The 144,179-nt window shown below is 41.8% G+C and overlaps 2 protein-coding genes across 2 annotated transcripts; one reads left to right on the forward strand and one right to left on the reverse strand.

Moving 5' to 3' along the window:
* Positions 1–47,254: 47,254 nt before the first annotated feature.
* On the forward strand, positions 47,255–78,181 carry LOC126474064 (uncharacterized). Its single transcript, XM_050101474.1, has 4 exons — positions 47,255–47,280; positions 47,436–47,659; positions 74,903–75,364; positions 77,581–78,181. The coding sequence occupies exons 2-4, from the start codon at positions 47,536–47,538 to the stop codon at positions 77,688–77,690; spliced, it is 696 nt and encodes a 231-aa protein (XP_049957431.1). The 5' UTR covers positions 47,255–47,280; positions 47,436–47,535; the 3' UTR covers positions 77,691–78,181.
* Positions 78,182–91,598: 13,417 nt separating this feature from the next.
* On the reverse strand, positions 91,599–101,707 carry LOC126474492 (uncharacterized). The gene is made up of 3 exons (XM_050101963.1): positions 101,300–101,707; positions 97,170–97,392; positions 91,599–91,930 (listed from the first exon to the last, which is right to left on the reverse strand). Exons 1-3 carry the CDS (start codon positions 101,681–101,683, stop codon positions 91,599–91,601), a joined length of 939 nt encoding a protein of 312 aa, XP_049957920.1. The 5' UTR covers positions 101,684–101,707.
* Between the last annotated feature and the right edge of the window lie 42,472 nt (positions 101,708–144,179).

Here is a 144,179-nt window from a genome sequence, read left to right on the forward strand (position 1 = left end):
ACTATGTTTTTGAGTTGGCAGCACGATGGTAGAGTTATCTCAAGCGGTGTTGCTAAGGAACTGCAAGAAAGGATGTATAGCGTTATCATATAAATAAAAGTATACAGGTTAGTCAGAAACAGTCTGAATAGCTTGTAAATGTCTTGCGGGATATATTGTGCTGATAAATAATTATTAAGAGAAAATTCGATATGTTCTACCGTTTCCGAGTCAATTTGATTGATGTTAGCCAATGAGTCCGTTATTTGCGCAAATTCAATCAGCCCATAAGAGACGGTGTCATCAAACGTGTTCTTCGTTTGGGTTCCTAAAACCTAACAAGAGAGCGATGCAAAAGTTCGACATGAGATGATAGTAGGGATCGAACCCGAGCCAAAGCTGAGCAGTCTTGTGCGCTATCATCTACGCTATGAGAAGAACGGCCTGATAGACTAATTTGAAAGCTAATTACCTCAGAAACGATGTAACGTATCGATTTTTTTCTGAAGAATTATTTCTTAGCACAACCAACCCTGCAACAGCCCTGCAAGCTTTTCAGACTGTGCCTGGCTACCCTGTATATAAGGTAAAGTGACGTGTCTGACTTCACAAGCGGCTAAAAAGTGATATGAGTCGCGGGCCGTTGATCGAGGCAGAAAGCGATGGGTGTGGACTGAGTACCTGATAGCAGTTCCATCTCAGTGGCACAATGAGCTTTTTTATCGTTCATCTTATACTGGAAAATTCAAAACATGAACAGTCGTGTAGGAAGTGACTTTAACTGGTTTTTTATATGAAATGTTTGATTCTGACAGTACCTACAATTATCGACATTGGTAGCTTAGATGAATAATGTTTATGTCATGTCATTAGGTCATCTCTCACCTTGCTTCGCCTGTTGTTGCAAACTTTTTTATGTTAAATAGTCGCTGATGATCTTTCGGTGCCAACTGCGGCGGTAATTTTTATTCCTTTTGGAGAATATCGTGGCGTAGCTGCCATGCAGATTCAGAACTATCCTGACGTTTTCTTTTGAGAGTCTTGCGAAGCAGCAGTGTTATCGTCATCTCAGATGGGAGCTTCTATTGAGTCAAATTTAAATGTATTTTTTTGTCAATCAGACTAACAGCTACCGTATAGGCTCTGGGAATTCAGGTGCAAGGCAATCGTATCTTTGCGTTTGTCTTGTTACAACCGTGCACCAAGCTAAACCGAGGATATGTGGCCTCAACAATCTAGGGGTAGCGTCTTTGGTTCATAATCAAACCGTTTTCGGTGCAGTGTTCGGATCCCGCCGCTGCTTGAATTTTGATTAATAATCAGCATTGATGGCCGAAGACCGCCGGCATAAGAAGTCACCCCTCATCCTAACGGCCTTGTCAAAGGGGACGGAGGTGCGGACAGAGATTCAGGGCACCCTCTTGTCCTAGTGGTTGGAAACTGCACCTAAAGGCGGAAGAATTAGCAATGATCAACGGCGTGAGGATGCAGAAAGCAACGGAAAAGACTGTATTAAAGAAACGCATCGTGTATCCACAGGGCATGTGGCCTGAAATGAAATGGAAAGAAGACAAGGATATGTGTCAGATTAGTATATGGTAATATCAACAGCAGCAGAAAATGGTATTACAGGAATAGAATTCGCTATGAATGGGAAGGTAGGGCAGAGAGTGTTCAAAAATGGTTCAAATGGCTCTGTGCACTATGGGAATTAACATCTGAGGTCATCAGTCCCCTAGAACTTTGAACTACTTAAACCTAACCAATCTACGGACATCACACACATCCATGCCCGAGGCGGGATTCGAACCTGCGACCGTAGCGGTCGTGCGGTTCCAGACTGAAGCTCCTAGAACCTCTCGGCCACAACGGCCGGCGCAGAGAGTGTGTTACTGTGAACAGTTCAGTGACGGGGTTGTTCTTATCAGAATCGACAGCAAACCAACACCGACAACTACATTTCAGGTATACATGCCGACGTCGCTGCTGAAGATGAAGAGATAGAGAAAGTGTGCGAGGATATTGAAAGGGTAATAAGTTATGTAGAGGGGATGAAAATCAAATAGTAATGGGGGACTGGAATGCACTTGTAGGAGGAGGAGTAGAAGAAAAGGTTACAGGAGATTATGAACTTGGGACAAAGAATGAGAGAGAAAACAGACTAACACAGTTCTGTAACAAGTTTCACCTAGTAATAGCGAATACCCTGTTCAAGAATCACAAGAGTAGGTGGTATAATAGGAAAAGGTCACTTTATACGGGAAGATTTCAGTTAGGTTACATCATGGTCAGACAGAGATTCCGAAATCAGGTATTGAATTGTAATGAGTACCCAGGAACAGATATAGACTCAGATCACAATACAGTAATGATGCTGAGTAGGCTGAAGCTCAAGACATTAGCCAGGAAGAATCAATACGCAAAGAAGTGGAATACAGAGGTGCTAAGGAATGACGAAATACGCATGAAGTGCTCTAAGGCTATAGGTACAACAGTAAGGAATAGCTCAGTAGGCAGTACCTTTGAAGGGGAATGGACATCTCTAAAAACGGCCATCGCAAATGTTGGGAAGGAAAACGTAGGTACAAAGAAGATAACTGCGAAGAAACCATGGGTAAGAAAAGAAATACTTCAGTTGATTGATGAAAGGAAGAAGTACAAAAATGTTCCGGGAAACTCAGGAATATATAAATAAGTCGCCGAGGAATTAAATAAAAACGACGTGCTGCGAAACTAAGATGAAATGGCTGCAGGAAAAATGTGAAGAAATCGATAAAGAAATGATTGTCGGAAGGACAGACTTAGCATACAGGAATGTCAAAACAATCTTCGGTGACATTAAAAGTAAAGGTGGTAACATTAAGAGTGCAACGGGAATTACACTGTTAAATCCTCAGGAGACAGAGTATAGGTGGAAAGAATACGTTGAAAGCGCTTTGGAGGGCTTAAGGTCAAATAAGGCAGAAAGAATAGATAACTTTCCACCAGAATTTCTAAAATCATTGGGGGAAGTGTCAACAAAACGACTATTGACGTTATTGTGTGGAATGTATGAGTATAGCGCCGAAGACAGAAAGAGCTGACAAGGGCTAGAAGTATCTCATAATCAGCTTAACAGCTCATGCTTCCAAGTTGCTGACAAGAATGATATACATAAGAATGGAAAAGAAAATTGAGGATGCACTAGATGACGATTAGTTTGGCTTTACGAAAGCTAAAGGCACTAGAGAGGCAATTATGACGATGCGGTTAATAATGGAAGCAAGACTAAAGAGAAATCAAGACACGTTCATAGGATTTGTTGACCTAGAAAAAGGGTTCGACAATGTGAAATGGTGCAAGATGGTCGAAATTCTGAAAAAGTAGGAGTATGGTGAAGGGAGAGACGGGTCATACACAATAAGTACAGTCAAGAGGAAGTAATAAGAGTGGACGATGAAGAACGTAGTGGTAGTATTAAAAAGTTTGTAAGACAAGAATGTAGCGTTTCACCACTACTGTTCAATCTGTACATCGAGGAACCAATGATGGAAATAAAGAAAGGTTTAGGAGTGGAATCAAAATTCACGGTGAAAGGATATCAATGACACGATTCACTGATGACCCTGCTATCCTGAGTGACACTGAGGAAGATTTACATGATCTGCTGAACGGAAATGAACAGTCTAATGAGTACACAGTATGGACTGAGAGTAAATCGAAGAAGGATGAAGGTAATGAGAAGTAGTAGAAATGAGAAGAACGAGAAACATAACATCGGGATTGATGGTCACAAAGTAGATGAAGTTAAGGAATTCGGCTAGTTAGGCAGTAAAATAACCAAAGACGGGAGGAGCAAGGAGGACATCAAAAGCGGATTAGCTATGGCAAAAGAGGCATTCCTGGGCAGAGAAGCTTACTTATATCAAATGTCGGCCTTAATTTGAGGAAGAAATTCCTGAGAATGTACGTCTGGAGTACAGCATTGTATGGTAGTGAAACATGGACTGTGGGAAAACCGGAACAGAAGAGAATCGAAGTATTTCAGATGTGGTGATACAGACGAATATTGAAAATTAGGTCTGTTGATAAGGTAAGGAATGAGGATCTTCTACGCAGAATTGGAGAGGAAAAGAGTATGTGGCAAACACTGATAAAAAGAAGACTCAGAATGATAGGACATCTGTTAACACATGAGGGAACGACTTCCATGGTACTAGAGGGAGTTGTAGAGGGCAAAAACGGTAGAGGAAGACAAGACTGGAATACATCCAGCAAATAATTGAGGAATTAGGTTGCAAGCGCTACTCTGACATGAACAGGTTGTCACGAGAGAATGTTGACGCAAAAAAAAAAAAGAAAAATGATGCGTTGTTAACATGATGGTGTACAAACCTCTTCCTGGGTTGTTTCTTGTTAATGGGTGGAGTAACTATGACACACCAGATGAAGCGCAGCCTAAAAATGAATGCAGACTAGATAAGGGCAGGTAGGTGTCAACAGGTAGAGGACGTGAGGTCGGACTATGTTTAAATACAACCGGAAAGTATGTCTGTGTTACACTCGAACATCCACCCCTATTATTATTCTGCTGAAGGCTCGTTCTAATAAATATTGTTTTTGGCCTTTTCCTCCTATCCAATTTATCCCTTGTGGTGCATCGATAATACTTCGAAAGCATGGTATAATCTCTTTGCCTGTATAGCTAGGCAACCGCCCCGTTTGTATCCCGCCAGGTGGCATCCGCGCTTTCCACCGCCGACTTCACGGCATCTCAATGGCGTTGGTATGAGACTTCTCACAGTGATTTACTAGCGATAACTGCAGGGTCACTGACGAAGGAGAAGTGTTGTTAATCATATGGCACGTAGATGTTACGAGAATTTGTCGAGGATTCTGTGCTCTACCAGTTTACGTGCCTACTAAGCATGTGGCTCGGATTTGGTCAAAACGGTATAGGAATTTTTTCCACTGTTTGTGTGCACAGAATTCAGGTGCAAAGTGGCGTTAGTAAGCTGTAGCCACCGGTGGTTGTTCGATGTATTTGGTGAGCATCTTGGTATGCAGAGTGTACGGACAGCTATTCAGAGCTACTTATTGTGTTGTGGGATGCTCTGTACTATGTGTGTTAATTGTTTCGAGTTTGAGTTAACCCCGATTTTATTTAAATAGATTACCGGATACAACTTGACTAACATAAAAAGCTAAAATTGTTTATGCCATAGTTATTCGGAGTGGGTTGTTTAGTTCCCGTTTACCGGATTTGAGCTCTGTTGATAATTTATTAATACTACATGTGCTTATTGTATATAATTCATTTTATGCACAGGATTAACCGAAGTTCAGTTTTATTATCTCTTCTTTAATTTAAGTCATTTGGGCGTTGTTGCTTGAATTTTATTTATACACTAATATAACTCGCCTGAGTTATCACAACTTAAAATCAAGCTACATACGTTGGTACGTTCTCAGTTGCAGACAACCTTATAGGTTGAAGGTATGACTTTTAGTGGCACGAAACCGGTAGTGATACAATAATAAACGACTGAATACAGCCGAAGCGGTTCTTAATACCCAAGATGACATACTCAGCTGGCTGAGATATGTATTCTGCCTAATTCCACGTTTTGCTATTTGTTCCGAGTCTCGGGCTCTATAGGGAGACAATCACTCCAAGTTTTGACTGGCTGTTGTGATCTGGTGTGCTTACAAGCGTTAATATGTTAATTAAGTGTTTATTGATGATAGATGTATTATAGTGGAACATTCTAACTGAATTTTTTTCTGCCTGTTCTACTAAAGCCGGCATTCATGCTGTGTTTTATTAAATTTATTTTGAGACGGAACCACCTGAGTTAGGTGAAGCCCTATGTAAAACTACGATTTCATACGTGAAATTAATATCGATTAAACCTGAAATACTAAATGTTTATTGTTGTTTCCTTGCTCTTCTAAAGAATTGCGTTCATTTGAGCCTGTCAAATTTCACCTGCTTAAAAAAATCATAACAATTTGTTAACTAAAAGAAATACTCCATGATCCCTCTCCGTCAGTACAAAAGGTATGTATGGTCTCGGTTTAATTGTGGTTGTTTCTTCGCGTTTCCACTTCACAGTATTGCACCAACAGTCGAGTTGATAGATCTATGAGAATTGCAAAGTCGCTGATAGATATGTTAGTCAGGTGATATCCACATTCAAAGTCACTAACCTCTTCTGACCGACCCAGTCTGCTGTCGTTGCTCCCCTGCTGATAACGCTTTCTTTTGTGCTGGCGACCCTACCTCTCCTGACATCTAGCGGTCCATTCAGCATTACATAGTGGTGTCTGGATAATTTTTATCAGAAAATGCATAAGCTGACTTACATCCAATGTGTCGCCGAAATCAGTTTGCAGTGAACGCCCTACTTGCGATACATGAAAACACATACACATATATTCATCAGAAAAGGATAAAGGCCTCCTGAACAGGATTGCTAAAGACAGTACAACCACATTTTGTGGTATCATGTTGAATCTGACACCGCAGCTGTAGCATAGAAACCTTTCAAAAATATAGGACATGTAACAACAGCTTGTCATCAACATGTAAATGGTCTTAATTATAGTTGGAAACCACTACAAGTTACTTCAAGATTTCTGTGCTTAGTCTTGATTAGTAGGGATGAGTACCCGACGTGATTCCGCATTCCGCGTTCCTGGTCGAGAGACCCTGTCTGAGAATGTTCTGGCGCCTGGTGCAAGTCTTTCTGTTTGATGCCACTTCGGCTACTTGGACGTCGATGAAGAAGAGATGAAGTGATGAGGACAACACAGACACTCAGTCCGCGATTGAAGAAACTCTCCGAACCGGCAGGAAATCGAAACCGGGACTACGCGAAATAGAGCCAACGTTGCTAACCGCTAGAGCACGAGTTGAGACATTATATAATTAAATGCATAAGAGGCTAGAGGAAGCAAAAGAATCACTAGTTCAGCAGTAACAGAATAATTAGGCCTTACGTAAAACACTATCTACAAAAATAAAATTAGTTTCAATCCAATCTCGCAGCACACTATAGCACACAGGAGTTTATTTGCAAATATTGAAAAAGGATTTAGGTTTGTGTCTTGCATTCACAATCGCTGGCTGGTTTGCCTTAGTGCGAGTTACTATGGCCTACGTGCTCGTGCTGTGTCTATTTGCGTGGAATAGATGTCCAACAAGACGTTACACATTTAGTAGAAAATTAACAAACTTGTTTTTTTTAAATCGCGTTAATTTATTAATTTAATTTGTGATATATACGATCATATCTTGGTTCTTATTTAGTTTGGGTGTCCAATACAGCAACCGACGATGGATATTTTTGAAACAAAAAACTGTTTCAGTTGCAATATTTTATTTGTTAATAAGAATTTATCGTTTCGCCCTTGTAAGACATCATCAGATTATACAAAAATGTAGTAGGATAAGCTTCATTGGTCAATTGTCGCTAAAGAGCATTAAATAAGTATCGGAAGCACTGGATATAGCACTCGGCCGTCAAATGTCTTATCAAATACGTTAAGGACCTTACATGATGGCTGACGACCGGGTGTTATATCCAGTCGTTTCTTATTCTTATTTAATGTCCTTCAGCGGCAGGTAACGGATGAAGTTCACCCCAATACATTTTTATATAATCTGATGATGTCTTACAAAAGGCAAAACGCGTAATTCTTTTTAACAAATGCACGTTCGAAATCTAGATTGTTATATTAAAAAAATGATCATATTTGTTCAGTAGCTATAATTTTAGCTTTGACATGTGATTTAATCACCACTTGTGTGAGGCGTTAGTTTGGGAAAATGAATTATTCATTTAAAAGAGCGGTAACCCGTACATTGTGTGAACGTCCTCAGGACGCATCCTCTAAAGTGCCGTATTATTATGGGGCGGCAGATACTATGGCTGACAGCTTACGGAGTGAGTCGGCGGAAATTGACCACTTTCGTTGTTTACTCACCGTTCGTTATCAGATGGAGTATCTGACGTGGCTGTGTCTTCACCCGCAGGATTGCCGCCTCCAGACGCCGCGAGACCAAGGTGTCGTCGGCGCGCACGCCCCCAGCATTAAGTACCTCCCCCTCCACGCGGGAAGCAAGACGCTCCGCCGCCCAAGCACACAGCACATTAAGAGCCTTCCGCAACACGACCTAGCCTCTGCACTGGGCCTAGGGTATGCTTTCCCACGTGCCTTTTTCATACTTGTCCCCCATGTAACTGTTTCTTAGTTTTTAGAAAAGAGCACCCTGTCAAAATATAGTGAAAACTTCTTGGTGCTTAACACATATCTGACATAGAACGCCGCATGCTACAAGAGAGGTGGCACTTTTTATGCTTTAAACGTTTTGTCTTGTGGATTAAGGCAATTATGGCTTTGCTCTTTTTCCTCTGTTAGTTTTTCTACTCTTTCTGGTACTTCACTCATTCTCACAATATCTTGTTTGAGTGTTGGTTTTCTCATTTGTACTGCATATATTTTTGAAGAAATCGTGAAACGTCTTTACTGTGAGATTTCCACTCTGTAGCGGAGTGTGCGCTGATATGAAACTTCTGTAAAGTTGGGAAGGTAGGAGACGAGGTACTGAAAGAACTAAAGCTGTGAGGACGGGGCATCAGTCGTGCTTGGGTAGCTCAGTTGGTAGAGCACTTGCCCGCAAAAGGCAATGGTCCCGAGTTCGAGTCTCGGTCTGGCACACAGTTTCAATCTGCCATGAAGTTTCGTCGTTACTGTGGTCACACAGTCGTCGTAACTGCAACAATTGATGTGCTGACATTAAATAGGATGTCTACCCAGTACAAGTTGCCTGTTCCGTTTCCTTTATACCAGATGGTTATAACTAAAGTGCAGCTCGTCTCAGAGCTCCAGTGTGGGCTGCATATATCGTATCGCAGTGAAATTTGGGAGATATCCGAATCTGTTAATGTGGAACCTATTTGCGCTGGAAAAATATTAGTTCTAGTTTTGGCCACCAGGTGCAAATCTGGCGCTGCTAATGCAAGAAAGGCAAATATGTTTCCATATTCAATGGTAAAACAAATGAGAAAAGCATACTGTTGATTTTATTACGTATTAACCACCAATTAACAATTTGTTGAGTATGAGCACCAGAGATGTCGACGAGATGCTGTACAGTGCCAGATTTACACCTGGTGGCCAAAATTGAAACCAATTATTTTCCAGCGTAAATCGATTCCGCATTAACACTTTAGCATATCTACCAAGTTTCACCGCCATACGTTAATTACAGAATACACTGGACCTCCGTGGGTAGTTGCACCTTATAACCACATGGTACTTTGGTTGCTCTCTGCTGGTGTCTTCAAAATTTCACATCGAACTTTCCAACATCTTCTAGTAAACGTTTCTGAATAGTTGTGTTACGTTTAGTTAATTCTTTCTAACTTTTAGTATCAATTACTTATATTTCTTTTCTGTTTCTCATTAGTTGCATTGTGCTGTCTGAAAATTTGTTTTGTTAGCTCTTCTCTGCTCCTACATTTCCAGGATAGTATAAGGAGCGATCAAAACGTTTCAGTTTCAGATAATTACCCCGCATATAGATAACCCAGGGTAACTACGATGTGGGTATATAAGCACGGACATTTAGGCAAGGGATTAGTGTGGCTTTCGAACCGAAACTTTTTGTTAGCCCCTTACATTTGTCAAGGCACTATTTGTCATATTTTAGTACAGTTTCTTCATTCTCAACCCATTTGTGAAATTTTTGGCATTTTTTTTCCTTTGACAACAACTTCTTTGGGTTTATAATAAATGAAACTGACTTTAGGCTCCATGAGTTTGTCTTTCTTAATTTGCTGCTTCATTCTGTACATTACTAGCTGTGGTATTAGAGATCTTACAAAACCAACTAGTCCTGCATTGTTTTGAACCATGATACATGGTCTATTACTTTTTTTATCATATCTGAAGCACGTACAAAACATTCTCCAAAAGACATTCACTGTGAAGTGCGGAATGTAATATGTGTATCGATGCTCGATTGAGGAGAGAGGAGCCGGCCGCGGTGGCCGTGCGATTCTAGGCACTTCAGTCCGGAACCGCGTGACTGCTGGAGGTCGCAGGTTAGAATCCTGCCTCGGGCATGGATGTGTGTGATGTCCTTAGGTTGGTTAGGTTTAAGTAGTTCTAAGTTCTAGAGGACTGATGACCTCAGATGTTGAGTCCCATAGTGCTCAGAGCCATTTGAACCATTTTTTTGAGGAGAGAGGTCAGTCTGTTTGGATAGTAAGTGGCCTCTGGTCAGCTGTACATGCAACAAGCTAAGTGGGAGGGGGCCTACAGGCGAGGTGGACGAAACAAGACGGTGTTTGGACTCTGTGCAGGTGCCAACGTGGGTCCATGGTGTGGAGGAGGAGGATATTAGTGTTTAACGTCCTGTCGACAACGCGGTCATTAGAGACGGAGCGCAAGCTCGGGTGAGGGAAGGATGGGGAAGGAAATCGGCCGTGCCCTTTCAAAGGAAGCATCCCGGCATTTGCCTGAAGCGATTTAGGAAAATCACGGTCCATGGTGTGTCAAGAAAGGCATATTGAACAAGGATCGTCATCGTGGATGAAGAGGACCGGAGTGGTTGTCATCTACATTGGACTGGTGTACGGTATGTCGACCTCTGAAACTTCTGAAACGTTGTTACCAACCGAGCAGATGGTTCTGAGTTTACGTTCAGCCAAAGGGAGTGGTCATGTTGGAAAAGAGCGTAGAACACTCTTATGAGCATGTTTCTGTTAGGAGCGTGACGGGATAATGAGAAAGGCCGTGGACGTACAGACTCTTGCAAAAAAAGTGTTTCAAGTAACCAGAGTGATCATTTGTATTACTTTCAACCTGATGACACTTTGAGGTATGGTGAGCTGTCTTATAACTTGTGCGATATTGATAGATGTACCCTCCTGGATTTGAGACCAGACAAAGGTGACACGAGTAATTTTGAGAACTGACAGGTCAAAGGAGTGGATAACTGTAAATAATTATTTGTTCGTTCTGGGCGGTATATAATAAAAGTTATAGACATTTGAAAGAAGAGTGTAAGAATATGTCTGTAATTGTTAATTGGTTCACGGTGTAACAATTGTCAAGCTCTAACTGGTGTTTTTCTTTCATAAAATCTATCTTATTTGACTCATTCTTCTCAAATTATGCTCTGTAAGTTTAAAATTTTTATAATTTAGGAAGGTGAAATATTTATAATCTTAGAACGCCAATATATTTTTCGTAATTTTAAAAATCTGAAAAGTATGAATACACAACGTGTAGCAAGCATTATGATTAAATCTTAATGCTTTCACACTGACAGAGGAAAGCTTTATATTCGTATCTGTTGAAAAGCTTTTGAAGGGCTTCAGCTTATTTTAAATTTTAGAGGTCAAAGGAGTCAAATACTACATAATGTCGTTTAATTGATATTCAGAAGCTGTATAGAAGCATCAATTACCTTGGCAGAGCAAGGTGTGACTGTCAAGGTTATTGTTGCTTTCGTGTGTTAAAAATTCCTTTCACTTTCATTATAACACTATTTCGCTCCACGATTCACAAAGCAGAGCAGCGTGTAATTTGTCGGAACATTACTGAACGATGAAAAAGGAGGATTTTAGTAAAGTTAAAAAAAGAGGGCGCGGGGGCGTATGTGGAAAGTTTCGTCATATTTTTCTGTACACAGAAACTGTGGAGTAGTTTTCTTTTAGCAACATAGCATTCCGAGAGATCTCTGGGGTTAATGAGTCGATAAAGGAAAGCAAGATCTATGAGCTTTGATTTTGAGCCGAGGATCCACAAGGAAATGTTGAAGAGCTACGGGGTGCAGTTGACCATACAATGAACGTCACGCCGGGGCAGATGAGTGAAAGTAAGTGCGGCCGTCTCCACTGTAGTAGATGCCTCGAATGAGTTCGGTAGTGTGGTGGCCTTCTTTAAGTCTTGCGAACCATCTTTTTGGGAGATCAAAAGATTGCAGACTCATTTCATTCACTGGGGAATTGAATTGGGGAATTGAATTGGGGAACTGCAGGCAATGAACTTATATTCAGAACAGAGAAGTTAATGAATGTTATTGATGGCCATAATGCCGAAGTCGCTAGGCGTTTGGAAGGAAGTGAAGCAGATGAAATCAATTTGCAATTTCGAAAAGAAGAATGACGGAACGATTATGCTGTTAGTTAAACTTCCAAATCCATTTCTACCAGTGTTGCAAAACAGCCCTCAACCATCACCGCTTTTGAAAAACACATTGAGATCTCTTTTGAAGTAGTGGAATTGAGAGAAGTATACACTGCTGGGGACACTGATGTTTTGAACATTCGTATCCATAAAAGGTAAGGCAATATTCCAACATAAAATTCGTCACATTATTCAATGAACCCTCTCCCCCCCCCCCTCTACGAACCATGGACCTTGCCGTTGGTGGGGAGTCTTGCGTGCCTCAACGATACAGATAGCCGTACCTTAGGTGCAACCACAACGGAGGGGTATCTGATGAGAGTCCAGACAAACGTGTGGTTCCTGAAGAGGGGCAGCAGCCTTTTCAGTAGTTGCAGGGGCAACAGTCTGAATGATTGACTGATCTGGCCCTGTAACACTAACCAAAACGGCCTTGCTGTTTTGGTACTGCGAAAGGCTGAAAGGGGAAACTACATCCGTAATTTTTCCCCAGGGCATGCAGCTTTACTGTATGATTAAATGATGATGGCGTCCTCTTGGGTAAAATATTCCGGAGGTAAAATAGTCCCCCATTCGGATCTCCGGGCGGGGACTACTCAAGAGGACGTCGTTATCAGGAGCGTGGAATGTCAGATCCCTTAATCGGGCAGGTAGGTTAGAAAATTTAAAAAGGGAAATGGATAGGTTAAAGTTAGATATAGTGGGAATTAGTGAAGTTCGGTGGCAGGAGGAACAAGACTTTTGGTCAGGTGAATACAGGGTTATAAATACAAAATCAAATAGGGGTAATGCAGGGATAGGTTTAATAATGAATAAAAAAATAGGAGTGCAGGTAAGCTACCACAAACAGCATAGTGAACACATTATTGTGGCCAAGACAGACACGAAGCCCACGCCTACTACAGTAGTACAAGTTTATATGCCAACTAGCTCAGCACATGATGAAGAAATTGATGAAATGTATGATGAGATAAAAGAAATTATTCAGGTAGTGAAGGGAGATGAAAATTTAATAGTCATCGGTGACTGGAATTCGACAGTAGGAAAAGGAAGAGAAGGAAACGTAGTAGGTGAATATGAATTGGGGCTAAGAAATGAAAGAGGAAGCCGCCTGGTAGAATTTTGCACAGAGCATAACTTAATCATAGTTAACACTTGGTTCAAGAATCATGAAAGACGGTTGTATACATGGAAGAATCCTGGAGATACTAAAAGGTTTCAGATAGATTATATAATGGTAAGACAGAGACTTAGGAACCAGATTTTAAATTGTAAGACATTTCCAGGGCAGATGTGGACTCTGACCACAATCTATTGGTTATGAACTGTAGATTAAAACTGAAAACACTGCAAAAAGGTGGGAATATAAGGAGATGGGACCTGGATAAACTGAAAGAACCAGAGGTTGTACAGAGAGCAAAGGACTTGGAAGAGCAGTTGAACGGAATGGACAGTGTCTTGAAAGGAGGGTATAAGATGAACATCAACAAAAGCAAAACAAGGAAAATGGAATGTAGTCGAATTAAGTCGGGTGGTGCTGCGGGAATTAGATTCGGAAATGAGACACTTAAAGTAGTAAAGGAGTTTTGTTATTTGGGGAGCAAAATAACTGATGATGGTCGAAGTAGAGAGGATATAAAATGTAGACTGGCAATGGCAAGGAAAGCGTTTCTGAAGAAGAGAAATTTGTTAACATCGAGTATTGATTTAAGTGTCAGGAAGTCGTTTCTGAAAGTATTTGTATGGAGTGTAGCCATGTATGGAAGTGAAACATGGACGATAAATAGTTTAGACAAGAGAGAATAGAAGCTTTCTAAATGTGGTGCTACAGAAGAATGCTGAAGATTAAATGGGTAGATCACATAACTAATGAGGAGGTATTGAATAGAATTGGGGAGAAGAGGAGTTTGTGGCACAACTTGACTAGAAGAAGGGATCGGTTGGTAGGACATACTCTGAGGCATCAAGGGATCACCAATTTAGTACTGGAGGGCAGCATGGAGGGTAAAAATCGTAGAGAGAGACCAAGAGATGAATGCACTAAGCAGATTCAGAAGGATTTAGGGTGCAGTAGGTACTGGGAGATGAAGAGGGTTGCACAAGATAGAGTAGCATGGAGAGCTGCATCAAACCAGTCTCAACACTGAAGACCACAACAAAACAACAACAACATTCGACGAAAAGGTTGTCTTTGATAAGAAATAACTAGCTCAGAGACTAAGTAATGACCTTATTCACTATCATTACTAACGGGTTCGGAGTGGGTATGAGACGTTGTCTAATTAGGCGTAAAAGAAATCGATATTTGAGCTAAGGTATTTTTTATGAATGTGGAAGAAGCAGAGCTAGTAGAAAATGGAAGGGATCTTTTTTTTCTTTCCCTTTTCATTTTTTGTGACCAGTGACGTTGGTGGAGATGGATAAACTCTGTACACAAACTGAAACTATTCAGCGGGACGGTCAGTTCAGAGGGCAAGGAATGAATGGGTAAAAAGAAACAGGAAGACAAGTGAATAAAGATAGTGGTAAGTGGGCACACGGTGTGTTTCAGATGTTGTAAAAAATCTACCTTATGAGTTGACATTAGGCTACGAGTTTGTACTAAAGTTGAGATTAACTTGCGGCTAAGCAGTAAGGCAGTCTTCATTTAGGTTCCACTCGGGAACGGCGTATCCACTTTCGAGACTTCTTGCTTATAAAAGGATCCAAAAGGTACATGCAGATCAGAACTCTTTATTAGAGCAAGCTACCGCGACAGAAACTGGAAGAGTTATTAGAAGCGTACAGATGTCCTTACTAGTTGGTTGGGTATGACTAACCGAATGAAGTATCAAATCATCAGAAGCCAGTGAATCATATGCCATATAGATTGTTGGCTCCAAAAGTGGAGGAAGTCAAAAACAGTATACGTCAGCTAATGCAATAATGAAGCAATTTCTTGACGACTGATATCTATAACTTGGAGAAGACATTTTCTTGAGCTATTCAGAATTTTTTACGTATTTGCCTCACTTTTATCATATGAAATGTACATAAAAAAGCAGAACATATGTTTGTTGTAGTGGGTTGACTATGTGAGGGACCTGTAACCTGCACCGGATTAATCTTGTAATTGAGAGAAGATAGTTACTGATAACTTATATGTACGATATTAGAGTCTTACAAAACAGTGATAGTAGTAATGGTCTTTTGAAAATAATTTAGTTTAGACACTGAAACAGAATCGAATTCTTTACTTTTTTCCCCTCACAAAATTTCATTTTACCCCTCAGGTGGTACTTGATTGGGAACCTCTGGGATAGAGAGTGGCCTCTGGTTAGCGAAGGCATGAGCCGCTGCGCACACAACGAGCAAAGTGTGGAGTAGGCCTGCAGGCTTGTCTACTCCATTTTTATTTATTTGCTGTTCAATTTTTTTTCTGTTTAATTGCATTACCACCACACTGTCAAAGATGTAACTTACTGTATGTTGGCGCTTCAGTCTAGACGTGTTACTTCTCTTCCAATGTTGTTTGCAAACATTGTAACTTCTTTGGTAACAACACTCTGTAAATGTCTGAAGAAGGCATTGTAAACCGAAAACCGGTTAACACAATTAAAGCAATATTCTAGAACAAAAGCAAACTGGTGCTTTTCATTTACCATTATATTTCCCCTGGGAATGGGCATACATGGCTTTTCGTACAAATGCGATTTGGATCCCACCGGCGTAATGCAAAGATAAAATATCCTTCTACTGTAGCCTCATTCTCGGTCAGCCCTGATCCACTGTGCACACAACCTTTCATCTGAAGATTGTTACTTCTCGTTCTACTTCTGATATCAACTTGCGAGCATGTTTCAACGAGAATTTTATTTCATTAAGTTAAAAGGCATGGTTATTTATTAGCCACTCAACATTCTAGATTTTCTCGTTATCCTCCCTACAAACGAGTACCAATAACTTATTCAGCTCAGTTGCCTTTTTCATGCTCTTATACAGTGGTGCTGAACATTGCCGAAACTTTGAAACGGATCGTTGTGATCCAGAAATTCGTCATGACATCAATACATTGGTTTGTGATTCTTCAGTTTCTATCAGCGTATTTCTTGCTCGAACAGTCCGTAGGTGCACTGCCGGTCCATAGTGTCGAACGGGCACAAAATTTCGGCCGTCAGACATGTCACCATCGTCAGCTGCACTGACGAACTCAGCTCCTGAGGGCGACATGTTTGATCGCTGAAATATTGTGTCCGTTGGACACTATGGGCTGGCAGTACACAAGTGGACTGATAGAGCAATACACTGGTTTGTTTGTACTGTAAGTTTCTGCCATGTTTCTGCCGTGAGGCTGTAGTCTACGGTTACCGTGCCACCTGTAAACATTGCAGTACTTGTGCTTTGAGTCATTACGAGAGATATGCTGCTTCATGACGGTTACGACAACAACAACATACGGCCAGAGGTGCTGTATGATCACACTAATGAAGCAGGGAATGAGACAAGCGAAAGTCACAGCGGATGCCGCTGCGAGTCAAAGTGATGTCTCTAGAATGTATAACCATTTTTGCGACAGAATCAATCAAGGTTCGTCTCGAAAGTGGTCGCGGAAGGAAAAAAAAACAGGCGTGCAGCACCAATAACTGAGTACAACAGAAATGCTAAACGTCTACGGCGGTCATTTCCAAACAGCTACAGGACTGCAGGTAACAACACAAGTGACATGAAATAGGCTCCATGGTTCAAATGGTTCAAATGGCTCTGAGCACTATCGGACTTAACATCTGTGGCCATCAGTTCCCTAGAACTTAGAATTACTTAAACCTAACTAACCTAAGGACATCACACACATCCATGCCTGAGGCAGGATTCGAATCTGCGACCGTAGCGGTCGCGCGGCTCCAGACTGAAGCACCTTGAACCGCTTGGCCACACCGGCCGGCCTAGGCTCCATGTGGGAGGATTACGTGCCAGAAGGCTTCTCAGGGCTCCTATTGTAAATCGGTTCGGATTCCTGGACTAGACTGCAATGGGACACTACGTACTTTACTGATAAGGTCCGCCTCCTGCTGACAAGACTGATACTTGTGTGTGGCGGCAACGAGGATTCTGTGTTGTACGCTGCCACCCTTATCAAGGCGGTTCAGTCATTATTTGGGGTGGAATCATTTATGACCACAGGACACTCCTTGTGCCAATAAATGGGAGGATGACTGGTGTGAAGTATCGGGACGACATCCTTGCACGCATTGTGGCTCCATTTGGTGAACATGGTAGACCGAGATCCACTCCGACGAACGACAATGCACGCCCTCATCATCGCAGTCTTGTTAACAACTTGGGAATGGAGCATAGAAGCAACCTGATGGAATGGCCTTCATATTCTCCAAATCTTATATGTGCTTCAAAGGTGGGCGAACTGAAAATACTGTCTCACGTCTCACCGTCGGCTGCAAGACAGTGTTAAGTCTGTGAGCTACTTGCCAAGGACGCAGTGCCAAGTAGCGCGGAGAGATTCACAGCACCCAGAGACCACATACTGCAGCCGCAGAGTGTCTCGTGTACTTGGCGCTAATTACAGCTGGGTATCGCGTGCGACACGACTCTGGCTCGTTTTTCGTGCCCATCAGAGCAAGGACACAGAGCAGTGCAGCCGCAAATGTGGCAGGCGACAGCCTGAAACACAAGGAAAGTTCTCACTTGGGAACAGGGCATGCACGCTTTCCCTCTAAGGAAACCACCTATGAACCGCTCATACTCTCTAAGGCAAATAAAACCACGTACCACGAAGCAGTTATCCGAACGGGACGCTTCGCTGGTGATGGGGCTCATTTCGGAGCAGGACTCTTCACTGAAGATTCAATGAGATTTTAAGTCTAAAACGTGTCTTTACACGCCCCAGACTGCGGTCGGATACCAGCCTGACCGTCGCTTGCCGTAGGTCCCTACATTCAGGAGTGATGGTCTGGAGTGCCAGTTCTTTTTATAGCAGGACTGCTTTCGTTGGCATTCACGACACCCTTCCAGCACAACGATACGCTGACTATATACTACTCACCGTTTTGTTGCCCTTTGTGGCAAGCCATCATGGGTTCACATTTCAGCAAGACAGTGCCGGCCAGCACTCGGTGAGAATTCCTAGTACTTGTCTTCGCTTTTGCCCGCAGCTGATGTCTCCAGTCTAGGCTGTTTATTTTATTCAGATGGGCTGTGACGTCATTCCGACGTCGTTAAACAAGCCGTACGTCAGAATTACAATGTGTCTTACGAATGAAACTGAGTTTCATATAATTTTAGTAACGCTGATGGTCAATTATATGGAAAATTTAGTGCACTTAAGTCATATTTCGAGTCCCTCACGTATTGCTAGTTCGCATCCAAATCATGTTTATAATATATTGATTGAACCGAACTGGACGGGGGCTGGAAGGGCTAAAAACAAGCGAAAATAAAAAATCACTAGAGAAATGCCAAAACAAAAATCAAACAGAATGTTTATGTGACGTGTCAGAACATTCCGAATCTGAAATTTGATTAAGGTTTTTACTGGTGTACCTTTATAGATGTTTTCATCAGATGGTAGTAATTAAAACATCGTCTTTTCAGTAAAACTGCTGTAGTCAGCAAAATCGAGGTATTTTCGAGGTACCTAAGTACTTGCTTGGTATAAAATGCATTGTTAAAAAGGTGTCAAAATTAAGATTAGCTGTGCTCTTATATCAAGCATTCCATATTAGTTCATGAAAACAACCCCCAGAAAACTGATATACATATATTTATTTTTGTTATATTTATTTTACATGGCAAGCTTAGAGCTTCCAAGTCCTCTCTTACATCCAGTAAGACTTACTCAGTAAACATTAGGTGTATTGTGCTGCCACCTACCCCAGGTACTCCATATCAGCGACCTCGGTAATCATCAGATATGGTGAGAGATCAGAATGTGGCATGCCGCGGAACTCACGGACTTCGGAGGTGGCCAGGTGATTGGGTGTGACTTGTGTCACACGTCTGTACACAAGAGTTCCACACTCATAAACATCCCTAGGTCCACTTTTCCCGATGTTATAGTGAAGTGGAAACGTGAAGGGACACGTACAGCACAAAAGCATACAGGCCGACCTCGTCTGTTGACTGGCTGAGACCACCGACAGTTGAAGAAGGTTGTGATGTGTAATGGGCAGACATCTATCCAGACCATCACACAGGAATTCCAAACTGCATCAGGATCCACTGCAAGTACTATGACAGTTAGGTGGGAGGTGACAAAACATGGATTTCATCGTCGAGCGGCTGCTCATAAGCCACACTTCACGCCGGTTAATGCCAAACGATGACTCGCTTGGTGTAAGGAGCGTAAACATTGGATGATTTAACATTGAAAAACGTTGTGTGGAGTTACGAATCATGGTACACAATTTGGCGATCCGATGGCAGGGTGTGGGTATGGCGAATGCCCGGTGAAAGTTATCTGCCAGCTTGTGTAGTGCCAACAGTAATACTCGGAAGCGGTGGTGTCACAGTGTGGTCGTGTTTTTCCTGGAGGAGGCTTGCACCCCTTGTTGTTTTGCGTAGCATTGTCACAGCGCACGCCTACATTGATGTTTTAAGCACCGTCTTGCTTCCCACTGTTGAAAAGCAATTCGGGAATGGCCATTGCATCTTTCAACGCGATCGAACACCTGTTCATAATGCACGGTCTGTGGCGGAGTGGTTACAAGACGGTAACGTCCCTGCAATGGACTGGCCTGCACAGAGCCCTGACGTGAATCCTATAGAATACCTTTGGGATGTTTTGGAACGCCGACTTCGTGCCAGGCCTCACCGATCGACATCGATACCTCTCCCCCAGTGCGGCATTCCGTGAAGAATGGGCTGTCATTCCCCAAGAAACCTTTCAGCACCTGATTGAACGTATACCTGCGAGAGTGGAAGCTGTCATGAAGGCTAAGGGTCGGCCAGCACCATTCTGAATTCCAGCATTAGCGATGGAGGGCGCCAGGAACTTGTCATTCATTTTCTGCCAGGTGCCCGAATACTTTTGATCACATGGTGTATAAGATTTGATACTGCAATTGTGGAATGATGATAGGTGCTTGATATGTGAGGAGAGATACTGAGAACCACAGTAGCTAAGAAACCGATAAGTTAATAGACGGCGTGAAAGTCACACCATCTGACCCACCGACGTGAATATAGGAATGTCAGTCAGGCAGCAGCCGTCCGCTAACAAACAGCAGGAAGAGGTAAGTATCAGATTTTTTTATATTTTACGAGTTTCTAACCAGGAGCGAACAATATAGTTCCATATGTTTGATTTAGTAGTTTAATTTTTGGATTTATGCGTATTAATCGTCTATGTCGGAAAGTAAATCGGTTTGGTGACATTTTACGAGTTCCTAACCAGGAAGGAACTATTTAATCTTTCCTGCATGCTTTGGTAGTTAATATAATTCATTACAAACAGTTTTTGCATTCTCGTCAGTGTCTACAGTAGAGTTCCACAGCACGTGTCGATAGTCGTTTTGTTTCTCTGTGTTTAGTAGTTTTCCACGGCCTTTTAGTATGAATAATGACTGTGATTATATGCACAAACGATGATACTAGCGAGGAGGTATTTTATACATCATTCCAATGAAAAATGCCTGCTTAGATACATACATAAAAATTTGCTTCCCTTTCACAATTTGCATCCGAAATTCTTAGTTTTAGATCATCCACAACGCCACTACAATTACTTGCACCGTTAACGTTTACAAACATTTAACCTGTGAAACGTACAGAGTGGAAGAAGGTGTGTGGTTTGGGCCACATGTCTGAGAGAAGAATAATTTTGAAATGAGACTGATGGAAAAGGTTGTAAAACTCTTCAAAGTGAGCCATCAACCACTGCACATTGGCATTAATGGCAAGTAGCTCACTGGTGTGTCTCATTGTGGGCACACCGAGTGTGGCGGTGCAATGTTTAGCACACTGGACTCGCATTCGGGATATAGCGCACCAACCATATTTGGTCATAAATACACGAAGTCAAAAAGAGCACGGCCAGCCGCTTGCAAGAGGGGTGTTGTGCTCTGTGAAATTTAACATAGCCGTCACAACGTTGTAAGGTGGGCCAACCTGGAACTATGTGGAATACTTAAATCAACAATAGTCAAGCAACAAGGTGGCAGACGCCCTTCCATACCAGCAGCCGCTAAAGTGTTTAATGTATGTGCCAAAAGGCATAGCACAGGTCAAACACATGCAGCTCAGAAGAGTCTATACACTCAAGCTACTTGTAATAAAATCATTTTTGTCAGCACCACAATTCTACCACCAAGGGGGCTGTGTCACCTGGCCACTCTATGGGATGCTGATAGAGCAGCGGGCCACTGCCAGTCCAGCATAGCAGCTCGGCGACAGTCAGCTTGTGGGTGGTGCTCACTGTCCTCTACATCACTGATCGGCAACCTCCCAACAACATGAAAAGGGGAAGGAGTGCGCCGCCGCAGTAGGAGGGCATTGTAGGTGACGCTGAGCACGAAGAAGTGCCATTGGCGGAAAAGTTGCACTATAAAGGCGCTGTGCTGTATTAGGAATGGTGGACGTCAATAGCAGAATTCCCCAGCCAAGTCGCCGTATCCTGCACTGGGCTGCAGCAAGATCAAATATTAGAGAGCATTGAGTATTTGTAGACTATTTCCTTGGCGCGGTCAGGTATCTGTCCAACCACATTCAGTTATCGACACCCCGCGGTGGCGTCGAGAGTTGCTAGTGGTTGGCACCCTCCACAAAAGCACTATGGTTCAAGTCCCCGTCAGGCCATCCGAATTTAGTATTGTGAGAAAATGAAACACATATAGCCGTCCTTATGATTTTATTTCTTTTGTAGCTTATTTCTGTTGTAGCTACCAGTTTTGGCGCTTCAATGCGCCATCTTCAGGCTGTAGCTAATGCTGAAGGAGTTGAAACGATCCCTGTATATACTGCATCAGTGGCCAACATAACTAGTTACGCAGACTCTCTGAAAACTTTGGTGTCAGCACTCCAAAGATCAATTTGAGTTCGGGCATGAGAAGGTGTTGAAGAAAGATGGGAAACAGTCAAAGGTGTAATACAGGAGACAACTTAAAATGTACTGGGTACAAAGAAGCAATTGACAACCCAGCTCTGGTTTGATGAAGATTGTAGGAGGAAAATAGAAGAAAGAAATGAGACAAGAAAATGAATGCTGCAGAGGAGAACAAGAATTACCGTAGAATAATACCAAGTGAAGAGAAAGGAAGTAGATAAGGAATGTAGAAGGAAAGGGAAGGAATTTGAAAAACGATGGATTGATGTATTAGAAGAGAGAAAGACTGCTCAGGGAACAAGGAAATTCTATACAAGGGTGAAAGGTATAAAGAAAGGACGCCAACCAAGAGCAGTTATCTGTAAAGATGAGGAGTGAAATCTGACTGGAGGAAAAGATCACATTTTAGACAGATGGATAGAGTATTTTAGTGAACTATTGAATACAGAATCCAGAAACGAAGGTGAAGCAGATGCTACCGTGGTAGAAGAGGTGGAGCAGAAAGTAAACAGAGGAGTACAAGGAATCTGTCGAAGAACCTACATTGAAAGAATTTAAAGCCAGTATCAAGCCTCTTAAACACAATAAAGCTCCGGGAGAAGACAATATTGCAGCAGAAATGATAAAATATAGCGCAGAAAAACTAATAAGGGTTTTGCATGAGATTATACGAAGTAGAAATATGACGCAAAGAAATTATAGTACAATTGTGACTGAAAGAAAACATGCCGGAACAGTGGAATACAGCAATACACTGCCTTATACATAAGAAACATGACAAATCGGACTGTGCGAATTATACAGTAATTGCACTCCTCTTTATTGCATATAAAGATTAGGAAACATAGTGGCGGGGCGACTCTGAACATATATAAGACAGTGTATAGGAGATTACCAGTGTGGTTTCAAAACTAATAGATCCACTACAGATCAGATTTTAACTACCAGACAGATCCTTGAAAAACGCTAAGAGTATAACATAGATGTTCATTAGCAGTTCATTGATTTCAAACAAGTTAATGATAGTGCGAACTCCGGAAGGCAATGCAAGAAGCAGGAGTACCCAACAATCTAACAAGACTGGTTCAAATGACTTTGAGAATAACAATATGTAAATTAAAGTTTGAGGGCACTTTACCAAAGGCATTTGAAGTTAACCAAGGATTGCAACGGGGTGATGTGCTCTCCGCTATATGCATATGCAGATGATACTGATTTGTTATCCACGAGGAAACAGGACCTGGAAGAAAACTTTGAAAAATTAGAAAGATATGGAGTGAAGACGGGGCTGATAATTAATCAGTCAAAGACCAAGTGTACGTTAACATCTAGGAGAAGGCATAGTGAAGGAGAAAGAAGCATGACTTTGAACGGAAAGAATATGAACGCTGTGAGAGCTTTAAATATCTCGGGTCTCTAGTAACTGCGAATAATATACGAGAGAAGAAATACATGCAGGGATAACAAACGGTAACAGGAGCTACTATCCACTGATTAAAGTATTTAAAGCAAGAAGCTTTAGTAGGAATTTGAAGCTGACCGTTTATCGTCAGACCTGTGGCGATGTATGGTTCGGAGACTTGGATAATGATGCAAAATGATGAGGAGTTGTTGCAGAAATGGAAAGGAAGATACTTAGAAAAATCTTCGGATCAGTGAATGGTAGGGTTTTTTGACAAATCAGAAATAATACGGAGATCAGAGAGTTGTACAACAAACAGATAACGTGACAGCCGAGTAATAGACTACGCTGGTTGGGACATGTATGAAGAATGGGGAGGGCAGCACAGTCAAGAAAGTTTTCAAAGTAAAACTATGTGGACGCCGTATAAAGGGTACACGAAGGACCAAAGGGCTGAACAACGTGGTGGATGGGAGTTACAAGAGGGAGAGCCAAGGGAGAGACCAGAGAAGAGTGGGCAGAGATCGTCCAGGAGGCCAAGGCCGCACACGGGCTGTACGCCAAGGAGTAAGTAAGTATATGTCACTCCAGGCAAAGGCTGGGGTGGTTCTCTTGAAAATCGCACAGTCGATCTCATTCTCCATCCTTCCGTAAATCGAGCTTATGCTCCATCCCTAATGCACATTCTGTTATTGGGACGTTAGACTCTAATGTTCCTTCCTTCGTTCCGCCTGAGGGAGGCTGATGTGCTTTGCCCTGACCGGCCCTCGTGAGATGGTGGGCCTGTATTCGCAGAGATAAAGGCAGATGACCAAAACTACGGCTGTCATCACTGTCTCTAGTCTTTGGTGAATGACGGAGTAGCTAGCTGTTTAATGACAAGCACCAGTTCTCAGCAAAGTGGGATACTAGTCAGCAACCATTCTGTTGCATATGCCTGCGTTAAACAGCAGAAGTAAAGACTTAAATAAAACTGACGATAGGATTCAGCAAGGAATAATACTGAAATTCTAGGATGTGGTTAGTAGATGTAAAGCAAATGGAAACATAAATTAACTTGTGATAAATGGAACAGTTTACAGATTTTGAGCTGTGAAACACCTTAACGATGTAAACAGTAGTAGACAGGAGAATAAAAAACATGGGCTTCAAATGGTAGAGTGGGGAGATTGTTGTTAATGTAGTAGGTCAGTGCCACGTATATTGAGATAAAAATATACTCCAAAGGTTAGAGAATAATTTGTAATATAGCGAGGTAAAGTAGTTGAAGAAACATAGATTAAAGAATACAGTGACCAACAGAAAAAGGTGACACTGCTGGTGTCTGGCGAGATTTCACTTAATGTCTTTCAGTTCAGATAAACTTATTACTATTGTTTTCTTTATGTTCTCTTCACTACTATTCTGCAGTTGTGAGTCCATACATTTTAAATAACCAAACTTAAGATGGTGACATTCAATAAATTTGGGCTTTCGCATATGAGATCTTCCCTGCGAGTAACTTCTGTCTTGACAATTTTCTTCTTCTGGCTAAACACTTCTGCTCTTCCCCAGTACGACACAAATTTAATTTAATTAATTTAATTTAATTTATTTCGTGGCAACTGGTAATTTGCATTAGAGACGACTGCTTCTGTCGTCATCAGCAACGTTAACGTGCACGCCAAGTGTCTCACGAGCGGTACGGAAAAACATATAGCTTTCGGTCATTCCGAACAAGCGCAAGCTGTAGTTCTCTGGTATTGCTCTAGCTCGCCGGTGGCCGCGGACAGTTTATTTTTTAGATCGTCAGACTTTTCCTCGTATTGAGCCAAGCACTTCCTTACAGATCGGGTTTCGACACTGTTACGTCCGATTGTCTCCTGGATTTTTTCCATGACCGCTGCCGTCTCAGAGTCCGTGACTGGTTCTACAGTGAGGTCTCTCGTGTTGCCGCTGCGCGGCGTGGTGCCACGGGACCAGGTCCCCGAAGTCTGGCAGCGAGACTTTTTTGGAGTATTGAGTCTTCTCACTGGTTTGGTTCGGGCCGCCACTAATTCCTCTCCTGTGCCAAACTCTTCATCTCTGAGTACCACTTGCAGCCTACGTCTTCAATTATTTGTTGGATGTATTCTACCTCTGCCTTCCTCTACAGTTTTTACCCTCTACAACTCCCTCTACTACAATGGAAGTTATTCCCTTATGTCTTAAAAGACGTTCTACCATCCAGACACTTCTCCTTGTCAGTTTTTTCATACACGCATTAACGTTTAGGATCACCTAGGTTCCGAGTATGAATAGAGATCAGCATAAACATCATTTCTGCCCTTTTTATTGCTCATCAAAACCACACATTGGATGTTGTACCACCATACAACGTGACCTTCAGAGGTGGTGGTCCAGATTGCTGTACACAACGGTACTTCTAACACCCAGTAACACGTCCTCTTCCATTGATGGATGCCTGTATACGTCGTGGCATACTATCCACAAATTCATCAAGGCACTGTTGGTCCAGATTGTCCCACTACTCAACGAAGATTCGGTCTAGATTCCTCAGAGTGGTTGATGGGTCACGTCGTCCATAAACAGCCCTTCTGAATCTATCCCGGGCATGTTCGATAGAGTTCATGAATGGAGAACATGCTGGCAACTCTAGTCGAGCGATGTCGTTATCCTGAAGGAAATCATTCACAAGATGTGCACGATTGGGGGGCGCGAATTGTCGTCCATGAAAACGAATGCCTCGTCAATATGCTGCCGATATGGTTGCACTTTTTGTCGGAGGATGGCATTCACTTATCGCACAGCCGTTAGGGCGCCTTCCATGACCACCAGCGGCGTACGTCGGCCACACAAAATGCCACCCCAAAACAGCAGGGATCCTCCATCTTGCTGCACTCATTGGACAGTGTGTCTAAGGCGTACAGCCTCACCGGGTTACCTCCAAACACCTCTCCGACGTTTGTCTGGTTGAAGGCATATGCGACACTCATAGGTGAAGAGAACGTGATGCCAATCCTGAGCGGTCCATGCACCATGTTGTTGGGCCAATCTGTACCGCGCTGCATGATGTCGTGGTTTGCAAAGACGCACCTTGCCATGGACCTCGGGAGTGGAGACGCGCATCATGCAACCTGTTCCACAAACTTTGAGTCGTAACACAACGTTCTGTGGCTGCACGAAAAGTATTATTCAACATATTGGCGTTGCTGTCAGGGTTCCTACGAGCCATAATCGGTAGGTAGCGGTCATCCACTGCAGTAGTAGCGTTGGTCCGTAGAATGAATGAGACTGGTGACATAATATTTGACTTTCGGAAAAACATCATCCACACAGTTCCGAAGATTGCAGGTGCGAACAAATGCTGGTATTACCGCGCAATCAGCTTACCTCATGCGTCGAAGCTGCTGACAAGCAAATGTACAGCTGAATGGAAAAGAGAATTGAGGATGTGTCGAATGGTGATCAGTTTGGCATTAGTAAAGGTAAAGGCACCAGAGAGGCAGTTTTGACGTTGCGGTTGATGATGGAAGCAAGACTGAAGAAAATTTAAGACACGTTCATAGGATTTGTCGGCCTGTAAATAACGCGTGAAAGAATATCAATGATAAAATCCGCTGATGACATTGCTATCCTCAGTGAAAGTGAAGAAGTCTTACAATATCTTTTAAATGGAATGAACAGTCGAATAAGTACAGAAAATGGATCGACAGTAAATCGAAGAAAGAGGAAAGTAATGAGAATTGGCAGAAAACAGAACAACGAGAAACTTAACGTAAATTATTGGTGATCAGTAACTAGAGGAAGTTCAGCAATTCCTAGGAAACAAAGTGACCCATGACGGACGGAGGGCGGAAGACATAAAAAGATAAAAGTGCAGGCAAAAGGGGCTTTCCTGGCCAAGAGAAGTCTGCCAGTATCAAACATAGGCGTTAATGTGAGGAAGAAATTTTTGAGACGTTACCAACGCAAATCATCATTTCGTAGCATCATGTAGATATATCACAAAATTTGATGAAAAGCAGTAGGAACTACTTACACAATACGAGTACGTGTTCAATGAAAATTGAAATGAGAGCGTTGTTCCGCAATATTTCAACTGTTTACAACTGTGTTACATAAAAAGAAGGTAACCGACTCTTTGGTGAATTTTCATATCGTTGCTTCTAAAATATTATTTAGAAAGTGAAAAAAACATGCTACAGTCTGCACTTAGTCATCTGGATGATTCAGGTTGCCATTTGTTGACATATAATGCCAGCAGAAAGTTGTCAAATGTTGCAGAATTTTCTTCTGAAAGAAAATGAACTTTCGTCGGTCATTCTGGCCTGAGATCCTATGATGTATCAACAACCTGAGTTTACTATAAATATATTTTCCTGACAAAATTTGAGTTTCTATGGCGATCATGTTGCAATCCCTTTACGAAGAAGAATCGTCACTTTCGAAACAAAAGTACGACTGATCGTGGAATTCTGGCATATCAGCACGACATATTTACGACTAATTTATATGTAAACTGTTACGCACAGCTCCGTAACAAACAAGCTTGTCTTACTGCTTCAAATCCACCTAAAGAAGCTGTGAAGTGACCACAGTCAGCAGTTTTAGGTAATTGGAATGCATGAGCTGGTGTAATTATATTTTACTATTGTGAGAATCGAAAAGCAAATGCACCGCTCTACACATTCTGAGAAAATTCAGATCCTCATATTTGCACCAAGGAATTTTTTTGTCATCAGTCTTCTGACTGGTGTGATGCGGTCTGCCACGAAGTCATCTCCTGTGCTAACCTCTTCATCTCCGGGTAGCACTTGCAACCTACGTCTTCTATTATTTGCTGGATGTTTTCCAATCTCTGTCTTCCTCTACAGTTTTGCCTTCTATAGCTCCCTCTAGTACCATGGAAGTCATTTCCTCGTGTCTTAACAGATGTTCTACCATCCTATCACTTCTCTTTATCAGTGTTTTCTACATATTCCTTTCCTCCTGTGTTTCAAACGTACATTCTCAGAAATTTCTTCCTCAAATTGAGGCCTATGTATGATACTAGTAGACTTCTCTTGGCCAGGAGTGTCCTTTTTGCCATTACTAGTCTGCTTTTGATGTTCTGCTTGTTTCGTCCGTCACTCGTTATTTTACAGCCTAGGTAGCCGAATTCCTTAACTTCATCTACTTCGTGACCATCAATCCTGATGTTAAGTTTCTGGCTGTTCTCATTTCTCCTATTTCTCATTACCTTCGTCTTTCTTAGATTTACTCAAAACCCATACTCTGGACTCATTAGACTGTTCATTCTGTTCAGCATATCGTGTAATTCTTCTTCACATTCACTCAAGATAGCAATCTCATCAGCGAATCGCACCATTGATATCATTTCACCGTTAATTTCCATCATTGCTGCCTCGATGTACAGATTAAACAGTTGGGGCGAAAGGCTACATCCTTGTCTTACACCCTTTTTAATACGAGCACTTCGTTCTTGATCGTCCACTATTATTATTCCCTCTTGGCTGTTGCACAATTTGTATATGACCCGTCTCTCCGTACAGCTTACCCCTACCTTTTTTTAGTATTTCGGACATCTTGCACCATTTTACATTGTCGAGCGCTTTTTCCAGGTCGACAAACACAATGAACGTGTCTTGATTTTTCTTTAGTCTTGCTTTCATTATTAACCGCAACGTCAGAACTGCCTCTCTCGTGCCTTTACCTTCCCTAAAGCCAAGGTCGTCATCTAGCGAATCCTCAATTCTTTTCCATTCTTCCATATATTATTCTTGCAAGCAACTTGGATGCGTGAGCTGTTAAGTTGATTGTGCGATAATTCTCGCACTTGTCAGCTCTTGCCGTCTTCGGAATTGTGTGGATGATGCTTTTCCGAAAGTCAGTTGGTATATCGCCAGACATATATTCTACACATAAGCATTAATAGTCGTTTTGTCGCCAGTCCTCCAATGATTTTAGAAATTCTGATAGAATGTATATCTATCCCTTCTCCCTTATTGTATCTTACGTCCTCCAAAGTGCTTTTAAATACTGGATCCCCTACCTCTTCTAAATCGACTCCTGTTTCTTCTTCCATGACATCAGCCAAATTTTCCCCATCATAGAAACTTTCAATGTATTCTTTCCACCTATCCGCTCTCTCTTCTGCATTTAATAGTGGAATTCCCGTTGCACTCTTGCTTTTAACGTTACCGAAGGTCGTTTTGAATTTTCCTGTATGCTGAGTCTGTCCTTCCGATAGTCATTTCTTTTCCGATTTTTTCACATTTTTTCTGCAGCCATTTCGACTTACCTTCTTTGCACTTCCTATTTATTTCATTCCTCAGTGACGTTTATTTCTGTATTCCAGAGTTTCCCGGAACATTTTTGTTCTTCCTCCTTTCATCGATCAATTGAAATATTTCTTCGTTTATCCATGGTTTCTTCGCAGTCACCTTCTTTGTACCTATGTTTTTCTTCCCATCTTCTGTGATGACCCTTTTTAGAGATGTCCAGTCCTCTTCAACTGAACTGCTTACTGAGCTATTCCTTATAGCTGTATATATAGCCTCAGAGAATTTCAACTGTAGCTCGTCATTCCTTAGAACTTCCTTATCCCACTTCTTTGCGTATTGATTCTTCCTGACTAATGTCTTAAACTTCAGCCTACTCTTCATCACTACTGTATTGTGATCTGAGTCAATATCTGCTCCTGGGTACAACTTACACACCAGTTTCTGATTTCGTAATCTCTGTCTGACCCTGATGTAATCAACTGAAATCTTCTCTTATCACCCGGCCTTTTCCAAGTATACCTCCTTGTCTTGTGACTCTTGAATAGGGTATTCGTTATTACTAGCTGAAACTTGTTACAGAACTCAATTAGTCTTTCTCCTCTCTCATTCCTTTCGCCAAGCCCATATTCTCCTGTAACCTTTTCTTCTACTCCTTCCCCTACAACTGCTTTCCCGTCCCCCATGACTGTTAGATTTTCATCCCCTTTAAGTTCTGTATTACCCTTTAAATATCCTCATATACTTCCTCTATCTTCAGCTTGCGACGTCGACATGCGTACCTGAACTATCGTTGTCGGTGTTAGTTTTCTGTCGATTCTGATAAGAGCGACCCTGTCACTGAACTGTACACAGTAACACACCCTCTGTCCTACCTTCCTATTCATAATGAATCCTGCTCCTGTAATACCAGTTTATGCTGCTGTTGATATTACCCTATACTCATCTGACCAGAAATCCTTGTCTTTTTTCCACTTCACTGACTTCGACTATATCTAGTTTGATCCTTTGCATTTCCCTTCTCAGGTTTTCTAGATTCCCTTCAAGGTTCAAACTTCTGACTTTCCACTCCCCGGCTCGTAGAACGTTATCCTTCAGTTGATTATTCAATATTTTTGTCATGGTAACCTCTCTCTTGGCCGGCCGGCCGTTGTGGCCGAGGGGTTCTAGGCGCTTCAGTCCGGAACCGCGCTGCTGATACGATCGCAGGTTCGAATCCTGCCTCGGGCATGGATGTGTGTGAAGCTCTTAGGTTAGTAAGGTATAAGTACTTCTAAGTCTAGGGGATTGATGACCTCAAATGTTAAGTCCAATAGTGCTTAGAGTCATTTGAACCAGTCTCCCTTGGCAGTCCCCTCCTTGAGATGTATTCCGGAATGTTTTGCTAATGTGGAGATATCACGACACTTCTTCAATTACAGGCCACATGTCCTGTGGATACACATTACGTGTTTTTAAAGCAGTGGTTTCCATTGCCTTCTGCACACTCATGCCGTTGATCATTGCTGATTCTTCCGCCTTTAGGGGCAGTTTCCCACACTAGGACAAGAGAGTGCCTTAAACCTCTGTCCAATCCTCCGCCCTCTTTGATAAGGCCGTTGGCAGAATGAGGGTCCCGGAAGTCTTTTGCCACCAATGCTGATTTTTAACAAAAATTCAAGCAGCGGCGGAATCCGAACACAGGATCGAAGGCGATTTGAATCAAAGACGCTACCCTTCTTTTAAATGCTAACCATTATTTTTTATATAATTTTTTACCACTACATCACTTTTTTTCGATCCACGGACCTCTGGGTTATTTTTTAACTTTTTTCTACCATTTGTTTCAAACTCTAACCACTAAACCAGTTTTTTTAATTTTATTTTTTTACGAATGGGTCATCTTCTTTCTTTTCCTTTGACCTCTTCTACTTCAGGCGTTGGCCGCTATCACCCATTCCACCCTCAAAATTTTATCTAACCTAAAAATAAAAACAAATCTAGTGCCACCGTCACTTTCACGCTAACCAACATTTTTTTTTTTTTTTTCAAATTCGAGCCGGGATCTCTTGTTTACCGGGAAAGTGCAGGTAACCATTGCGCCATCGTTTTTTATTTTTTATTTTATTTTATTTATTTTTTGTGACTGAAACTAAGCAAATTTTCTTTTCTTAACAAACTGTCCAATATCCGTAAAACAGAATGAAACGAAATCCAACACTTCTGAATTTTTACGACTTCTGGCAAAATTAGTTTTCCTGAGGCACCTTGATTAGCTTACTAAAAAAAATTCCAACTTAATTAAAATGATGCAATCTTAGTAGGGGCTCGGTGTAGTGGCGCCGGCCTCGATGGCCGAGCGGTTCTTGGCGCTTCAGTCTGGAACCGCGCGACCACTAAGGTCGCAGGTTCGGATCCTGCCTCGGGCATGGATGTGTGTGATGTCCTTAGGTTAGTTAGGTTTAAGTAGTTCTAAGTTCTAGGGGACTGATGACCTCAGAAGTTAAGTCCCATAGTGCTCAGAGAAATTTCGCTGTAGTGTTGTTCACCAACCAAAAACTACCCCTTCATATTGACAAAGTGTGAAGTAGGAAATTTTGAAACAAAGCTTTGTATTTCCAACTCTTTTTTAGATTATAGTGTTCTTCCATTATATACTGTGGGTTCTTGTCTATATTCGCACGTGTATTCGTAATTTCAAAATATGCGAATTGGCCGATAATCCAAGTGTAGCTGTTGTTTTTTGTTTCAGGTAAGAAATGTCAGTCTGGTTGAAGTACTTCTTTAGTTGTTATAGCAGAGACTGTAGTTCAAGTAATTATTGCGAGTTTTTTTCTAGTAAAGTTCCATATGGGGTAATGGTCTTGGCAGATGTGGATGTGTGCCAAGGTATCTACAGTATGGCAATGATCGCAGTACAGACTCTGCTTCAATTTGATATTGTGCAGTTTTTCACCTGTGGGGACCTTCTCGTTTAGAATGTCATACCATGTGGACACTACTTTGGAGTGGAGGGTGGGACTGTTAATATTTTTCCAGACGCTTCTCCAGTTGACCTCTGGATATTTCACTTCCATGGGGTTTTGCGTATGGTGTCTTGTGAGGTGTTAATAAGTCTTTCTGGTGTTAAGCTGCTGTGGAGTATCTTGAATATAGCTCATTTCCAGGCAATAAGTCCGGACTTAGTCGAGTTGAGCACTGATGCGACCAACATCGACTGGAGCCTTTTTGCTCGTTGGGGCTAACCTGTTGAATAAAGTATTTGTAACTGTCGGATGGGATGTCTGCAGTATTTTGCGGATACGGTCCATATATATATGGCAGTGCATTGTTTCTGGATGTCTTTGACGGCCAAACCACCAGCAGGGCGAGTTGACCCTATGGTTGTCAAGGTGACTTTAAAGATATTTCCGCTACAGATGAACCAATACGCTGCAGCCAAAAGCTTGTGCGCTATATCCTTGGGTACTGGTAACACTGCTGCGATATGATATATTTTGCTTAGGGCATAGCTGTTAATCAAGAGAGCTCTCTGCATCCGATTTAGCGTTCTAGTTTTGAGTTCACGGAGAGTAGCCCTAAATATATTTAGTTTATGGTCCCAGTTGGCAACTGTCATCTCTCGTGGGTTGGTTCGTCTTCTCTGTCCTTTGTAGCCACGTTATTTGAATGTTCTCCATATGGAGTCCGACAGGTAAAATTTTCGATTTCTATCCATTGAGCTTGGTTCCAGAAGAAGTGGCTTGAGCATGGATCATTTGTTGAACGATTTCAATTTCTGATTACGTGTTAACTGCTACACTGATGTCATCAGCATAAGTGTGAGACACTGTTTTTGTACCCAACACCTGTAGGAGTTGCAACCTGTGATACAGGTTTAACAGTAACGGTTCTACGGCGATTGCGCACAGCGTCGTAGAAAGGGGGCAGCCTTGTCTCACTGATTGCTTGATCGGGACTGGTGAACCGAGTTGGCCATTAATTTTGATTCGAGAGGAAGTTCCGACTATAAATTTGCGTATGATCTGAATAAAATGAGCACTGAATCCCTTCCGCTGCATTATAGTTAATAGAAAGTGGTGGTTGATGCGGTCAAATGGCTTATCAAAGTCTAAAAACTTGAGAATAACATTGCATTTACATAGCCACGACAAATATATAATATCCCGATATTCACATAATGTTTAGACATAGGTCTCCCTGGGACAGCACTCATTTGATAAGGGCCAAATTCCTTCGGCAACATCGTCTTCATTCTACTATTTATGAGTCGGGTGAAGATTTTATAGTCGGAACTGAGCAGCGTTAGTGGTCGAAAATCCTTCAGCGTAGTGTTACGTGGTTTTTTGGGGATCAGGGCAATTAGTCCTACCGTAAACTGAGATGGCATCGGCTTGCTCCCAATAATTCATTGCATATTTCGGTGAACTCCGGTCCTATGATGTGCCAAAAGCAAGCATAAAATTCTATGGGTAGGCCATCTAAACCAGCCGATTTCATTGTAGGCGAATCTTTGATTATGCTAAATACTTCTTCCTCAGTTATGTTGGCTACAAGGTCGGCGGTGTGAGCCGGATGGACCGTGGGTTGAATGTACGATAAAAGCGGTTCATTTGCCATCGATCATTCGGCGACGCGGCGTAAAAATTTGTATACTGTAGCACCATGTAGTTTTTTACTGTGACTTGTTGATCGTATTCGTTCCCCTGTTCATCATTGAGAGTATGGAGTAACTTTTGTTTACCTGTCATGGCTTCCCGGATCACGTGATATATGGACTTATTCTCCTGCGTCAGTTCAATCGGAGAACGCGGTCGAACTCTTTTCCCCTCTAGAGATTGTCCTACCAACGCTGTTATTCTTGCTTTTGTGCGCTTTATTGCTTTATTCTAGAGCTGTTTGCTACTAATGCCATGGGGTCATCATATCGTTCGCGGAGGCAAAGAAAGTGATAATCCAAGATGCGTTTTCACCAATACGCTTTCATTCTACCATATCGTGCGACTCATGTTTTTATCTGCGATTTTGCAGACTGTAGCCACCACATGATGCGTGTTGGATATATGGATTGCGTCCGAAGGCATCGCTGCCATGTATCATGGATCTCCTGTTTCAGTTCTGCGTCCTCCAAAAGTGACACGTTTAACTGCCATACGCCCCTTCCCAGGAATGTTTTTTGTTCAAAGTGCTGCGCGGTTATATGACATGTGCAGTGATCTGAGAAGTTAAGAGGCCTAATTTTGCAGTCAATTACATTATGGATAAAGCCTTTCGTTACATACAGCCTGTCTAGTCTGATTCTCGAATTACTGGATGCGTACGTGTATCCTCGGGTGTGCAGACGAACACGGCATCAACTTTCAGTCATATCTAGTCCATTAGTTAACAACAACAGCTCCCAGCAAATGTTGAAGTTCGAGACTTGATCTTCTGGACGCAATCCGCAGTTAAAATCTCCACCCAAAATTATGTGCAAACCAGTATCCGTTTTTAATGAGACAATTTCGTCCCGAAACAGGTTGCTCCTTGCTCGTTTTCCGCTGGATCCAGAGGGAGCATAAACATTAACAAGAAGTAGATCATATATTTTGGCAGTTATGGCTCGTCCAGATTCAAGTATAGCTTGTGCTGTACATGGTATGCCGTGTTTGAACAATATTTCGGTTCCACATTCATTGTCTTTGTTTAAGATTGTCTCATATCCGTAGACATCCGCTATTTTCGTCGTAACTACCTCTTGTATCATTGCTATGTCAATATCGGCAGCATATAAGTAGTCCTTCACAGATTGTTACTTTACGTCCGAAACTATTCTGTTTACATAGAGCGTAGCAATTTTATACGCCTGCGTCTTTCGGTAGTCCTACTAATCGCGTTCAGTGTCGTCAGACCATGCAATCATCTAATCAGGTCCAGGTGGTTAACCGTTTCCATTTGTTCTTCAATTGGCGGGGCGATGTTCATATATACGTCCTCATTCGTGTTTGGGATGTGTGGTTTTCCGACGTCTACCACGTCATGCTTTCCACTAGGATCTGTTTTGAGAATTTTTTTGGTACGTGAGAGTTTTTGCTCCAGTTCTTCAGTGCTCTGTTTTCGTTTTTGCCGTTTAGGTTTCACCGGCTGCTGTCTGATGTTGTCTTTCTCAGTATTCCTCAAATCTTCTGAGAGAGTGGTGTTTCGAGCCAAAATGTCACCCGTGATCTTAGTGGATGATGGTGTCAGTAGAGAATTCGGTTCACTATCAGGTTGCTTAGTCAGGATTGGTTCTTGCATACTATCATTCTCAACAGCAGAGGAATCGGATAATTTACGGTGGTTGCCAATATCTTTCGTTGTCTGCTGTGTTGAAACCGTTACAGCTGTTCGGGTGGTCTCGCTTCTGTTGTGTCAGTGGTGGCAATCTGAGCTTCTTCTCGGGTGGGCTGGTTCTCCATGTTCACATTAGGGCTCTGGGTCAGGACTTGGCCGCGATCAGCCGTAGCTTAGGTCGCTGGCAACGCAGTCATAGCCGGTAGTCTCGGCGATTCGGCAGCCGGCAGCTGCGCCACTCGCCGCTGTAACCACTCAGAACGGACGTGGCCGGGAGAGTGGCACGCATCGCACGTCCTCGGCTGGCTGTCGTATGTAACGATGCCTCGGTATCCAGAGACACTGATGTACGATGGTACATGCTTGTCCAAGTCGACCTTTAATTGTCTCACTCCGTTGAGCACTTGGAATTTGCGTGCGTGATACCACCATTCGGTAACATTACTGAGAACTCTCCCGTAAGGCGCTATCACTGCGTTTATGTGTTCCGCTGGTACTTCGAATGGCAATTCGAATATCCTGATCGTCCATATTCCAAACCCTGCATGTATTATGATGACTTCGCCTACGTTTCCACCACAATGTTTAAACTTCAAGATTCCTCCACAAGACTCAACTATTTTGTAGCGTAAGTCAGCATTCATCATTTTGACAAATGACATCCTCTGAATAAAGTTTCACTTCGTATTCCGACCAATCTTCGATTTCGCGTATTTTAGGTCGGGCGTACTTACGATCAAACGATAATTTCAAAGTATCTTTTCTTTTCAAGTGGTCCATCACGGTATCATATTTCAAATTTCAATAAGCGTAGAATTTATGCAACTCTGCAAGAAGCACAGCGACTTACCACCCGAAGCACAGCAGACCGCGGCGCACGAAACTCAGCATACGTCCGCATCGCACGGCTGACGCGGCGAGACTGCCCCTAGACGAAGGGTGCACCAAGGAACAGGTCCATTAAAAAGTATATCAGCCGAGTTTTATATGTCTCAGGAGATAGCTTAAATAGCAAGAACATTGAAAAGTGAAAAAGTTTGCTTGCAACGCCATGGGAAAAGCAAGAATAACACCTTTTTGACGGAGTAAGAGGTCAATAACTTTAATGTCTTTAGAATAATGAGTTCAACAAGTTCTTCCCTGGCATGAAGGACTGTGTTCCTGCCGAAAATTGAGAAACTAAAACAACTGTTGCTGAACAGTTTGAAAAAATTGTTTTTCGGCTATCGTAACAAGCATGGCCAAGAAATATTTTGAAGTCAGAACAAATTGGAGTATCACTATTGGCTCCTCGGTGCAGTACTAAAGACACCTTTCATTTTGTATCAATGTGAGAACTTACCATGAAGAAATGTACTTCATACACGCTTTGGTAGTTTTCACAATGACACCGGTCCTGAAGAAACTGTGGAGTGCAAATAGTGAATCGACCATATGAAACCAAACAGCAGCCAATATGTAATTTTTTTCTCAGGGATGGTATTAAAACAATTTTATCTGACCATCCATTACAGTGTTTCGAACAGTTAAACACGTTACGAGTATCTCAAAACTCGTGTTTAAAATCTCAATTCAGCAGAAAATTGAACATTTCTTGTCCAAAATGCTGTCCAAGGTTTTCTCCGGGAAAGCAGTACAGTTTCTGTGTAGATTATCATTGTCAGTACGGTTGTAAGCAAATACGGTGCAGAAGGTACTCCATAATTTGAGACAGCCTAAGGCATGAATCCAGAATGAGATTTTCACTCTGCAGCGGAGTGTGCGCTGATATGAAACTTCCTGGCAGATTAACACTGTGTGCCCGACCGAGACTCGAACTCGGGACCTTTGCCTTTCGCGGGCAAGTGCTCTACCAACTGAGCTACCGAAGCACGACTCAAACCCGCTACTCACAGCTTTACTTCTGCCAGTACCTCGTCTCCTACCTTCCAAACTTTACAGAAGCTCTCATTCTGGACACATCCCCCAGGCTGTGGCTAAGCCATGTCTCCGCAATATCCCTTCTTTCAGGAGTGCTAGTTCTGCAAGGTTCGCAGGAGAGCTTCTGTAAAGTTTGGAAGGTAGGAGACGAGGTACTGGCAGAAGTATAGCTGTGAGTGCCGGGCGTGAGTCATGCTTCGGTAGCTCAGTTGGTAGAGCACTTGCCCGCGAAAGGCAAAGGTCCCGAGTTCGAGTTTCGGTCGGGCACACAGTTTTAATCTGCCAGGAAGTTTCAGCCTAAGGCATGATCTAATGGCACCTTTTTGGAATAACTTGTTCATTTACTGAAACAAAAAGTGAGAAACCTCCAAACTATCAAATATTTTAGTGATGTACTTGTACTCCAATACAACAAAAATGGTTCAAATGATTCTAAGCACTATGGGACTTGACATCTGAGGTCATCAGTCTCCTAGACTTAGAACTAATTACACTAACTAACCTAAGGACATCACACACATCCATGCCCGAGGTAGGATTCGAACCTGCGACCATAGCAACAGCGCGGCTTCGGACTGAAGCACCTAGAACCGCTCGGCCACAGCAGCCGGCCCAATACAGCAATTTCAACAATAGTTTGCAGAGAACAGAGACAAAAATACAGAGGAAGATGAATTTTGGAATATGTTTTGGTAAAGATTAATTTGATAAATAAAGACTTGAGATAATGTTGTTGCTGCACTGCTTGCTTGCACGTACTTATGATGTGTTTGAATAACAGAAGGTTCTAATGGAATATTCTTGATTGGTTGCGGTTAGTTAGTTTCATTGTTCAAACACTGAACGGTGACTGCTGGACATTTCGAGAAAAACTGGACCATGGGTTTACAGACTTTCATTCATCTTTTTGTTACACAGTTTTATTCACCATTAAATTTGAAAATTTACCCAGCGATTAAATATCTTTGGGAAAATGGTCACCAAACAGTTTTACAATTTTAATAACTACAGACAGAGATTTCGCATGCTGTATGTTAAGAAAAAAATCAGTTAACAGGGAAGACATTTAAATCCAAATGAAAAGAACACAATTAGTCAACTATAATTATAATGTTAATTTAATCTTCGATAAGCACCTGGAACTGAATTTTATCATAAAAAGCAGACCTTAAGGCCTCTACCCAAGACAGAAAAAAAGCAGGGTCTAAACTTAACATATGCAGCAAGACCGAGCTATTTCCGTTATACAAACACTCAGCAGTATATGGATATTACATTTCCATTAATGAGCAGAGTAACAAGATCACCAATACTGCTCCCACAAAGGGAATTTTAATGTACAGGAAGAACAAGGTAGACAGTGACGCCATTAAAGGTATACAAGCTAATGGCCAAGTTAAAAACTGATCTCTAAATAGTTTAGGACCAGCGTACCCTTCGGATGTTTGGACTCTAGTGGCTGATGACAAATTATCTGGGAAAGATCCGGTAAGCAACTTCTGTCCCGGCACCGCTGGACGATACGGCATGGGTTAGTCCCAAGTGCCGCGACCGAACACAGGACCACGGAAACTCCAGCGTGGGCACAACTAGTCCGCGTGGTAGCAAAATTCCGTTCGACCGCCACGAAAGATCAAACAAGATAGTAAATGCTCAGAGAATGTTGCTGATGCGATGCGCAACCATCAGTCCGAGATTGTTGTTGTTGTTGTGATCTTCAGTCCTGGGACTGGTTTGATGCAGCTCTCCATGCTACAGTAAAGCTGCATGTCCTCGGGAAAAATTACGGCTGTAGTTTCCCCTTGCTTTCAGCCGTTGGCAGTACCAGCACAGCAAGGCCGTTTTGGTTAATGTTACAAGGCCAGATCAGTCAATCATCCAGACTGTTGCCCCTGCAACTACTGAAAAGGCTGCTGCCCCTCTTCAGGAACCACACGTTTGTCTGGCCTCTCAACAGATACCCCTCCGTTGTGGTTGCACCTACGGTAAGGCCATCTGTATCGCTGAGGCACGCAAGCCTCCCCACCAACGGCAAGGTCCATGGTTCATGGGGGGGGGGGGGGCAGTCCGAGATAGGACCATTGTAATGGTGAGGCTGATACCTGGCATACAAACCGTGGTGTCATCGCCAGACACCACACTTGCTTTGTGGTAGCCTTTAAATCGGCCGCGGTCCGTTACTATACGTCGGACCCGCGTGTCGTCACTATCAGTGATTGCAGACCGAGCGCCGCCACACAGCAGGTCTAGTCTAGAGAGACTCCCTAGCACTCGCCTCACATGTACAGACGACTTTGCTAGCGATGGTTCACTGTCTACATACGCTCTCATTTGCAGAGACGACAGTTTAGCATAGCCTTCAGCTACGTCATTTGCTACGACCTAGCAAGGCGCCATATTCTTCAAGAATGTATTCTGAACTGATAATGTGAATCACGTACCGTCAAGAGCGACGTTCTTCATTAATGAATTAAAGTTAAGTATCAAACTAATTACGTCCGCTTTCTGAATACTAATTCCTTGTCATGTTCCAGACCTCACGTCAGTATAGTTCTTCCCTCCTCACGCCAGCCTGCGTGAGCTAAAACGCGTGCATTTCGACCTCCTCTCGTAACACGGTGTTGGCTCTTCTGTCACCACAACACAAACCACCGGTCAGTACACTGAAATAACAAGGTTAAAGCTAGCATACAAAGATCAGATGTAACAAACGAGAATCCACTAGACAATTTATCATACGATTCAGCACTTGAGGCCATCCTGATCCACTGACTTGTAACCGATCAAAATCCAAACTGACACCTGAGAAACATTAAGTATTTACACGGACACACAAGAACCACATTATACTTAATAAGAAAGGCTACTTCCAAGCTAAGGGGGGAGGAATAGAACATTAAATATAACCCCAGATGAGACTAATTGGCTAATAAAGTACAAATTGGCAATCATTTATCAATACAAACATAATTAAAAACCAAACTTTAAAAACACTTAAGTGACCAGATCTGATTATTATCCTGGCTTATTTCGGAGTCACACTAATGCCAAATTTATGTATGAACTTCTGGTAATTGAATGCATACACACTTAAACCGTTATGTTGAATGTTACACACGATAACTGTCCACAAAAGGAGAGACCGTAGTCAAACATTTTAAGCTCCTGAGGAGGAACGAGAGATTAACAAATATATCACTTGCTTCTCGCTGCACAAAATAGCCTGCAACAACTAAATCAAGACTCCAGAGGAAAAAAAACACTTAAACTAACGAATTCGTAAAATATAACATATAAATGACAGCATATGACAAGCAGAAATTTATACTGTTACAAATCACATGACGTCACTGCTCGGGAATAGACTAACTGAAAACTCACTTCGTTTTCCCGTCGTAACATACAACTATCGGTCTATTCAAAATGTTGCGATCATGTTAGAGACAAACCCACTGCGGTTGTAACTACGCAGGTGAAAGTATATGCCACTAGAAACAGAGGCAATCACCAGCACCTAAACGCGTGGCTTCGGCTTCACATGTGACAATCTTACTGAAATCAACAGCATTCCTTCAGTGGCGTAAGGTACCAACTGCACTCTGTCTGTCTGTCTGTCTGTCTGTCTCTCTCTCTCTCTCTCTCTCTCTCTCTCTCTCTCTCTCTCTCTCTCTGTGAACCACGGAGCGATCCATTTCTCTCCGTGACGATTGCCTACTCTCTTCTTCACTGCGACGGGGCCTAATTCTTAGCTTCCCTCAGCCGCCGCCAGAACGAGAGAGCACCCGTTTACCACGCCTTCGTAGAGAAACCCTGCACTTAGGTGAAGAGTCGATAACGAGAGAGCCACGATGCCTCAAACGTGATTGAGCAAAGTTATCTTTTCACTTGAAATCCATTCAAGGGCTATAGTTTACCTTTCCTTTACTCATTTAATAATATTTATTTCATGGCAGAGTTTCTTATAAAAAGTAACTTTTGTAAAGATCATTGTACTTCTCAAAAGATGAGTTTTAGTTTTCGCAATACAGTTTTTTTTAAAATTAAATTTTTTCAATCATTTAGCAAGATGAAATTCCGCCGTCCCCGCGCGAAAGATTTTTTAAAAAATTATTATGCGTGTTTTCGCATTGAACTCTGAGGAGTACATTGGCTAAAGTCAAAACATGATCTACATAAGAACAGTTGCATGTCCTCGTATTTCATTGTGCAAGATCTCCTCTCCTTTCAACTAACTTGCCGCTGAGCTGTATTTTATTTGTGTTCATCTCTTCGAGCAGTATCGAGTTCCTGTAGCCGCAGACAAGCCGTATAAATTTATTAGGGTAAGTTTTGCATCGCCAGCAGCCTTCCCGCTTGGTAACACTGGTCCCCTTCAGATCACTGAAGTTAAGCGCTGTCTGGCTTGGCTAGCACTTTGATGGGTGACAGTCCAGCTCTGTCGAGCGCTGTTGGCAAGTGAGGCGCACTCAGTCCTTCTGAGGCCAATTGCGGAGCTAATTGTTTGAGAAATAGCTGCTCCGGTCACGAAAACGAGGGAGAGCGATGTGCTGACGAGATGCTCTTCTACACTCATGCTCATAAATTAAGGATAATTGCAGAATGTGGTGCCACACAACGCGGCACTACACAAAACTGGCGCTAATAGCATAGGCACATAGGGAATACACACGACACAGATCTGTAAGTCCACAGTATTGGTGATAAGTTGAGAAAACCGTCCCAAAACACATGTGCTACAAAACGCCACTGTTTTCTGCCCATGTTTGTACCCCGCCATCAATATGGGATATGATCACCATGCACACGTACACATGCCGCACAACGGATTGGCATACTCTGCATCAGGTGGTCGAGCAGCTGCTGGGGTTTAGTCTCCCATTCTTGCACCAGTACCTGTCGAAGCTCCTGAAGTGTCATGCAGCGATACGTCGACCGAGAGCATCACAGACATGGTCGATGGGGTTTAGGTCTGGAGAATAGGCAGGCCACTCCATTCGCATGATATCTTCCGTTACAAGGTACTCCTCCACGATGGCAGCTCGGTGGGGCAGTGCGTTATCATCCATCAGGAGGAAATTGGGACCCACTGCACCCCTGAAAAGGCGGACATACTAGAGCAAAATGACGTCCCGATACACCTGCCCAGTTACAGTTCCTCTGTCAAAGACATGCAGGGGTTTACGTGCACCAATCATAATCGCACCCCACACCATCAAACCACGACCTCCATACAAGTCCCTTTCAAGGACATTAATGGGTTGGTATCTGGTTCCTAGTTCACGCCAGATGAAAAGACGGCGAGAATCTCTGTTCAGACTATACCTGGACTCGTCCGTGAACATAAGGTGGGACCACTGTTCCAATGACCATGTACTGTGTTCTTGACGGGCCGCTGTGGCCGAGCGGTTCTAGGCGCTTCAGTCCGGAACTGTGCTGCCGCTATGGTCGCAGGTTCGAATCCTGCCTCGGCATGGATGTGTGTGACGTCCTTAGTTATGTTTAAGTAGTTCTAAGTCTAGGAGACTGATGACCTCAGATGTTAGTCCCATACTGGTTAGAGCCATTTGAACCATTTTTTTAAGTATGTTCTTGACACCAGGCTTTACGGTCTCTCCTTTGACCAGGGTTCAGTGGACTTTACCTTGCACGTCTCCGGGTAAATACACCATGTCTGTAGACAGTGTGTCTGGAGACAACTGTTCCAGTGGATGCGGTAAGGCTCCGAGCAAGGCTACCTGCCGTACTCCGTGGCCATCTGCGGGCACTACTGGTAAGATACCGGTCTTCTTGTGGTGTTGTACACTGTGCCGTCCCGTACTGTTGCATCTGGACACGTTTCCTGTCTGCTGGAATCGTTGCCATAATCTTGAGATCACACTTTGTTGCACACGGAGAACACGTGCTACGATCTGCTGTGTTTGACCAGCCTCCAGTCGCTCTACTATTCTGCCCATAATAACGTCATCACTAAATGTTCTTTGAGCCATTTTCAACACTCAGTCAGCATCAGCACGTCTGAAAACGTCTGCACACTTACTCGCAGCACCATATTCTGACATGCACCAACACACCTCTGAGTATGTTGACTGCTGCCAGCGCCACCGTGCGACTACCGGAGGTCAAATACACCTCATGGTCATACCCTGAGGTGATATAAACCAGCAAACCGTCCACCAGAACGTTGTTTCACCACGTATCAGCATTATCCTTAATTTGTGAGCATGAGTGCATATCCGCATGCAGTGACGCCATCCTGAGGATGACAAAGCGGACGGTCGTTACCGCTGGGCTATCAGAGGCCAGTTCGGACGAAGTTTTATATTGAAATTACCTCTATAATTATTTTCTTATTTAACACTGACCTACAGAATTTTCCCTGACAAAGACAACTCAAACTTAACCTATTCATTTATTACCCACAATATACAAGCCCAATGCAATCTGACTGCTAAACATTGACAATATGACTTCCAATAATTAACACAAAAGAATGGCCCTGAACTTCAAGAAATCCTAACAATAACACAGATTCAAAAAAATATGGAATTAAAGAAATATGAAACTACCTCCAACTCTGTTAATTGCCTAAACTCATTTCAATTACGAATCCCGTCAGTGGAAACCCCATTCTTTTTCATAAGTCACTTACCTCACAGAAAATCTTCGTAACACGATCTACAGCAATTACAGCAAGTAGCAACAACAGGCAGCTAAATAAAAAGATTCTAACTACTATAGACTCTAACAACTAGGAGGCATATGGTTACAAAAAAGAAAGATTTTTGTTGAATAGCAAACGATGTGTTTAGAAAACTTTACCTTATTCACTTGCCGTCCAGTTCCAAAAATTATTCAGTTGTCAATAATTCCACTACACAAACATTATCAACATCCACCATCATACATTTCCTTGCGTACTTTCTTATAAACACACCATTTCATCTCACTTTACAACGCATGTCCTACCAACACATAGTCTCCACTAAAAGTGTCAGTGCTTACACTTCCATATCCACTCGCTAACTGCTAGTCCGTCCAACCACAGAATCTCTTGCCGAGGGCGCAGCGATATTAACACAATCCAAAGCGCTACCAACATACAAACGGGTTGCTTACATCAGTTATGAAACAATGAAACCACTCAAAATTCGTTTCAAAACTTATGTCAGGGTCATATGAGGTAAAGTTCATTTCAGATCTTATTTCTTATGCAAACAGTTTTATTCTCACAGCGTCTGCCCCATTAGCTGAACGGCCAGTGCGTTGGAATGCCACGCCCGAGGGGAAGCATGCCAGCAGATGGTGGCCCACATCAACAGAACGGCGCCGGGAAGCCATCACAGTGGAAGAAATCACCGCCCGAGACTCCAACCCATTTCCACGACCCAAGCGACTGGCGACTCTCTGGAGCCTCGCCATGACGGCACACGCCATCGTAGCGAGGAGGCAGACCGTCCATCTGGCCTTCCTGATGGACCCATGGGCGGAAAACAAGACGGCCCAGCAGCAGAGACGTTACCGCGAGAACTTCAAAAACTTCCTGCAAATTCCACTGCAGGCAGCAATCGGCGAAGTCCTCCCCAGCCTGTGACCCTTAGCATTGCCACCAGCCACATCACCACACTCACCACAAGAAGAAAGTGTGCAGTGAAACTGAATAAGTGCACCATAAAAGGGAAAGTGTTTCTCCTCTCGCCTGAAATAGTCAAGTATAGTTTCTAAAGTGTTTCTGGTCAATGAAATCTGTGTTGCAAAGTGCATCCCACTAAACCTCTGTCATGCTCACACCAAAATCAGCGTAAAAAGTACGTTCAATAGTACTACCAGTGCTCCTAAAGGTGTATTTGTGAGGAAAAAAAACAGCTATTTCCGTTAAGCGGCGTTTCATGGCATCTATATACATTTCATTATTTGTACTATATTGTTTAGGATACAAGTATTACTTAGTGAAAAGCACCAACTACTCATAAAAAATTAAGGTTTTCCTTTACTAAAAGAAAAAGAAAAAGGTTCGGTTCCTGGCTGGAGTGGGAGATTTTCTTCCCTCAGGGATTGGGTGTTGTGCTGCCCTCATCATCATTTCTTCCCCATTGTATACGCGTAAGTCGCCCAATGTGGCGTCGCACTCAATAAGACTTGCACTTGGCGGCCGAACTTGCCGCTTGGGAACTCCCGGCCATTGCCACCATATGATATTTCCATTTTATTCTCATAGTTCAGTATTATATTCGTGTGTGTATCACGCAGCGTTTGGAAATTTGTTTAGGCAGTTCACGCTAGTAAATTGACAAGACTTTTTAATAGAAACAGTTTAGTTTTTTTTCTCCAAAATTTGATTGGTAATTTTATGTAGCATCTTTTATTCTGTTAGTTTTGTGTGTTGAATTTGCTAGTCACATATTGCGACGTAGCACATAGTAACACTGATCACTGCACTACGTAATACAGACTCACACAGGATCGTTTCTTTAGTTTACAGTTTTAGTTCTCTAATTAATTTAATAGAAGCTAACTGCAGTACTAATATATAGTTATTCAATTTCTGATAGCTTGGCAAATTACTTTACCAGGTAGTATATTCATAATTACACCACTTGCATAGTTCAGGACAATAGCACAGTAACAAAGAGTTAAAGATAGGAAACCAATACAGGTTTAGATTACGACGTATCTTTTTTTTATTCGGAAAAGCTACAAAGGGTAGATTCGATCCGTGAAGTACAGGATCGATATCTGTACCCTTACATCCCGCCACATAGACATCTTGTGTACTTGCAATGTGATGATGGATACTAAACGATTAAACTACGGCTAATAAATAGGCGTCGCATTACGCGCAACAACAAGAAGGCGCCCGCCCTTAGAGCAACAGTCACGTGTTTTCTAGGCACGCTCTGAAAACCCGTGCGGAACCGTCAGTGCCTCCGTGCGCACGCGATAGCCGGGAGTCAATAGCGCGTGCTTCCTTCCACTAGCCAATTAACACGTTATATTTTTCGACCATTCCTCACAGAAACACAGGCATGGAGGCAGGGGGGCGGGGGAGGAAGTTCGTTACGCGTGCTGGGCTTGCAGACTTCTCCAACGCTCTGCCGCCGCCAGGGTTGGCTGCTGCTGTGTGACTGCCATAAAAGATACACGCGTCTGCCGCCGCGTCCCACAACACAGACGCAGATCCTCACAGCGAGACCCACGCGACACCGCTTGCTGTATGTAGCTTACAAAAACACCGGCATCTTTTTTTAAAAAAACCACCAAAACACAGTTACGTTTGAATCATGCACCATAGTGTTCAGTATGTCTCGGTACTGACTGTTGTGTTGTTGCTGAAGTCTGCTAACAACTCACCGATTATCGCCTTCAGCGCGTCTGAAGTTGACGCAACGGAAAACGAGGTCGTGGATGTGCCGTGTCTCTTTGGTAGACTGAACTGTGACGACCGCTCCGGGAACAGCGATGGACTGATGGGCCGCAGTCTTCAGGAAAACAGTTCTCCGGTGTTCAGCGACAGAACAACAATATCGACGACCGAGAGAGGTGCCAGCAACGACGATGCCGAAGAAACATCCGTAGCTCGTGACGCAAGAGGTTTGTCATACACTTGTTTCATTAAAAATTCACCTTCAGGATCTGCAGAAATCCTTGCGTCTTAGTACATTGTATTGATACCACGTTACGGGCAACAGAGAAAGGATACATTTTTACACACATGTCTTCGTTGGACGCATAATCATTTGCAAGGGACGTCTTAAGCCCATTTGATCCCATGCAAGTATAAAAAAATAAAATTTCTAGTCACATTAAAGGCTTTTTCAGTAGCGCAGTTATTCTGATTAGACTATGTTCGCGGAACGGCTCTATATCTACATCTACATCTGCATACATACTCCGCAAGCCATCGTGCGGTGCATGGCGGAGGATGCCCTGCATCATTACTCGTCATTTTCTTACCTGTTATACTCGCAAAGAGAGCGATGGCAAAATGATTATGTATGTGCCTCCATACAAACTGTAATTTCTCATATCTCATCCTCGTGGTCCTTACGCGAAATGAATGTTGGCGACAGTAGAATCGTTCTGCAGTCATCTTCAAAAACCGGTTCTCTAAATTTTTTCCGCTAGTATTCCCAGAAAAAAACGTCGCCTTATCTCAGCGAATTCCAATTTCAGTTTCCGAAGCAGCTCTGTAATATTTGCTGGTTGTTCGAACCTACTGGTAAAAAATCCAGTAGCCTTCATCTGAAATGCTTCAATGTCTTCCTGTAATCATTCCTGCTTTGTATCCCAAACACTCGATCAGTACTCAAGAATGGTTCATACTAGTGCCTTATATGGAGTCTCCTTTGCAGATGAACCACAATTTCCTAAAATTCTCACAGTAAACCGAAGTCGATCATTCCCCTTCCCTGCTACAGTCATAATATGCTCGTTACATTTTATTTCGCTTCGCGAAGTTACGTCTAAATAATTAATACACGAGTCCTTGTCAGGCAGCATACTACCAACGCTGTATTCGAACATACGGTTTCTTGTTCCTACTGGTTTGCATAAACTGACATTTTTCTCCATTTAGAACTAGCTGCCACTCACCACACTACTTAGAGTAGTTCTAGTGATTTCTAAATGATAAGCTACAACGAGAGTTAATTTTTTCATGGACTGTAATCTAACTTCTTGCCTCCTGGTCCATCTTACAATAGCTCCCAGAACGATAACATTACTCCTCGTGTCTGCCAAAAAGTGGTCAAAGTACGCTCATGGTTTATATTGTAGATCTGTCGTACAAATTGCGTTTTTTTTATATAATGGATAGTATTTGCAACAGAAATTATCTACAAATTATATGCATTAAAATCAAAAATTTCTAGAGAAATTCCATACATGTTCCATGAACGCGTTCACTTTTTATAAAATTTGGTTTCTAAGAGAAAGCATCAAAGCCTCTCTTGAGGTTCTCAGCGTACAATCTTTCACAGAATTCAGTTTTTTCTATCTCTGTGAGTGAACACGGTGATGGTAAGCACATAGCCCTTCGTGAATATATTGTTGTTGCTGTTGTGGTCTTCACTCCTAGGAATGGTTTGATGCGGCTCTCCATGCTACTCTATCCTGTGCAAGCTTCTTCATCTCCCAGTACCTACTGCAGCCTACATCCTTCTGAATCTGCTTAGTGTATTCATCTCTTGGTCTCCCTCTACGATTTTTACCCTCCACGCTGCCCTCCAGTACTAAATTGGTGATCCCTTGATGCCTCAGAACATGTCCTACCAACCGATCCCTTCTTCTAGTCAAGTTGTGCCACGAACTCCTCTTCTCCTCAATTCTATTCAATACCTCCTAATTAGTTATGTGATCTACCAATCTAATCTTCAGCATTCTTCTGTAGCACCACATTTCGAAAGCTTCTATTCTCTTCTGGTCCAAACTATTTATCGTCCATGTTTCATTTCCATACATGGCTACACTCCATACAAACACTTTCAGAAACGACTTTCTGACAGTTAAATTTATACACGATGTTAACAAATTTCTCTTCTTCAGAAACGCTTTCCTCCCCATTGCCAGTCTACATTTTATATTCTGTCTATTTCCACCATTATCAGTTATTTTGTTCCCCAAATAGCAAAACTCCTTTACTACTTTAAATGAATATATTATACTTTACACTTTAAGTGAATATATATAATAGATAATTATGTTCCTAAATTCTATTCGAACAGCCTAAGCTTTTGGACTGCTGTAATCGTTCTCAACTTTGTAGACGTAAACATTCTGAAACAAAATTTTATCAATATGTACAAAAAACAACACAGTATTCAGTGTGGCAAACATAGATATACATTGATTGTTGACATTTAATTATCTGTGAGTGTTTCCGTTTACAGTAGTCATAGATATACTTACCTAGTAGATTATAATAATATCGGCAAACAGTACACTGTCATTTTAAATTATTTTATTGATTACAAGTGTCTGTAGGTAACTGACTGTCTTTTTCCCAGAATATTGCAGTAATATCAATATCCGGCAATCTGAGGTGGTGTATTGGCTACGAAACTGAATTTGCATTATGGAGGAGCGTCGATCAAATCCCCGCCCACCCATCTAGTCTTAGATCTTACATGGTTTCCGCAGATCGATCAAGATGAATTCCGGGACAAATCTTTTGCACGAACGCAGCCGATATCTTTTTCAATGATCGTACAAAGTGAGATCTAATGACTTGGTTGTCGACAGGACAATAAAGGCAAATCTTTCTTCCTTCGATGCTCAAGACAGCGCAGTGACACATCCGTTACGTATCTGGGCTTCTTGTTTTACTATACGTTTCGAGTTTTATGTGGTACTCAGGAATCACGTGGAACGAGTTCTGGAGTGCATGATTTCTCAAGGCGTAGTTGTGACCCTGCCAATGAACTTAATCATAAAAATGTGCTATATCACACCTGATACTGACAATGAATGCATTACTATTTCTTTGCAGTTTTCCTGACTAATTTACTTTGGTGTCATTTATGCTTGCATTACCCTCAACGGTCTCTTTCAAACCCATAAACTAAGCCGTAACGTTGTTATGGGCTCCATTTTGAGATCGAAGTCACGTTTCAGAAATTGATGATTCACTTCATAGTGAGTTACTAGAGTCATACTAACGCATTCAGTCATCCTCATGGATAATTTCGTTCGTTCGTAGTTTCTTGTTAGTGAAATACGTAAACGGCGATTTGTTTTTCATAACATATGTATCAAACTAATATGGTGCTTGGAAGGGAATACTTCAAGTACCACCATTATTTCCACATTTTTTGTCGTATTTGCGAATTGTGTTTCGGAAGAAAGATTGCTCGTAAGACTTTATTTCGGCTCTAATTTCTTTAATTACAGCATCAAGGTCACTTCACGAGGTAGACACGGGAAGAAGTAATATACTGCTTAATAATTCTCCGAATGTACGTTCTCAGAATTATAAAGGAAAATGACATCTTTTTTACGACAAAGACTGTATGAACAAATATTTTCCATAAAATTTTACGTTAAGTCGCCATGTCGTTGTCCGTCGTGAGAGGTAATGCCTGAAATGTGGTATTCTCGGCACACCTTTGACACTATGGGTCTCAGAATATTGAATTCTGTAGCGATTTCTGATATGTATTGTCCCTTGCGTCTAGTTCCAACTAACACTCCTCGTTCAAAGCCAGTTAATACTCATCGTGCCCCCATAATTACGTCTCATACTCTTCACATGAATCATCTGAGTTCAAATGATAGCTCCGCCAGTGCACTGCCCTTTTATATATTGTGTATGCGATACTACCGTCATCTGTGTCTGTGCATGTCGCTATAAAAAAAAAAAAATTGTTCAAATGGCTCCGAGCACTATGGGACTTAACTTCTGAGATCATTAGTCCCCCAGAACTTTGATCTACTTAAACCTAACTAACCTAAGGACATCACACACAACCATGCCCGAGGCAGGATTCGAACCTGCGACCGTAGCGGTCGCGCGGTTCCAGACTACAGCGCCTAGAACCGCTCGGCCACCCCGGCCGGCTCATGTCGCTATCCCATGGCTTCTGCCGCCTCGTGTAGAGTCTCTGCATTTGTACACCAAATATAACGTGGTAAACTTATCACTCACTTCTTAACTACCGTGCAAACGTCATTGGCTCAAACGAGGTAAACCAGTCGTGAGCATAAGAAATATGAACACTGCCTCTCCCCACTAATAACACCATAGTTATCATTCAATAACTTTATATTGTCCAAACATTTTGACAGTTGATGCTTATACTTTCTGTAATCTGTTCTGTACACATACTTTTAGAAAAGACAGTGTTATGGCATGTAGCGTCGTCAGTCGCAACGCCTCATCTTCTTTCTGTGAGATTTAGTTCGTAATCTCAGAAGACTGAACAGTGAGTACTGACGTATATATGTAGAAACGAACAGTTTAATCACTTAAAATATGTACCTAATATATTTTCTAAATTGTTATCTTGATAATAATTTCCATAGCAAAACACTGTAATTGTAAGCTTGACCGCCGTTCGTACGTATTTACACGTGGAGACTGCGAAAGACAGAGTTATTAAGGACGGCACGAGTAGGGCCAATGATCTAGGAAGAGATGCTTGTTATGTTGGACGTCTGAATGTTCGCTAAAAATGTAAGGTCTGAAGTGAAAGATTATCAAAAGGGGAACATTTTAAGGCCAGGAATTTTCTCTGATACTTCGAAGTTGATCAACAGCAGCCTAGAAAGACGTAACAACTGTCGGTAATCTTAATATCAGAATGCTAAGTAACAGATGGAGGTACTATGAGTGGAATCACGATGGAGTTATTCTCCTAGGGCGAGAAAGGAAGCCAACATGCTGCGGATTTCCATACGAGTAAACACGCTGATGAAGGAACAGGTAACACTTTTTTTTTTAAATTGAAGGACTTATCAGATGTGTGATTGACGATAAGCATTTGATAATCTTAAGTAACTGTAAAGCTGAAGAGAGGAATTATATGGAAAAGTTAGATACGGGTTCAGGGAAAGAAATAAAGTGGGTAGAAAAGCATCTAGAGTTTTGCAGTGTTTCTTCTGGTCGCAGGGAACATTCTATGCCTATAATAAGAGAGAAGAAAAGACAAAGACATAGAGATGCATGCAGATGAGAACACAAATCCAGATCGTAGCGTAGCAGTGATTACTAGCATGCTGAACACTTCAAATAAACGATTAAGTGAGATACTGAAAATTTATACGAAAATGAAACAAGTCGAAATTCTTGGAGTTTGCAACGCAGACCATAAAAAAATGTGTCGAGAGTAAACGATGGAATTTAATTGTAATAAAGAAGAAATAATGGTTCAAATGGCTCTGAGCATTATGGGACTTAAGATCTGAGGTCATCAGTCCCCTAGAACTTAGAAGTACTTAAACCTAACTAAGTTAAGGACATCACACACATCCATGCCCGAGGCAGGATTCGAACCTGCGACCGTAGCGGTCGCGCGGTTCCAGACTAAAGAGCCTAGAACCGCTCGGCCACGCCGGCCGGCAAGAAATAATGAAGACGGACAACTGGTCCTGAGCACTGTGACATAAAGCGAAAACCAGTTGACATGGGTAACGTAGGAAAGACTCTTAACTTATCGATAAAACAGTAAAAACGTAAGATATGAGAGCAGAAGGTGGCGGAATATGTTTCTTAGAGATGGTACCAAGAGGTTGTGTAATGAGGATTAATCACAATGGATGACAAAGAAATATAATTTTTTTTCGAAATATATGATAATAGACAAAATCAGTGTCAAAGAAGAGAGGCAGGTATGGGCTGAAATTGCTATACTTCTGTTCAGTGTAGAAGACGAGATGTTACGTAGCGGGACAACATAAAACTAATCTAAGATGGGAGGACCTTTGCCTTCCAGGGTCTAGTGCTCTACCGACATAACTACCCAAGTAAGATTGACTACCAATCCTCATAGCCCCGCTTCCGCCATAACCTTATCTCAAACCTTCCAAACTTCACGGAAGTTCCTCTGTGACATTTGCAGGACTAACACTCCTGGAAGAAACGATATTGCGGAGATATGGTTTAGCCACAGGCTGGGGGATTTCAAAGAAAGAAATTTCACTTTGCATCGAATTTTGCGCTAATATAAAACTTACTGGCTTATTAAAACTGTGTGGAAGTCTGAGTGTCTAGTCGAAGACTTTAGCCTTTAGTGCTCCTCCTACTTGGTTAATTCAGTCGGTGGAACACGCACCCACAAAAATCAAAGATCCTGGTTCGAGTTCCGGGCCGGCACATACTTTTAATCTGGTAGTATGTTTCATATCAGCTCACATACCTCTGCAGAGTGAAATATTCGTTCTTGGAATTATTTTATCTGAAATGAAAAGTCAAAGAAGCCAGAGACTTCTGTCGGATTTCCAGGTAAGCGTTATCTTACACTAACGAAGGAAGTACCAATGGATAATCAAATACTCAGTCTTCGACAATTTCAGATCCAGTAACAATACTTGTAATCGTGGGAAAAAAGTACAGGGACAAATGGACAACCAACAAAAACTGAGAGGAAGTAAGAAAAGTGAATGATCAAGGAAAACAAGTCTGTGAGGGTGGAAGGTAGGGTTGCAATATATTCTCACTGTTGGACAAGCTGGACGTCGAAGGAACAGCAATGAAAGTGTGAGTGAACAGACACCAAATCTATACTTTGTGGGCAACACATTGCTGTGTGCGAGCATGGTGACGGGTCTCTACAGTGGAAGACAGAGTGTGACATCGTTCTCGAGAGACATATTAAGATCACGGAGCAGGGAGGCATCAATTTGGACTTCAGATTACCACTGCGATCACTTATTCTGAGAGCTCAGAAACGTGTTTCTCCTTATTTTAAATGTCATGAGATTGGTTCTTCGTATCCATGCATGACTTTTGTCGCACACCCTTTCAGCTGCAGTGAAGATGTAATGGTACTCTTGCTGAAAGCAGGGCATCCAGCCGTCTACGAGAGAACGATCTATCGCCCAACAATGCAGTTATTGTTTCAGTCGCTGAACTGTACTACGAGCTTTAGTGTCTTTTTGATTCGTTGAATCACTTAACGCACGTAATTTTATTTCATTTGCACTATTTCTTTGGATTCCAGAATGAGATTTTCACTCTGCAGCGGAGTGTGCGCTGATATGAAACTTCCTGGCAGATTAAAACTGTGTGCCCGACCGAGACTCGAACTCGGGACCTTAGCCTTTCGTGTGCAAGTGCTCTACCAACTGAGCTACCGAAGCACGACTCACGCCCGGTACTCACAGCTTTACTTCTGCCAGTATCTCGTCTCCTACATTCCAAACCTTACAGAAGCTCTCCTGCGAACCTTGCAGAACTAGCACTCCTGAAAGAAAGGATATTGAGGAGAAATGGCGTAGCCACAGCCTGGGGATGTTTCCAGAATGAGATTTTCACTCTTCAGCGGAGTGTGCGCTGATATGAAACTTCCTGGCAGATTAAAACTGTGTGCCTGACCGAGACTCGAACTCGGGGCCTTTGCCTTCCGCGGGCAAGTGCTCTACCAACTTTTTTTTTTTTTAATTATGATGTACATCCGTAGCAACAACAGAACAAGAGTCTCTTCTAAACTATGAAAGAGAATTTGAAACCAATAGTGTGGTGATAGATAATAAAGAAAGAAAAACAACGTAACCAAATCCCACACGCCATTCCGTGTGCATGGCCCATCTGCGTACAGATTCCATGTTCCAAATTGGTACAATATTTCGCAGCGTTTGGAGCTCCATAACGGCGGTCATCCTCTGCCCGGTACTCCCCAACTGTGAGGGGGGTTATCGAAGACACTGCGTAAATAGTTGGCAAATAGTTGTCGGTATCGGGGTGTACACTCAAGTGTGCTATGACTGTCCTGGAGAAATTGCCAGTAATCAAGCACCATCTTCTCATCATCTCCAAAGAGGTAGTATATGGACATGCCTTTAAACCATGTGAGAGCATGAGTCTTCGCAGGTGGGAAATAAGTATCCTCTGGACAAAGGAGGAGCCGTGGCTCAATTGGGCGAGGCGCGATACGTAGGTAGCGGGCGAGGATCTTCTGCACTAGCAGCCATACCTCTAACGCCGATCCACATATTAAACGGTGGTCGTCAGTATCCACGAGGTGGCAATGTGGACAAAGGGGGGAATCCGCCATCCCAATAGCGTGCAGCCTTTGTCGTGTTACAACCTTCCCGTTCACCACCTGGTACCACGCGGCTCGTACCCGCGTGGGGAGGAACGACTTCTGGACCGCTCTCCACACTGCAGGCCATAGGGTCGTAGGGCTCTTCCTCTCAATCACATTGCGAGGGATGGACCTTAGCAGCAGTCTGTAAAAGTCTCTCGCCTTGGGAGGGCGAGTGTTGGGAAGGTCTGGGTGCACGTAACTATACTCAAGAATAAATGCCGAGAGGTGCGAGAGTGAGGGTGTAATGTGCGCAACCGTGACAGGTGGCAGAAGAGGCGCCGGAAGCAATTCGTCTAACAGACGACCCGTAAGGGAAGCATCTTTGTGGGTCCACAATTTCATCATTGTGCACAAGTATAATGCTGTAGCCCTCGCTCGTACATTTATAAGTCCCAGTCCGCCATCAAGCGGAGGGAGGGTGAGTGTTTCGTAGCGGACTTTGAATAGGTGTCCGGCGGTAAGGTAATATCCAAACGCTGCTTGCAGTCTGTGTGCCATCGCTGTCGGTATCGGTAGGACCTGGGCCATGTGGATCATCTTAGTTGCCACGTGAAGGTTGAGGTATTCCTAACGCTGTAGGAGGTCCATCCGTCGAAGTAAGTTCCGGCGAACTTCTGTGCGTATTGCCTGTAGTATTCGTGCATAGTTCATGGCAGCTGTGCGGCGCACATCCTGTGTAAATGTTATGCCCAAGAAACGGATCTTGTTAACGAGTGGGAGTGGGGCTAAAGCGTCCTCCTGTAGACCTCTCCCAATGGGCATCGCTGCCGACTTGGCCACATTCATGAGGCTGCCCGCTGCCAAACCATAGCGATTGATCCATTGTATCACCGAGCGTACCTCGTCACCAGATCGGACAAGTAATAGAAGGTCATCAGCATATATCCTGCAGTGAAAGGTGTAGTCCTCGACCGTCCGACCTCTGGAAGGCTTGTGTATCGGTATTAGGAGACCTTCCACGAATGCAGGTGGCACGTGAGAACCGGGGGTCATCAGTTCTTGGTACATGATGATCCATTGGGGCATCATGAGATCGCGGAAAGTACGATAAAACTCGAGCGGCAGTCCGTCTGGCCCGGGAGATTTGTTGAGTGCTCCCTTGTTAAGCGCGTCCACGATGTCGTCTCGTGTAATCCCACCTAACAGCGTCGCCGCTGCTGCATTGTCGAGGGTGTGCGACACGTGCTGCAGTATGTCGTGATCGTCCGCTCCCTCGTCCTCTGTATTCACCTCGTCGTAAAACCGGCGATAGTGATCTGCGAAGGCTTCTGTAACTGCCGCCTGAGTCATTACGACCCTACCACCTGGCAATACGAGGTCCGTGATCAGCTGCTGTCGGCGTCGGCGGCTGTCGAGCACGATGTGATGCATAGACGGGTTTTCTCCTTCCACTCGGTCTTGACGTCGCGATCGCACTACGACCCCCTCCAAACGTTTCCTCGTAAGAGACAATATTTTACCTTTAATTCGGCGGCTTTCCATTTGTCGATTTGGAGATGGTGGTTGGCTGTCGAGTTCGCGAAGCATCATGTAATAAAAGTCCAATGTGTGACGATGCCAAGCTGCGATATCTTTTCCGAATTGTGTTAGCACACGCCGAAAAGCTGGTTTTGCACAGTCCACCCACCATGCTAGAGTCGATGGGTATCGGGGAAGACGACGTTCGCAATCCAGCCATGTGTTGGCGATAATCTGACGGCATTCCGGGGCTTGAAGATGTGCCACATTCAGCTTCCAGGGTCCTCGGCTGCGCCATACCCGCTGCTGTTGTAGAGTGAGTGTGCATATGAAAGCGCTATGATCGGAGAAGGCAAGCGGCCAACGTTCGGCGTCCAATACTCCCGGCGCTAGAGCTCGTGATACATAAATGCGGTCTAGGCGACTGGCGGAGTGACTAGTAAGGTATGTCGGCCCGGGACGTTCACCGTGCACCGTCTCCCACGTGTCGGTGAGAAGCAGATCTCGAATCAGGAGCCGAAGTTCTTGACAAGTCGAGAAATGTGGGACTTGGTCTTTGGGGTGGAGCACACAGTTAAAATCGCCCCCGAAGATATATTGCTTGAAGCGGCTGATAAAGAGGGGGGCGATATCCTCCGAGTAGAACAGCGATCGTTCGCGGCGTTGGTCAGTTCCTGATGGAGCGTAAATGTTAATGATGCGCGTTCCCAGTGCTGTGATCGCCAGCCCCCTTCCTGACGGAGGGTAAGTCACTTCGTCGATGGCAATTCCGTCGCGCACTAGTATTGCCGTACCGCTGCCATTCCGGTCCGCCGGTGACACATATGTCACATAACCGTAGAAAACGGGGAGGGCCGCTATATATACTTCTTGCAACAGGGCAATGTCAACATCCGAAGAACGAAGCATCTCACGCAGCAACTGGATCTTCACTGCCGTTCGTATCGTGTTGAGGTTAAGCGTGGCGATACGATAAGCTTGTTGCCGAACCGCAGGTGTTAAGTTATCCATTAAGACTGGAATTACCTATGACGCTTCTGACTGTATTGACACCTCCGCATCCCCCCAAACCTCACCGGCAGTCCTTGCTAGAGAGTCGGCGCCAATGGCGTGGGCCCTGTTGGCGTAACTTGCATGGTTCCGTTGTCGTCGTGGTCATCCGCCCACGTCGGGGAACTGAAAGTAAGATCAGCCTCCCTAGCTTCCTCAGGACACGGCATGGGTGCTTGCATTCCAGAAGGTGGTGGGCAGCATCTGTCCTGCAGCTCGGCATCCGAGTTTGCCACTGTAGATACATGTGGTTTGTCCTCAGTTTCGTTCGATGGTGTCACACTGCAGCAAATGGCGGCTGCCTCTGTGGTAGCGTCGTCATTGAAGGTGGAATCGTCATCCTCTGGAGGCTGTGTCGCATCCCGTTCGGAAGTTGCTCTACGCCTCCGCTTCCGTCGCTTCGGAGAGCGTTGCTTCCTGGTGTGTCCTTCTGTGTCAGACGATGGCAAAGAGTCACGACGTTCCGGCACAAAGGCAGCCGTAGGCACAATAAGCGAGTCTACGGCCATGCTATCGTCATGTATGTTGTTATCAGTCGACGGGGGCGGCGGCATCGGAGTTGAATCCGTATCTTGTGGAACGGGTGTGTCATCATCGCCCTGTATTGGAGCATGGAGCCGCGACCCAACAGTGGATGTCGGCTGTTGTGGTGAAGTAGTAGCTGTCGTGAGGGCTGCTGCATAAGTCACAGGAAGCAGCGTCGGCTGCGATGGCGGGCCCACTTCAGCCGGCGGCAGTTGAGTGATGCGACGTTGCATACATTCTAATCTGAGGTGTCCCTCCTTCCCACAACCAGAGCAGGTCTTCGGTTGCCCATCGTAGATGACGATGGCACGGCAGCCACCGATATTCAGATGTGAAGGTACATGTCTTTTAAGTTCTATTCGAACCTGGCGGACGCCGTTCAGCACAGGATATGTCTGGAATTGCGTCCATTTTTCCGCAATATGATCATGGACCGTGCCGTAGGGGCGCAGCGCTGTCACGACGGCCTCCGCCGGTAGTTCGAAAGGAAGTTCGAAAATTCTGATCGTGCGAAGTCCCATGCCAGAATAATCGACGTGCACAGTCCCCACATTGCCATCAGCATGGCAGAAACGGAGGCCCTGTTTCGTGTCCCGAAGGATCCGTTCACATGTTGCGTCGTTGATGATCTTGACGTATACGATACTACTCACAATGGACAAGTGAATGCCGAGAATGTCGGTCGCCGGGATTTTAACTTCTTCTCGTAGAAATCGTTCGACTTCGAGTGCTTTGGGCCGTGCAAATTCATTGCGGAACGTAAATTTGAGCGTCGATTTTCTGTATTGGTGCGCCATAATGATCTATATGCTGAGTACGGCACGCGCGAAACGGCCGAGTACTACGTAAACAACACGAGCGCTCACTCCACGGCAGGAACACAAACAGCGCGTCCTCACCGCAGCACAGCCAAAGGCCAACTGTTTGCCAACTGAGCTACCGAAGCACGACTCATGCCCGGTACTCACAGCTTTACTTCTGCCAGTATCTCGTCTCCTACGTTCAAAACTTTACAGAAGCTCTCCTGCGAACCTTGCAGAACTAGCACTCCTGAAAGAAAGGATATTGCGGAGACATGGCTTAGCCACAGCCTGGGGATGTTTTCAGAATGAGATTTTCACTCTGCAGCGGAGTGTGCGCTGATATGAAACTTCCTGGCAGATTAAAACTGTGTGCCCGACCGAGACTCGAACTCGGGACCTTTGCCTTTCGCGGGCAAGTTCTCTAGTTGCATATCAGCGCACACTCCGCTGCAGAGTGAAAATCTCATTCTGGAAACATCCCCTGGCTGTGGCTAAGCCGTGTCTCCGCAATAACCTTTCTTTCAGGAGTGCTAGTTCTACAAGGTTCGCAGGAGAGCTTCTGTAAAGTTTGGAATGTAGGAGACGAGATACTGGCAGAAGTAAAGCTGTGAGCACCGGGCGTGAGTCGTGCTTCGGTAGCTCAGTTGGTAGAGCACTTGCCCGCGAAAGGCAAAGGTCCCGAGTTCGAGTCTCGGTCGGGCACACAGTTTTAATCTGCCAGCAAGTTTCATTTCTTTGGATTGTTTGACGTTTTTATCGATGTGCATGAAGTGCCCAACTAGTCATTTTCAGCTTCCTCTTTATACTTTTCTGTGGTAATTCTGAGGCCACGGTAGAGACCATAAAAATCTATCAATCTGATGACCGCGTTTTGTTCTTGTCATAAGTGTCCCTAAGGTTTGATAACTTCGACATCATTTCACATATTAGACATACAGTAACACAGGCTCCATAGAACGAATGCCTGTAATAGAAAAGCTTCTCTCAGTGGTCTGTGTTTGTTGATAAACACAAGCGGGGAATGCATCCTATCGCTATCAAGATACTAACAATACAGAAATTCCTTTTCCTACAACTAGTTTGAGATTTTACATATTTGGCAGCATTTATACGAGTATAAACAGATAGGATGTCAGTACCGGAATAGCAAGGGGTACGAAACTGTACACCCTGCTTTCGGTTACACCCTCTACTACGCATTCATAAATGTAGTTATTTAAGGTTTGCATAGTTCTGCAGTACCAAAGGAACGAATGTTGTTGTGTAGTGAACTCTGTAGTGTGGTATCGTATCGTACATATAGAATTTTCCAAGGAAAGTGGTAACGTGATTGAATTATGTGTGTGTTTGGGACAGAACTTCATTTCGAACAACTTTCATGAAAAGGAAAAAAACTCAAAATCCAAAAGCAAAAATTCTATTAGACACGTTATGTTACAATCACACTTCCTCATGCCTTTAGTAGTCGCAGTCTGGCGTGTTGAGTGAAAACCCATGACGGTCAGCGCTGGTACATTGAAAAATGCTTCAATTCTGGCTGTTGTTATCTGTTTGTCGTAACTTATACCCTTCCTTAGTACATGTGCAGTTGTTTTTCTTGTGTAATCGTGCTTCGTTACAACTAATGATTTCTTTTAGTTTCCACCAACAGTGGACGTCGTAGCTCCAAATTACTGGTAGATGCTTCATCGAAGTATTTCAGTTTCGGTGACGTCTTCGATGTAAAACGAAATTTAAGAACGCACATCAAAAGTTCCTGTTGAGTTCTTCAACTGTCATAAAATTTATTGTCTTATTAAGTGAAGGAATGGGTGAATTGTTATACCATGGAATCAAAATAACGCATGATGGACAATTCAGAGGAAGTAAGTGCGCAGCTCGTGGTCTAGTGGCTAGCGTTGCTGCGTCTGGATCACGGAGCCCTGGGTTCGATTCCCAACCGGGATGGGGATTTTCCCTGCCCGATTACTGGGTGTTTGTGCTGTCCTCATCATTTCATCATCATCATCGTGATTCGTGACGGTGGCAAAATTGGACTGTGAAAATATTGGAACTTTGTAAAGGCGCTGATGACCGCGTAGTTACGCGCCCCACAAACCAAACATCATCATCATCAGGGAACATAAATAACAGAGTACCACTTACACAATGAAATATGCTGGTATTATAAACGGAACTCAATTTAAAAAGATGTTCCTGAGAATGAACATCTGAATCAGTGCATTGTGTGAACGTGGATCATGGACTGTACAAAACCTGAAAAGTACCGAGGCGTTTGAGAAATAGCTTACTGAAATATGTTGAAAATTAAGAAATATTGGGTCTCTAAGTAGGTTCGGCGAGTAAAGGAATATGTGAAAAACACTAACAAGAGAACAGATGATCGAACATGTGTTTAGACATAATAGCAAAAGTTGCAAGGTATTACAAGCACCACAGACAGCAAAAAGTCTATGGGGAAACAGAGACTGGAATATAGACAACAGGTTACCTGGAACAAATTGTGTAAATTAAGGAACATTAAATAATAGGCTCTTACTAGATGAGGCATTACAGGTGGTTAGACACGGACTCATATTGGGAAGGATGGAATTTCTCTATATGTCCATCTTGATTTGGGTTTCCGAATCACTAAGGCAAGTGAGGCAAGTATCGAGGTGGTTCGTCAATCAAAGCCACGGCCGACCACCTGTCCTTTTCTCATAGACTACTTGTTCTACACTCATAAAGCACGTTGTGTATGCTGTGTGTTGTACATCCTGACCTATTCTTCTGCGTTGAGTTACCTTGACAAATCCTATATCATTGTCAGTTGATCGTTGGATGAGTAAAGAAAAATAAGTTATGATTTATTTCTTATGGCTGTGCACCACAGTGTGATGGGTATTATAGAATGAATAAATAATGGCACTGCATGTTTGAGGCTGTTCTGGGGTGAACTGACTGACATAGCACAGTGCTCACTTAAGTTTTGAGTTTGTTATAACGTAGAATAGGCAACTGTAATTTTGATTAATATAAAAACATCAGTAACACGTTGTAGTGTATTCATCGACAAAGAATTGTATCTCTGAGCAGTTAGACAATGAAGCATAGTCACAATATTAAATATTTAGTTTTAGATGTGTGGACTCAAACATATTGTATTATTCATGATTGTTGGAGAACAAGTGGCTGATTTCGTAAATATCACTGAACGTATAACTGCAATCCGACATAATTTTTGAATGAGTGATTTATTTCGCACTGCACACTATAACAAACCAAGATTTACTGCTAGTTCCGAGTTCAACTAATTGCGAGCCCACCTTCTTATCAATGATGTTTTTGTTTCTATGTGATATTGTCGTCCTGCAGAAGTTAGTTATCTACAAATTTCACTTTATAATGATCAAAATTCAAAGAGCAGTATGTACCTAAGCAAAATGTAGTCTGGTTTTGATTCTTTTACATCATTTGTAACTAATGACACAAAGACAAAATTACTTTCCAAATTTTTATTTACATAATGACAAACAGGACTTTATTGTTTATCTAAATGAGAATCATCATTACATTTCAGAAACACATTCAACATCTTCAGAAATAAATTATCTTAATGTAAAAACTAAATGTAAGCAAACTTTAAGAAATGGCATACTTTCAAAATTATAAAATTTATTTTGTAACTGTATAAATTCAGGAATGCAGAAATACAAGTCACTTAGGGATGACATAAATGGGAAGTGAGGGAAAGCTAAGGCTAAATGGCTACGTGAAAAATGCGCAGAAATCGAAAAGAAATTATTGTCAGAAGGACTGACTCAGCATGTAGAAAAGTCAAAACAACCCTTGATGAAATTATAAGCAAAGTGCTGTAGCATTAAGACTGCAAATGGATTCTAATGTTAAATGCAGACAGAGCAGATAGGTGGGAAGAGTACATTGAGGGACTCTATGAAGGGAAGGACTCATCTCACGCGACAGAAAAAGGAACGGGACTCGATAGGGAAGAGGTATGGGATGCCCTATTAGAACCAGAATTTAGAAGAGCTTTGGAAGGCTTAAAATCAAATAAGACAGAAGGGATAGATAACATTCTACCAGAATTTCTAAAATCATTAAGGGGAGGGGAAACAAACTACTATTCACTTCGGTGTGTAGAATCTTTAATACTGGCGATGTGCAATCAGATTATGGAGAAACATCATCCACACAATTCCCAAGAGCGCAAGAACCTACAAGTGTGAGAACTGTCGCACAATCGGCTTAACAGTACATGCATACAACTTGCTGATAAAAATAACAAATAGGAAAATGGGAAAGAAAATTGAAGATGTGTTATATGACGATCAGTGTGCTGTTAGGAAAGTTAAAGGCACCACAAAAGCATTTCTTACGTTGTGGTAGATAATGAAAGCAAGCCTGAAGAAAAATCAAGACACATTCATAGGATTTGTCGACCTGCAAAAGTTTTCGACAATGTAAAATGGAGCAAGATTTTCGAAATACTAAGAAAAATGGGGATAAACTATAAGGAAAGACAGGTAAGATGCAATATGTACAACAATACTAGGAAAAGAGTAGGTTGCTAGTTACTGTAAAAATGAGACATTAATTTTCAGAGAGACACAACGAAAAGACTCTTGCACGTTTAGATTTTGGCCAAAGCCTTCTTCAGAAAGAAAACACACACACATCTACGCAAACAAGCACACTTCACAAACACATTACTGCTATTTCCAGCAGCCCCAGTCAGAATGTTTTCTGGTCAGAGCCGCAAGACAGAATGGTCACGTGATGTGAGCTGCGCTGACTTGTGTGAACATGTGTATGTTTTCTTTTTGGATGAAGGCTTTGGCCAAAAGCTAACTGTATAAGAATCTTTTAGTTGTGCCTGTCTACAGTTTAATATGTCATCATTATGGTGAGTAGTAAACTATCCTTTTCTGAACAGTGTTGATATTTCAACCTGAACTTTCCATTGTTTAAGGATACAGGGTACTTATAAATGGTGGAAAAAACGAATTTTTATGACTTCTTTAAAATTCTATAGTCTTTCCTGATTACATTGATATGTACGTTATAGGGTTCCAAATGCGAAGTGACCTATATATACCAAATTTTTAAGTTACGGTTATGTATGCCGCCATGCTCCCTTTATTTCTGTTACAGAAACCAGTCTTATTTCGAAAATAACTGTGAACTTTCCGTTTTCAGCGATTATACGTACGATACATTGTATATGTTGGTAACAGTGCACGTTTATAGTGTCTGTAAATGATTATTTTTGCTAGTATTTACTTATGCTTCGCTTAAGCAGTTTGTTCATGTATTGCTGAATGTTTGTTGCCCAATTGCTACATATAGTTGTGGAAGTACATATCCTTTAGTGTTCAATAAATACGAACTCTGCCATGCATCAAGAAATTCAATTAAAGGAAATTCTGTGGTAACCAGTTCACAAACAAAGCAAGCCACGCTGTTGAAAGTAACCTATGTATCAGTTCTTCATGGAAGAAACCCACATGGGACGCCTTCTGGTGATTCAATTTTTTTTTTTTTGTAAACAATGACGCTGTTTGTAGTGGATTTGTTGTTGTTGATGTGGGCATCTTATCTTCTTTGATAAAGGAAGTGGCGAAATGTAAACGATGTGATGGTATAGGCTGTCTGGAAATTACTGAACAACAAAGCAGCAGGAAGGGTTTAGCGTCAAAATTAGTTGCACTGTGTAGATCCTGCAATAAATCTACCTCGAAAATGACATCGAACATTGTGCATAATTCATATGATGTGAATTTGAAGTTAGTGTATGCAATGCATCCAATAGGAAAAGGAAAAAAGGCTGCACAAACGTTTTGTGGTTTGATCGACCATCCTCCTCCTACAAGTAGGTGCAGCAAGTACATAAAAATACTTTTAGGTGCCTTGACGCTTGTGTCTAAAGCATCTATGAAATATGCAGTAGAAGAAACTGTAAATATTAGTGGAACCAGGGACATTGCTGTTGCACTTGATGGGACATGGCAACGTCATGGACATTGTTGCTTAAATTGTGTTATAAGTGCTACTTCTCTGGAGAATGAAAAAGTTGTTGATGCTGAGTGCTTATCTATGTACTCCCACACCTGCCATGGTAACACTGAAGGACATATTGAACATAAGTGTTTTAAGAATTAGAATTAAAAGGAGGTATGGAGTATGATGGAGCTCTACAAATATTTCAGAGGTCGGTGCCTGTTTATAACTTTAGATATACGAAGTACCTAGGCGATGAGGACTCAAGCTTTCAATAAAAAGTAATGTGTTCAATGTTTGTGGTGATACTTTGGTAACAAAATTGGAGTGTTGTGGACGTGTGCAAAAGAGGGTGGGTGCTACACTGAGGAAGCTAAGAAGAGAAATGAAAGGAAAGTTTCTATCTGGTGGAAAATCTCTGTCTGGCCGAGGCAGATTGACAGAAACTGAAATAGACGTTCTACAGAGTTATTAAGGACTGTCCAGTAGAAGTACTGCACCTCTGAATGATGTTACAGCAATGAGAAAAGCTGTATGGGCCACCTACTTTCATAAGATGTCCACAGATGACCAACCTGTTCACAGACTTTGCCCTAAAGGAGCAGATCCTTGGTGTGACTACCAAAAAGCCAAAGAAAGTGGTCCTGAGCCTGTTATGAATGAAGTAAAACCAATTTTTAGAGACATGAGTGACCCCGTTCTGCTTAGTAAACGTCTTTATGGGGGCACTCAGAATACAAATGAAAGTTTCAACCATTGCATATGGGAAAGATTACCAACAATGTTTTTGAAGGACTAAATAAATTGCAAGTTGCTGTAATAAATGCACTGATATGTTTCAATGATGGAGTGATAGGAAGGTTGGAAGTCCTGAGAAATTTACGCATAAAATGTGGCTCTAATATGGAAGATATATTGCTTGCATGTGATAGACAACAGGTGCATGAAGCTGAAAGATTCGCTTTTCAAGTTACCAAAGAAGCAAGAAGTGCTAAAAGCAATGCCAAGAGGAAGCCTGAAGATAAAGAAATGCTGCAGGATGAAGACTATGCTTCAGGAATGTTCTAAGGCACAGTTTAATTGGACTTACATCTTCATTCACAATTTCTACATCTACATCTACATTTATACTCCGCTAGTCACCAAGCAGTGTGTGGCGGAGGGCACAATTCGCGCCAAAGTCATATTCCCCCCCCCCCCCCCCCCTCTGTTCCACTCGCGGATCGCGCGAGCGAAAAATGACTGTCTGAACGCCTCAGTACTAGCTCTTATTTCCGTTATCATGATGATCATTACGCGATTTGAAAGTTGGTGGTAATAATATACGCTCTATATCCTCGGTGGAAATTGGATTTCGGAATTTAGTGAGCAGCCCCTTCTGTTTAGCGCGTCGTCTATCTGCAAGTGTGTCCCACTTCAAACTTTCTATGAGATATGTAACGCTCTGGCGATGGCTAAATGTACGTCACGAATCTTGCCGCTCTTATTTGGACCTTCTCAATCTCTTGAATCAGACCCAATTGGTAAGGGTCCCATATAGACGAACAATACTCCAAGACTGGACGAGCTAACGTATTGTAAGCTATTTCCTTTGTTGAAGGACTGCATCGCTTCAGGATTCTACCAATAAACCGCAATGTAGAGTTCGCCTTACCCGTTACTTGTGTAATCTGATCATTCCATTTGAGATCATTTCGAATAGTCACACCCAGATACTTGACTGATGATACCGCTTCCAAAGACTGATCATTTATTTTGTACTCATACATTAATGGGGATTTTTGCCTTGTTATACGCAGTAGGTTACACTTACTAACATTGAGAGATAACTGCCAGTCGTTACACCACGCATTTATTTTCTGCAAACCTCATTGATTTGTTCACAACTTTCGTGTGATACTACTTTCCTGTAGACTACAGCATCATCGTCAAATAGTCTAAGGCCGCCGTCAATACCATCAGCCAGATCGTTTATGTAAATCGTAAAAAGCAGAGGACCTATTACGCTGCCCTGAGGCACACCTGAAGTTACTCTTCTTTCTGTTGAAGTTACCCCGTTCAGGACGACATACTTCTCCCTGTCTTAGAAAACTTTCTATCCAACCGCATATGTCATTGGATAGACCGCAAGCGCGCACTTTTTGTAGAGAGCGACAGTGCGGAACTGACTCGAACGCCTTTCGAAAGTCGAGAAATATGGCATCAACCTGGGAGCCGGTATCTAAAGCCTGTTGTATATCATGCACAAAGAGGGCCAGCTGTGTCTTGCATGGCCGCTGTTTCCTAAAACCGTGCTGGTTTCTGCAGATGAGCTTCTCAGAGTCTAGAAAGGTCATTACGTCTGAACACAAAATATGTTCCATGATTCTACAAGTTGTATTTTTCAGAAGTCAGCTACAAATATTTCCTAAAGTTTATAAAGCATTGCTGTAATTCCTTTCTGTAACTTGCAGTAGTACATACTTATGTAGCAGACCTAAGCTTTATTGCAGAATCAAGTAAATTTTACAAAAAATAACATTTTTATTAGGAAGAAATTATAAAATTAAAATGTAAGACGTGATATTTTTTATCCTTGTAATATACATAATAGGTGAAATTAGATAGGTCTAGTACCTCAGCCATCATATCAAGTATATCTCGTAAATATTTAGTGTCCTTCAAATGCATAACATTGGATTAAATAGTATCTCAATTTGAGGAAGCATTTTAGAAAGAAATTTCATCAATTTCTTTGTAATATTTTAATAACACTAAGCAGGTTCAAATATATTCAAAATACTTATAATTTATTTAAAAAGTGTGCTGCATTACCTGATATCAACAAAAAATCTGTAAAACATATACATTATAAACAGTGCCTGAAAGAAATAGGTGTTAGTTTTTACATAATATCGAGCCAAACAAGTACTCTGAACCTTTAAAGAATGATTACACATGTGAGCTACATTTTATATGTAGCAATGGATGACTTAACATGCACCAAATGCAAATGTGTAGTGACGCCTATTTTTCAACGCAAACTTTCCGAATTTCTTGCAGTAACTATGCCCACTAACGGAATCATAAGTGGTTCATCATACAAGTGACAAAATAAGCTTTGAGATATGTGATAATCATTTTTTTCAAACAGTTTCTATAAAATTTCTTGAGAAAGATCGAAGATCGAGTGGGAGGGCCGTGACATATTGTTTCGTCTTGAGGGTTAACTGGCGTTATCTGAGAGATTATGCCCTATAATTATTCTTTATACTTGGAAGTATTTACTATCTATTACCAATCTAAGGAAAATGGATTGTACGTGTTTCACTTTGTTCTGGTCACAAACCCCAATGAAACAGCCAGCATGAAATATTAACAACACACTCGTATATCATAAACAGTTTGAAAAATCGAAATAAGATTTTGCAGATGATAACATGCAAAAAGAAGAGTATTTTCCTACATGAGTAATTTGAAAAAATACCATATCCAGCGCGATATGCAGGCAAATATAGAGTTTCTCAGTGAAATAATGTGATTTTGATGGGCCACTAATAACTGGTGAAATGAAACTTGCTTTGAGTTTGAACAATATACATGAAGAAACTGACATTTATTTTTATGACCATTTTCATAAACTACTTATTTGTTTTACCCTCAGTTGCTAATTTAATAATGTACTATTGTAGGATTTCCACCGTCAAAAGGAATAGATTTTGTCATTGCGAGGGTATAAGTTACACATTATTTAAAACTCATCAATGATGACGTTTCTTTCAAGAAAAGAAAAAGAGAATAAGAAATCTCGGCAACATAAATCGCTGCTTTTGTTGAAGTTCTTTTGTTGAAGTTCTGTAGGTAAAACACTGAGAATTCTGTATCCTGGTGCATTTTTAATAATAAATGATTGGGACTGAACCTGACCAGGGGATTTGGTTTCTGTATCTCAATGCTATGAGAAATATGAAAATGTTTCAGTTTGCAGAATCCTCTACACTACTCAATAATGTGTAATCAGCTTCAGTATCTTTGTCGATGTAAGAGATGTTTGTGGTGGAAAGGTACAGTCCTTCACTTCGAATGTGGATGGGAACTGAAAGATGGCTTACTATAGGCTGCTGATTGTTTTCAGATTTCTCGGGTGATTGAGATACAGAAATAAAATCCTTTGGCCAGACTCATCAACGGTCATTCATTATTAATAATGGAGTTCTTATGCCTTTTTTCTTCAGTGATGAACTTTAGTAACACCTGACTTCTCTTGTTGCCATGTTAAAATCTGCTTCTTTTGCCAAAACTTAGTATACTTCCAACTATTCATCTCATCAACAATCTAATAAAGTTGAAATTGCTTAAGAATCCTGAAACAGTTTATTATTAAACAATAAACAGAGGATAAGAAACATTCATAGTTTATGAATAAGCTGAATCTGACATTAAAAATAGTCATATAACTTCTTCACTTACACTGTTGCAAACTCCGCAGTAATTCTGGTTACACCAGCTATCGATGCCCATTAAAAGCTATAGTGTTTCACTGAAAATATATATAGTTGCTTGAATATCGTTGTGGATATGAGAATTTTGCATATTAATCATATGGTAAAATACTCCTCTCTTTGCATGTTATGGTTTGAGAAAGTCTAGTTTCAATTTCTCAAACCGTTTATGAGATACAATGGATGTTAGAGAATAATTAGTTGTGGCTTTTACTCTGGCACATCTGACTGGAACTCTGTGCTATACATACGTACCAGTTTCTTTAGATCAGAGGCAGATAATGATATCCTCCTTAAGTTCAATGAATAATTTAATGTGTTAACTACAGTTCATATGCAGCAATACATCTCACAACATGCACCAAACCCAAATTCGTAGCGACCCATATTTTTCAATGGGAACTTTCTGAAATTCTTGCACTGCTTTATTTATACTCAAAATATGACAATAACTGTGACCTTCAACGAAATAATAGGCAGTTCGTCAAGAAACTCACAAATCAAGCTTTCAATTGTGTTAGAACCAATATTTTTACTAAGCAGTTTCTGTAAAGTCGTTTGAGAAAGCTTGAAGATTGACCAGCAGGCATGTGACGCTCGTTTCGTCTCGAGGGTTAACCAGCGTTGTCACGAGTTGCCACGCTGTAGGCTGAGGTGTCAGACGCTAAGCAGGATTCCCGACTGGGCAGCAAAGGTAGCATTTAGAGAACCTTATAAGGAAAGCAGCAACGGAGCTATCACAGAAAACATGCACAGCTTCTTGTAATATAGCAGGCTAGCAGACGGCAAAGCCTGCTAGGGAGCTGTCGCATCAGCGAACAAATAAGTTTACGCTGAATCTTAATGAGATTAGGTTTTCAGTATGCTCCTGTCGGATGATTAGTGTTTGGCGACTAACAACATAATCGAGCTGCCCCGTATGCAAGGAGCAGGGGCCAACAGGTGTGGGGAGCAGTGGTTCTGTAGACTTGGAGTGTGTGGCTGCGGTGACAGGTGGTGATTGGCTCCTGGCAAATTATAGTAGCATAACAGTGTACCAGGAGGACAGAGTAGCCCCTGTAATCTGGGCGCAAAGGTGCAGCCTAGTTTGAAAACATACACTTGCGGATCTGAGTGGCAGCTGATGGCTGACGATATCGAGAGAGCTCTGCTGGATACAGGAATAGTGGATCGGATGGTGTTTTGCTCAATCCCGGGATGATTGTGCTGGAGTGCACAGACATGGCTGTGATTAAAATATCGAAACATAACACCTGCAGCTGGCTGAAGATGTTTTGATTCGACGTTTTACACACATCAAAAAAAGTCTTGCATCACACCAGTTCCCAGAACTCCTGTAGATAGACGTTGACTGTGAATACTGAATCACAGACACAGTCCCTTTGAGTGTTCAGAGATATCACTGAACCGGTCCAAAGATGTAAACAACCATGCATGAGCATATTAGACGGAAGTGTTCCGACTGCCGACCATTTCCAGTCATTCCCCCAGGAATGTCTGTAGTTCAACCATGCCTAGACGGTCAGTACCGCGGTTCGATCGCATCCGCATTGTTACTTTGTGCCAGGAAGGGCTGTCAACAAGTGAAGTGTCCAGGCGTCTCAGAGTGAAACAAAGTGATGTTGTTCGGAAATGGAGGAGATACACAGAGAGACAAGAACTGTCGATGACATGCCTTGCTCATGCCAACTGTACGCAATAGGCTGCATGATGCGCAACTCCCTCCCGACGTCCGTGGTGAGGTCCATCATTGCAACCACGACACTATGCAGCGCGGTACAGATGGGCCCAACAACATGCCGAAAGGGCCGCTCAGGATTGGCATCACGTTCTCTTCACCGATGAGTGTCGCATATGCCTTCAACCAGACAATCGTCGGAAACGTGTTTGGAGGCCACCCGGTCAGGCTGAACGCCTTAGACACACTGTCCAGCGAGTGCAAGAAGGTGGAGGTTACCTGCTGTTTTGGGTGGCATTACGAGGGGTTGACGTACGCAGCTGGTGGTCATGGAAGGCGCCGTAAGGGCTGTACGATACGTGAATGCCATCCTCCGACCTACAGTGCAATCATATCGGCAGCATATGGTTTGGCATTCGTCCTCATTGACGACAATTCGTGCCCCCATCGTGCACATCTTGTGAATGACTTCTTCAGGATAATGAAATTGCTCGACTAGTGGCCAGCATGTTCTCCAGACATGAACCCTATCGAACATGCCTGGGATAAATTGAAAAGGGAGGTTTAAGAACGACGTGACCCACCAACCATTCTGAGGGATCTACGCCGAATCGCCGTTGAAGCGTGGGACAATCTGGACCAACAGTACCTTGATGAAGTTGTGGACAGTATGCCACAACGAATACAGGCATGCATCAGTGCAAGAGCACGTGCTACTGCGTATTAGAGGTAGCGGTGTGTACAGCAATCTGGACTACCACCTCTGAAAGTCTCGCTGTATGATGATACAATATGTCATGTGTGGTTTTCATGGGCAGTAAAAATTGCGAAAATTATGTTTTTGTTGATCTCTATTCAAGTTTTCTGTACAGATGCAAAATTCTTTTTGATGTGTGTATACAGAACAGCTGAGGTCTCTTAACCATCTCTATAAAGATAGACTTACAGAGATTTGACGTATTTAATGCTGAGTGCTCTGTACATAATATTGCTCAAGAGATCATTGCAGTGTGTGGTTAGCAACTTTTGATACTTGTTACGTATTTCGTGGTTTACCACAGTTAATTGACTTAGTTGTGTGCTCGTTGTGTTTTGAAACGGTGCTGGTGGTTGTTCACTATCTACTACAAGAGACTTCAGATACAACATAAATGACACAGTGACCTTACTTACTTTATTTAGTTTCATTGTTACCGTTTGTGGGAAGGCTTTACGGAAAATTAGTTTTTACATTGTAGAAATGTTGTTCTTAAATTATGAAGTTTTGATGTTGGTATTATGATAACTTCCAGAACTGAGATTTAGCTATCTTAAGGTCTAGCGAAATTCTTATCACCTGATATTATTCATATTGCCATATAACATGTGTGTTTGCAAGGAAGGTTTAGAATTTGTGTAATTTTTTAGCTTAAGACTGTGTCGCAGTGTAACACATCAGTTATGTTAACGTATTTATTCTGTGTAATTTTACTTTTACTTGTAATACTTTTTTTTTAGTTTAGTGTTTTAGTGCTGGCTTGTTCATTAGTCTCTGATCAAGGATTTTGAGTATAACTGAGCTAGAAATCCTTATGAATTGTGAGACTTGTAATGTGATAGTGAACTATTGATACTAGTATTCCTCTCACAGAACATTTTATATTGTTTTTAGGCATTATTATTATTTACTTTGAACTATTAATAATAAAGTTATATTATTGTTTTCTTGTTTGATTGTTTTAGGACAAATTACTCAATAGTTTAGTGACTGTCTTGATTACCTGTGTTGTTAATAAACGGTATTACTGCTAAATCATCATTACATCTTAACAACTTCCAGCCACATGCACTCCACAGCCTTTGTTCCTGCTAATGCTAATTTTCCATACAATTTACCAAACCATCTGCGAAGATTAATTACCTTTTCAGAGATGCTTTTACCATAAACTGACGTTAGAAAACAAAGTAATGTGGAGTGAGGTACTTGCCCATGACTGCTTGACTCAAACATTTGTTGTGACAACCAGTCTGCAGACAATACCACTTAAAAAGGACTCTTGGCCTTGGACATTCAGGAGCAGTGGACATGCAAGATCTCATCATCGACACTCATGAGCTGGCAGAGAGATACATTGCAACGATGAGATGTTGTGTATCATCTACCTTGTTCCATTGTCGTTGGTTTTTCCCAGTCCAGAAACAGTTCATTGCCTCGCCGCTTTAGTGTAAATAGAAAATCAAATGAAATGATCGTATGGCATTGTGGAGCGGGAGGCCCCATGCGGGGAAGTTCTGCCGCGGTATTGCAAGTCCTTTTCTTTTTGACACCACTACGGCGACTTGCGAGGCAATAATGATGAAAAACACACAACACCCAGTCATCACGAGGCAGAGAAAATTCCTGGTGCCGCCGGGAGTCGAACCCGGGACCCCGTGCGCTGGAAGCGAGAACGCTACCGCACAAGCTGCGGATAATTAGCATAAGACGTAAATAGTGCTTCCAAAAAGGAGATGACTAACGCGTTGAGCTTAGGGTGTGACTACGTTAACATGCTGACTTAGCTCTTTTTATTCCGGCTTTGAAACTCAAGGGTGTTCTTGGCATTTTTACTAGTTCCTGTCGATTTCGTTGCACGTCCTGTATCTGAATGTAGGGACAGTGCATTGTGTAACAGGGCACAGAGGTCAACGTATAGCTGGAAGACACTATGACATGACCTATGAAAATCAGGTGTCAGTCCACTGGAGAAACTGCAAAAACAAGCATGATACAGGAAGAACTTTTTAAAACGTCTCAAGAAACAGGCATCTTACAGCATCGGAAACACACCAGAATGTAGTAAATAAATAAATAATAATAAAGTAGAGAGTAAATTATGGGGAGTCACATCAAACTAGTCAGAAGACAGATGAAGCAAAAGAAATAGAAAGGAAGCATTAGTGTCTCCCCACACATTTCTCAAAGAATCCCTGTGGTTTGTAAATTGTATTGACACTTGGACATATCTTCTATATTATTTGTCTCTGTTATTTGCTCTTATAGCCTATTTCTTCTTTCAGCAAGTTGTGTGTTAACTTCCATTGGTGCCTCAATGCTGATGCTGTGTGACTGCTTCCAGGATACATGCGGCGCGCAAGTAAGGTGATCGCGCCGCTGGTGCTGGGCTTCGTGCTCGCCAGTGTGGTGATGGGCGGCGTGACGGCAGTGAAGCTGTTCCTGGTGAAGGCACTGCTGCTGAGCCAGCTGGCGCTGGGCGCCGCGCTGCTGCTGGCCGCCAAGTCACTGCTGTCCGCCGTGGGCGGGGGTGGCTACCCCTCCCACCAGCCCTACCTGCACCACGTGCAGCCCATACACCCGCCGCTGGTGGAGCCCTCGCCCTACCACCACAACCCCTACGCAGCTGAACACCACTTCGCTCCCTCTATGGAGGGATATCCCGACTATGGCTACCACGCAGTTGGAAGATCACCAGAGGCAGTTCCAGTGGAGCAAGAAGATCTTCAAGCGCACTATTCCAATCAAGTGGCGGCAACGGCGCCAGCTGCCGCTGGAGCGCGGAATGCCACCTCCAGGATGGACGGTGAGTGAGCTATAAACCATCCCCACATTTCTTTGCTTGCTCCAACCTCTCTGCCACCGCTATGAGTTCCTCATGAGACCCACATCGTGTGTTCTTTATTTCTTAACCACAAAAAGAGAAGCCACTATTTCATCAATTAAAAAGTGAAGCTGTCACTGGGCCTGAGGTTGATTTGAACATAGCAATGCTTTATTAGTTCTCTTTGTGGTATGTGGACGCCTTCCTGCAACCTATGAATTCATTAAACCAACCAAGTAAAGGGAGACCTATAGTTTTTTAAACTTCTTACTGGTGACTATTCTCGTATATCTGCATAACTGTTGCTATAACTGCGACGCAATATTATCTTTGAATCCTCGCTATTCCATCATTAAGTTATAGACATTTTCAGCGAAACGGTCTACTTCGTAATGGAATCTGTTTTTCAGGATATTAGTGAAAGAACGAAGAAACATGCCAGTAGAAGGGCCTCTGGGATAATCAGTTTCGGTTCTAGAGAAATGTTGGAACATGTGAGGCAACACTGAACCTAGGACTTACCTTAGAAGACAGGTTGAAGAAACACAGCTTACTTTCACAGCAGTTACTGATTTAGAAAAAGCATTAGGCATGGTTTGCCTAGTCTACTTCAAAAAAATGGTTCAAATGGCTCTGAGCACTATGGGACTTAACAGCTGTGGTCATCAGTCCCCTAGAACTTAGAACTACTTAAACGTAACTAACCTAAGGACATCACACACATCCATGCCCGAGGCAGGATTCGAACCTGCGACCGTAGCAGTCGCGCAGTTAGTCTACTTCCTTTGAAAATTTTAAGGTAACGAAAATGGCATTAAGAGCCACAACTTCAAGTCAACATTTGCATAACAATAAATCAAGAAGGATAACTGCCCTGAGACATCCACTGATATGATGATTTTCTTAAATTATTTTAAGATCTTTATAGTTTAAAAACATTAAAAAAAATTGTATAAGAATATTAAAATGCCTGTATTCACATTATCAAAACATTAGAGCTAAAAAGCCTGGAGCTTCGCACCTAACATTCGCTGTCCGTCAAAATAAACACCGCTAAAAGACCATATGTCAATGAATAAAACAGGCTGATGCATGGATTTCACTCGAATACTGTGGAAATGGTCTAAACAAATTGTACCACACTGACCCAGCGTTAAGGAGAAAACATGTGAAAAACTACTTTAAAAGATTTAATAGTGCTTACAGCAAAATGGAGAGATATTCTAAGTAATCTGGGTAAACTGTGTCAAGCGAACAGCTTTTGACGGAAAATAGAACCTCAAAATATTTGATTATATTTTAACATTCTTATGCAAACTTTTCTAAAGTTTTTGAAATTTTAAAAATCTTTAAACAATTTTAGAAAATTATCATATGGGAAGATGTCTTAGTGCAGTTATTCCTTCTTGACTTATTATTATGCAGATTTTCACCTGAAGATGTGATTCTTAGAGCCACGAAACCGTTATTGATCTGAAACTAAAGGACTAAATACAGCGGAAACTTTTTAGTAATACCCAAGATGTGAGACCTTAACTGTCCCCGGCGAATTGAATGTTCAAATAACTTATGGGCTTGCTGCCGGGTGACGTCGTCGACCACCGCCGATATTTCGACAGGAACACACCCTGCCATTCTCAAGGCACAACTGCAAGGAGGAAGCAATGTGCAAGGGAATTTAATACCTCGATTCACAGAGGAGAAACATGGAAGATACCACACACAGAACAAGTAACTGCAGAGTCAACACACAACCCAAGATAAGCAACATCAGAAATGTCGATAGTAACTATTAATCAACAGGTGAGGTAGGACTAATTCTGTCCCTCTGTTTTTTGATGAGAGACAGAGCCGGATTCCGAGCAACATTTAAACAAATTAAATTCCCTTTCACATTGCTTCCACCTTACAGTTGTGCCTTGAGAATGGCAGGGTGCGCTCCTGTCGAAATATCGGCCGTGGTCGACGACGTCACCCTGCAGCTAACCCGTATGTTATTTGAATACCCAAGATGATTATGCATAACTGTGGTTGCCCTATCTAAAGGTTGTCTGCATACCTCAGAGATGTCTTAGGTGTAATGTCAACTAGTCATAACATTGTTAGTTTACTGGGCAGTTTACAGATTGAATAGCCTTTAGATTATTGTGAACATGCTGTTCTCTCACTAAATTATTACGTGTGTTTCTCCGTTTCAGTGCGGCCGTTACCAACAGGTGGCATCACCCTGGTCAAGAGCCAGTCACACCATGCGCCTGTGGTGGTCTACCGCAAGGTGGTGTCCACGGGACGTGCTGCCGCCAGTTAAGAACACGTCCGCGAGATGCGAGCCATCAGCGCTCTGAGTCTTTCATTTATACACTTATTTATTAATATATTTATTTATTTAATCATCGAATAAACTATTCCTCACCTCACATTTCAGTAAGTTGCCCTGAGATAACATTTGATTCCAGGGAATTAAAGCAATGAAACATCTGCTTCAAAGAGTCGTTATGTTGTACGGGCGGGCTGCCATCAGTTAAGACCAGCACTCTTGTGTCCTTCGATTAAACACTTTTTTATTTACTTATTTAATCATCGAGTAATTTTCTCTCAGCTCACAGTTGAGCAAGCTGGCCTGAGATAACATTTAATTTCAGGAAACTGAAGCAACTAAACAGATACTTCAAAGATTCATTACGTTGTATGGATCTTCGTTTGTACAGTACCGCGTACTTCGTCCGGATGCAGCATATGTTGTCTCTGTCTGGTACTGAACTTTGTTCACTACTTGTAATATGTTTGAAAGAATCAATAACAGTGCCGTTGACTAATTACTGTAACATAATTTTCAATAAACAAGCAGTTTTCTTAATGTGTGTTTGTGGAAAAAATGTACAATAAATTTTCCAAATCCATGGTAAATACTAATAACACCCGTGTTTCTTTAAATAGTGCGTGTTGAGAATATACAAAAAGAATTGTGGCGTTGTTTTACTTAGTATACACAATTACAGATGGAAAGAACTAAAGTTTTATTTTGTTTTATTTTTTAGTGCTGTAAAATCAAAGAATTTATTGGTTTTGTAACTATGAAAGTGAGCATATGCAGTGTCTAACAACAAAGTAATAGATACAACGGTGATCATTACTGTATTCCGTAAAGACTCTATTTTAAATTTGATGTCTGCATGTATTGTGAGTTGATTTCGGAACTTCAATGTACACTGCTAAATAGTTTGGCGTATTAAGACATGTTGGCACCTATAACATTTTATAATGGCTTGTATGGTCCAAACTGGCTATTCATGTGAAACTAAACGAAGTGAATACGTGTAAACAACAGCTGAGGAGGGACCATTACAATGTCCTTCAACAAATAGTGATGCATTTCACAAAAGCAGACAAAGTTATCATTTCCACAAGACTGTTTCGTTAAAATAAGCATTATATTTTGCACTACTAGCCAATGACGAGGTTTAACTCGTTTTCAATTGCAGAAGGAGGTTCGGGATTTGCTTTCGATTTCTTCTGTCGTAGTAAATTTCTTAGGAAGCATCGCTGCCTTTAAAAAGTAATGTTAACTTATGGTATGATTCCTTGTGGTTTGTAAAAAATAGCTTTTCATGTAATATTCTTGCCGTTGCGCTAATAATAGTCATTCGTATTTATCTAAAAACGTATCAGCTAATATATATTGTAGCTGGCAATATGGTGCAGTATTCTCTGTTAAAATATACCAGCTACGTAAATGTTTACAGTATGATTAGGCATTTTATGCTTAAATTCTAACAATCTCCAGTGGTATTCTTTCTTAGACGTTACAAATTTCAAGAGTACATAATTGTAGCTGTCAAAATGTGACGTACAATGAATAATTGCTTCTTTCAAAAGAACTAAAATGCTTTATATTTTTCAGTTTAATATAAAACTGTTTCATAACAAATAAATAAATAAATAACGATGTCAATGGAAATATGGCGATGAATGATACATTTCAGTGTCAAGTAACATATGAGTATATGGAATAAACACTCACACATTACAACTGAAGAGCAATATGCCTCTGCACACAGTGTCGCTTCTTCACAGCCCCCACTCTGATGGTCACTTCACACTTTCTTGTAGGTATGCTTCGAATGTGCATAGAGAATTGAGAGTCTAGTTCAACAGCCAATCTTTCCATTGGGCTTCCACCATTGCCCATGTGGAGCTGTATTAATGCTTACAGTCACTTGTAAATATGTTTTGACGCTCATTTTTCTCTCAACGAAAAAGGTGTACTGGTGGAAAACACGGTGTTATCTGTTGTTACCTTGTGAACAGGTCCATGTTTCTGTCACTGGAATGAGATCTTCGGTCAGTAAACGGCATCCATTACTCTTTGAGGAATGGTCGACGATTTAACCTGGAAGAAACAGAAGTAGGCGAATTATTTACTTTGCAATTAAATCCTAGCTAAGAACATCTGGAATAAAAAGCTAAAGATGTGTTCGTCTTTCATTTAACGATGAATAATTACCTCTATTTCGCACGGTATTCTTGTAACTTCTTTGTTTTTTCAGTATTTCTTAAGTTTTGTAAGTCACACTTAGACGAAAACAATTTTTTTTCTATGAGGCTACGTTAGACATATAACCTTATCTTTATCTGGATTCACAATTGATGACCCAATGACGTCGTCTTTATTTGTGTCTGAGCTTTGCAGTCATATACATATTTAATTCCAATTCCCAAACGATTATTGTAATTTTCGCACTCGAGTGTCTAATTTCATGTCAGACAGCGATGGATTAAAACCGTAGTAAATATTTTAATCATTGCCAGAGTACACACTAAATGTATGAAAACGCCACACTGAAAACAAGGTTCCAGGAAATTTTCTGCCAATGTGCTAATTATCTGAGGATATGTTTTCAGTCGAATTGTTTCCAGAAATTATATTTTCTGTAGTCAGTTCCCAGCTGACAATGTGTTATAATGTCAGGGTTAAAAACTAATTATGTAGTGAAAGCACTTGCTTGTGTAATGCTTATAAAAGATATATGTTGCTGTTTGTGTTTTAAGAAATTCTTGCGCCCCCAATACGTGTTATTGCTACCTTTATTCTATACCAGCGCCCTGTGGATGTCATTATGAAACTCTTGTAGAATTTCATACTTGCTACTGCCTACTTTTTCCGCTTCTGTCAATAACTGAATTGACTTAAGTGTGGCACCGATCGATTTTTAACAGAATATCGTTATGAATCTTCACGCATTGCTAAATTTGCACACTTTCATGGTAGGTCAGCAACAGTAATCCAGTGTGACTAGTCTGAACGATGACACAGACCGTTTCGTGGCCGAATGCGAGTAATATTTTGCTAATTCGTAACGATTGGGGGTACTTTGTCTTACTAAAACCGTTATGTTATCTCGATAAGCTGGAACTCATTTTTGTTAGTACAGTTCATGCTAATTAGAGCTTCTTCTGTCATTTACATCTTATATTTACGTGTTGTGTTTAACACACTAATCAACGTTAATATAGTCTTAAACATGATGGAAAACAGCCTGACAAAGTTCGGATGGTTTTCAATTTCACGCCTGTGCATAGTATGTTGGTAGCAGTTCGTCGCCTTGCCTGTTATGCTGTGTAGCAGACTTCAAAGCTGTGCGGATCAGCATAAGGAAAAGGCGAGGGGTCTCGCTCGTTTTGTCCACGACTGTACCTGTGTACAGATGCAAAAGTAGTGTCACGTGGCTGCTGCCGTTGCGCATACAGCTCGGCAGAATGTGTTTGAGCCGTTCTTCCACTGCATTCAGATAACCTACAGAGGAGGGGGGGGGGGGGGGGGAAATCAGTCAATTCTTCATCACTAAAGCTACCCATACAGCTGTGTATCACTGTACTACCCAACCACGATATTAATGCACTTGGCCTCCCGCGGACGTTAGCAAAAATCACGGTGACGTTATAATAAACAGAAACTATTGCCATTTTTTCGACTGTCGTACACAGGAGCATCTCAGAATAGTTTCGTAAGAAAGTAGTCTGGTCGATAGAACAGCAGGACACTTTCTGACGGGATTCAAGAGTACAGGCGAGCGACCGATGCGCCCTCAGTTCCAAGTACAACGATACTGTGATGAATTAATAACGTACAATTACTATTGCCGGAAAAACAAATCTAAGACCGAATCTAGCAGTAGTGAATACAAGCTTGAGGGAGAAGAGTAAAGTGGGCATCACAGTTGACAATATTAAGTACCGTGAGTGAAAGGAGAAAGTTTGTTACCGAACAAGAGAGACGGCGCACACCTTCCCAGTTTTCACTGTTGTGCAGATATTTTCAATGCAGTACAGAAACGGAGATAATTGGGAGTGAGAAATCAAAATAAATATAATTATTCTGTAAAGAACTACCGGAGACCACGGTTCTCCCATACCAAAAAATTCTTGAATTAGTTTCGAAATTTTGTCGGTTCAGTTCAGGTTCACCGCATACTTTCTACGATTTTCACTCGAAACAAATACGTGAACACAATATGTATATTCCATCGAATAAGGAAAAAGATTCTTTAACTCAAGAAAAAAATTAAAAATAAACTTTTTCTTAGAAAGTGAATCAATGTACGGAGTTCGACTTGCTGCTGTCGAAAGGATGGTGGACATAACGTATGACGTAATGTAATGGGAAACAAAACAGTGTTCAGATCAAATGAAAAATGTAGCTCACGTTGCTTAAATACAAGATTAAGTATCACCAAAGATTAAGAAGATGAAGCTTCAAGGCACGCAGAAAAATGGCACGAACCAGTGGACAAAGTACGAGTATCTGTCCAAGTTTCGATTCATAATACGCCCCGTGGCGGGGTTGCGGGATGTGCCACAAGGGGACAGGCGAGTAGAACCTGTAAACAAATCATTTACTCCATATTGTCCCATCGAATTAGTTCGCGCTTGCATGCGGGCAACCTAATCAACATTTTTCGAAACCGTGCTGCTGTCATTGCACCTTTCTCTTACGACTTCAATGAATGCACTTTTCCTCCCGTATTTCCGTCTGTACGCCACAAACAGTAGCCCACATTGAACTGGGGATCTAGAAACGACCGAGAAGCTTCGTCCCCGCCGTAGCCCTCAGTGGTTCACAACAGGCTACAGCAGTCCACTCACTCCACTGCCGCGCCACACCGAAAACAGGGTTATTGCGCGGTTCGGCCCGCAGTGCCGCAGTGGACACGACCCCCCTCCCCCTCCCCCCGCCCAAGGACCCCGGGAATGTCTCACAACAATAGTGTATGCGTACGTGGAGACAGTGTTTGTGCATCAATCGCCGACATAGCGTAGCTGAGGCGGAATAAGGGGAACCAGCCCGCGTTCGCCGAGGCAGATGGAAAATCGGCTTAAAAACCATCCTCAGACTGGCTGGCATACCGGACCTCGACACTAATCCGCTGGGCGGATTCGTGCCGGGGACCGGTACGCCTTCCCGCCCAGAAAACAGTGCGTTAGACCGCACGGCTAACCGAACGGGCTAACAGTAGCCATACTGAGAGCCTATAATGAGCGGACATTAAGTGACGCATTTTTCCACTGCTATGTGTCTGTTGTCGGTATGTCTTATAGTTTCCATGAGGTCGTTTTCATAAACTCTGGGGATACTTAATGAATAACCCCTGTACAGAGCCACACTAGCAAAACGAACAGGCAATACCGGAAAGTGAGGGAAGAAGATTCAGTTAGTGTAAGATGTAAAGCTCGGGATTTGTCTTGGGTTGGCAACTTTGTAGCTAAAGGCAGACACCTTGGGTAGCCACTGATCATCTTTCGAGGATAAACCAGCTGAACAAATTTGACACCGTGAGTAAAAATAAGTTATTTTAAGTCAAAAACTCTTAGACTCAACAATACAAAAATCAGTGGTAAGAGGTAACAACAAGACATTTTTTCACTCCCGAAGAAGTGACACATAGTGAACGACATGCAAATGAGGTAACGTATCAGTATTGTGAAGGGAACCTGGAAAACATTTCTTAAGGCTGAAGAGCAACGTCTAGCACACCCACAGCGTGATGCTAGTTGCCTGTCTATCACTCACCGTTCTGTTTGCGGCGCTGAGCCCTGTAGGCCATGTTGTGTGCTGCTCCGTTGCGTCCCCAGTCGCCGCCACCGCCGCCACCGCCGCCGCCGCCGCCACCACCTCCATAACCACCACCGCCGCCACCACCGATGTTGGAGTACGAATCACCACCGTACTCTTCCTGATGGGAGTGCGGGTCGGGTTCATAAGAGTCCGGCTTATTCTGCTGAGTCACCACCTGTACAGAGGAATAATGGCGGCTTAGTCCCTCGAAGGTTCAGGATCAGAAAAAGAAACCTATATACTCGTACTTATCAAATGCATTGCATGTATGTAAATCACTGGATCGATATCAACCAAACTTGACATATACAGTATGTCACTTGCTATGTGGATAGAAATAGTGTGGTGATAGAAACGCTCTACCTCTCATAGTGGTGGAAGTGGGAGTTAAAAGGAAGTGACAAAGAAGAAAAACCAAGGAACATCAACGAAATTCTGGATAGACCTCACACATTTTTCATATAAAAAGACTATAGAGTAATGTACGTCCACCATAATATTGGATAACGGTCGATATAAGGAAGTATCAAATTCATAGTTTTTGGGGTTAATATGTTCATTGGTGACAGTCCCCAAGATGTTTCACACCTAGAAGACGGGAGGGGGTTGTATAAAAATACTGTTTAAGTTAGATTTCCCTACTACCTCTAGGGGTGGAGGCGCGGAATAGATAGAGTGTCGCTTACCTAGGTGTACTTACAAATTTCTTGAGGATTCACATGAAACTTAATTCGCTACAGATACAGATGAAATATGTGTACAATTATGTGTGAAATATGCATACATGTATTAAATACGAATATGTATGAAATTTGTGGTTGCTACACATGCGTAACAGGTGAAGCTGCGGACGAAAGCTAGGTAGTTATATTTAGGACGCAGAATTTTAAGTAAAATTGACCGTTTAAGACAGAAGTATAAGTATTAGCTACTCGTACATAAACAACTGTACGAGGGCGTGCTGGAAAGTAATGCCTCCGAATTTTTTATGTGAAAAATCTTAAAGGTTTTTAAATAAAACAAACGTTATTGACTGTCTAAACCTTGACTCTTCATATCTACATATTTGTGTCTCAACATTGACTCCCTGAAGACGAATAAATATCTCTCAGCGAGAGAGCAGTTTGTGGATATTGTCACTGTAGAATGTTTCACTTTGTTGACGGACCACTAACCTCACCTTTGCTTGCAAACCTTCATCACTAGCAAAGTGAAGTCGTCGAAGATATTCATTAAGTTTTGGAAACAGCTGAAAATCAAATGGGGTAAAGTCGGCACTGTATGGAAGATGATCGATGACAATGAACACAGTGAATGTTTAACGACAAATGAGTCACGTGTAATGTGTAACGAGTAATGTGTTAGTCGCTTATGATAATTTTTTTTTTTTTTTTTTTTTACTGTAAGTACAGTATTTGATGAAATGAGGCTGTGACAAGTTAACATTTAACGTCGCTCGGTGGGGAGAACTATTTTTTTTCTGAATCATCAGTCTTCTGACTGGTTTGATGCGGCCCACAACGAATTCCTCTTCTGTGAAAACCTCTTCATCTCAAAGTATCACTTGCAACCTACGTCTTCAACTATTTGCTGAATGTATTCCAATCTCTGTCTTCCTCTACAGTTTTCGCCCTTTACAGCACCCTCTACTACCATGGAAGTCATTTCATGATATCTTAACGTATGTCCTATCATCCTGGCCCTTCTCTTTGTCAGTGTTTTCCATATATCCTTCCCTCTCCGATTCTGTACAGAACCTCCTCGTTCCTTACTTTAACACTTCACCTAATTTTCAACATTCGTCTTAAGCACTAGATCTCAAAAGCTTCGATTCGCTTCTGTTTCGTTTTTCCTGCAGTCCATGTTTCATTAGCGTACAATTATTGTACGTATTATATTCTATTAACCTCTCTCACCATAGCTTAGCCTATTTTTCTCAAAATTTCGAACATCTTACATTCTCGAATGCTTTTTCCAGGACGACAAATCCTGTGAATGTGTCTTGATTTTTCTTTGGTTTTGCTACCATTATCAACCGCAACATCAGAATTGCCTCTTTGGTGCCTTTAACGTCCCTAAAGCTAAACTGATTTTCACCCAAAACATCTTCAATTTTCTTTTCTACTTTTCTGTATATTAGTCTTCTCAGCAACTTGGATGAATGAGGTGCTAAGTTGATTGTGCGATAATTCTGGCACTTGTCAGCTCTTGCAGCCTTCGGAATTGTGTAGATGATATTTTTCCGACACACAGATGGTATGTCGCCAGACTCAAACATTCAACACACCAACGAGAATAGTCGTTTTGTTGCCACTTCCCCCAATGAATTTAGAAATTATGGTGGGATGTTATCTATCCCATCTGCCTTATTTGATCTTAAGTCCTCCAAAGCTCCTTAAATTCTGATTATAATACTGAATCTCCTATCTCTTATAAATCGACTCCAGTTTCTTCTCTATCACATGAGATAAATATTCCCTCTCACAGAGCCCTTCAATGTACTCTTTCCAACTATCAGCTCTCTTCTCTGCATTTCACAATGGAATTCCCGTTGAACTATCAATGTTACCACCCTCACTTTTAATTTCATCGAAAGTTGTTTAGACTTTGCTATATGCTGAGTCAGTCCATCCGACAAAATAGGTTCAAATGGCTCTGAGCACTATGGGACTTAACATCTGTGGTCATCAGTCCCCTAGAACTTAGAACTACTTAAACCGAACTTACCTCAGGACATCACACACATCCATGCCCGAGGCAGGATTCGAACCTGCGACCGTAGCAGTCGCGCGGTTCCGGACTGCGCGCCTAGAACCGGTAGACCACCGCGGCCGGCAGTCCATCCGACAATCATTTCTTTTTCGATTTCTTCACATTTCTCACGTAGCCATATTGTCTCAGATTTACTGCACTTCCTATTTATTTCATACCTCAGAGACTTACATTTCTGTATTCCTGAATTTCCCTGAACGCTTTTGAACTTCCTCCTTTCATCGATCAAGTGAAGTACTTCTTCTGTTACCCACTGTTTCTTCGCTGTTGACTTCTTTGAAACTATGCTTTTCTTTCCAACTTCTGTGAGTGCTCTTTTTTGAAATGTCCATTCCCCTTCAACTCCACTGCCTACTGAGATATTCCTTATTGTTGTATTTATAGTCTTAGAGAACTTCAAGCGTATCTCGTCATTCCTTAGTCCTTCCATATCCCACTTCTTTGCGTATTGATTCTTCCCGACTATTGTCTTGAACTACAGCCTACTGTTCATAACTAATACACTGTGATCTGAATCCTTATCTGCTCATGGGTACAGATCATAATCCGGTATCCGATTCCGGAATTTCTATCTGATCATGATGTAATCTAACTGAAATCTTCCGTATCACCCGGCCTTTCCAAGTATACCTACACCTCTTGTGATTCTTGAACGGAATATTCGCTGTTACTAGCTGAAATTTGTTAGAGAACCCAGTTAGCCTTTCTTTTGTCCCATTCCTTACCCCAAGCCCACATCCTCCTGTAACTTTTTCTTCTTCTCCTTCCCCAACAACTGCATTCTAGTCCGCCATGATTATTAGATTTTCTTCTCCCTTTATGTACTCTATTACCCTTTCAATAATGTCATATACTTTCTCTATCTGTTCAGCTTGTGAGGTTGACATGTAGACCAGGACTATCGTCGTCTGTGTTGCTTTACTGCCGATTCTGGTAAGGATAACCATATCACTGAACTGTTCACTGTACATACTCCCTGCACTGCCTTCCTATACATAACGAACACCACTCCGTTTTATAGCATTTTCTGCTGCTGTTGATATTACCCTATACTCATCTGACCAGAAATCCTTGTCTTCTTTGCATTTCACTTGACAGACCCCTACTTTATATAGAGGGAGCGTTTGCATTACCACGTTCAAGCTTCTGACATTCCACATACTATCATTTTGTTGGTTATCCAATCTTTTTCTCATCGTCACCACCCCCTTGGCAGTCCTCTCCCTGAGATACGAATGGGGTCCATTCCGAAATCTTTTTCCAATGGAGAGATCATCATGACACTTTTTCATTTAGAGACCAAATGTCCTGTGGATGCACGTTATTTATCTTTAATGCAGTGGTTTCCATTGCCGTCTTCATCGTCATGGAGTTCATCATTTCTGATTCTTTCGCCTGTCCCAAGGACAAAGAGTGTTCTGAACCTTCGTCCTTCCTCCACTCTCTTTGATAATGCCGTTGCCAGAATGAGGGTGAATTTTTGTGCCGGAAGTCTTCGTTCGCCAATCCTGATTATTAGTCAGAATTTACCCAGGGCCGATGATGTTTTTGTTAGTAACTAAAGATGCTAGCCCTAGACCACGAGTAAGTTTATGCGCGTATTATCATTTCGTAATTGGTAGCCTACGGCTTACCAGAGACAGGAATCCAGGATCAAATTTTGTTTTAGCTCCTACAGTGGTTTGTGTCCTTAGTGGAAAACATCTGATCGCTCAATATAGTGGTGTTCTGAATGAGTATGAATTCGTAGAAAGGACGATATTGCTGAAATTCATCTACAGCCACATGTACATGATTACTTTGCAATTCACAATTAATTGTCTGGCAGTGGGTTTATCGTAGCGCCTTTAAACTACTCCACTATGGCTCACTCTCGAACTGTGCATGGGGAAAACGAACACTTAAATTTTTCGTGCAAGTTTTAATTCGCTTATTTTGTTATGGTGATCATTTCTCTCTATGCAGGTGGGCGCAGCGAAACATTTTCACACTCTGAGGAGAAAGTTTGAGACTGAAATTTCACTAGAAGATCCTGCCAAGGCGGAAAGCTCCTTTGTTTTAATGACAGCTGTGAGATAAGGGTTACCAACTCGGCCAACATCTCGGCATGAAATACAAGAGTTGAAGCTAAAGCTACTAAGTTCCTTCCCTTGAGAAGCTGTGTCAAGTCACGGTACTCTGATACACTGCAGCTGCTGCTATAGGAGCTACCACCATTGCTTCAGTACATTCAAGGGAATTTGGATGTGATCACCGCAACACCAAATCGACGATGGTTAGAAGAATTTTGGTACGTAGTATGCATTTGCGATCAAAAAGAAGGTCGCCAAAGCGACCTGTTGTAAATGATGATCTACGTGACAGTTCGTACGATGATCACAGAAACCAATGTGAATAATCAGACAACAGTTACAGCTGTCAGCACAGCTTCTCCTACTAACTGCAAGAGTCTTAGGAATTCGGTCTGTTGTCTCCTTCAGGCTTTTTTAATAATCATAACTGTTGCCGAACACGATGATGGTTTGTAACAATGAAGCATCATAAGGGAAGAAGCAGTATTATTCCATCTGTTTAGAAACACAGACAGCTAAAGTTCCTGGGTGAACTGAGTCCAGAAACCCCATGTCGTCTCTGATACTGCATGTGACATCCAAAGTGTTTTGTACTGCTTGCAAACGACCTGAGTTCAGCCAGTACTTTTTTCTTACAAACTGCAATGGGACTAAAGTATCTGAACATAGAACGTTAATACTACACGATCCAACAGAAGGAACAGAGGCGCTCGTTTTCTTTCACTTATCAGAGTGGTCAAACATCGACCAAAGGGGACATCTACTGCTGATACTCACAGTGCTTCCTGTATCTCCCACAGAGATTTCTTCCTGCACCAGTTTGTTAGGGACAGAATTTACATCTGCCCACTTTGAGCGACGTTCCCAGAATTTACAGATATCCTTCGTGTACACAAAGAAAATTACACCATATTTACTTGTAAATGGTTGACGAGAATTAGATACCCGCGGGCCATTTCTAGCGTCATGGCGACACTGTCTCGGTAATGCCTTCCACAGAGCACGTTGTATTCGTGATACAACAGCATGGGACCACTTATTTTGCCTGAAGGAAGCTAAGTAGACAGTAGTCTTTGATTGGATTGTTGAGGCTGCATGTTGTCTATAATTTCATAGTGAATTAGAATATGACAAGTAACACACATCGATGAACCGAAACATTGCGACCACTGGCCGAAGCGAGACTGAATATAGTGTGGAGGTGTTGCGAGCACTCGACGTGGTGGATAAATTATGAAGGCTGTACAAAATCGACGTCTACTAAATTTTAGACTGTTTAGAGGAGATGCAAGAAAACACTTTTATTATAGAAGCAGATGGAAAGGGAATTTGTGGTAAGATCTTATGGGACCAAACTACTGAGGTCATTGGTCGCTAAGCTTACTCACTGCTTAATCTAGCTTAAACTAACTTACTCTAAAGACGACACAAACAAGCATGCCCGAGGGAGGAACCAAACCTCCGGCGGGGGGAGCCGTGGGGACCGTGACATGACGCCCGAGACCGCGCGGCCAACCCGCGCGGCAGATGGGGTGGGAGCTGCATTTCGCCGTTCATTTTGAGTATATGAAGAAGACTTTTTGGGAGTGGAAACAATCGTCACCGTATAGCAGGACAAATCAACAACTTACTACGACCAAGCGTTAGATGTACAACCAGCACAGAATCCACTTTGGCTCTAACCCTCGAAGCCTATGCTACGTCACACATCACTTATCAGACAGTGTATCTTCGGCCTCAAAAGGTTCGTGCTTATGGTGGGCAATGCGCCAGATGTATTCCCTAACACAAAGGTGCCACATGGGTCAGCGAATGTGGTGCATTGCTCTCATAGAGACGATCCAATACAAGTACGACAGAATGTTGTGCACAGATAAGTTGTGTGTTAGTTAACATAAGTTCCTATAGACTAACGTGCCTGCAAGTTTTATAAATGCAAAGAAGTCTGATATGTATAAGGAAAAATATTTTTGGTGAAAACTTTCTATATTGAACCTCGTGATTGAAAGTTTTCTTCGTAGAAATGCTACAGCGTGTATCATCGGCTATAAGCGGACGAGAAAACAAAATCTCATATCTTCTGCTGCTGCTATACAACTCTTTCGTGCGTTACACAACTACATACAACTGTACATTGCATTTTCAATCAAGTGGGTCTGTTATGTCACTGAACGAAAAGCTACGATAATTATTTCCGCTCGTGCTTCAGCATGATTTTCAGACTCATCAAGATTAAACATTCCCTAATTTTGAACAAACGTTGCAATTCAGATTGTCAACTAGCAAACATGTTTGGCCAAAACCGGTAGACCATCGTGTAGAGTGAATTTTTCTACTCGAGTCTGCGGTCTTAGTTTTCTTCACAACATACATTGTTCCATTTTGCGGGTGGTGCCCATTCTACATGACGCATGTCGCCGTTTATTCCAGTCCACATTTTTCCTTACTGCATAGTTTGAATGATAAGTCTAGGGCTCATCCTGTAAATGGGATCGATGGTGACCTAACGCAATGAAAACTAAGTTTACAGTTTCCATATATTAGTTAATGATGACAACTCCAAGGAAGTGTGTGTTGACTTGAAGTCAACCAAGCGAAGAACACTGTTTGAAGCTACTTTCGGCTTCTTGCGAGATTTTCTCTACTGTGAGCCCCGAATTTGGAGTAATAACGAAGGTAGAGGGCTTTTAGATCTATAATTGTTAAATATAGTAACAGTTCTTCACGGATGCTAACCAATAAGGCCAAGCAGCTGTAGTATAAAAATCTTTAGCTCTTTTGTCTACTCAGGATATAGTGCTATAAAAGGCAAAAACAGAAACACACACACACACACATCACACTCTGCTGTCAAGACACTGTTCGAAATACTACCAAAAAATGGCTCTGAGCACTATGGGACTTAACTTCTGAGGTCATCAGTCCCCTAGAACTTACAACTACTTAAACCTAGCCAACCTAAGGACATCACACACATCCATGCCCGAGGCAGGATTCGAACCTGCGACCGTAGCGGTCGCGCGGTTCCAGACTGTAGCGCCTGGAACCGCTCGGCCTCTCCGGCCGGCTAGGAGACCTGTACTCGAATCTTGGCCTTGGTACAAATTTTAGTTCACAGCTTCATTCTGCATACACATCAAATCACTAACTCTGATTAATAGAGTAGCTGTAAAATAGGTTTCTTACTACTAAGTTTTCTACAGGTGAGTACGATTGGGGAGCAAAAAAGGAGAAAGTTACGTAATAATGTGATACAGTTCTAAGTGGCTGACGGCTTTGCTGGTACGCTGAGGCTGCCGCGGCCCACCTGATAGGAGATGTCCTTCTGGAAGCCGTGGAAGAAGAGGAGCGCGAGCACGGCGGCTGCCGCCGTCACCTTCATGATGACGGCCACCTTGACGATGAGCACGGCCATCACCTTGAGCGCCAGCACGCCCAGCACCACCGTCTTCAGCACGATCGCCGTCATCGTCGTCCTCGTGCTGTTGTCTTTGTCGTTGTCGTCGTCGTCGTCGTCATCGTCATCGCTCCCGCTGTCACTGCTGCCGATTGGTAAGTCGATACCGCCGACGGTGAGCTTCTCGCTGCGACCTGGTAACGTAAAACGTATTCGGTGTATTATTGCTTGTATAATGAGACGTACGAACTCCACGGCGTATAGCATCTGATCACAGACTGTAAACGGAGAGTCGATGAAGACCAGAAGTGGTGCTGTAGGAACCATGTTTACGTTAATGTACTGGGTGGAAATTGATGATCTTTTTTAGTTAAACTGCAGCACATCACTGTTTGCTCAAGGGTACGTGCAATAATACGCGTAAATGTGAGTGCCAGGAAAACCGTTCCGAGTATTACGCACACACCCCCCTGGAATACACCCGAAGTTTGAAGAGACACTCCAAAAGTTCTAATTATCATCTCAAAAAGATAAAGTTAGATAATTAATTTTTTTCTACAGTCTTGGTAAACACTGACAACCCCGCGCCACAGTACCGCCTCACGCCGCCATAACAGCCAAAACAAAATTGGAGCAACACAAGTGCGGTTATTCAGGGGAAATTTTGCAGGTGTACTGGTGCCACTCCAGATAAAATCCTTACCAATCTGGATGAACCTGACTCACCTGCAACATTTCTGCCGAAACAGAATTACCACACAAAGGAAGGAAGATTACGGTTTAACGTCCCGTCCACAGCGAGCTCTTTAGAGACGGAGCACAAGATCGGTTTGCATCAAGGATGGGGATCCAAATCGGCCGTTTTCTCTTAATGGAATTATCATGGAATATGTCTGGAGCGATTCAGGGAAATCAGAGAAAATCTAAACCTGGATAGTCGGACGTGGATTTGAATCGTCATCCTCTCAGATGCGAGACCAGTGTGCTAACCACTGCGCCGCCTCGATTGGTATCATTGCGTGACACTGCACATCGTCAATGGGTTGCGTCGTTACGTTTTGGTTCGTCTGACGGCATGCACCAAAAAACAGAGGTACGAGTAGTTCCCTACGTTCTAGCACTGCTGACATGAACGTTCAGACAAAAAACAATATTTCCATAACTTTATTTTTTCGAGGTAATAGTAAATACTTTACGACTATCCCTCATACATTTAGTTTCGTTGTTGTAGCTCTACGAATACACTTTACGAATACATGTTCCTCCCGTCAGTATCGCAATGCTGTCTTCCCATCCCCCATTAGAACACCATTCCGAACAATCACGTCACGAAATCCAACAATGTGATTACCTAGCCTGTCTCCAGGTTGTTTGAATAGCAGTGCCAGATTCATGCCAATTGTACTTTCACTATAATTAGGCCTATAATTTGACGGGAAAGTACAAGGGGTACGCCCCCACAGGCCAGCAAAGACAGTAATATAGATGGAGTAGGACCGACATGCTGAGAATTAAAACACTGAGCCCAGTTCAACTTTAGCTGATTTGCTGGAAAAGTGCAGTCTCACCGTACAAGGTCATTAAACAAGTATCTTACGACACTCCCAAGATGACCTACAACACCCCTGTGATGGTTTCTATGCATAATTCACAGGACCACTTTGACGCTATAGAAGCTGCACGACATACTAAAATTGTTTGCCTGACCAATCTACCCACTGACATTTATGACGGTTACTGTGATTAGTTACAGTTGACAACAGGTAGGCTATCTCGAGCGAATAATCATGTAGCTGTCATTACTTGAGAGAGCTCCTTTTTCATTTTTCACTACTGTATTATGGTCCATAGCCCACATTATCTCCATGAAATATTGGTTCAGCTGATTATTCCTTTCAGTCGTAGTTAACGGTTATTCTAAATGTAGGAATTCTTCAGCATGACGCAACATATCTCACTAAATTTTAAATGTGTTACCGGAAGCACCTAGTCCATGATGCTGTACTTATTCTCGGAACCGAGCGCATATCCTCAAAAATTCAATGTTGGCCGTTTGTGGTTTTTCAAAAACCTATTCGTTTTCAAGTGTACATTACAAACTTCATGTTTTTGAGAGATAAAAGTGAGCCGAATTTTGTATGCCTTATTAGACCATAAAATAACACCAACCTCAAGGACTTTTCATGTGAAGCTGAACTTCGTTACATGTAGTTTACAGCAGTGGTTGTCAGCCTGGTCCCTACTACCCACTAGTGGGCGTTCCAGCCTTTGTAATGCGAGGTAGGTGGTATGGGTTTTGAGAACATGTTTATTATGTTTTCATGAAATTTTGACATACTAGTTATTAAGTAATTATTACGAGATACTTTCACTTATTGCAACTCTGCTTTATACTCGTAAATTTTATGAAGTAAGGTTACTCCTCGACTTTATAACTCACCACTGCTGTGGAACTTGTGGACTGTTATATAATTGTACTACGTACAGAAATACAACAGTTAGCGGAGACAAAGAAGTTGACCAACCCTGGTTTAAAGTAATGTAAATGAACGACTCAGGTTTTCGTTACAGCCACAATGTCTGCAAAAATGTTACGAAAATTTCCATCAAAGGAAGTTCTAGGGTTATTGGTCCCGCTGTTCGTATGAGACATTAACAGTCAACTGTCAACTGAATTAATACAAAACTAGCGACCCGTCCCGCCTTCGCAAAATAACTATGGCGGACAGATAGTGTAATGAGGGGACAATTTTATTTACCACTGCCTACAGTTATGATTAAAATTCAGGGAACTACTTTAGGTAACTGAATTTTAACTAGAAATTCTATGATGATGTAAACTATTTAAACAGTGTACGTCAGGAAAGTTCTCAGTAAGCACGACATAATCGACAAACATGATCATAGTTCAAACAATTTGTAAATTATACATAAAAACCTTCCTCTTAAATGAGTCTATCTGTCCGTGAAAATCGTATCAAAATTCTTACACTAGTTCATGAGATTGGTCTTGAAATACAGACAGAAAAAGGCAGCTGGTCTTGAAATACAGACAGAAAAAGGCAGCAAGGGACTTTACGAAACGTAGTGATGAGTCCAACTCGCTGTATGTCTCGGAGACCAAGTAAAATACATTTTGTCTAATGCTGTAAAATATGCTTCCTTATTTAGAGTTCCATATCCTTAATGTCATTTTATTGCTATATTCTTCTTTGGTGTGTTTTCGTTAATTCTGACATTGTTGGGGCTATTAACTGTTTTTTCGCCAATCCGCAATATACTGCACATGTCATCATTCAGTATTCAGTTGCAAAATGTTTATTGGATCTTGTTAATTGTACTGTATGTCTGGTGTAAAAAATACCGTATGTATTTTCGACAGCCATTGTCACGCCGCACACATGATGAGCTACTATAATGGAGCAATGTCAAGACATGATGCAGCGCTGTGCCTTGGGCACAGTCATCAATCTGTCTATTAAAAATAGAGAACCGTCCATTCAGATGACGGTTTCCCGTGAATTTCCTACGTCACGTAAGGGCACTTTCAGTCTTCGTTCATTAAAGAAGAAACGACTGATTTCCTTCACCATCAGACCTAGTGCCCCATCTCTATTGCTTCCGTCGTCGACGGGACATTAAAATATATGCTTCCTTCATCGTGGGTCCTTAGATGCATTTTATAGTATTTCCAGAAATTCAGCCCTCGTTGTTTTCGTTTTTCTACAAATTCACAAGAAGTTAATAATGAAGTCAAAGAAGAAGAAGAAAAGAAGAGACAGATGAGGAAACCGGAAGCATTTGGAACGCGGTAAAATAGAAGAATATTATAAAGTAAGTCGACAAATAAGATAAGGAATGAAGAGATATCAAGAAGAAAAGACGAGTAAAGAAATTAAGAAAAAAAAATGCTTCAAGAAGACACAGGTGCTGGGATACCCACTGCGGCATGTAGTAACACTAAACTTATCCATGGGAAACAGCCGTTGAGGAGAAAAACAGCGGAGACAAACTGTAATAATTACATTATGGAAGATGCTGGCTATGGTAGTTATGTCAGGATGAAAAAATTAGCATAAAATAGGAAAAGATGAACGATAGTATCAAATGACTCTGAGACTGAGACTGATCAGACTGAGAAGTAAAAAACAAAAAGTGTATGACTGATATGTAAATGGGAAAAGAAGAAATGGCTTTGCCATTCCCTGAAGAGCGTTACTTGTTGACCAGCTCCTCGCACACGGAAATTCAAAAACATCGTATTCCACATGGTCCGTCTGAGAAACAGACAAATTTTTGAAAAATCGAGATTTGCATAGTAGCTGTATGCCACTTTATAACAAATGATCAGATTCGGTCATCGGGTGTAAAACATCAATTACAGGACATAAGTCAGATTATGATAACATGTATCTACATCAATTATAAAAACAACATGTAGCAAAGAGAAAGTATGCGGGAAAGCAGCCAACACTTAAAGTAATATGTTAACCTATAACCTTAGGTGTGTGCTGGGCACTTCCCCATTTGCCATCGCTTTGATGCAGGTCCCACGATGTGACAGTCCCATAATAGGTGTCAATTCATGCCTAAATAAGATCCGTTGTTTGACCGAAGCTGTTTGTTTATAGTAAAATGACTCACAGTTAACGTGCAAATAATGTTTCTTCAAAAATATTTAGAAGTTGTAAATCGTCACCTACTTAAAACAACGTAAAAGGCTTTGTTTATAAAATACTTTCCTACTGCCAGCCACGATTATCTTTTTATGTCTTTCACGACTAATTTCGGGAAATGATGCCTATTTTCAAGAACGTTTTTCGTGTGTTATATCATTTTATTCCTGACATTATCGTCATGTGAGGTACTGCAATGGTCTGTTGTATTTACAGAACAGTGCATTTGTTTGTTATATTTAAAGAACAATGCAGCACCTCATGCATTGAAATCATCACGAATAAATTGTCAGAACATATTACAGACTCACTTGAAAAAGGAAATCATTTCCCGAAATGCTTCGTGCAAAATGTAAATAGAAAGGTAATCGTCAATGGAAGTAGAAAAGTTATTTTATATACAAATCGACTGGTTTAAAGCCACAGACTGTCGCTAATATTTCTAACGGATAAAATAAAATAATATGAGCTGAAAAATATTCTCCCCTAGACTACGAACATTTTTCCATGCGGAGTGTCATTAGAAAAATGAGTTTTCCTTTATTTATATATTTTTCATTTAGATGCAATAGTTTACCAGAGGTGGACTGACTGTTTGAGGCAATCCTGCTTCCTTGCACCTCTGAGTAGACTACTAAACTGAACCTGCTCCAATAAGTTACTTTCATGTTGACTGTCTGACTGCCGTGTACATTAGATCAGGGCACGACAAAAACGATGACAACGCAGTTGCAGACGTGTTGTGGCCGGAACCTACCTGCCCCGATTGCCTGCTCTAGGCTCCGAAGGAAGCCGCGCGTACGCGCTTCCTGCACGAAGTCCGCCACGGGCCGCAAGTCGAGGCTGAGCACGTGGCTGCGTGCGAACGCCCACACCTTCCGGCCGATCAGCTGCAGCAGCGACGGGCCGGAGTTGCCGTCAGACCGCGAGGTCTCGGCCGGCTCTTCCTCGCTGGAGTTGAGCGGCTGCTGTGGCCACACCTGTGGAACGGGTACCCGTGTAACAACGTGCACTCGAAACAACAGCAAGCACTAGTTGCTAGTGCTGACTGTTGCGGTGACCCAGGAATGGTGGCAGGTCTCCTATAGTCATAACCGGTACGAAAAATTTTCTTGGAAGTACAAAAATTAACGATCGAGTGCTAAAACTAAGTACTGCTCTATTTCCCACAAGTAGTCTAGCTACTGCCCTTGACAATGAAATGCATATCAATGTTTAATTCACCCATTTTTACTCGACCACCATATCAGTGGGCAACACTGCGTATTCAGGAGGTAATTGCTAAAAATAATCAATATTTATGGTATTAAGTATATCATACCGTGTGACTGAATGACTGGGGCCAGTCTGGAGAGAGAGGACCTACAGGTTAACATGTAATAGGAATTATGTGTCTTGTGTGGCGACTCCTAACACTGTTGAGAAGAGGATGTTAGGTTAAACACAGACAGAGTTTCCTGGGTCTGACCGGAATTCGATTCTGGGACCTCTCGGTTTCTGAGCATGCGCTTTACCGCTAGACCACCATGCCTGACATCGAGCGTTACCGTTGAACTGAAAGTTTCTGGCAGATTGAAAATGTGTGCCGGAACAGGATTCGAAGCTAGGGCCTTTGCCTTTCGCAGGCAAGCGCTCTTTCGATTGACCTATTCAAAAGCACTTTAGTTTTAGTTCTGCCAGTAACTCCAAATCTCACAGAAAATCTCCTGTATACCTCGTGAGACTACCAGTCCTCGAAGGAAGGATATTACCGAGACATGGCTTGTCTACAGCCAGAGATATAGTTTCCTTTCTTCTCGAAGTCCTAGGCCCACAAGATTTCCAGGAGAGCTGTGAAACTTCGAAGTTACGAGATTAGGTACTGGCAGAAGTAAAGCTGAGAGAGATCTACTGAATCTAATCTCTAGAGCATTTGCGCGCGAAATTCTGTATACTACGGAACAGGCTGTCGTGGCATCTTAGTGAACTGTAACGTTATGTTGGTACAAGTTTCTTCAAAATCGACCAGTCAGCTGCAGTGTACGAGCAGTTTGCTACACACGTGATCTTGCGTTGCACGAGAGGGCAGAAACGATTGGGCACCAGTGTCTCCTCACGGAAGTGACACGTAATAAAAATATTTAGAGGAATAGAAGCAACGAACGCCGAGGTGTGGACTATTGTGCAGGTGAGCACCACTATATACTACGGCATCACTGTAGCTACTTTTGTGTCATTTCTCGGACTCAACATGTTCCGGCGGCGTGTAGAAATTCGTCTATAATAAACTGCACGTCCAGTGCAGATGAGTTGATCAGTTTGAATAAACTTGGAACGGTGTAAGGATAATACATTTCGAGATCGCATAAACAGCGGAACACCAAAACGCAACAATGAACAATTTCCTGGTAATGGCAGCAGTTTCTCACTCTTGCTCTGTTTATACATCTAACTGTCAACCTGTTCCTTTATTACCTCTGAAATCTGCATGATCTTAGCTCATAAACGGATGATCAGAACAATCTGGGGTATTATTTTGTAAATTTTGTGCGTTTCGCTGTTCAGGTATTTCATCAGTATACACTCCCTCGCGGGATTTGTGCTTAATGAAACGAACGTTTTAAAAAGAAACTGCAGTATTAACTCAGTGAACACTAAACATATATTTGTCGATGGGTAACACTTCACATGCCGTTGCACAGAAATGTCTGCTCTACACTAATGGGAAATGGTAATGGGCAACAAAATACGAGGGTTGTCGGTAGGAGCTGCTGGAGCCTATGCGATGTACAATCGTAGTAGAAACCTGTCCTTGACGCCCCACATTCAGATTGCCGATATTCTGACTCACTGTTTAGCAGACCGTCGATCCACGCCGTATGGCTATGTGGAAGCGATGTGACACCGGTTCGTCAAATACTTGTGTGATTTACGCAAATGGAAATATTGTCTCTGCGATGTTTAACATGCAGCCTAGGTATCTGTGTTCCAATTCACGTGTAATCTCAGATACGCTGCAACCCATTCGTCCCAAGCCGGTTCTCTATCCGCACAGCTGACTGTAACTGACTGCTCAGATAGCGCTTTTGCACTCGCGCCATACGCCGCATCTAGCCGCCAGAAATTTGGGCGACATATACGACACATGGGACAACTCTTTCTAAGAACTTCAGAATTTTGCAGTAGCAGTATTAATAACTATACCTAATAGACCCTAGATTTTAAAATCAGAATGTTGAAAGGCCTTTAGAGCAACGGCCTTTTATTCTTAACCCAGTGCTCGCAATAATTTAGAACTTTTCGTTGTAATGTGTTAACACACTTTTTCTAATTTTTTCATGTGTGATCAGTGCTCTGGGAACTCCTTCCATGCCCAGGTAATTTTGGCTCACATCGATCCATAGAACCTGAGAAAAAAATAAACACAGAAATTAAAAATATAAATGAAATTTAAAAGTGTAAAGTTTTTCAAGGGTGATATAAAAAGATCCTGATATTTACGTTCTTGTACATGACTAAACACTCTTATGCAAATAATTAACCCTGAAATTTTGATTTCAGTAGTCTAGTGAAATGAAAACGACGTTACAGACAAATGTCTTAGCAATTGAAACGTAAAGTCTGTCCTATACGCAAGTCGACAAATGGAATCGTGACCTTTCTGAAACAGTTAATATTGAGTACTACTAACAATATACTTAATCACCAGTTTTCGACGAGAACTAACAAAGAACTTGACTCGGTTCATACATAAACATTCATGCAATAATGTCTTGTGCGACGTAGTGTTGAAGTAAAAAGGGAACTATTCTTTGGATGAAGAAACTATTGGCGGTCATTAGTTATGATGTATGATCCTCGTGTCGTGAAACTTCTTATTACGAGCGCATCAAATAGTAAGATAATCTCAATAGATTTCTTGTCAAGCCATGTTTGGATTAAATGATTTCTTCTCCCCTTATACACTTTTACACATTCCATCGATTCGAAAATAACAAGGGTGAGTGATAAAATTATTCATCCTAAACAACTTGATACTAAAAAAGGAAAATCGTATATGATTTTTAACCAATAATCAGAAATATTCGTCAATAGTTGTGAATTAAGTGAAAATAGTTGCGCATCCAATGTGTATAGTGCGCACGTACAATGAAAAGTGATAAAGGATCACACGCACTGGGTTCGTATAGTGAATCAGTAAATGTTGAAGGACCAACATCTAGAGAAAGTAGAAAAGGGCAGCAGTGGTTGCGGTGCTGATAACGCATACTATTTACACTACCGCACATCGATTATCAGGTTTCATGGAGTGAAGATACTAATTAGCCTTCACACAGCCACTCGACATGTGTACCTATTAGCGGTTTTCCAATATCGTTCTCTAAGTTAATAAGAAGGATTGTAAACGCAAAGCCATATCGTTCGGTAAGCACTACTGACAACCTAAAGTAAGACCGGGGACGACGCACATAAAAGTTTTGTGAGTATATTACGGCGTCATACTGGGTCACCAGCAAACCCAGGAGAAGCCCCTGTAACCGTGCCCGAATGTCGACTGAATATGGCCGCAAAAGCCTACGCAGTTATATAAAATCACTGAGTTACAGACACGTGCAAACCACTTTGAAATATAATCAAACACTTCACTTGTAAGTAAAGAGCATACTCTAAAGGTGAACCACGTCGTAGTACGTTTAACAATAGTTAAAAATTAAAGACAATAGTTAACACACCGAAAGAATCGCGTTAAAAACCCTGTGCATGTCAGTTCTGAGAAGTAAATACACTACTAAAACGTGATCCATTCGCATAAAACACCCGGATTCTGCGTTCGCTTTCTACCAAAACTGCCTTGGTCTCTCCTCTGTCCACAGGTATTCGCCCAATCGACGAGTGAAGAATCCTCACCTGGGTGAGATTGACGCCAGGCAGCAGGTTCACAGTACTCCTGGCCATGAAGCCGTCAAAGTAGTCGGTGAGCTCCACCATGAAGCAGGAGAGGATGTCTCCGCCGGAGCACCTCACGCCCAGTCTCTGCATAACCAGACGCTCCCGAGTGGTCGGCTCTATCCTGTTTTCCTCCGCCGATTCCGCGCCATTTCGTCGTCTCACTCCATTAGAGGACACGCCGTCTTCACTCACTGGCAGTCCCACCTGTCCATCCGCACCGGGCTGTCCAAAACTGTGACCGGGTTCCGTTATGGCTGTCGCGGCGGTCGTCTGCTCCACGGGCACACACTGGACGGCGCTGGCGCACAGGAAGGCGGCGGCTACGAGGGGCCAGCCGGCCATGGTGTCGAGGACAGGCGCCGTGTCGCTTCGGTCAGCGGGCGCCGGTGCCACTGTGGTAGTGGCGGCGTTACGCGTCCCGTTGTTCTTATACCGCACTTGCCAATCGCGTTCATGGAGGGGCACGCCGCCAAGTCAGTATTCAGTGCGGCCGCTAAGCGACGGAATCACGCCAAATCAGACGCTATTGTCTTTCTTTGGCACCTGCGACCGATGTCTGCTGCGTGTAGCGAGACGTTAGTGTTACACTACAACTGTGAGAGGGGCGCTGGGATATAGGTTCGAATAAATTTTCAGTAATTGACGTATCTGAATCACACGGCCGTATGCTAGTGCAGGCAACAAACTACCATGGGCCAGCCTTCGTGCTGAGACTACGTATAGTGCAGACCGTTTTCGAGTGACAATCACACATTCTCATTGGCAACTAATACACACGCACTCTCGTTGGGGCTTTCTCTCATAATGTCGGTATCAATGCGGAATGGTACAGCGGAATAGAGTAATGTTGCAGGGGACGAAAGCGAAGGTCTTTCGCAGAAAAAACTTTCACAAGTATTCGTCATAAACGCCTTTACAATTTCAGTATCATTTTGAAATGATTTTCTTTCGTTAATTATTTTATATGTGAGTTCTTACTAATGCTAGGTGTTTCAGAAAGAATGACGTGATTTTAAAACTCCATTTCTGTTGATAAACACTTCCTACAAACGACATCCCTAGTCAAAATCAAAGAGGTCATACTTCAACAAGTAGTCACGGACACCTCAACAATTTTGTATGTTATGCATTGGGTATAACATGAAAATCTCTGCACTAAAGTCTACGGTTTTTTGGATGATATTCAGTCTGAACAAAATTAGCACTTAATAACAGACTTATCGGGCAATACTTTGGCTGTGACACGACGTATGACATTGAGCTTGATATCGATAACAAACTGAACTACAAGCCGCATGTGGAACAATCCGAAGAACATTATGAAGGAAAACGACGGAAGAAGAATGAAGTTTTGCAAAGTGATGACTGTACCAGTTTTGCCTTAGGTTCAGTGATGTGTGTGAAGATGACACAACAGTAAGATACAGGAACCTGAAATAAGATTCCTGAGGTTCGCAAAAGGCAGCACGAGGCCGGACGGTCTTGAAAATGATAATGGATGGGGAAAACAGAAGATAGAATCGACGAAAGTAGTGAACGATAGCTTTCACAGTTCGAGGGAATGTATAAAGAAGAATACTAAAAGAAGCTTTATCATACAGACAGAATGATAAAAGTGACACTGGGTAACGAAGGGAATGTTGACAACAACTTCCTCTGTGAACAGAACAGGCGAATCAACAACTCCGTGAAAGAAGAAGAACGAGTTGATGTTATCTATCAGGTTAGAGATCAACTGCTTACTGGGGTAACTGTGCCTATGTTACAACCCACTAGCAATCCACAGATTAGAGGAATTACAAATATTTTACACATAAAGAAGAATACTGGAAGTTCAGCGCATTCCGTCTAGCCGACGGAACGCTCTCTAATTATTCAGTTAAGGTATTTTCCAGAAAAAATGTGTTATTTGGGTGTAATCATTCATTCCTCCAAATAAAGAACACCAATACTGAAGAAAACAGTTTACACTCCCCAATCATTAAAAGGAAAGGAAACGTATGTCTATACGACCCTTCATGATTAAAATTACTCATTTCTCTCGCCCCCAGGAATGCAAACTTTTTCTCCTGCGGCACTCTCTTTAGTCTTACAGGTATGAAAGTATATAATCCCTTATCGGTAATCTAACCTAGGAGATGAATAAACAGCACACAGCCAATTTATTAATATCATGTTTACTTAATAATCGTTTTCCCTTCGCCATTGAGCCAATCGACATTCTGGACGAAGGATTTGAGTTTCAAGCATAGACAAGTATTGACAAGCATTGACAAGCATAGAAGCACCAAAGTACAAAACTGGAATTTTGTACATGTTAAGATTTAACGCCTTTCGCTGCTAGACTCTGTTCGCTGTATGATGCCAAGCGGTTGGCGCCTTTATGTGGGCTCATCTTACGAGCTGAAGGTATATTTAATGAAACTGAATAATTAGAGAGCGTTCCGTCGGCTAGACGGAATGCGCTTAACTTCCAGTATTCTTCTTTATGTGTAAAATATTTGTAATTCCTCTAATCTGTGGATTGCTAGTGGGTTGCTCTTTTAGGGTTTTTGCTGATAAGTTGTCAGTCTTCTGATTGGTTTTCTAAGGACCACCAAGGAGTTCTCTCCAGTGTCAATCTTTTCATCATAGAGTAGCACTTTCACCCTAAGTTGACTTTTCTGCCTTTGTTTCTGTCTACTGGCCACCACCTACCATACCTACGTACAGAACAAACTGTAATCAAAGGTAATCAGTTCGACACTAAGCAAGACGTTACTGCGCAGAAAGCATCATACATAGAAATAACTGAAAACAATAAATGCCTAATTGAAGGTTTTCGAATATGTCGTTATAGTTAGACCTTGATGACTTGAAGTAGTTATCTTACCCGCTTTGAAATAACCACAATTTAACATGCTGTTGGTTATTACGATTTATGCCATATTTTTGTAGAAAAGAGAAACTACCAATATGTTAGCATTTCACAAATTCTATATCTGGTTTTGAAGTGGTGCTGAACGTGTCTCATGTTGTCAACGGTATACAGCGAAAGTCAGAACGTACTAACACCAGTTGCAATCTGCTAAGTCCACTGGACTACCAGATATAAAGTGGGTCCACAGGACCTTCGTTCTCAAGTTTATAAGGCTGGACTAAGGAACTTCTATACTTTAGGTCGGTGTCTAGAGATACTTATCACTTGCCGAGGTTATTTAAACCTTGAAGTTCAAAATTCAATCTCTGATCGAACTTAGAATTTGTACCGCAGCTCATGTTAAGTCCATTTCACCTATCTCCTCCCAACCTCAACCATACCCCCTCCCCAGAAAAAATATCAACCACACCGCCAAACTGATGAGATAATCTGGTTCACAGGATGCCGGAAAAGAAAATCGTGCCAGTTTCAAAATGAGCGTACATGAGATGGCTGATGAGGTTATCAAAATGCTAATTTTATGGGTGATTGTTTGTCTTATTTACGAAATAACGTTAGAAAAAGAGTCAAAATTCAGTAGCTCGGAAAATATTGGTGGTAAAATATTGGCTGTGGTAGGGCGTATTTATCACAGAACTGCATAGAAAGACAAGGTCATTTTAACTATTTTTTACTATTTATTGCCACCATAGTTACCTTTTTACTGCCAAGTGGTGCAACATATTAGTTAATAATCTGTTAAGAGATGATGAACATTTTACTGTTGTATGCATTTATACAACACTAGGTCAAAACGACGTTTAAGTAATGATGGCTAGCAACGATGAGATTGTTTCAACATATGCCTTCTGTGGAAAATGTAGCTATCTAACGTCACATTCATTTATTATTAAAACAAATCCCATCTCTTTCTGTATATTTATTCAGAAAACGTGGAGCTCCAGTGGCAATTTACGAATTCACCCAGCTTTCAGACAACAATGTATGAACTAGCCGCATAAATCAGATGACTCCATCGTTAAGGTTACACGTTTAGTTCATACAGAAGTTGTCAGGAAGCTCCCGGAAACGGTGTTTACAGTGTTTTCTACACGAACCTGTTCATTTACCTGCTGATATAAATTCATGTTCTCATAGCTACAAGAGCATGAATGAGCCTATAGGAATAGAACAGGTGAACAGGATATGCAAAGCAGGACAGGATATGCATACGATTAGAAATGCAGGGTCGACGCGCATGCTGGAACTGTGCGCTGCTCTCGAAACAGACGTGTGAGGCGTACTAACAGGAACCGCCGCAGCGTGAGGCAGGGAGCGTACCATCCTGACGTCAGCCAGCTATACAGGGTCTAAAGGATAACAATTTATAACGTCCCATCATACCACATTGTTGTTCAGGGAGTCGAGATGAGGAATTTGATACAGCACACTTGTGGTCTATTAAACCGGGAAACAATCTCAAACTGGACTACAAAAACCACCTAAGCCCCAGCGCATATTCGCCGCATGAGATTTTTAATAACCTCTTGCTCTGTTACGCCAGCAGCTTCCTTGTGCAGTTAAAGATTTTGAAACTGATGTCTGTGTAAAATTTACCGCACAATTTTGTAAATTTGGCAGCGTAAACTCGACAGTTAAGTCGTTTTGATTCCTTGGCTTTTTACCTAAGTAACCATGCCTGTAAGGGTACAGTTTGGATGAAACTAGAAACGTAGCTAGTTTCTTTGTAATTTGTTCAAAGGCCTTTGCCTTTCATTACTCTCACAAGAAAGGTTAGCTTCCTAATGTTAACGCCGACCGGGGACGCCGAGCGGTTCTAGGCGGTACAGTCTGTAACCGCGCGACCGCTACGCTCGCGGGTTCGAATCCTGCCTCGGGCATGGCTGTGTGTGACGTCATTAGGTTAGTTAGGTTTAAGTAGTTCTAAGTACTAGGGGACTGATGACCTCAGATGTTAAGTCCCATAGTGCTCAAAGCCATTGGAAACATTTTTGAACTAATTTTAACGAAAGCCGCTGGCATAAGAGGGCGAGAAGACACTTCAAATCTCTGGCGGTGCGCATGCGCTGTTAACTTAGTGACTTTTGTAGGTCAATTTGAGTGTGTTTTCCGGCTTCATAGGACACAGATATATATTAAATTGTTCGTCTCGACAGTCTCTGTACCACGGTGGTACGTTGCAGACAACTGTAAGGAATGTTGCGGAACCCAGTCATACCAGGGAACACGTGACTAAGCTGTGTGTGAAAAAAACAAACATAAATACTACTTTTGCATCGTGCTCAAACACAGGGCAATAAAAGTAATGAATGGAAGTGCCATTCTGTGGAAATAGCAGGCACTACCCACTGATATCAAAACATTCAGCTCATGGCAAGTATCTCTGATGCGCCGCAAGATTGGGAAGAATAGGAGACCAAGAGAAAGTTGTTCGGATTAAAAAGGATGTATGTCAAGGATGTAGCCTGTCGCTCCTGCTGCTCAATCGAAACATCGAAGAAGCAATGATGGAAATAAAGGAAAGGTTGAGGAGTGAGATTAAAATTCAGAGTGAAAGAATATCAATGATCAGATTCCCTGATGGCTTTGCTATCCTCAGTGAAAGTGAAGGAGAACTGCAGCAACTTTTGAATGGAGTGAACGGTCGTTTGCTCTCAGAACAGGGACTGAGAGTAAACCGAAAAATGGCAAAAGTAATGAGAAGCATAAAAGAGAGCAGCGATAAACTCAAATCACGTAATAGACGAAGTGAAAAATTCTGCAGTCTAGCAAAGTGAAAGAGGACATCCCTCGCAAAAATAAGTCTACTGTCACCAAACATAGGCTGTAAGTAGGCTGTTTAGGTTTTTTTTATTGGTAACGCCACCTCTGTATGAAAATCACTGGCTGTGCTGTGTGCAGTCTGTGGCTGCTTTGCATTGTTGTAATACTCGCCATTGTAGTGTTGGGCAGCGGCAGCTGGATGTGAACAGCGCGTAGCGTTGCGCAGTTGGAGGTGAGCCGCCAGCAGTGGTGGATGTGGGGAGAGAGATGGCGGAGATTTGTAATTTGTCATGAACTGCTATATTTATATATGATGATATCAAGGTAAATACATTGTTTGTTCTCTACTAATATCTTTCATTTGCTAACTATCCCTATCAGTAGTTAGTGCCTTCCATAGTTTGAATCTTTTATTTAGCTGGCAGTAGCGGCGCTCGCTGTATTGCAGTAGCTTGAGCAGCGAAGATTTTTGTGAGGTAAGTGATTTGTGAAAGGTATAGTTTAATGTTAGTCAGGGCCATTCTTTTGTAGGGAATTTTGAAAGTCAGATTGCGTTGCGCTAACAAAACATTGTGTGTCAGTTTAAGCACAGTCATGTAGAATAGTTCAAAGGGGACGTTTCACTGTCCACGCCATTATTTGCCGCCCGCTCCATTTCCCTATGCACAATTACCAAATTACTACTTTGAACATCAGTTAATTCATTACTCGGTGGCACTAACATACTGCTTTCATTTTCACTGTCATTTCTCAGTTTACTTTGGAGCCTAGTATTACGTTTTTCACACGCCATTATTGTCACAGTATTTCACTCGACAACACAGAAAAACACAATTTGAAGATCAAAAATAAGAGAACACATTAAAATAGCACTGAAAATAATATCTAGTTAATTGCAGCTGCGAAATACTTGCTGCAAATCTACATGCATGCCACAACAGTTTTACTGTACAACAATGAAAGACTGCAACTACAAAGGAGATTCTCTCTACAGTTACGCGCTAGCAATAAACAAAATCTACACTAATTACACAAACTACAAGAAAAATCGGAAGATTCCAGTGAGGTATCCTAGGCTAAGGGTCGACATATGAAACGTCCCCTTTGAACTATTCTACATGACTGTGCTTAAACTGACACCCAATGTTTTGTTAGCGCAACGCAATCTGAGTTTCAAAATTCCCTACTAAAGAATGGCCCTGACTAACATTAAACTATACCTTTCACAAATCACTTACCTCACAAAAATCTTCGCTGCTCAAGCTACTGCAATACAGCGAGCGCCGCTACTGCCAGCTAAATAAAAGATTCAAACTATGGAAGGCACTAACTACTGATAGGGATAGTTAGCAAATGAAAGATATTAGTAGAGAACAAACAATGTATTTACCTTGATATCATCATGTGTCACAAGATTTCTGCCTTAGCACGGATTCTTCTAAAGTCGGTCTTGGTGCCCATTTATTTCAAGAAGCCATAGAAAATGACACTACCGTTCAGAAAACCATTGCTTTTGCTAGCCGAGTGCTAACAAAATCTGAAAAAAATTATTCCGTTAGTGAATTAGAAGCTTTAGCTATCGTTTGGGCATTTAACAAATTCCGTTTCTTTCTTTCTGGTAAGCACGTAAAAGTATACAGTGATCATCGTGCATTACAATTTCTTATGTCTTCAAAATTAAATCATGACAGGTTAAAACGTTGGGCATTGTTTCTGCAAGAATTCCGCTTCACAATAGTCTACATTCCCGGCAAGGAGAACATTGTTGCGGACGCACTGTCACGCGCACCGGCTGGGCTTGAGAAAAGTAACACAGAAGGCAACCTCGAGAAAAATTTCAGAATTCTTTACATTCAGAAAGTCGCCTTTGAAAACTTCATCACCACATCTTTAAAGGACATTGCTCATGAACAAGATAAAGATCCTATTTGGAAAGACATCAAGAGCAAATGGCATGAAAAGACACACACACAGATTCGGCATTATTACCTGGTTAGAAACAACATACTCTTCAAACGCTGCACTGTTGATGACAAGCTATGAGTACTTTGCATTCCAGACGATTTTGTTAATAAGCTCATTTGGTACATTCATTTCAGCTACGCACATTTTGGTCCACGAAAATGTTATCATATTCTTCGAACGACTTGTTATTTTAACAATATGGAAAAAAGAATTCGAAGAGTCTTTTCTATTTGTAAACTTTGCCAAAAGGCGAAACCATCTACTGTCTCACATCGTGCTCCGTTGTTTCCTATTATTCCTTCTAAATTACAAGAATTTGCTGCTGTTGATCTCTTGGGACCGCTTGTCAGAACATCTAATGGATTTTCGTACGTTCTAGTCGCTGTTGAACTTACTTCAAAATTTGTTTCTTTCACACCGTTACGTAAAGCCACTGGACGGTCTGTATCCAACGCCTTTGTTAAAAACTTCTTACGTGAAGTTGGACACGTTAGTAAAGTCATTTCAGATAACGGACCGCAATTCAGATCTGCTGTTTGGTCACGCATGCTTCGCAACCATAAAATCAAACCTGTTTTTATTTCATTGTACTCACCACATTGTAACCCGTCTGAACGGATTATGAAAGAAATCAATAAGCTTTGCAGACTTTATTGTCACAGAAAGCATCAGCATTGGGACAGATATTTACACTTATTTCAAAATGTGCTGAATGAAATGCCTCATGATTCCACTGCTTTACCACCTACTCTTGTACTGAAGAATGAAGAACCACCGAACAGAATCACAGAGCTTGTACCTTTCCCGAATACACATCAACTTCGACACAAAGACATAATTGATTTGGCTCTTAAAAATATAAAATCTGCAGCAGACAAAAGGAGAAAACTACACGGTAAAGCAAATGCAAAGAAGTTGTATATTGGTCAGAAAGTTCTCATTAAAGCTCATTCATTGTCACATAAGAAGAAACACTTGAGTCACAAATTCTTTCTAGTTTACAATGGACCTTACAGAATCCGACGTATACCACATGATAATTGTGTTGAAGTTGAAACTCTGCGTACTAGGAAGAGTAAAGGTTTACACCACATTTCACATGTAAAACCGTTTATTGAAAGATAATCTGCTTTTTAACTTAGTCTTTGTCATAAAATTTTTCGCTTCACATTACTAATATGCTTTGTCAGACTTAGAATCTGTTAACATACAACAATGTTTGAAGTTAAATATCCAATCAAGAACCAAGATAACTTATTTAAACAGAAATGACGAATGCATTGTTATAGTGAACAGACGTCACAGTGTTATTGTGTGTGTACATTCTTGCTTGTTTGTTGCACTATTACGTAACGACTATAAGGCTCACATACTTAGAACATTTACCAGTACTGCTAATGAGATTTTAATGCAACATTTTGGTTTATTTGAAAATACATTCTGAATTAAAATTGCTTTCTGAGAGATACCAGATGACACAGAGGTTAGTTTATGTGACAGCTACACGATTTATATCACGACGCTACTAATGAGTGACAATTTACAATGTTGCTTTTGCGGTGTATCTGTTTTATATCTGCACAGTTTTTCTGAATTCTTCTGGAAAGTAAAACAGGTTTTAGTAGTAACTTTTGTGGTATAGCAACAATGAGACAGCCTTTTTTGTGGCACAACAATACGTTACTGTACAGTACTTTCTTCATCACGCCAATAAGCATAATAACTACGATATTTATACGCAAAGCATTTCACTTTTGTGTATTATGAGGTAAGTACATTGACTTTAGCAGAACTTTGCTTACAGAGGACGATAACTACGACAGTTCCACAGAATTATCTTACAGCAAGACGCGCATTTAGCGCTACAGGACACGCATTTGAGTGATTAATCTTATACTTAAAACACTTTTTTTTAAAGATTTTTTAATTACAAAGAAAGTTTTCCGTGATACATTTCATTCCATTGCTGTAATTTGTAACACCTGAGGGTATAATTACATTTATCCTCAGGGGGGTACACGCTTACTTTGTGTACCATGTGTGTGGCAACCACAAGGAACCCTAGCTAATATGGTGTTTGCTTATACAACTTTACACATCGGTACCATATTTCTCTAACACACAAATTACACAGCTATCTGATCATTTAACTGATAGAGACAAACATTTTTTTTACTACGTCAGTGACAGATGTTTACGTAATTACACAGCTGGATAACTTCACACTTATGAAACTGTATTTTGTCTTTGCATTGTAAACTGTTCATATTTTTTCGGAATCATTGTGATACTATGAGAGCTTTGAATGATGTATTTGGTATGAGATCATGATTTTTAAAGTACGTTTGAGGCAGCTGACACTTTTGAAATGAGCAGAGAATTTTTTTAGGCTTAGAAATTATTGGAGGAAGCTATGACGATTTTGAGATTTGACTGAAGTGTTATGATGTTATTATTACGACGACGATGTGTATTATGTTGTTGAGGAATGTTTATTATGCTACGTATTTCTCATGATGAAATATTGAAGAAGTGCCGACGAATATGCATATGTATAATGAGGTAAGGAATAATGAGTAGTGTTTAAGGACTCTGATTTATGAAAAGGATGTTGGAAACCAAGAAACGTACTCTAAGAGTTATGAAATGTGTGTGTATATTCGTGAATGTATTACAATGCAGACGAAAATTTCTTTTGGACACTGTTGTATTTATAGGATTTTGTTTCTACACATTTGTAACGCAAATTCTCGACCTGTGAAATTTTTTATATGAGACTGCCACTGTAGCGGAAACTGTTGACGTAAATATTTCCGTAAGAAAATTAAGTGACCACCTGCACGTAATGCGTCGTGGGCACCCAGCTGTGTCAGACGCCTGGAGAAAAAGCCATTAGCGCGTGCCTTTCAGAGCACAGGAAGAAAAAAAAAAGGGAGGCCATTATCCTGGCCATTGTCATTCCTTTAGAGAAAGCATCGCAAATCCGACACGCTGATTACTTGGAAACATATCGTACTTTCTGATATTTACTGAAATGCCTAATGAAATGACAAGAAATAGTTTGTCTACACACCTGACTATGACTACTGTCTTTCTAGATGAGAGATTTTTTTTACTACTTATGAAATGCCACATGACTATTGAACGATGTTCTTATGCTTTGCTTTTCATAGTTGCTTATTTCATTTGATGTCTGGTTTCCAGCTGTGTTGCAGCATTGCTTTTATAAAATGAAATGCATTTGCTAATGTGAACACTTTCTGTCAACAGATTTATTAAATAATTATTTTCTGATCCACATTCTTCGAAAAAGGAGCTCTTGGAATGGAGAGAACAATAAGAAAGGACTAATACCAGTAACTGCATCTATAATTTTCTTTTCAAGTACTTGGTAATTTCTTTTGTAGAATAATTTGTGGTGCATCACTTTAATTACATAGACATTAAGATGTGAATATACATTTCCCTTATCTGCATTGTTGTTTTTACTGTAATATTTTTTCTGCTTGAGCTATGTCATGTTTAGATATAAGCTGCTGTTTGCCAGGCATAGTGCTACTGAACTTTAATTTGTGTTACTCTGCTAAGCCAGATTTATTTTTTTGTTGCTGCACATTGGCTCATATTAGTTGTAATGTTGCATTGCTTGGTAATTTAGATTTACTGTAGCTTGCTTTGCAATTTTCCAATTTTTTGGTCATTGCTGTTTGTGTTACTTATTTTGTGCTGCTGCATTGCCTCGTCCCTTAGTTTAGCATCTGAGCTCAGTAGATTTAAGTTAGCTTAAGAGGGGGTAGCCTCTAAGAGAATGAGTTGCGATGAATTGGAAGAAATGCAATGAGAAAACAGGTTTAGGTAGGATTTTCTTGGAAATAAATGTTGAGGTAAGAAATGTGTGAACATATAAATACAGAAAGCATGCTTAGATAGAATTTTTTTAGTGGAAACAAAGGATGAAATAAGAGGAAAGATATATGAAGTTTTGGGTTGGACTGCAGTACCAAATGTTACACTGAAAACGAACCCTGTCCTTTCCTATTGGTGTTATCCCACTATGTGTTTGTGTACCCTTGTGTATTTGTGTTCTTCCTGTCTCTGTGTAGTTTCATAGAATTTTTTCTTCTTTTAATATTAAGCTACATTCACTATGATGAGGAATACTGTTATCCTCGAATATAATTGGCATTAATAATATGTTATTTACTTTGTAAAGATGTTAGACATTATTAATTCTGTTCTGTTTAATGCTCATGTGTGAAGTTGATGTTTGAAAAGTTATTGTGATCTTTTATGTATGTACTCATGTCATAATTCCACTGATGTATATGTTAGTTCGATTCCTTTGTAAAGCCTGTACTACAAATGTTCTCTGTATTGTTATGTTCTTTAATGATGTATTTTGTACCTTTGTTATTGTATTTTTATGTTATCAAATTGTAATTGTTACCAGTTCATCAAATTAAGTAACTTGTAAGTTACATTTCACTGCATAAGTTTCAGTTGGTCATAGTATATGGACAATATGTGAGAAGTTGGGACTGTTAGTGTTTGCATGTGTGTTAATCATTCAGCAAGGGACTGGATGACAGCATTGCTGGTTCTAAGGACAATTAGAAACTAACTTTGTGAGTGCACAAGTGGTGGTTTATGGACTTGCTATATTCTCTGCACGACTCTTCGATGGTGATTGTGCACCTGCACAGTCGCAACAGATGGCTGCTAGCTTTCTCTACAAGGACTACAGTGGGTCTACACCTTTGATGACTCACCAATACCATTATTTCTACGAGGACTGCAGTTGGTCTGCACCTCTGGTGGCCCACCAATACCGTAATCTCTACAAGGACTACAGTGGGTCTACATCTTTGATGGCCCACCAATACCATTATTTCTACAAGGACTGCAGTGGGTCTGCACCTCTGGTGGCCCACCAATACCATACTCTCTACCAGGACTACAGTGGGTCTGCTCTGTGATGACCTACCTACCAATATTCTTCGAAACGTCGAATGACACTGCTGTGGGTTTGCTCTGTTGTGGCCCAATATCTGTCAGCATGTCAAGAGTCAGCACTGTCTTTCCGTTGGAAGGACAACGCTACTTCTTCAAGACTGCATGGAAATCCACTACTTCTGTGTGCAATTTCTTTTACTAATAAGACTTTGTGAAAAAAAACTGTAATTACTATCATGATGAATGATCAGGACTATCTTTATGGACTGTGAGAAGGTTTTAGCTTTTGACGAACATTGTATCAATAAGTGTGTGCATTTGATTTCTTTGTTATTGTAATTATGAAAAATTTTATCAAATCATTATTGGCCACTGCCCAAAAAAAAATTTGTAAAATTTTTTGTGGGGAGCATGGGGGCTATGTAAGTAGGCTGTTTAGGTTTTTTTATTGGTAACGCCACCTCTGTATGAAAATCACTGGCTGTGCTGTGTGCAGTCTGTGGCTGCTTTGCATTGTTGTAATACTCGCCATTGTAGTGTTGGGCAGCGGCAGCTGGATGTGAACAGCGCGTAGCGTTGCGCAGTTGGAGGTGAGCCGCCAGCAGTGGTGGATGTGGGGAGAGAGATGGCGGAGATTTGTAATTTGTCATGAACTGCTATATTTATATATGATGATATCAAGGTAAATACATTGTTTGTTCTCTACTAATATCTTTCATTTGCTAACTATCCCTATCAGTAGTTAGTGCCTTCCATAGTTTGAATCTTTTATTTAGCTGGCAGTAGCGGCGCTCGCTGTATTGCAGTAGCTTGAGCAGCGAAGATTTTTGTGAGGTAAGTGATTTGTGAAAGGTATAGTTTAATGTTAGTCAGGACCATTCTTTTGTAGGGAATTTTGAAAGTCAGATTGCGTTGCGCTAACAAAACATTGTGTGTCAGTTTAAGCACAGTCATGTAGAATAGTTCAAAGGGGACGTTTCAAGGCCTTGATTTAAGCAAAAAGGTTCTGAGATTGTATGTTTGGAGCACAGCATTATACGGTTATTAAAAATAGTTTTAATGTAATATATTTGATGTTTATTATTACATAAAGTGGGTTAAAAGCAAATACTTAACGTACACACTTTGCTTTAGAGGGGGGAGGTTTTGGGACTGAACCCGAGGCCGAGATACAGTCGGCACCAGGTAGTTTAGCTGATCAGTTTGTTCGTTTGCCTAACCCGATATTGTTGCTTATTAAGGATATTAAGGAACTGTCCTTGGATTCTGTGATTAAAATTCAACAGGTGTTTTGGTTGCTTGTACGCCTTCAGGTTCATGCGAATGCCTTACAGGTTCGTCACCCCGTTTTGGTAGCCTTACCTTACACGGTAACTAAATGGAGGTTGAGTATACTTCGGGCGGAAGTCTTGCAGGAACGTGGGTCGTTAGAGCAGCTTAGGCAACGTGTGTTAAAGCAAAAACTGTCAGCGATTATGCGCGTTCATTTAGAGCAAGAATATCATTGGAAATTGCAGGCGTAGTAGGAAACCTTGGAGCAATATTTTGACCGAGTACGCATCGCTGTCGACGCATTAGACATGCGCATACCGGAAGCTCAGGCCGATGACCATCTTTCTGAGTGGATGCGGCCCCAGGACGGTTCGCGTTTTACCTTTGCGAACAAGGATTCCTCATGGAGTTAGTTGCAAGATCTTTACAAACGTCGGAAGCTCTCGCGTTTGCTAACAAACAGCGTGTTGCTTTGATGGATGGTCAGGACATTGTTAGTGAGTCCTCGTTTAAACAGAAGCAAACACCCGAGATCCGAAGTTGTTTTCGCAGTGGCGCTGACGACCATTTTGTTCCCCAGTGTCCGAAGCAACGGGCTTCCCGTCCTAATAATTTACGTTTAAAGAAGATGGGGTCGGCTCGGCGTAGGAATTGGCCAGTTAATTGTAGGGATATTGGCTCATCGGCCACCCATTCCCTCCCTTGTATTTGTACACGCGTTGGCACCGAACCCGTATGTGCCCTGCTTGATCCGGACAGTTCGGTTTCTCTCACTGATCAGGGCTGGTACCTGGAGTATCGGCATTTGTGTCGGTTTTCGATTCCGAGGCCCGTCTCACAAACATATAGACTTGTAAATGGCCAAGAGTTGTCTTTGGTAGGCAAGGTGCGCGGCAGTTTAGCGGTGCAGGGCTTTTCATGGCCCATGGAATATATTATTGCTAAAAACTTGAGCGTACCGGTCATCCTGGGCTGTGATTTTATGCATCGTACCGGGTTAGTACCTGATTATGCTGGCGGTACCTTTCACTTTCAGTTCTCGTCTGGAGACTGTTTTGAATTCTGCGCTTGCCGTAAGGGCAGTGGGGTGCATACCGTGCAAAGCTGTGAGGGCAACATCGATCTTAGTCACTTAGATGATCTGCAGCGTAAGTCTATGAGGGAATTGTTGAGTCGTTATCCTGATGTTGTGTCGGACAGGCTGGGCGTTACGCCTCTCATCGCGTATGATATCCGTCTTCTGGGTAGAATTCCTGTGCGCCGAGCGCCCTACAGGCTTTCTCCTCCTAAGATGAAAATCCTGCGGGATAAAATCGACCGTATGTTGGAAGACGGTGTTATCAGTTATTCTACTCCCCTTATGCTTCCCCATTCTTCCTTGAGCCAAGGGCAGGACGGCGATTTTCGAGCTGTCGTTGATTATAGGGCCCTGAATAAGAAAGTCGTCCTGGAATCGGTTCCCTTGCCCGACCTCCACAAATCCTTCACTTGGTTTTCTGGAGTGCGCTTCTTTATTGTTTTGGACTTAATGAGGCATACTATCAAATTCCACTGCCAGAGCACTCGAAGGAGGCTATGGCATTCCGTACCGATTGGAACTTATTTTGAGTTCCTTTCGGCCTTGCCACTGGCCCAGCTGTTCTTTCCCGTCTTTTGTATAATGTTCTGGGAGATCTAAAGTATAGCTAAGTTTATAATTATCTGAATGATTTGGTTATTTTTAGTAAATCTTTCTCTGGCCATCTTGAGCATCCTGATCAGGTTTTTTCTAGACTTTGATGGGCTGCCCATAAAGTCAAGCCGAATAAGATTAACCTGAGTCGGCTTTGTATTCGTTTTTGGGACATCTGGTCTCTGCCGACGGTGTTAGAATTGACCAAGAGCGTATTAAGGCTCTCAAGCAATGTCCTCCCCCCCAAAGATAAAAAGGGCATCACCAGATTTATTGACACGGCCAATTTTTTTCATACGTTCATTGCTGGCCGCGGCACTTTATGATCTGCGTAAGAAGCATCACCCGTTTGTTTGGGAGGAAGAGCAGAAGCATGCCTTTGAAGCGGTTAAAGCCACTATCGCTAATCCTCCGGTTTTGCAGTATCTAACTTCAATGAGACTTTCATTGTGATGCCTCTCATGCCGGAATTGCCGCCGTTCTTCTTCAAGAACAACAAGGTAAAAGGCGTCCTGTAGCTTATGCCTCTCGTCGGCTTACGTCGGCGGAGGCTAATTATTCCATCTATGAATGCGAGGCTTTGGCGGTGTTATTCGCTCTCGAGAAGTTTAGTTTTTGTCTGGAACACCAAGAGTTCCTTCTTGAGACTGACAATCAAGCACTGAGTTGAGTGTTAGCCAGGCCTCGCAAGGCCGCTCAGATAGCCCGGATATCCGCCTTCCGCTTTAATGTTAAGCATGTGCGGGAGTATGAGAATGTCATCGCCGATGCTCTTAGTCGGATGTTCATGGAAAGGTCGGGGGAAGGTAGGGAGAATTCTCTGCCGGGTCTCGGTGCGAATAACATTCTAATTGAGACACCAGAGGTCTTTTGTTCAAAAATGCTTCAAATGGCTCTGAGCACTATGGGACTCAACTTCTGAGGTCATTAGTCCCCTAGAACGAAGAACTAGTTAAACCTAACTAACCTAAGGACTTCACACACATCCATGCCCGAGGCAGGATTCGAACCTGTGACCGTAGCGGTCTCAAGGTTCCAGAACCGCACGGCCACTTCGGCCGGCGAACTCTTTTGTGATCTGAAGGCTAAGCAAGGGGAAGATTCCATATGGGGACCCGTTCGACAGCGCCTCGAAGCGGGAGAGCAGAGTGAGGAGTACTGCCTGAGTAAGGGCGTTTTTGTAAATGGGTGGGAGTCAGCAAGGAGTTGAGGATCTGCCTACCCGGTGATTTGGTACCCATGGTGCTGCACTATATTCATGATACGATTGTCGGCGACCATCCCGGCATTTATAAAACTCTGAACCGAGTCCGTGAGGGATTTGTGTGGCCGCATATGTATCGCGATACTCGTCAATTTGCGGCGAGGTGCGACCACTGCAAACGCGCCAAGCCCGACTCGGGTGCCCGTAAAGGTCTTCTTCAGTCTCAGAAGGAACTCTATCCGCTACTTAGGCTCTTTATGGATTGTATAGCTCCTTTGCCTCGTACGAGGAGAGGTAACCTTTACATCTTAGTAGTTGTGGACGCATTTTGGCGCTTCACGTGGTGGCTCCTCACTCCTGGTGTTACGGCCAAGATCACTGTCAGCCAGTTGTCTAAAGTCTTCTCTTTGTTCGGCCCTCGAAATCTCTTGTGAGTGATAATGCCTCTGCTTTTGGTTCTAGGCTCTTTAAGAACTTTTGCTTTAACCATGGGATTAAACACATCACCAATACACCGTATTATCCCAACTCTTCTTTTGCAGAACGGATTAATAGGAACCTTAAGGCTGCTCTTGGTATCTACCATGCCAAGGCTCCAACCCGCTGGGACGCGACCTTACCATGGCATAACCAGGCTTTTAATTCGACACGCCAGGAGGCTACTGGGGCAACGCCTGTGTCACTCATGTTTGCATACACTCTTAATTCTCCATTCTCTAATCTCTGGAATATCAGAGGTCCTTTGCCTGCGACCATTACTCCGGTGAACCAAAGAGGAAACTGGGAGCGGGTCAGGTGAAATATTAATTTGGTTCACCATCGCCAGGTCGTTAGATATAATCAAGGACGTCGCCTATCAGGAATCATGCCGCTGGAACCGGGCAAGATGTTAAGGGGTAAATGAGACCGCCGTATGGAAGTCCCTGCATGATTATTGGAATAATTAATCTGGTTAATCTCGAGGTTAGGAAGATCTCATATGGCAAAATATTTCACGACCATGCTAGCCAGGTATGGAGCTGGGCCACAGTTAGCCTGGCTGAGAGTGGTTGCCTGCTGGGGCCAGGTCCGAGCATGTGTGGAGGAGGTTGATACGTCGCGCGGCTGGCGCCAGTACCTCTTTCTTGTAGTGTCATCTTCGCCATCGATTTCGCTTTGGCCTGCCGCGAGTCGGTTGTTCATAGCGGGTTCGGCTATTTTTAAGTCTGCAACGTCAAGGCAGCAGAGTGGTCCCGAGTTCGAGTCTCGGTCGGGCACACAGTTTTAATCTGCCAGGAAGTTTCAAGGCAGCAGGTCTGACGGTGTGGTCTGTCGGTTGTGGTTACAACACGGTCGGGAGATTGCAACTTACAAGCTCATTCCGCGTGGTTTTACTGGAGTGCTGCGACCGGAGGAGGCTGAAACGTTTTGGGCTCCGGCTCGAGGCGTGGTGTTTTGGTTTTCCTCGCCACGTACTTCATGTTGAGAAGAAGAGCTTGCCGGAGCGTCGCCTGGCATTAACTGTTCGCCTCGGCGTATGGTGTGTGTTCGATTTAAGCAAGTGCAATTGTGTGCTTATATACAGGGCGAGTCACCTAACATTACCGCTGGATATATTTCGTAAACCACATCAAATACTGACGAATCGATTCCACAGACCGAACGTGAGGAGAGGGGCTAATGTAACTGGTTAATACAAACCATAAAAAAATGCACGGAAGTATGTTTTTTAACACAAACCTACGTCTTTTTAAATCTAACCACGTTAGTTTTGTTAGCACATCTGAACATATAAACAAATACGTAATCAGTGCCGTTTGTTGCATTGTAAAATGTTAATTACAGCCGGAGATATTGTAACCTAAAGTTGACGCTTGAGTACCACTCCTCCGCTGTTCGATCGTGTGTATCGGAGAGCACCGAATTACGTAGGGATCCAGAGGGAACGGTGATGGACCTTAGGTACAGAAGAGACTGGAACAGCACATTACGTCCGCATGCTAACATCTTTTTGTTGGTCTTTTTCACTGACGCACATGTACATTACCATGAGGGGTGAGGTACACGTACACACGTGGTTTCCGTTTTCAATTACGGAGTGGAATAAAGTGTGTCCCGACATGTCACGCCAACAGATGTTCAATGTGGTGGCCATCATTTGCTGCACACAATTGCATTCTCTGGCGTAATGAATGTCGTACACGCCGCAGTACATCTGGTGTAATGTCGCCTCAGGCTGCCACAATACGTTGTTTCATATCCTCTGGGGTTGTAGGCACATCACGGTACACGTTCTCCTTTAACGAACCCTACAGAAAGAAGTCCAGAGGTGTAAGATCAGGAGAACGGGCTGGCCAATTTATTCGTCCTCCACATCCTATGAAACGCCCGTCGAACATCCTGTCAAGGGTCAGCCTACTGTTAATTGCGGAATGTGCAGGTGCACCATCATGCTGATACCACATACGTCGACGCGTTTCCAGTGGGACATTTTCGAGCAACGTTGGCAGATCATTCTGTAGAAACGCGATGTATGTTGCAGCTGTTTGGGCCCCTGCAATGAAGTGAGGACCAATGAGGTGATCGCCAATGATTCCGCACCATACATTTACAGTCCACGGTCGCTGTCGCTCTACCTGTCTGAGCCAGCGAGGATTGTCCACGGACCAGTAATGCATGTTCCGTACATTCACTGCCCCGTGGTTTGTGAAACCCTCTTCATCGGTAAACAGGTAGAACTGCAACGCATTCTCTGTTAGTGTCCATTGACAGAATTGCACTCGATGATTAAAGTAATCGCCATGTAATTGCTGATGTAGCGACACATGAAACGGGTGAAAGCGGTGACGATGCGGTATGCTCATGACACTACTTTGACTCAGTCCACCGGCTCTCACAATGTCCTGTGTACTCATGTGTGGGTTCATGGCAACAGCAGCTAACACACCAACTGCACCCGCTTCTCCTGTGACGGGCCTGTTACGGACGACCATACCTGTTGCATACAGTTGGCGGTAGATATTTTGCAATGTGCGGCACATTGGATGCTCTCTGTCCGGGTACCGTTCTGCATACACCCTGCAGGCTTCAGCTGCATTTCGTCGACACTCGCCACAGATGAGTATCATCTCCGCCTTTTCAGAGTTCGAATACACCATGGTCACAGTTCCTACAACACTACACTATCACAGACGTCCGGTAACACGGTGTACTACAGTTTGTCTGCGTGCGGAGACGAATGCAGAATAACAACAGCAGCAAGCGCTACATGCGGACACTGCGACAGCTAGACCAAACCACAACAGTGCACTACAGCCACATTCGTAAACACGGTCGTCATCGTAAACATGTCCCTGCAGATGCTGCTCGCCGACCGTGGCCCGTGTTTGCTACAACACGCAACTGAACGTCGGAGGTTTCAAGCGTTAACTTTGGGTTCCAGGATCTCCGGATGTAATTAAAATTTTACAATGCACCAAACGGCACCGACTACGTATTTGTTTATATCTTCAGATGTGCTAACAAAACTAACGTGGTTCCATTTAAAAAAACGTAGGTTTGTGTGTTAAAAAACATACTTCCGTGCATTTTTGTATGGTTTGTATTAAACAATTACACTAGCCCCTCTCCTCACGTTCGGTCTGTGGAATCGGTTCGTCAGTATTTGATGTGGTTTACGAAATATATCCAGCGGTAACGTTAGGTGACTTACCCTGTATATTTGTTTATCTTCAGTGACGAGTCTGATGTGTCAAAGTTATGTCACACGTGATATGATAACGGGGCTTAAGATTTCGATCTTAGTTTCCTACCACTTGGTGACGGAACTGCAGCTATACGTAAGGAAACCCGGTGATCTCGTTATTGAGCGATGGTATATCTGAAATTGTTGTAATCCTGGTGATTAAGTACTGTAACACTTCTAGTACTAAATGTAACTGGGTTTTCTCTTTTGATGCGAGTCAATTGTCAGGATGAGCATTACTGCAAAGGGCATTTGATTCTAAAGCATTATGTCAGGGTGAAAATATTAATTTTTCTCTCTTAACAACATGTGGGCAGGGTGGGTTCTTCCTTGGCTCGGCTATGAGGTAGAATGAAACAGAATTTTTACATAAGATAACTTTTATTGCAAATTTCGTACAACTGTTTCCTTACGCGATGTTCTGGCTCGGAGAGCGGCAGCTGTGTCGTTTGCGAAGCCTTCTGCTGCGGCAGCGGCGGCGTCTGATTACGCGTGGCGGTGTGTATCTCGTGTCGCCGTCTCGCCTAGCTGACTGGAGACGCGCATCGTGCAGTGGCCCGTTTCATTATTGAGAGCGAAGTCGTGCATCGGATGGCGATACCTTGGATGTTGTGTCCCAGTGTTTCTCTTCACTAAGCGGCCGTGTGTGTTGTGCGTCGGCCAGCGGAGCGTCGCGGCGGGGGAAGGCCAGTGTCCCGGACTCGAACAACGGACTCCCGCTTGCCAGTCTTTGGCTGTCCGATCTTCGTCCCAGCTCACAGTTGACTGCTGATGTCAGGCTGTCTCCTTCCCGTCCTCACGAGTCACCCGGGTACGTAAAAATCAGACTTCAAATATCTTTTAACTTCTGTCTTCTGGCGCCGAGGCTGCTGCTTGCTATTCCATTACAGCGGCGGACTTGGTGCGTCTGTGTATGATGTAGTCTCTTCTTGCATGACGGTCTTCAGCGCCGAAACTGACTGAATACTACTGCTACTCTTCTCTTCTCGGGCCCACTGTGTCTCGTGTATTTATTCACTTCAGTTCACTGTAGGGGAACGACTTCACGGTCATTGCCTCTTCTGTCACGTTGAAAAGCTTCTCGAAGTATCTTCTTAACGTCTGTCATTGGCTCTTGGAATGTAGGCGAGGGCCTTTGCTCACATGTGACAACTGAGAAACACGTGAGCCGGTCGGGCGATGCCCTGACGGCTGAATGGACAGCGTCCGCTTATGTGGGGAGGGCGATGGCCTCTTCTGTCACGTTGAAAAGCTTCTCGAAGAATCTTCTTGACGTGAGCCGGTCGAGCGATGCCCTGACGGCTAAATCGACAGTTTCCGCTTCTCTCCTGAACGTGCTATGCTGAGCTGCTTTGTCCGCTGTTTCCCAGTGTGTAATTCTTCTAAACTAAACCAAGTTTTTCATTTATTTTCTAATTTATTTACCTATCTTAAGTACCACTCAACAGAACCAAAATTTGCACCTTAATTAACAAGTAACGAAATACTATGTTGTAAAACTACATCAGATTCCATGAAAGTGTAGTTCTGGTGAGGTCTTGCCCGTTTAAGCTAATACTAAGTTGTTGTTATTACGCTTCAAGGCACAATATTATTTAAGCGTGTATTGCAGTGTTTAAATGAATTCTTAAGGGCTGCGTTAAAAAAAATTGACGAGCCTTCCTGTTTGAGTGTTATGTTTTATTCTTTTATGTAATTTGAATGTGCAATCGCAAGTGTGCTGTTGCAGTTGATTTATGTTTCAGTTGGGCGGAGTGCAGTGTATTTCCTCTGGTACGGTGGGACGTGGAACAGGGGCTTGAGGACTCGGCCGCTGCCAGTGGAACTGTATAGCATTAGACCGGGCTCCCTGTTCCTGGCCTTCCGTCTCCATCTCGCTCTTAAGTTGAGTAGTGCTGTTCTCTTTGTTACTGGCTCTGTCAGGTCGTTAAGCTTTGTAGCTCGTTCCTCTGCAGCCTTGGCGGATGCACCTTTCACACAAAATATGAATTGTAAAATTGGGTCACTCTGTAACTGTTGCCCGATCAGGTTGCTGGAGGCTCTGCCTTATTAATTCTGTATTCCCTTACCAGCTGTTTTTATCATATTTTTACCCTGTATGCTGATTGTGAAGTTTAATTCTTATAAAGAAGTGTATTATGTGCGTATGTTCTCAGGGAATGTTTTGATGCCGAGGCGCTTCTTGTATTAATTGTTTGTTATTTAATTAGTGCCTACCTGTATCGGCATCAACTGGGTTATTACTTAGTCAGAAGTTCGTGCGCACGGTGTCTTCATTGCTGAGCGTTCAAGTCTTAGAAGTTGTCTAATTGTTACTTGTGTGCATTATGTTATGCCTTAATGCTATACCTTGGTATGAATTTATTATAAAAGTGAAGTCAATGTACAGGATAGTCTTGCGAGTTCAAAATTTGGCAAGTTTTGATTGTATTCAGTATTTACATCAACAGAAATTTTCTTAATTTTTTATGCATTTGTTATACAGATTTCAACAGGGGTTTAAGAAAAAACTTTATTGTGCTTGTTAAATTGATCGATTTTATTGTATTTAAATTGTGCAAGTTAATAAACACTGTTTAACACAGGCTGTGTATGTTTGGCCCTGCTGCTTCCTGTCTTATTATTGGATGCAAATAGCACGTTCCAAATGGTAGCAGAGACGGGCTGCCCCAGTACTGCAGGTATTCTGCAGCCTAGCCAAGCGATGTGCTTGCCTTAATGACGGTGGCGCTTTTTCTCCAACTCGACCGGGATTTTCACTTCTACCGAGCAATTAGAGCCGTGAGTACGTGACGGGAAGTGCTGGGAAGCTGGTTATACTCCAACACATTACACATTTTTTCGTGTTTGAACTAAAGTGAAAACGTTTCGCTCTGACTACTCCTGTTCTGCAGTAGATTATCTATTATTGCATTGTGTAGATGGTAATGGATAGAAATTACTAACATGTGTCTCTTGTTAAATAAAAAGTCTAATAAATGATCAGCATGGAGGTATATTTACAAAACATAAGTTATAAAATGACTCGTTCCGCAGCATTAGGTTTTATCGTGCAAATGAAGTGAAACTATTTGAATCACAAAGCATTGGTTTGGGAGTTCCAGTACAAGTGGAATTAAATCGATTACGAAAGCATCCTTTTCGCGTCACATCCTTCTCTCCTTGCTTATTCGAAACATATAAACAAAAACCGATTTACATTAACGAGGCAAAACGTGTCGTATTACTAAATCAAATACGCAATAAAGATCTGAAAAACTTTAGAAATTGCCTTAATGGCACTTTGTGTATTATTCATGTAAGCATTGTAATATTTAGTGTTTAAAACAGCTGTTGCATGCACGAGACAGAAATAATGAACAACACGCAGTCGTAAACAGTAGGCTGCTAAAGTTAAAATGGCTGCAGGATACGCCAACTATGGCTTCGAAACAACGTATATTGTTCGACTACAGCGCCATCTCCCTTCATTTTTTTCGTCCAAGGGCGAGAAGAATGATAGACTATCTATGCCGCGCGGGATTAGCCGAGCGGTCTAGGTCGCTGCATTCATGGCCTGTGCGGCTAGTCCCGGCGTAGGTTTGAGTCCTCCCTCGGGCATGGGTGTGTGTGTTTGTCCTTAGGATAATTTTGGTTAAGTAGTGTGTAAGCTTAGGGACTGATGACTTTAGCAGTTAAGTCCCATAAAATTTCACATACATTTGAACATTTTTTGACTATCTATGATCACCTGAAATTATACTGTGCGAGAGTTAGAAAGAATAACCACAAGACAGGTTTTGATAGTGCTGAGCTCATCAGGTGCACTTCCTGCAGAGAGAATAATCTGGGCACGGGACTATATCTAAAAATGGCAGCTATTTTATTAGACTTATTCCTTCATCAGTGCCTATGCTGACTGATAAACCCCAGAAAGAGAGGAGGAGAGAGAGTAAGCGCTTTTTTCTTCCTGCTTAAACAGTCAATTTATGTTTCAAAATTCTTCTAGTCAGATATCCTCTAGTCATATCAGGATTGTCAATCATCACCATAATTCAACACACAGAGCAAATAATAACAGACCCTTATTACTGAATTCGTTCCGTACATAAATCTATGCTGTATCGATGGGAGGGTGTATCAAGTTCCGGTATTTGGCTTACAACCAAGGAAAATCTCCGAAAACCTTGGTCTGATCTGAAGGGTCTTGTGTCCACAGCTGACGCTATGTTCACTACTAATAGCATCTGCAGTGCGGAAACGTCATCTTAATCGTCATCATGCGTGAAGCCACTATGGCGTAGAGTAGCTGTCGTGTTGAGCCGCTGATGTGTGTAGTAGGTTTGTAGTCACAGACTTGAAGCATCGCAGACTTGCAATCTGGTAGCAATTCAGACCCGTACAGAAACGGATCTGCAGAGCAACATCTAACGAGACGGACGTATTGTAGAGGCACATGCGTGTAGAGTCACATCCAAGTACGTAATCACATCCCCGCCCCAACAGTCAAATGTAATCAACAGGTTCGTAGAGTCACGGATTAATAGAGTAAGAGGATCGTAGAGGCATGACTGCAATCACAAATCTGCAGTCACAACCTCACAGAAACCCTAGCTGGTAGAACCAAAGACTCGTAGAACCCAAGGCTTGCAGCGTCATGGGCTGTTACAGTTGCAGGCTGGTAGTCACAGGCTGCAAGAGCGATAGGCTAGAGGAATGACATCTTCGTAGAATCAGAGGATCGTAGAATCACAGGGATGTAGAATCACAGGCTCATAGAGTCGACTCAATTCGCTGTAGAATCGCAGACCTCTGCAGTAGCAGGCCTAACTTCACAGTCATGTACGTACCTGCAGAGTCGTGTACTTAGAGCTGCTTTCATTTAGAGTCGCCGATGCCTATAGAGTGTCAGACAAAGCGTTGTATATATCACGCAGGGTGTAAAGACTCCGTCAATTCCAGTCGAATCCCAGTCCCGTGTCGTCCTCCGCTGTCAGCCTGGTCCAAATGCCGCGGCTCCGCCATTATTGCATAGTCGCTGCCGGTATTATTGAGGGAGAAGGCGTCATTTCCTGGGTAACGAAGAGCACTTTTGTTACTACAGATTACTCGATGTAGTTTTAATGTAACAATGGACAACATGTTCCACAGATTTACGTGCTCTAATTCCAAATAAAATTAATTGTATATCAGCATTTTTGTGTTTGCGGTTTACTTGGAAAAGCTCAAAACTTGTAACGTCTTCAAAGGTTCCATGGATAAACATTTAGAGTTTAAATATGGATTGTAGAATTCTGCAGTTGTACGTATTAGATGAAAACATATATTCATTTATTAAGGTGAAATCGATACCTCTGTCTAGGAGGGTTAAGGTGGATTACACATGCTGATATGTATTTATATTTTGAAACTGAATAGTGCCCCTTTGAACATATGAAGACTGAAGGTGACTTAAACGCTGAAAAAATGGCTATTGGTTTACAGTTTGCAATCTCATAATAGAAAGCATTTAGGAAGTTTTATTATTACTTCATGTGTTGATTGTGGTGAGTGAAAACACCCTATGCACGTATAGTTCTTGTAGAGGTCATTTACGCTGTGGAGAAAGTACATTACTAGTTCCAAAAAACACTCAAAATACATGAATATTTCCATCGAATCAAGAGATTAAATGACTGTCAAATATGCTCATTTAGGTCAAATAGACTTACCTATCGTGTGGTCAGCATAGGTCCTCTTGCAGGACTACTGGAACACTACAGACCAACCACGGGGAAAATCCTGAGAAAGACATGTTTGATTCCGAAATCATTTAAAAGACATAGCCAGCGTAGATACTATTATAGTTACTATGTGTTCTCCAAAAAGTGTGTTTTTTTAGACATGATGTCTGTCCTAGCCCGTAAAGAATACCTGTACTGTAACAGTTTGGAGAGAATAATGATGATTTTCAGCTGCCACCCTATTCACAAATAATAAATTGCGGAATTTATACTGATTCATGCATCAGAAAAGCAGAAGTACGCTATTAAGGAGAGCACATAATCGTGTCAGTAACTAGTATATCGACTTTTAGAAAAAATAAAATAAAATTTGTTACGAATTCGAATTAATAGCTCAAGGAAGGATGTAATGGATTTTGGTCCAAAAAATCGATTTTTCAAAAATATTATTTTCTTGATCTACACAGTTTAATCTGCGTTGTGTGTGAATTTTATCGTGATAGCAGATTTAGAGATGCCTTTAAACTGTTAAACTGATTAACTCTGGACTGCCCGAAAACTTTTTTGCATGTTGTTTATTTACGTTTTGACAATACTAACACATGTTAGTGGATGGAAGGCTTAATTCGCAAACCTTTATGTGGAAGTCAAGATTTATGTATAATGGGTGGTGGAAAAACTGTGTTTAGGAAACAGAGGTTTGATTGAAATCCGTTTCCCAACAAAAAAAAAGGAAGCAGCTCGAAATGAAGAACATAAGCTCTCAACTTCAGCATCGAAACTTGGGACAGAAGATTTGTACAGGGGGGGGAGGGAAGTATTGCCGAAAGCATGTCACAGGAAGCGTCAACTGTGAAACAATAGCATCCAGACTAAGTACTTAGTGCTGCACATTTAACGTACATTTGTAAGGAACACAGTTGTTCGAAAGCGTCGTGAAGAGTACAGTGACTTCCATAGAATCACCATTGTTGATGTGCTTCTTTTCTGTGGCAACAGTATATAATGATATTTTGACAATGTTCAGCACTGTGTTTTGAGCGGTGTCCTCCGAAACACTTGTGTTCCTGCACCAGCATTATATTCTTGTGTCAAACCTGTCACACTTTGCGATCTTTCTGCCTTTACAGATCTGGCAATCCTCCGACCTCAGCCAGAAGGCAGCATTTAGTTTCGCGTGGGGAAGTGGTCATAACGTGTTACCTCACTATGTATAGTTACTGGATTCGAAAACTCAAATCGGCGCATAGAGTTTACCCTGCCTCTTTGCCCCCCCCCCCCTGCCATCAACGTACGTACCACATGTCTCAAGCCCTCAGCATGTGAGACCGAGTGACAATTAAGGAACAGGACTTGTATTCGTCAGGAGCAAGCTTCAAATTCTGGACAGGTCAGCTAGCTTTAAGTTTTTGGTGAGTGAACTACGTCAAAAATTCCCTAGCAGCGTTCTTTACTGATATTCTCCAAACTGGTTTAATACTTTAAGATTTGAAAGAGCAAATATCATAGCAACCTTACAAATAAGTTAACCAAATAACCAACCGAAAAGCTAACGTTCAATTGCTTTTCTTAGCGTAATACATTAATTTTTGAATGAAGACTTTATGACAGAATCAGTCCTAATACTTTCCAAAATATACCTTCTGAGCAGACATAATTCCGCACAAACCGTAGCTGCACCAGTCAAGTCCTCTTATTGACAACTTTTGTTGAAGTAGGATCTTGAAACAAACAAAAGACGTCCACGTTTATGAATCTAACAGCGAATTATCATACTATGTGGAGGAAAGGGGTAATATTCAAACTTTACAAGTCGTACTACGTCTTAGAATTGGAAACTTCATTAAGGAATGGGGCTTCCAAGACCTAATGGGGAATAAGTTGAACGCTGTTATGAAGCTTAATAACTGCCTTCCACAAGGACCTGTGTAAGTGTGTTTCCCTACGCATAGGAAACATTCTTAAGACAACATCAATGAAATTTGGGTTGCTGACGATTGAGCTCTTGTTGCGAGCCACACGGACCTGGCCGTTGCTGAGTCTTTCTGGGCAGAAGACCTACAAATTGTTGGCAGGTACTTCTGTAATTGGTGCTTACAGCCAAGTGCAGCCACATGTCGTTTGTGTTTGATGTCTTCATTCGTATAGTACGGTATGTCTTGATCATAATGGAGTCAACTGGGTTTCCGGCATCGGTCAAATCCGAATACGTCCTTTCACGGTACTACATAGCTGGGTTTCGTACTGTGTCTATTTTATACAATACTAGCTGTTACCCAATACTTCGCTCTCATATCAGTAGCTTTCTTATAATGAGTAATGGAGAAAAAACAAGCTAGTACTTTTACGAGCTGTCTGTATGTATAATGGTGTAGAGACGCATGCGTAAAAATTGCATGTAGAGTGGCATGTAGGTACATAATGAACGTGTTTCTATTATTTTCGTGTGTACCGAATCTGTAAGCAAACGTTGTATTTTCGATTACATTTAAAAATGCCTCGATTCATTACATTCCTGATGAAGTAGAGTTTTTAAGTTTTTCTCTGGCTCACCTATCATTGGACGTGCTTTTGCCACAAAAGCAACACATACCAACCGTTTCTCCCTTCTATTGTAAGGCGTTGTAGTGTCTACATTTTTTGTCCATCCTCCTACGGTGATTAATTTATGATTAACGTAGTCAGTTAACAGATCACAACCAAATGCAGTCTCACCAAAAGCCTCCCACGTTCCACACGTAAAGGTCCGACTTTCTGTCTGTCGTACAGCCGTAGTTGTTGAGTCTTCAAGCGTTTTGGAAGCTGGAAGAGAGGAGTGAAGCCCAGCGCCTAAAATACGACGGGCTTGCGATTGTTCCACTGTATCTGGAGCTCTTAATGTCGCCTAACGTTTTGCATCGAAGTTCCGTCGGACATGAGATTGCTCTCAGGTTTGTTGGATTCAAGTAACATTCGCAGCTTGAGCCCTATATGAGATAAGTCAGACTTACGTTTGCAAGGTTCGTAGCAATAGTTTTGAATATGGTTCTCGGACTTACCGTTTGATTTTATTTTTGTTTCTCTACCAGAACTCTCCAACCATACCAGGTGGCTTAGGAACTCAATATCATAAACCATGCGCACAATAACAATGGATTTGCACTGTCGCCGACTATCGCGCCAGCGTCATCTGCATACCACTCACGTATACCATATTTAAAAATGCGAACGACACTTAAAAGTGGCTTATGGTCTTCCTCAGAGTTCAAGCTATCTCCATACCAAATACTGTCGGGAACAGTTCAGCCGTAGAGTTGCGAAAACCTAACAGAGTGAGTTACTTTAATTACTAATGTTGGTTTTAGAATGGAATTATGGATTAAACATGTAGAGAATTAAATGAGCATTGTATTGATTACATTGAATCGTATTACGTACAACATATCAACCAATAAAAGCATTTTCACAAATGTGATAAAGTTCAAAAGTTAAAGAGCTAATAGTTTTTTCAAAGAGTAAATATTTTTCCTTAACTTGCGTAATATTCTTCAAATCAGTTCATCCTGTGTTACACACTACATAAAGTAGCCTATCTTCTTCATCGGTGTCGAACCTATCTCATGCAAATTTCATGGGTATCGGTTCAGCGGTTTAGTCTCGAAAACATAACAGTTGGAGTTACTTTCTCACTTATAATATTAGTATGGGAATATGAATTGGCATGTATTAAACACGTTGAGGATTGTTAAGCATTTTATTCGAGCTGTTATGGCTGCGTTCACGTATCAGAAAAATGAAATGAAATGTGCGTATGGCTTTATCGGCCGGCAAACTCCGAATGGAGTGTTTGGGAGCCTATAGTGCAACTCTTTTTGTCTGACGACACATCGATGAATTACTCGCCGATGGTGATAAAAAGACGATGAGAACAACGCACACATTCAGACGCGAGCAGGAAAACAAACTCACCAGGGCAAAAAATGAACTCGGGAGCTTATGACCCTGATGCATCATTGTTACCCGCATGACCACGAACTCGTAAGTGGAAGCACAACAAAGAAGTTATATGCAACACATGACGCCCAGCGGCAAAAAGGAGACGGATTTGTGGCTGATATTACTATGGAAGTATGGATTAAACACGTAGTGTACTATATACACAGTGTATTCATTACGTTAAACAGTATTATGAAGAATAAATCAAACAATAGAAGCATTTTCACAAATATGGTAAAGAGTTCGAAAGTCAAAGAATACGTAGCCTTTTCAAAGAGTAGTTCTTGTTCCATATTTCGTCTTATATCCTTCAAATCAATAAATATGTTGCACTACACACTTTCTAAAGTAGCCCACCAGTATGTTCTTCTTCAGCGTTCAAGCCATCTTCATACAAAATTTTATCAAAACCGGTTCAGTGGTTTAGTCGTGAATCCGTAACAGACAGAGTTACTTTCGCATTTATAATATTGGTAAGGATAGTGCATCCCATCATATTAATTCTAGTACGTTGTTGTTCTCCTGTTCCACGTTTTTGTTCATTGTATTACTTACAACACATACACACTTCCTCCGCATCTGTAGTATATGAAGCTATATTAGATTAGGTTCAGCTGTCGTTCCATAGACCTAAAAATGAGATGATTCTCGTGGGTGTGGAACACGTCAGAAAGTACAGCTTAAAGAACATAGGACACATTTGAATACAATACTCACTTTCCTGGTCATTTGTCAGGAGACTGTCAAAATTAAGAACACATTACAGTAAACAGGAACTGCTAATATTTAAAGAACTACGTAATACACTGTCAGAATGAAACATAGTCATGCACTTTTAATAAATTTATCATACACAAAATACTTAGTCCTGACTGTTGTGACCAAGTGCTGTTAAAACTGAAATCTAACAAACACTTTTAGTTAACAGAATGAGATTTTCACTCTGCAGCGGAGTGTGCGCTGATATGAAACTTCCTGGCAGATTAAAACTGTGTGCCCGACCGAGACTCGAACTCGGGACCTTTGCCTTTCGCGGGCAAGTGCTCTACCATCTGTGCTACCGAAGCACGACTCACGCCCGGTCTCACAGCTCCACTTCTGCCAGTATCTCGTCTCCTACCTTCCAAACTTTGCAGAAGCTCTCCTGCGAAGGAGAACTTCTGATAAGTTTGGACGGTAGGAGCCGAGATACTGGCAGAAGTGGAGCTGTGAGACCGGGCGTGAGTCGTGCTTCGGTAGCTCAGATGGTAGAGCACTTGCCCGCGAAAGGCAAAGGTCCCGAGGTCGAGTCTCGGTCGGGCATACAGTTTTAATCTGCCAGGAAGTTTTACTTTTAGTTAAGCTGGTCTAACAGTCCCTGTTACGATATACATCTATAGAAGAGGAGTTTCCCATTAAAAAGTCCTTCAAATTTGTTTAAACTATGTTTTATCTGAAACCAAGTTTTTAACGGTTTTGACAATTTATTGAAAATGTCTGTTCCTGAATATTGGACCCCTTTTTGGACCAAGGTAAGTGATTTTAGGTCTTCATGTAGATTGTTCCCATCCCTAGTATTCATACGATGTATTGAGATATTGGTAGGAAGTAGAGACATATTATTTGCAACAAATTCCATTAAAGAATAAAATACTGATAAGCTGCGGTTAGAATAGTCTTTTGCACTCTAAAAACTTTTTCTCGGTTTGACGAGTTATCCCAAAATATGATTCCATGTGACATAACAGAATGAAAGTAAGAAAAGTTGGCAAGCTTTTTTCTGTTTGTATCTCCTGCAGCTGACGTCATTCGCATTTGCGAATATAGTTTTGTTTAGCAGCTTCAGCAGTTATGTGGTATACCCTTCCACAACTAAATTTACTGTCGAGTATTAATCCCAGAAATTTAACACTGTGAACCTCTTCTATCAGGATGCCTTCGCATGTTACGCACATGTCTTACAGGTTCTGAACTGCATGTAGTGGGTCTTTTCAAAGTTTAATGACAGGGAATTAGCTTTAAACCATTTATTAATTGTAGTGAATATTTAAAACACTTGGCTTACGTTTGATGTTCGTATACAGGGTGATTTTTTCCATCGTGTACAAACTCTAGGGATTGATCGATGAGAGGATACGGAACAAAAGAGATCTAATGAACTTATATCCGTAAAAGCATGGTTTCCATGCTAGAGACTATTTATTCAATCATACACTGTTACAGAGACTGTTAATACGCGCTGTGCCATGCAGCCTGTTTCCTCCTAGAGCGTGGTACTTTTCCTCGTACGTCATGCCCTAGCCGCCTTTCCTACCATAATGATTGGTAATGTTGTGTCTGATTCACTGCTCTTGCTGACTCACCTTGTAGTGGATGAGATACAGCGTTGTACACAATAGATCCGTATTCGAATCGAGAGCTTGCCGACATGATGTTCTCTTACGAAAGGCAAATGGCAACGGGTAGGGAGCAGCAAGGTTGTAAACAGAAATCTCACAAAGGTGTTGACAGATTTACATCAGATTTTTGCACCATACTCTAGTATAGATTAATTAATACTCATATATATATTAATTATTATTAACTATTAATCATTGTTAATTATTAATATTATCTAATACTCTAATATAGATTATGTCTTTCTTTAATGCATCTGATATATAAATACATATACAGACTGATTTTTTCCATCGTGTACAAACTCTAGGGATCGATCGATGAGAGGATACGGAACAAAAAAAGTCTAATGAACTTACGTCATGAAATACGTGGTTTCCCTGCTAGAGACGATTTATTCAGTCATACAGTGATACAGATAATGCGGCCTAATACGCATTGTACCATGCAGCGACAATTAAAATAAGTGTTGAAAATAGTTTCCATGTGTCTCAACATGTGTTTACGTGTCAGCCAGGCTTTCGGGGTTTGGCAGCATGTAATTGCGCTCGACTTGCTATGATAGTTTCTGACATGGTGTCGCGGACGGGAAGCATTAGCTGGCGCACATCAAGATCCCGTTCCGCCTGGTGACAGTGTCTAGAAGAAGGCGCACCAACATCCAGCTTCCGCAACAGCGACGGCCGACGATGAGTGACTGTCGCCAGCTCCTCGACCGACGGCTTCAAACCTTCAATCAACCAACAAGGAAGACTGGAAGCACGTAAAGTTTTAGAACTGTATGGCAGACCTCAGCTTTTCAAACTGTTTCAAAATTACAGCAACGTAGCATGAACCTTTGTTGCTCATTGTCCCAATTGCATTGCCAAGCAGGGTCCCTTCCTTTTCCGGAATGAACCCGAGTGTCGTTGAAATTCAAACGCCAGCATTAAAGTAATATCATTCGATTTCACTGCTTTAATTTCAAAGTTCAGTTAAAGTATTCATAGCTGGCTACAATATTTAGATTACACAAACACAAATTAAGAGTGCGAGTTTCGTTACCATATTTTAGCTCACCTGTGACTGCAGCTCAGCTTGGTATGTACTAAATTTTACTATTGTTAGTTGTTCAGAATCATTCAATTCAGGTTCAAAGTTAAATCTCTTATTTCTAAATTGCGTAGGTTCAAGTAGCTTTTGAAATGATTGTTGAGGTAGCCCAAGACTAATCTTATTTTACTGAATTTCGTAGTGCTTCAGAAACAAAGCTCATTATTAATTTCAGTCACTAAATTAACTTTCAGTTTTCCGGTTTTATTAATTCTCTTGCTAAACTAAGTCAGAGTGTAGCGAAATTTATTACTTCTGAAAAGCATTCAGTTTTCACACAACACGTGTTAACCTTCAGTTGCCACGCTTTTAGTCTAATTATATGTGCATTAATCTTTCATTTTCAGTTATTATAGTAGTTCTCCATAGGACTGGCGACCGTAATTTTCCCCAAATCTCAAATATCTAATTAACGCCAATTAATTGTTAACGTAATGACTGCACGTTTACTTTCCTTATTAATTTTACTCTTTTCTCAAAATTAATTTACAACAGTTTCATTTGCATTTTTCCTTTCATTTAGATGCAACCCTTTCCTCCCTCTTTACCGACAGATTGACTTCGGTGACGATTGCTTTTCCCAAATTTCCATTAGGTACACGCGGTTTAATTTTCACTGTCATCAAGGTCGATAAGTGAACGGGAGGTTACAAATTCATACAGATGTTCTCAAAGTTAGTCTACTAATACACTTACGAATACCCATTTCGAACAATACAATGCGCTCTAGACTGATCTGGTAACACTCCATCCTAATGCTGTACCTTCGGTGGCAAGCTTTTTGTGAGGTGCATGCGCAGGTCTACATCCAATCTACTATAAACTCAGTTTATAAGCCCCTTCTAATTAGAATAATCCGTACGATGACTGATATTTTCTGTTGTGAGTTTGAACAATTGTCGGCATACTACTGTAGAGAACGATTTGATTCAAACTTTAATTTTTCGGTTGTTTAGTGTGTGACCAGCTTGTTCTGTAGTATGTCTACTCAGTTAGTTTTGATTTATTATGGCAGACAACGGTGTTTCACTGACTTCTGTAGATCACTCGTCACAGAAATTTTATGCATGATTTTGCCGCACGGGTAGTCCCGTCCCTCTAAACGTTGATATTATTAAATCTTTTACGTTTTACGATTGTGTGTTCACGGCAGTGCTTTGGCTTCGTCTCAAATTAGGTATGTTGGGTCCATTCTGGTATTTGTAGTTCAGAGTAATTTGTGATTGGACAGGTTTTCTATTTTGCGCGCACACTGTTCCTAGTTGATATTATAATTATATATTAATATCTTCAGCTGTTGAGGGGCGTTGATATATATCAACGGTGACAGGTGAAAATGTGTGCCCCGACCGGGACACGAACCCTAGATCTCCTGCTTACATGGCAGACGCTCTATCCATCTGAGCTACCAAGGGCACAGAGGATATTGCGACTGCAGGGACTATCTCGTGCACGCCTCTCGCGAGACCCACATTCTCCCCTTATGTGTCCACAAGTACATTCGTAGTGTCCCTAACCAACACACTCATTCCTCGTGGAAGACATTCTTACCAAGTCCCGTAACAGTTCGGGTAATATGCGTGCATCCGCACAGAAGCAGAAGATCATGGCTGCTATTGCCAGAACTATATACTTATATGGATATCGTGTCCGTTCTTTCAGCCATGTCCGACCATATATGTGACACCATATCCGTATAAGTATATAGTTCCTAACTGATTTACGTACAGACAGTTATATTACAGTTTCACTAACGTAGAATAGATTTTCACCGTTTTCAACGTAATTTATTAGCGGCAATACATCTGGTAGCTTGCGCATTTGGTTCAGGCACGTATTTTAAAATATCTCTTATTAGTAACAAATTGCACATGTAGCACGATAATATCGTTTAAGGTTATTCGTATCCAAACAGTGTGTTACTTAATCTTGGTATGAGGGTGGGTTACTCAGTGTAGCGTGATTTGACTGGACCAATTTTGCTTCCAGTTGTAGATGTCAGTCTCTTAGTCAGATGGCTTGATACGTGGTTAAGCAACGCACATGAGAATTGACGGTTTCTTCTTCTATACAAATCTTATGTGTTACACTTTTCTTCAAGTGTAGATGGCTGGCAATGCACGTATTTCTGGGTGCTTACTTTGCGTACCACTGTGTACCGTACACTATTCTATTCATTGAGTTTGATTAGTTCATCCTCTTTTATGTCAGCCTACCTACTTAAATTTCTGAGTTGTTGAAACTAAGGGTATTTGGGAATGGTATTAAAGTAGCTCACATTGTCGTTTATAATAACGATGTCTTCCATTGATTTCCATTTGCTATTTACCCTATAACTATTGTGTGGCGTTGGTTTTGCAGTCTACTATGATACTGGTATTGCTGTTGACACATTTAACTCAGAATGGTGGTCTTCCACTCTTTTAGTTTTTCACATTGTCTCAGTTATATTAAAGTACACTAGAAAACAGTTCAGATCATATACTGGTAGTCATACAACTACTTTGTTTTGATATTGCACCTATTTATGGGTAGGTTAATTAGTAGGAAGCTTAAGCTTAAGCTTCTATTATATCTGTTGATTTATTTGCTAACTGACATTTTAACTTTCGTGGTGTACAAAGAACATATAATTCGTGACAAGCTTATCCACGTTCGGAGACTCTCGTTTTTATATTTCACATTATTATCATTCATATTATATAAGAAATATAGCTTACGGATTATCGTACGTGATGTCCTTATTTTCAGATTTGTTTATGAAAAATAGGTTCTCATGTATCTACAGCTTGCAATTCCTGTTGGCAATACCGCTGATAATTTCTTGTTTGGGGCCTGATAATGGCGAATTATATCGCCGCAACGGTAGCCTATAAAATAAATTTGGAATGAACTTACAGATAACAGTGTTCTTGGTATTTTTACGTACGTTTAGGCTATTGACCTATCTTTCAGTACAGCAAGATTGGATTCACCTATGTTAATCGAATATATTCAGCAGGTGGGTATGTCTCTGTGACTTTCTTTGCTTTGTAAATAATGTAAATTTAATATATTTATAATGATGAATTCTTTTCGTGCAATGTTATTGTTAAAAAACAAAACGTATCTTTGTGATGTGATGTAAGCTCTACGATAAGTACATAAATAAATTTGGTGAATATGAGGGTGGTTAAATCCACATCATTGTCCTATCTGGCGCAGTAGGTCGTCTTTAATGATATTCTTGTCTATGCGACAATAAACCCTATTTTTTCATTCCAAGATAAACAGTGACGCTGTGGCAGCAGCTGATCCCTCGGAACAGCTATCCAATTTAGATTTCTCATCGGTTCTCTGGTAGACTCTTCACATGAACGATGGTCTTGTTTCTTATACAGGAACTTGTCCCAACTTCCCCAGATGAAACTTATTTATTTGTTTTACCATTACGTGTAAAGTTTTTGTTCTAGAGGCTAAGGCAAAAAGTCCCAACTACTATAATAAAAAATTAAGGATACGTTATAATTTTAGAACAAAGTCAGTGTTACATAAATTTCAGCGCAATTTATCAGTGATCTACAGGATCCACATCTACATCTACATGGATACTCTGCTAATCACATCTAAGTGCCTGACAGAGGGTTCATCGAACCACCTTCACAATTCTCTATTATTTCAATCTCGTACAGCGCGCGGAGAGAATGAACACACATATCTTTCCGTACGAGCCCTGATTTCCCTTATATTATCTTTGTGATCGTTCCTCCCTATGTAGGTCGGTGTCAACAAAATATTTTCACATTCGGAGGAGAAAGTTGGTGAATGGATTTTCGTGAGAGGATTCCGTCGCAACGAAAAACACCTTTCTTTTAATGATGTCCAGCCCAAATCCTGTATCATTTCTGGGACACTCTCCTCCATATTTCGCGATAATACAAAACATGGTGCCCTTCTTAGAAGTTTTTCGATCTACTCCGTCAGTCCTATCTGGTAAGGATCCCACACCACGCAGCATTATTCTAAAAGAGGACGGACAAGCGTAGTGTAGGCAGTCTCCTAGGTAAACCTGTTACATTTTCTAAGTGTCCTGCCAATAAAACGCAGTCTTTGGTTAGCCTTCCCCACAACATATTCTGTGTGTTCCTTCCAATTTAAGTTGTTAGTAATTGTAATACCTAGGTATTTAGTTGAATTTACGGCTCTTAGATTAGACTGATTCATCGTGTAACCGAAATTTAACGAGTTCCTTTTAGCACTCATGTGGATGACCTCACACTTTTCGTTATTTAGAGTCAACTGCCACTTTCCGCACCATTCAGATATCTTTTCTAAATCTATTTGCAGTTTGTTTTGGACTTCTGATGACTTTATTAGTCGATGAACGACAGCGTCATCTACAAACAACCGGAGACAGCTGCTCAGATTGTCTCCAAAATCGTTAATATAGATAAGGAACAGCAAAGGGCCTATAACACTACCTTGAGGGACGCCAGAAATCATTTCTGTTTTACTGGATGACTTTCCGTCAATTACTACGAACTGTGACCTCTCTGACAGGAAATCACAAATCCAGTCACATAACTGAGACGATATTCCATAAGCACGCAATTTCACTACGAGCCGCATGTGTGGTAGAGTGTCAAAAGCCTTCCGGAAATCCAGAAATACGGAATCGATCCGAAATCCCTTCTCAATAGCATTCAACACTTCATGTGAATAAAGAGATACTTGGGTTTCACAGGAACGATGTTTTCTAAACCCATGTTGACTGTGTGTCAATAGACCGTTTTCTTCGAGGTGATTCTTAATGTTCGAACACCTTATATGTTCTAAAATACTGCTGCATATCGACGTTAACGATATGGGCCTGTAATTTAGTGGATTACTCCTACTATCTTTCTTGAATATTGGTGTGACCTGTGAAACTTTCCAGTCTTTGGGTACGGATCTTTCGTCGAGCGAATATGATTGTTAAGTATGGAGGTAATGCATCAGCATACTCCGAAAGGAACCTAATTTGTATACAGTCTGGACCAGAAGACTTGCTTTTATTAAGTAATTTAAGTTGCTACACTACTCCGAGGATATTTACTTATACGTTACTCATGTTGGCAGCTGTTCTCGATTCGAACTCTAGAATATTTACTCCATCTTCTTTCGTGAAGGCATTTCGGAAGGCTGTGTTTAGTAACTCTGCTTTGGCAGCACTGTCTTCGATAGTACCTCCACTGCTATCGAGCATAGAAGGCATTGATTCTTTCTTGCCGCTAATATAATTCACATACCACCAGAATCTCTTTGGATTTTATGTTCGGAAATTCCAGTTATAAACGTCTAGGACCTGTAGAGGGGAGTGAGTACATGGTATTCTGAATAGGAACCCATGTCTTGAGACTTATTGTACCCGTCCCGTGACGATTTCTTCAGATATGTGACGCGCCCATATGTGTTGAGAGAAATAAAAAAGTTTCAAATTGCTTGTATTGGTATGCAGTGGGGTAGTTCATTTATTTATTTATTTGCTGCTATTTACAAATTACCTGCCACGTTCTTAGTAAGACGGATAGTACTTTCAGAATACGAGATTGTACAGTCATGCTCAAAAGTATCCGAACGACCTGAATTGCATTTCGCCTGATTCGCATGCAACACACATAACGCAGCTGTCTAGCAGGTCCTCTAATCGCTCCTTGGTACAGTCGTTTGACTATTGAAAATGGTTCCAACAAGTCACCACTAGAAAACACTGATCTGTATCGCTATAACTCAAGATGTAAAGTAATACGACGATACTACAAATAGCAGGGAACACCTTATCACAGATAATACTGTCCTTAAGGCTTGTATGCTCTCATTTGTTACAATAAATGACATACCTGAAATGTTACCACTCTCATTATTACGTCAGACAGGTAATGCACGTAGTAAGTTCGTCGTATTCATGATTTCTTCTTCAAAGTAACATACCGTACTTATCATTTAACACAAAAGACATTAAAAATTTAAGTTATTCACGAGAAGCTGGTTGAGAATGTGTATGAACTTTAAATGACACGACGAACCGTCTCGTTCTGCATATGGATTAAAACCGAGGTCATGCAGACTAAGCAAAGATTTCGTGACTGACGGAAACTAACAGTCATTCCTGATTAGGCATACAGAGAGTGATATACCTCGATTTCAGACAGTATCAGTTAGCAAATATCAACTTTATATTACATAACGCAAACATTTTTAACGGACGCCAATTCCTACCCAGCACTTATTGTCCCTGTTAATGAACTACGAGAGACGTTAAATATTGCTTCTTAACAAGTAACTTACTCTAAATGCCGTGAGGTAAAGCTTTGTGTTGGACAGGGATTCGAACCCAGAACCTAATCGGATAGATATCGAAGCACAATCAACTGTGATATTTCGGATTTTCTCGGCAGTAGCTAGATGTTTTAACTGAAATGACGAGACGAACCATTAATTTTTTCCTTCTCAGGACTCCAACCAGGCACCTATCGCTGTTATATTCTAGAGAAAACGAACGTTAAGTATAGGTTTGTTGCACCAGCAGCAACATGTAAGCATGTTCGAACTAGAAATAATATGACGAAGAGTTCGGTGCTGACTGGGAATAGAGCTCCACACATATCGTTGTTGACTACACACAAAGAGACGTTCGCTAACGAATTTTTCTCCACCAGCAGCTCGGAATAACATCTTGAACTTACAGTGATATCGCAAATACTTTTGTGACTCACTGGGAGTCAAAAACGTCACATTTCGTTAGTGTTGACAACGAATGAAGATACATTAAAAATCAAAACTATTTTCCACCTGCAAATAGGTGTTCTCATGCTAGAGCTTGATAATACATAATGAAATCTTTAGTTCCGGGCCAGGATTCGAACCCATTCACTCACAATATGTGGAGATGTTGAGGAATCTGCGGTTTTCAACAAACAACAAATTGTAGCCGAGCTGTATTGTCACGAAGGGATCAAATTCCGTGTTAAGTGCAGTCAGAGATGCATTCCCAGTTCAGAACCAATTTCATCGACATACAGAAGCTCAGATAAAAGATGGAATAAGTGTCCTGTGAGCCTACATAGCGTTTGTTTCGTCACTAGAAATAAATAACTAGTATAAAAATGGTAACTGGTGATAGAGTTTCTACATGTCGCACTCCAGATTTTTTTGTGATTCAACCTAACGTGTACGTCACATTTTTAATGTGAATTTCAGACCACAATGCCATTGCATCGTCTTCACTTGGTGTAGCCAGAAGAGAATGGAATCTGTCTCTCCCTATCTAAAAACAATGACTGAAGTTGGAACCGAAGCCAGACCATACACATATGAACCTAACATCAGCCCAACAGACCACCAAATCCTCTTCTCTGTGCCTTGTTATTCTGTCATAACGCCGTTGAGCTACACTGGATGAAAATTCTGACACACAGGGTCCCTGTAGTAATTTGCAGCATGTCCAGTAAATTCATTTACTGGGTTAACCGAATCACAATGAACTAGTTGCACCAAAATAAAATCACGTAACTGCCACCTACACACAACTGCCAACAGTGTAGGATGAACAAATTTAAATGGGAAGTGTTCCTTTCCACTTGAGCTACTCTATTGCGCTATCTGTTTGTTGAAAACATCATGCATTGCAAAAGAAAAGGTGTAACTGTTTGTCTCTCAGAAGTCTAACCCCGACCATATGCATTATCTCACAGCGCTCTGGAATGCAGAAGTTCTGGAGGAATTGTTTTAGAGTTCTGGAGCTGTTGCAGCTACACGTCAGTTAGTAGCGTAATGGGAAGTGTTGCGACCTGTAGATAAGATGTCGCGCGTTCGAGTACATACATTGCTACATTTTTAAAACGCAGTTCTACTGTCTGATGAAGTTATCAATGTAATGGAACTTGTAACATAATTCCCTTCACTTCTCAACCCAAAATAGTCGCATGTGGAAAAAGGGCTAACTTCTGCGACATTTTGTTCTTTTCAGGTTTAATAGACAGCCAGGCAGCAGATGCATCTCGAAACTATTGTATTATGTATGGGAAGAGCACATCGTGCCAAAATACGTCGGAAAAGTATTATTTACATTAGCTGTCGTCTGGTAGTGGCATTTTATTCTTCTTCCAACCTTGTTTGACAGCCTCAACTCAGAACAAGTTTTCTACATGCATGTAATCAATAAACTGCATGCGCATTTTCAGACTGTTGTAGATAACATCAGAGAATTCGCGTATATCGTTGATGATTAATTTATCTCTCATGTTTACTATTGTTTTAACAACACTAAAGGAAACCCAACGAAAATTGTGAACTGTATTTAAAAAAATGCAATAAAACGATCCACGATAACCTTACGACGAAAGTCTGTTTTAATAAAACTCAGTATCTGTACACAAGGGTGCCTCTACCGACACGAATTAGTAAAATACTACTCACTTGGATTTTGGTTGGGTCTGTGTTTAACTGGTCTGCTGTGTTATACTCAAGAGGTATGCAAATGTGGCGTTTCATAAATGAGGTTATGTATTCCAAGAAACCCAAAATTTGCTTGTCAGCAGCGGAAACAGGCGTTACTTGTTGTGCAGCGTTGTAAGATTTTCATCATTGCACTATGAGCCGGAAGTATTTTCTTGCGATTTCCTTATCGATGTTTGATCTGACTGCCTGTAGCTCTTTCACAGAAGGGATAAAAACGCTACAGGCAATGAGACTGGAAGTGTGAACCATAACAGACTTTTTTTCACAGTTCAGCGCGTTACCACAGAGCTGGCGAAGAAGCATGTGTCTTAGCTTCCTCTTACAAGATCAATAGTGACTAGAACTCGTAAACAGGTATTTAAAGGACGATATTAGTTACGATTTGCACGTGCAACGACTTTCCTGGGATGAAAACCGTAAATTTACAATCTTTTGTTACACCTCAAGCGATAATGACTCAGATTATTCAATGGAAATGACAGGTAAAATCAAGTGAACTTTGAGGCTTCATTCCGTGCATACCGGGAAGTAACTCGTCGATCACAGAGTTGCCAAACATACGTTGCCTTGCTGCCAAATCTCAGTTACAATACCATCAGGAAGAAGACGAAGCGCTGTGAGTTGGTAGCCTGCGCCTGCTATACGGACGTTTGAGTCACAGCTCCCGTACAAGATAAGTAATTTAAGTAGTAATAATCTGTTTCTAACACTATAAACTAATTTATTACGTTAATTATAGTGC

This window comes from Schistocerca serialis, chromosome 4 (genome assembly GCF_023864345.2).
Source record: "Schistocerca serialis cubense isolate TAMUIC-IGC-003099 chromosome 4, iqSchSeri2.2, whole genome shotgun sequence".
NCBI classification, from domain to species: domain Eukaryota; kingdom Metazoa; phylum Arthropoda; class Insecta; order Orthoptera; family Acrididae; genus Schistocerca; species Schistocerca serialis.

Bases quoted from the DNA above. Each gene is read 5' to 3' on its own strand.
- LOC126474492 (XM_050101963.1), bottom strand. From the start codon at position 101,683: ATGGCCGGCTGGCCCCTCGTAGCCGCCGCCTTCCTGTGCGCCAGCGCC. The intron at 97,393-101,299 runs GTGAGGATTCTT...CCCGTTCCACAG, and splicing joins CTGGCGTCAATCTCACCCAG to GTGTGGCCACAGCAGCCGCT. The intron at 91,931-97,169 runs GTAGGTTCCGGC...TTACGTTACCAG, and splicing joins AGAGCAGGCAATCGGGGCAG to GTCGCAGCGAGAAGCTCACC.
- LOC126474064 (XM_050101474.1), top strand. From the start codon at position 47,536: ATGGGCCGCAGTCTTCAGGAAAACAGTTCTCCGGTGTTCAGCGACAGA. The intron at 47,660-74,902 runs GTTTGTCATACA...GACTGCTTCCAG, and splicing joins CGTAGCTCGTGACGCAAGAG to GATACATGCGGCGCGCAAGT. The intron at 75,365-77,580 runs GTGAGTGAGCTA...TCTCCGTTTCAG, and splicing joins TGCCACCTCCAGGATGGACG to TGCGGCCGTTACCAACAGGT.